This window comes from Mobula hypostoma, chromosome 15, assembly GCF_963921235.1.
Source record: "Mobula hypostoma chromosome 15, sMobHyp1.1, whole genome shotgun sequence".
NCBI classification, from domain to species: domain Eukaryota; kingdom Metazoa; phylum Chordata; class Chondrichthyes; order Myliobatiformes; family Myliobatidae; genus Mobula; species Mobula hypostoma.
The window spans coordinates 21,975,782-22,119,960 of NC_086111.1; the positions used below are offsets into that span (position 1 = coordinate 21,975,782).

Here is a 144,179-nt window from a genome sequence, read left to right on the forward strand (position 1 = left end):
TTTCACGCACATCTGCTCTCACTCCATCCTCCCACCACCCCACTAGGAATAGGATACCCCTTGTCCTCACCTACCACCCCACCAGCCTCTGGGTCCAACATATAATTCTCCGTAACTTCCGCCACCTCCAACGGGATCCCACCACTAAGCACATCTTTCCCTCCCCCCCTCCCCCCCCACTTTCCGCAAGGATCGCTCCCTATGCGACTCCCTTGTCCATTCGTTCCCCCCCCCATCCCTCCCCACCGATCTCCCTCTTGGCACTTATCCTTGTAAGCGGAACAAGTGCTATACATGCCCTTACACTTCCTCCCTTACCATCATTCAGGGCCCCAGACAGTCCTTTCAGGTGAGGCGACACTTCACCTGTGAGTCGGCTGGGGTGATATACTGCATCCGGTGCTCCCGATTTGGCCTTCTATATATTGACGAGACCCGACGCAGACTGGGAGATCGTTTCGCTGAACACCTACGCTCTGTCCGCCAGAGAAAGCAGGATCTCCCAGTGGGCACACATTTTAGTTCCATGTCCCATTCTCATTCTGATATGTCTATCCATGGCCTCCTCTACTGTAAAGGTGAAGCCACACTCAGGTTGGAGGAACAACACCTTATATTCTGTCTGGGTAGCCTCCAACCTGATGGCATGAACATTGACTTCTCAATCTCCCGCTAATGCCCCACCTCCCCCTCGTACCCCATCCGTTATTTATTTATATACACACATTCTTTTTTTCTCTCTCTCCTTTTTCTCCCTCTGTCCCCCTCACTATACTCCTTGCCCATCCTCTGGGTTTCCCCCCTCCCCCTTTTCTTTCTCCCTAGGCCTCCTGTCCCATGATCCTCTCATATCCCTTTTGCCAATCAACTGTCCAACTCTTGGCTCCAGCCCTCCCCCTCCTGTCTTCTCCTATCATTTTGGATCTCCCCCTTCCCCTTTCAAATCTCTTACTAGCTCTTCTTTCAGTTGGTCCTGACGAAGGGTCTCGGCCTGAAACGTCGACTGTACCTCTTCCTGGAGATGCTGCCTGGCCTGCTGCAAAACATGAGTTGGTTTATTTTTAATAGTTTAATTTTTAAAAACAGGAACCTGCTGTTCTCTCATTACAAGCATATTTTCAACTAACATTGCTGAGTTTATTATTATTATTTTTAAATATGATTGAAAGATTGACATAAAATATTTTACAAGGATTTCATATGATTTATTTAAATAACATTTTGAAGTATACTGAGGTTAATAGAATCAATATCCAAAATCATCATGAGTTTATAAAAGGAATCAACCATCTTATAATTCAGCCTGATAATCAGCATCTTCCAGAATTTCCCAGAATAGCACATCTTAAACCCTATTATGTTTATTTTTTAAAACCTTATTATGCTCTATTATGTTTTTTTAAACTTCTATTGCACCAAAAGATTTTGCAGCTGCAAATTATTGGCACTGTTAGAAAATAACAAGGTACCTATCAGTTAAATGAAACATGAGTTATCTCCTAACCAAGGAAAAAGAACAAAATAAAAAAGTAGCTGATGAAAACTAGATATAGAAAGGAAACAGAGGGAAAGATAGGTGAGAGAGACCAAAGTGGAAAAAGTTATAGTTTAAGATGTTTAGAAACTTTATGCAGAAGGACAATTCCACAATTTCAATTATTTTTGTGGCACTCTGAGGTTGACTCATTTTATAAGAATGTAGAATTAGTTATGAGAAAAGTTTTTGCATTGTTAAACACCAAACTCTCTATTGTGAGTTTAATTAATTATAAAGTTATAATTTAAGATGCTTAGAAACTTTATACAGAAGGACAATTCCACAATTTCAATTATTTTTGTGGCACTCTGAGGTTGACTCATTTTATAAGAATGTAGAATTAGTTATGAGAAAAGTTTTTGCATTGTTAAACACCAAACTCTCTACTGTGAGTTCAAGTAGTTATAATAACCAAAGTGCAGTGTTTTTCTTCAAAGCTCACAAAGATTAATGGTAAGTTTCTTCTTCTCCTTCTGACCAAAATTTGTGGGGATTTGAGATTCATGGCATATCCTTGTCATAGATTTTGTTAAAAAAACACATTAATTATGCCAAGAAAACTTAACTGGAATTACTTTCTAGTCAATTAGAGGCCATTCGGCTGTAGCGTCTGCAGATCAGTTTATACAAGGTTAGGAAGCAAACAATCTACTTTTGGTCAGTTGGAACTAAAACAATTTACAAAGCTATAATATATTTTTGATGGAATAAACTGTTACATCAACTTATTTTTACTCAGTCATTCAACAGCATTGTATACCACAGCAGCGTAGCGCTTAGTGTGATGTTATTACAGCTCTGGGCATCGGAGTTCAATTCCAGTGCCGTCTGTATGTCCTTCCCATGGAAGTGTGGGTTTTTCCCATGTGATCCGCTTTCCTCCCACAGTCCAAAGATGAGCCGGATAGATTAATTGGTCCTTGTAAATTGTCCCATGATTAAATTAGGGTTAAACCAGAGTTGTTGGAGGTTGCTGGGGTTGCACAGCTCGAACGACTGGAAGGGCCTTCCTCACACTGTATCACTAAATAAAATAAATAAAAAGCATCATTTAGATTAATTAGAATGTGCAGTCTATCTGGTGTTGTCAGATTTAGAATAACAAAATGTCAGAATGGTCTGAAACAGTGATGATGGATAATTTCATAAAAACAAAACTGCTCTTTAGTCACCTGTACTTTGAATCTTCCTACATCAAGAATAAAGATGAGTCTTGTTTTTTTAACCTTAAATTTTCAAACTGCCTTGTGCTAATTTCTGAAAATAGGATACATGAGCAGCTTGTATCAGCTCCTAAAACATGAATGATTTTCCAATCTCTGTTCTTTCTTTCAAATACGTTGCTTAATAGTAGAAGTTACTCAACCCAGTTTAATCCTGCAGTTATATTAACACACAGATACTTTCAGAAGATATGTTGACCAGGTGTAGAAACTTCATTAATCCAGAGATACCAAAGCCTTATTCTGTACTTTTCAAGTACTCCAGCTGAAATTGGAAAACTCTGCCTTTTCTAAAGATGAAACCTGGAGTCTAGGAGTTAGCACTTCAACTAAAATGCAAGGTAAACAAGAACATAACCTCAGGACAACACATAAAAATAAGGATAAATTTATTTTAACTGAACGATTTCTAATTCCCTGTGTTATTCGAAAGGCTCCATCTATGGGTGTAGAGGCATTAAAAGGGAATGGGATATTTATGAAGGGGATAGCCCTGATAGGTCTTGACTTTCTTGAATTATGATAATGACATATTAACCTTTTTACATAGTCAGCCATCAAATACTTCTAATAACTGAAAAACTAAAAAAAAAACTTTTAGATTGTAATTTAGCCATTTCAAAGTTCACAGCTTTTGAATATGGCTTTAGGCAGTCTATTTTGAAGTGGGATACTCTAGGAATACAGATATGAGCAAACAGAAGAAATATGAAATGTTACCGTCTAGAGTTGTAGATTTACTAAGTAAAAGATCTGAGAAATGCACAAAAGTAAAATAAAAGCCAAGAGTAGATTAGTACTACAGAGATGCAAGAACCTCTCAAAGACCACCCCATGGCCCGGTTGTGAGAGGTTGGAACAGGTAAGGCCAGCTGACATGGCTCGCTCTGGTGAAGCTGTATAGGCCAATACCCTGTACAATGGATATAACAGATTACAGAAACATTGATGAACTCCAACCATACTGTCAACTTTGTGAAAAGAGGCTCATTATCAAGTGAACACATGACACAGCACAGGGAAAGTCATCAGGATCCTGTACAGCCAACTACTTTTGTCACCAAAGCCCATACCAACCTTGGGTACCTGGAATGTGAGAACCATTTACCAGGCAGGAAAATCTACCATCACAGCAAATGAGATGAAAAGGTACAAACTGTTAATTCTTGGACTGAGTGAGACAAGATGGACATCAGCTGCAGAGGCTCGACTGACAAGTCAGATAAGTATCATGTACTCAGGCCATCAGAGCAATGATGCACCATATACAGAGGGTGGAGCCTTCGTGGTGACACCAGAAGCACGTACAGCTACGATCACATGGGAGCTATCAGTTCCAGAATCACCACTGCTAGCTTTAAAACCAAGCACAAGAAGGTAACAGCTCCAAAAATCAACAAAAAAATGCTTGTGAAGAAGACAAAGTTGAGTTCTACAACACACTCAGTGGAGACATCACCAGAGGGAAGGAAAAAGATGTGACCATCGCTGGGCCTCCTGTCCCATGATCCTCTCATATCTCCTTTGCCAATCACCTGTCCAGCTCTTGGCTCCATCCCTCTCCCTCCTGTCTTCTCCTATCATTTTGGATCTCCCCCTCCCCCTCCCACTTTCAAATCTATTAATAAATCTTCCTTCAGTTAGTCCTGACGAAGGGTCTCGGCCTGAAACGTCAACTGTATCTCTTCCTAGAGATGCTGCCTGGCCTGCTGCGTTCACCAGCAACTTTGATGTGTGTTGCTTGAATTTCCAGCATCTGCAGAATTCCTGTTGTTTACCATTGTGATGGGACATTTTAAATGCAAAAGAGGCAGGGATAATGCAGTATACAAACAGGTGACATGGAAACATGGTCTCAGAGAAATGAACAAAAATGGGGAACGATTTGCTGAAACTTGTGCAAACTTCAATCTAGTTATTGGAGGAAGCTTATTCCCACACAAGCAAATACATAAGGCTGTCACCAAACAAGGTAACAGAGAAGCAGATTGACTATGCATGCATCTCAAAGAAGTTTTGAAGATCAGTCCATGATGTAAGAGTGAAGTGTGGTGCAGATGTAGGATCAGGCCACCATCTCCTAATTTGCAAAGTACAGATGAAGCTAAAAAGAAGCTCGCACCACCCAATCGGTGACTGAAGTACAATTTGATCTACCTGAAAGACAAAGAAACAGTTCAGAGATTGGCCCTCACACTTTCCAACAGGTTCCAGGCACTTGAGGACCTTGATAACGAAGATGAATAGACTGCTGTCAAAGAGGCAGTAAATTAAACTTGTGAGGAAATGCTGGGAAAAAGGACATTTAAGCATAAGATACAGGAGCAGAATTAGGCCATTTGGCCCATTGAGTCTACTCCACCACTTCATCATGGCTGATCCAATTTTCTTCTCATCCCTAATCTCGTGCCTTCTCGTATCTCTTCATGCCCTGACCAATCAAGAGTCTATTTTACACCAGGAATGATGGAAGCAGTCAACAAGAGGAGAACACTAAAAAAAAACGCATTAGAAGCAGAACTAGGAATGAGAAAGCAGAGGCACAGAGGGAAAATGACAGTGCACAAGGAAGCAAGTAGGAACATCAAGAGGGGCAGGAGAGAGTACATCAGCACCCTTGTGTCCCAAGCAGAAGAAGCCTCAGCAAATAAGAATATGAAAGAACTATATGATACTACCAAGAAACTAGCAGTCAAATTCAACAGATCCACACCCAAGTGAAGGATAAAGATGGAAATGATACAACTAAAAAAGATCAACAGCTCCAATGTAGGACACAGTTCTTTAATGAGCTTCTGAGCAGACCACCTCCTCCAGAATCCAGATACACTATCAGACTTGGATGTCAACTGTGCCAAGCCATCAAAAAAGGAAATCATACAGGCAATCAAGAGGCTAAAGTCAGGAAAAGCAGCTGGCCCAGACAGCATACCACCAGAGGCGTTGAAGGCAAACCCTAAACCTTTGGCAGATACCCTATACACCTTGTTCTGCAACATCTGGGACAAAGAAGAGATGCTACAAGACTGGAAGGAAAGTCACATAATCAAGCTTCCAGAGAAGGGTGACCCACAATACTGTAAAAACTATAGGGGTATATCCTTAATGTCTGTGGTTGGAAAGGTGCTAAACAGAATTATTCTGCAACACCTTCAACAAGCTGTTGACACAACATTATAGGATCAGCAAGCAAGATTTTAGGAAAGATCACTCCTGCACAGACCAGATAGCTACTTAAGAATAATCATGGAACAGTTAATCAAAAGGAATTCAACTTCATCGACTACGAGAAAGCATTCAATAGCTTAGACAGAAACACCCTATGGAAACTTATAAAACGTTATGGAATACTGCAGAAATTTATGAATATCTTTAGGAACTCTTACAATGTCAAGCAAAGTCATACATGCAGGAAAACTGTCAGAAAGGTTCACTGTCAACACTGGGATGAAGCAGGGGTGTTTGATGGCTCCTTTCCTGTTCCTGTTGGGAATAGACTGGGTTATGAAACAGACAAGTGAAAAATGAAATTGAATCCAGTGGACTATCTAACAGCAACTCAAAACACCTAGAAATTGCAGGTGACATCACCCTACTGTCCAGCTCTAACCAACAGATGTAAGCGAAATCAACACTCTTGACCGTTAACTCTACCATGCTGGGTCTAAGATCAAATGTAGATAAAACAAAGTGATGAAAGTAAACTGCACCAGCAATAGACCATAGTGATGAGAGATACAATACTGGAAGAAATGACTTCCTTTGTCTATCATGGAAGCATTGTGAGTATATATGGTGGAAGGGATGCGGATGTCAAAGTCAGGATCAACAAGGCCAGAGTAGTTTTCAACATCTTGAAAGAAGTGTGGACATCCAGAGTCAAATTAAGGAAAATTAAAATCAGAACCTTCAACTCAAATGTTAAAACAGTGCTCCTATAAGGCTCTGAAACCTGGAGGACAACAGAGAAGACACCACAAAAACTGCAGGCTTTCATCAACCAGTGCCTGAGAAGGACCCTAAACATCAGATAGACTGACAATGTAACCACTGTGTGAAAACACCAACTAGAAATCCATTGAGATACAAATATGCAAATTGAAATGAAGGTGGATTGGCCAGACATTGAGGAAGCCAAACAGCAACATTATCAGGCAACATTAAAATGGAATCCCCAAGTAAAGAGGAAAAAGGTATCTCCAAAGAATACATGGAGGAGAGACTGAGGTCGGAATTAGATCCTGGTCCACCCTCGAGAAACTGGCTCAGAACAAAGGATGACAGAGACGGGAGGTCATCGATGGCCTATGCTCCACTGGGAATTAAGGGCTCAACAACAACAACAGAGACACAAGAGAAATTAGGTTTCTAATTCCTGTGCGAGAAGTAGGTTTATTTGATCCAGGGGTAATTTTTTTATCCATGCAGAAAATTTGTATAAAGAATAGAAAAGCTCATTTTAAATACTTCTAATGAGTCAGTTCCCATCACCTGCTAGGGCAGAGAATTCCAGATATTTGCCACCTTCTGTGAGGAGAAATTCCTATGTACCTCACTCACATGTAGTTTCTCTCCGTTTGGATAATCATCAACCTTTTGATTCCTCTTACCAAAGTGTATGACCTCACTTTTCTCATATTGAACACCATTTGTAAGTCTTTTGCCCTCTCTCTATATATATCTATCTATATCCTGTTGCTAAATCACAGTACTTTATCACTTTGTGCCACTTCCCATATCTTCATATCATTAGAAAATGTGAAAATGTATATACTGTTCCTTCTGTCAGGTCATTAATGTAAATAATGTAGAATTGAAAGCCAAGAGCTGATGCCTGTTGTACTGCACTTGTTGCCTCCTTCCAATCTGAAAAAAGACCTCTTTATTCTAATACTCAGTTTTCTGATACAGCCAGCTTTCAATCTATTCCAACATGACCTACAATACCATGGCTTTTAATTTATATACCAGCCTCTTATGTAGCACCTGGTCAAATGTGATTCAAAAATCTAAATACACTACATCTACAGGTTCCCCTCTATCAACTCTCCCAGTTATAGCCTCAAAGAATTAGAACAAATTTGTTAAATATGATTTACATTTCATAAAACCATGTTGACTAGGTTTGAATATATTCAGATTTTCTAAATAATTAGCTACAGTATTTCCTGTTTTGATTATTGACTCTAGTATGTTGCCAATAATGGGGTGGCACAGTAGCACAATGCTTTACAGTACCAATGACTCGGGTCCATTTCCCATCACTGCCTGTAAGGAGTGTGTGTGTTCTCCCCTTGACCACCTGGGTTTCCTCCGACTGCTTTGGTTTCCTCCCAGTCCAAAGACATGCTGGTTGGTAGGTTAGTTGGTCACTGTAAATTATTCTGTAATTAGGCCTGGATTGAATTGGGGGATTTCTGGGCAGTGTGGCTCAAAGGGCTGGAAGGGCCAATTTCCCACTGTATCTAAATAGATTAGATAGATTTACAGATAGCTGCTAAACGAATTTTCTGTAGTTCCCTCCCTTTTGCCCTTTCTGAACAAGGAAATCACATTGGCTGCTTTCCAATCTCTCGTACCTACCTAGCTAAGGAAAGTTTCAACCAATGGGTCTATAGTGGACCTACTTCTATGCAGCTATTTCCTTTAAAATCGCAGTGTGCAATCCATTGGGTCCTGGCAACTAGGCCACCTTTAGCCATTTGTTTCTCATTACTTTATCTCCTGCAATTAGGATTTTTGTAAGTTTTATCATGTTTTGTGTTGTCATGTAATATCTAAAAGACATTAGCAGTATATTTCTTAGATATCAGATGGACTGAAGACTGATGCAAAAACAATATTCAACATATCCTCCATTTTTTTTGTTTTAATTTAGCAGCCTTGTTTTATGGAGGACACACAATTCTTTAGTCTTCTGCTGCTGGATCCTAAAAGCTTCACAGTTCCTTGGTCCACCACTAACCCATATAACTTAGTTACCCTGGTTTTCATTTTATCCTTTACCTCCTTTGTTAACCAAATATGGTACCCTTTCAGGTAAGCCCCCTGTTTAATTGGAATAAGCTTCTTTAGATGCATTATGGACCAACTATTTAAATACCTGCTGACCTGTTTCTTAATTTGACTTGTCCAATTCATCTTAGACAACTCCTGCCACATACAAGATGAGAAGCATAGATTGCGTGGACACCAGGACGTCCTGTATATGGCTAATACAAAGGAGCATAACTTTTAAGGTGTCAGGAGGGAAGTATGGGGGGGTGTGATGTCAGAGGTAAGTTTTTTTCTTACACAGAGAGTGGTGGGTGCATGTAATGCACTGCTGGAGTGGTAGTGGAGGCAGATACATTAGGGATATTTAAGAAACCCTTACATAGGTACTTGGATGAATGAAAAGTGGAGAGCTGTATGAGAGGAAAGGGTTAAATTGATTGGAGTAGGTTAAAGGGTTGGCACATCATGGGGGCCAAAGGGCCTATACTGTAATGTTCTATACAATTACAATTTTATTTTATTTAGAGATATGGCACATTAATAAGCCCTTCTTGTCCAATAAGCCCACACGATCCCATTAAGCCATGTGACCAATTATCCTACTAACCCATACATTTTTGGAATGTGGAAGAAAACTGGAATAAAATTGCTTAAATTGAAGGCACTAGACGGTGCTAAGGTGTTCGTTCTCTTGGTGGAGTTCTGACATTTTGTTGGTGATTGAATCTACAAGATAAAAATTCCCAAGGGGATCCTTAACCACAAGATCTCTTATTTAACCCTCCTTAGCCCAAATCTAAAGTAGCCTGTATCCCGGTAGGCTCTTCAATGTAATATGCTAAAAACATTTCTTGATGCATTGCACAAATTTTACAATACCCTTTCCAGTTTATGGGCAGACCAACTGACGTGGTCTGTTATTAAGCCATTGCCATTTTAGAAACTTTTGTAATGAAGCTTATATTGCGGTTTAGCCCTTGCATAGCTCAGGCTTACAACAACATAACTTTTAAATAATATTAATGTGGTTGAGATTTTGAATGACATTCATGCATTTTAAAATATTGGAAAATGTTGTAAAATAGACCTTGCAATCGATATCAATAAGCTGATTTTGCATATTGTTTAAGAACATTTCTATCAGACCAGTCCATTTTATTGCACCATGAAAAATATTTAGGGTGCTGGTCATGCACTTTGTTAAAAGCTAGATTAAAACTCCACAAAAAAGGATATTTCTAAAGTTTATATGATTTGTCGCTTTAGTTTTCATTGTTTCTAAGTGAAGCATCCCAAAATATTTCAGTGAAGCAAGAGGAAAAAAATTAATAAGTATTAAAACTAGTTTATATCTTCTTAAAAGAGGCGCAGTCGACGTTTCAGGCCGAGACCCTCGGCCTGAAACGTCGACTGCGCCTCTTCCTATAGATGCTGCTTGGCCTGCTGCGTTCACCAGCAACTTTGATGTATGTTGCTTGAATTTCCAGCATCTGCAGAATTCCTGTTGTTTATATCTTCTTAATTGTGTTTTTTTTTAGACAGAGTTGGTGATATTGGACTTCTGAAATTGGAAGTCCAGATTCCTTTATCAATTTTGAAAAGGGCAGCAACATATACTTGTTTTCTTACCTTTCAAGCTTGCAGTTATTCATTGCTAAATATAAGAAAACACAAGAGACAGCAGAACCTGAAGCTACAATAAATCTTTTGGAGGAACTTGAAGGGTTGAGCAATGTCCGTGGGGGAGGACTTGTCAACGTTTCAGATTGAAACCCTCCATCAGGACTGAAAGTAGAGAGGAGAAGTAGCCAGTAGGTAGAGGAAAGAAGAACAGTTTCAACCCGTAACATCTGCCCATAGATGCTGTTTGGTCTGTTTTATTTCTGCAGCAGATAGTTTGTTGCATTAAAACTTTAATTCCATCATGTTTTTTTTAAATTGTAGTTCAACATTCTGGTTCATTCTGTTTAAAAATAATCTAATATTAAATCTTGAAGTTCACATTTGAAAACAAGCTAAAGTTTGCGGCATACCAGGCTAAAATTTGCTGTTTGTAATCCTGGGAATCAACTATGAAGGTATAAACGTTGATATGGACAATACACTACTCAGAATTGATTGATGATATGATTAGCAAGAGCAGCCAATCAGAAAGCAGTCTGTAAATCTACGTTGGCACATTCAGTGTGACAACACAATTTCACATTTTCTCCTTCATTGTAGTAATAATTACCTAAATGATATTAATCTACCTCTCTGGATAAACATTTAAGAAACAATATTTTAGACTTTATCCATCAACAGATTATACAAGTTCCGATGATATTTTGCTCCTGTTTGATAAAAGGCACTTAAGTTCTTGAATGACTGAAAGGTGAACTGAGAAACTGTTCATTATCCCAGGCACACCATGAAACACCATGTGATCAGTCACATTCAAAGACACTGGTTATAGGGAGGCAATGATCAGATATGTTGTGATACAGGTCAAAATTTATCAATGACAAATATGGCAAGAAAGCCCTCCAAAGAGGGGATTACTTGAATCACCCCAATAATAAGCAGCCATTATACATACCCTCAGTTACAAAGGGAGCTGAGAGGAGTTCAGTAGTATTGATCTGTTCCTCTTCATATAAAACAATTTTATCTAGTAGTTTCTTCTTGTGAGGATTGATCTCAATACTTGAGGAAGACAATGTTACTTCTGTAAAATGAAGACAAAGAAATTTAATGTGGCATAACCACTTGGGTAATTAACACAAAACAAATTGTGTTCCCTGTTTTAATAAGAGGGAACACTGACCTAAAACAGGACCATGAAAGTAGTGCTGCCTTATTTGTGAACTTAAGGTTGTTATAGCCAGAGTAGAAATGGGGACAAGCTCTCAGTACCTATTAAATGCTCCCAATAGCGTGTGCCTCAGATAGCCTCTGACAACCAAGCCCAGCTTCTGGCCTTCATGTGTGGTTCAGCTAATAACCCCGGTGGAACCGTTTCTACTGACAAGAGAAGGGGCAAAAGTGGCAAAAACCAGTCACTTTGGGTAGATGGGGCTCATCTGCCGTGGTTGGCAGCTCGTCTAGGAGAAGGAAAACTCTGATCTCAAACCTCCGCTGCCTTGCGATTCTTCCCACTCATGGGGAAGGCTTTAGGAGTAAACCCAGAGGGAAAAATCTGGAGCTGGAGTCCCTAAGGCAGTCCTATATTGAGTTCAATGCTGACTGGCATCTCTTGCGATGCTTCTGGTACCAACTATTTCTTTGGGTTCATCAGATGCATGGAGAGGGGAAGCTTGCTACATGGGCAACAGCTTGCTCGCCATATCGTACTGCCCAGGCTTGCATATCTAGACAGCTAGAACACAATATCCATGACCAACTCTGACCGACGGAACCTCAACTCAATTACACCACTTCGTGCAACAAAGTAACATTTCTGAGAAGCTATGCCAAGAATCAAGTTTATTCCATATATCTAGGTAAGAATTGTTTAAAATGATCATTTAAACTGATGAAGGATCCAAATCCTATATAAACACTGCCAGCCCTCTTCATACAAATAAAAAAAGATATAAAATTTATAGCTTTACAAATGTTGAAATTTTTCATACTCAGCAATTAAATACTTTACTGATTTGGCCACCAATGGGTTGTAACTGATGTTAAGTACACTAATGTTTATTGAACTGTCCTTGTTGTGTTGCAGCCTGAATCAAATTTGTTATCAATCTTTCTGTCAGTTTTCCCACCATGCACTCCACAACAAATTAGATTTAAATAACATGACATTGATGCTTTTCTGTATTTATTCAGATATACTTTTAAGGCAAAGTGCAGTTCTAATAACAATCTCGGAGCAGGGACAAATATTTATTAAATAACTATATTAAATAAAGGCATCCATAAAAATTATTGTAACCGATGATTTCTAGAGAACAGAGATAATCTTGAACAGTGTCATGAGCTTCTTAAACAAAAACTTCACACCATCTTAAAAGTTTCTTCCTGTAGGCAGTTAATCTGATCAACCATTCTAGTTAGCCCTCCTGACTCCCCTTTATTACCTCAGTCACAGCACGGTACTGTTAACACTTTAAACCACTTTTTATAATGCTGTCTTCATTGTCAATAAATGCTGGCATTTATGTATTAATGCACATTTTCTTCTATATCCATATTTTAAACCCCTGATTTTATTTTTATATAATTCTTTATTCTTCAGAATTGTTGAAGATTGGTGTTTTTTGGTGCACATTGTTCCGACATACCACAGAAAATTATTAATACACGTAAATGTGTATGTAATACATGTAAAGTTAATTCTTGATTTAGACCTCACAGATGGTGGCCTTTTCATTTATTAAATAGGTACATCATAGAATTTTTGCAGCATACTTTAACACTTCAAACTACTTTTTAAAAAAATTTTCTCTGGAGTGCCGTGACTGCTCACTTCTGCTGGGGTCAGTTGATGTTCTGACGCAGATCCTGTTCTTCAAGAATGTGACCGGGGCTTGTTTTCCCTTAGAGAGTTTGGTCTTGGCCCAAATCAACTTCTGCCTAAGCAAGGTTCTGGAGCCACTGCTGCTGGTCTATTGCCACAATAGGTCTACTGCAAATACAACCTCACTGGCTCGTCACTCGGCCTTGGATCACCTGGACAATAGCAATACCTATATCAAGCTGCTGTTTATTGATTACAGCTCGATGTTCAACACAATCACACCCTCAGTTCTAATCAACAAGGTCCAAAGCTCTGTACCTTTTACTGTAACCTTGACTTCCTCACTGGAGACCACAGCCAGTGCAGATGAGAAATAACATCTCCTCCTCAAGGATGCGTGCTTAGCCCACTGCTCTATTGTCTACATCCATGATTGCATGGCTTGGTACAGCTCAAATCCCATCTATAAATTTGCTGATTACACAACCATTTTTGGCAGAATTGTAGATGGTGATGAGGAGGCGTACAGGAGCAAGATAAATCAGCTGGGTATAGTGGTGTCACAGCAACAACCTTGCACTCAACAGCAGTAAGACCAACAAACTGGTCAGGAAGAGGAAGTCAAGGAAGCATACACCAGTCCAATTTCTCTGAGATCTATCCTGGGTCCAACATATTGATGTAATTACAAAGAAGGCACAATAGCAACTATATTTTATTCAGAGTTTAAGGAACTTGGCATGTCTCCAAAAACTCTCACAAATTTCTACAAATTTATCTTGGAGAGCATTCTAACTGGTTGCATTACCATCTGATATGTGGGGGGGGCACTGCATAAGATTGTAACAAGCCACAGAACTTTGTAAACTCAGCCTGCTCTATCGTAGACACTAGTCTCCCCAGCAGCGAGGACACTTTCAAAAGGGTATGCCTCAAGAGTTGGCATCCATTATTTCGGACTCCCATCACCCACGACACATCCTCTTCTCATTGCTGCCATTGCGGAGGAGGTACAGGATTCTGAAGACACACACTTAACGTTTCAGAAACAGCTTCTTCCTCACCGCCATCTGATTTCTGAATGAACAATGAACCCTTGAACACTACCTCAAGGTAGTTTTTCTCCTCTTTTTGTACTACTTACTTAATTTAATGTTTTTTTACAGTACTGTGCACTGTTGTATTTTTTTTACAGTCTTAGACACTTAGGCTAGAGTGGCCTAAGACTTTTGCACAGTACTGCAGTAATGTTACGTATTTCACAGTTCTGCCTCTGCAAAAAAAAACCCAAATTTCATGACATATGTGAGTGATGATAAACCTGATTCTGATATGGGTCTCTATTGTGGACTGACAGTGGGAAGAGGACAGGAAGAGAGGAATCATGGTTGGGAAAATGTTGAAGGGAGAGGGGAGGGAGCATGAAGCACCAGAGAGACATTTTGTAATGATCAATAAACCAGTTGTTTGGAAACAAAGGACCCTGCCTGGTGTCCAAGAGCTGGATATGTCTCCACCAGCGACACCCACTGTCCCGGGCACTCCTTCTCTGCCATCTGTCCCACACCCCTCCCATGGTGCTCCACCCTTGCCATTTCCAACTTCCTTTGCCAGATTTACAAATTCACTCCATCCACTTTCACAAATACAATACTGTGCAAAAGTATTGGGCACCCTTACTACACATATGCGCCAAAGACATACATATATATATATACACACACACACACACACACACACACACACACATATATATATACACATATACATATATATACATATATATACATACATATACACATATATACATATACATATACATACATACATATATATATACATACACACACATATATATATATATATACATACACACACATATATATATACATACACACATATATATACACACACATATATATACATACATACATATATATATATATATATATATATGCCACATTTGTGCTCCTGACTTGTTCTCTTGTGATCTGCATTGGTTGGGTACACCAAGTCCATTAACCTTCAAATGTGAGACTTCCAGGAAAAAGGGCAAAATACTTTTCAATTGTGTGCACATACATCTGATTTCACAGATCTGAACGTTACCTGGACTCGTGCCATTGGGCATTGCTGGGCAATGTCCCACAGAATTCTCTGAAGCACAAGCTTCATGACAGAGTTCATTGAAGTTATAATTCCAGTAGGAAAGATCTCTTGAGGGTGTCTTTGAATTTGCAGATCCTGAACTGACTATTGCTTTGTCTCTGTTCTGAAGAGACAGCATTGGAGAATCATCAGAACTGCAGCAATAGTTCTTCAAACAGTCTTTGTAGTTGTCTCCAACATGGTTCAAAGGATTTGCTGTCCTGCCTTTTGGATATGGAGCAAATTCACAAACACCATTTGATGCAGCACTAGAATAGTCATGTGAAACATAAGGTTTATCTGAGACCCGGTATCTTGGTGGAGATAATTCTTGAACAAAATGACTGTTGGGCTTGCAACCAGGTGTTTTGATTTTTGAATTGTCTTCAGATTTGTTAGAGCACGAGCTGTACTCACTGTACATACACTTTGTCTTAACATTGCATGCTTTGCAAGACAAATGGCAAACGTTTTCCAGCACAGGGTAGGAACAAAACATGTCAGACTCATCTGATTCACATGGTACATTAAGCAATTCTGGATCAGGTGGCTGTTCTGAGTTTCCACTTAAGTCTTTGAAAATGGTTGGAGTCTGGGGTAGTGAAAACTTAATGCCATTATTGGGATCCAGAAAAGGAGAGAGTATCTCTGTATTTTCCAGTGGAGACAAGGCCAATCGATTTAGCTTGCATGCAACATCATCTGTCTCCTCAGGAGAGCTGTGCACATCATAGTGTTTAAGATCATGCTGTAAACTTTCCAGCAAAGAGTAAACCTGTAAAATACAGACAATACATGTTAGATAACCCTGGTTCAATGCATGTGATATGATCTCAGAGGAAATGAACATATTTGGACTGCATACTTCACTCCATCAGGAGAAGTACAATCCATTCTCTTTCTAAAATATTTTATCAAATTTCTGTGAATGTATTCTTTTTTCATTTTCTATATCAGCCAACATTAATATTGACAACATTTTAAGACTTAGCTGGCTTACAAAGCAAATAGTTATCTTATATAGAAGAATAGTTCTGCCAACTGTGACAATGCGGGATTCTCAAGACTCTCAAATTGGGTTATACATAAATATCGTAACACTATTGCACAACCACCTTTCATCAAAAACTTTTAAAGTTATTTAAAGTAATACTCTGCTTTTGCCTTACAGATTCTGATCTAAGGGAGAAATTGAAGATATCTTTCAGATTTCAAAGCAAATAGTTGAAGATGTTGGTGCAGAATACAATATACTAAAGCCATTCTGGAGAACGTGGCAATAACATCACTGTGCAGCCAATGGCTCACCCTACGACAAATTTGGTTGACATGGTTTCCATTATATTACTCCCCGATCTAACTGGTAGGTTCTTCATGCATTACAATCTAGGCAGACATGCTATCTTCTGAGCATCCAGTTACTGGTTTTTCCACGCAGATAGTGATGGTTACCTGAACCAAAGTGATAGAGACAGATACAATTATGTTTCAAAGGCATTTGAACAGATAATTGATTAGGAAAGGTATAGGGATACAGACAAATAAGATCAGAGTGGATGGGCATCAGGGTCAACATTGATGAGGTGGCTGAGGGTCTGCTTCTATGCTGAATGATTCAGTCAATGGAAGAGGAGATTTTCAGGCAGATGGGGCTCGTCAGCCATGGTTGGCAGCTCACCTAGAAGACGGAAAGCTCTGATCTCAAACATTCGCCATCTTGCAACTTGCTTCAGGAATGACCCTAAGGGAAAATCGTGGAGTCTTTAAGGTAGTCCGACATTGAGTTCAATGCTGACTGGCAACTCCTGCAATACCGCTGGTGCCAAATTGTCTGAACTTTGCTGTTCCTTTGGATTCATCAGCTGCGTGGAGTGAAGGAGCCTGCTGTATGGGCAATAGCTTGCTCTTTATATTGTACTGCCCTGGCTTGTGCATCATGTAGACAGCTAGGACACAACATCCATGCTTGACTCCAACCAACAGAGGGCCTCGTAGGCATCTGATACACCTTCAGAAATGTATTCTTATCTACATGGAGGTGACATACAATGTTGTAGTGAGAAAGATTTGAATTAAGTGTGACAATGATAGTCTTGTTTGACTCCAGTCTTTATAGGGTTCAAAATACATTTATTATATAAATACATATGCAATATACAACTCTGAGATTTGACAGCCACAAAACAAAGAACCATGGAACCTGTTCAAAGAAAAACATTAAATGCTCCTCCTCTATGCACAAAAAAAAAACAAATCATGCAAACAGCAACAAAAAAGAAGAGCAAAAACACAGAATATAAAACACAAAATCAAAAGGCATATTTCAGTTCAGTTCAGGGTTTGTGATTTGCAGGCTGTCCCGCTTCAAAAATCACCCAAAAATAGCAACCAAAAAAAGGAGTGACCAGAAAATAGAACACATCATAACATGAATTAGAGTCCGATCTACAAACCGCGTTGATTAAACCATGCTCTGGCACCATTATCTGACAACATCTTTATTGAGATTGTTAGTACTCTGGCTTTTTTGTCCTCATTGACCACATTTCTATGGGCTGCTAAACTCGAGGAGGGTGTTCCACAGTCCTTCCCAAGCATTAGGCTTTAATGAGGTTGAATAGCAAGACAGTCTAATCCATGAGGGATAATGAGAAATTCTGTATTGGAACTGTGTGACTCTGGATGTCACTGCAACAGTGCCTAATTTTACATTTGAAACCATAGGTGAAATTATTTTAAATGGTTATCCTACAGGAAAACAGATGCTTCGTTTTCAAAGCACAGCATTGCTAACAATGCAGTATTACAATAATTACTTGTAACTTAGAATATTCAACCCAAAAAATCCTTGTAGGTAATTATTTTCTACAGAAGCTCTAGTTATAATTCTATATAATTGTCTTGTCTCCATATTCCTGTATTTCCCTTACCTTAAGTAATCTACCTAACTTGCTAAATGTTAATATGGTCAATTTTCCCAGCACCATAGATCTGTCTATTAAACCCAAATTTGTTTTTTCCTTCTTCATATAGTAAGGCATATTTTTAATTTACCTCTTTCATCTTGGGTCTTTTCATTTTGATGCACAGACAGGCAATTGCAGCAAACCTAACTGCAAAATGAAGGGGAAGTAGACCAGCTTTTAGATCCAGATACATCTGACAAATTTTGTATGCCGTTTTCTCTGGATTTTTCATTTGCTTTTCTGCTTCCAGCTCTCCCAACATGAGATCTTTCTGTTGACAGGAAGATAAAGTAATGCATTATTTCCAGATAATTGTAAACATTTTCAAGTATTAAATGTTTTAGTGCTGATTAAGGCAGAAAATGTTGAATGAGAGAAAATAATATGTCAGAATTAAACATTAAAAGGACATATTTGAGTAAAGCTACCTCTGCCAGGCCACAGTATAAATACGAGGGGTGATTGATAAGTTCATGGCCTAAGGTAGAAGGAATCAATTTTAGAAAACCTAGCACATTTATTTTTCAACATAGTCACCTCCTACACGTACACACTTAGTCCTGTGGTCGTGGAGCATACAGATCTTGGACCTCCAGAAAGTGTCACAGCATGGGTGATTGATAAGTTCGTGGCCTAAGGTAGGAGTCAATTTTAGAAAACCTAGCACGTTTATTTTTCAACATAGTCCCCTCCTACATGTACACACTTAGTCCAGCGGTCGTGGAGCATACGAATCCCTTCTTTGTAGAAGTGGTCTGCAGCAGGGGTAATTAATGAGTTCGTGGCCTGAGGTAGAAGGAGATGAGTTATTAACTTCAAACTTTCTGCATTATCACTCAAAGAGTTGAACTGCACATGCATGTAATGAGAGCGTCTTGGACCTCCAAGTGGTCCACAGCAGGGGTGATTAATAAGTTTGTGGCCTCAGGTAGAAGGAGATGAGTTATACAGCTCTTGTTACATGCACGTGCCGTTCAACTCTTTGAGTAAGAATGCAGAAAGTTTGAAGTTAATAACTCATCTCCTTCTACCTTAGGCCACGAACTTATCAATCACTCCTGCTGTGGACCACTTCTGGAGGTCCAAGACGCCAACTTCTACAAAGAAGGGATCCATATGCTCCACGACCGCTGGACTAAGTTTGTAAATGCAGGAAAAATAAATGTGCTAGGTTTTCTAAAATTGACTCCTTCTACCCTAGGCCACAATCTTATCAATCACCCCTCGTATTATCACTTAGCAGAACGGTGTCAATGTACATCCCCTGTGAAACCTAATTGTATATTATCACTTCTTACCAGAAATGCTGGTTGCTTGCTGTCATCCACCGCTTTCATACCAGTCAGAATTTCAGCAAGGACCTGTGATAAAATTATAATGGCACTTGAGCCTTAAAGAATTATGGAAAAAGCACAAGGATGAAATAATCATGATTTTAAAACATGGTATATTGATTCTTCTCTCTAAAGAATGAAGGAAGGGACAGGTATATTGTGGGTAGAGTCTCACAATCTCATTGAATGCTTAAAGGTGGGTTTGTGTCAGTGAAAGCCCTGGATGGAGTCAAACCAATTAGAACCTGAGGTACAGGTATTCATTCAAATAACTGAGTTCTCATATTGTTTTTAAAACTGTGAAGTACAATCAGATATTTTAAAAGTATTTCTACTAAAAGAATATGTTTACACCTACTACCCTGTAATATTTTCATTGTTTTTTTAATAACATTCCGTGACTTTTTATCGTGACTCACTGCATTTCACAATGCACCCTCTCACAGAGTATTTATGTTCACTGTCAAGCTGCAAATACACCAGTTTTCAAACTGCAGTATGGAACCTCAGTAGATCCATGGATTGCAATGTTATGTCGGATAGAAAATGCAAAAAAAAATGGAAGATCTGAATTATATTCAAGTTTCCTCTGTTGAATGAAAATAAATATAAAGTTCTGCCCTCTGTAGTAAGACACCAAAGAGAAATACAGTTAATAAAGAATTATCTGACAAAGGGTTTTCCACTTGAAGCATCACTGCTTCTCTTTCCATGCATACTGCCTCACCTACTCAGTGTTTCCAGCATTTTATATTTTTGTTGCCTTCCGCCCCAAAGGAAATAGATTCTGATGTCTCCCCAAATTAAGCTTCAAAATTCCCAATGTTATTTTATGCAAATACGTTAATATTCAAAAGGAAGCTGGAAGCCTATCATTATCATTCTGAATGAAACCTTACCCAAGATTACCTGAGAGCAGATTAATTTAATTAATAATCAAAAACATTATACAGAAACCACTTACTATTCCAAAACTGAAGGTGTCAATTTTTTCAGACAGCCATCTGTGTCGTACAAACTCATCTGGTAAGTAGGCTAGATGTCCCTGTAACGTCTTGGTCTTTAATGTGGTATGGCTGTTGATCTGACTTGCATCTGTGCTAAGAGGGCCCATCTTCACCAGCCCAAAGTCTCCCAATTTTGGTGTAAAATATTCATCTAGCAGGATATTTGAACTGCAGAAAGAAGACATTTTATCAAATATAATTATTATGTTAATTAAACTAAATCATAGCCTTAAACTTCCAGTTATATTCTTGGATGCTCAGTATGTTTTGATACTTGATGTCTACAGTTACCATTAAATATTAAATACTACTAAAAAATATCTCCTTGAATGGTATTGCTATCACAACCATCTCTGAGAAACCAGTCAAGAGCCTGAGGAAGCTCGCTGACTGCAGCCTAAGAGATGCAGCTGCCATCCAGAAGACCACCAAGGAGTTAGAAGTCTGTCTCACCAGTGTGGACAAGTCAGGCCTCCCTGGCAAGTTCAAGGCCTGGATCTACCTGAATCCTCTGGCCTGTGCTGGTATATGAGGTAGCCATGTCACCAGTTGAGGCTCTTGAAAGAAAGATCAATGGTTACCTTTGAAGAGGGCTCAGCCTCCCACATAGTTTGAACAACATTCCTGTCTCTATGGGAAGAGAAATAAACTGCAGCTTCCCTTCAACAGCCTGAACAAGGAGTTCATGGTTTCCTGTGAAGAGAATTGCTGCTATACAGAGATTCCAGAAACCCCAAAGCCTCATCAGCAGCCACTGATGTCCGGACAGGCAGGAAGTGGAAGGCCAAGGACATAGGGGAGATGGCTGAATTGCATCTGAGACACAGGCATCTGGTAGGGACAGTGGCATCTGGTTAGGCAGGGCTGGGCAGCTTCCCTTCAACCCACTTCGACAGGGCCCAGGGCAGGGACAGACACAAACTAGTCCAGGAAGAGGTGCAAGCAGCTTTCAAGGAAGGGGCAGAGGGAGTTTGGACAAGATGGGAGGGTGCGCTGAAGCAGAAGGTCTCCTGGTCCAACATCTGACAGCAGAAACCCTCGCATCCAAGCTGTGGATGACGTTCTGCCTAGTCCAATGAACCTTTCTGCTTGGGGCAAAAGTGAGGCGCCATCATGTCCTCTCTACCCTGGCAGAGGGACCCTGGAACACATCCTCAGCAGCTGCCTAAAAGCCCTGGGAGAATAGCTTTGTCAAAGCTGGAGACCAACCATAGCCTCAGCCCAGATCGCCAACAGGCTTGCTCGCCACGGTGTCTGACTGGCAACTAGAAGTCAATCTTGGCAAGCAATTAGAGTTCCCTGACCTCATCACACCAACATCACTGAGGTGTGATAATGGATGTTCTGTCAGAAACCTTGAAGCAGGTGGTCCTGGTATAATTAATAGTGCCTTGGGAAGACCTGATTGAGGAGATGTTCAAGAGTAAGAAAATCAAATACCAGGAGCTGGTAGAGTGGTGCCAGAGTCAGGGGTGGATGGCATAATGCAAGCCTTTGGTAGTGAGGTAGAGTATAGAGGTTATGTTGGCTGTACACTCTACAGAACCTACTCTCTCCTTGGCATTACAGGGGCTGCAAAGAAAAGAGCCATCAGGACTGTCACAGAGGCTGCTAAGCAAGCCTCCAGATGGCTATGGATCAAGAGGAGTGTTCCATAGACCAATGCTGCTGGGACACAAGCCAGGGCCTGGTCAACAATGGCTCGGTCACCTGGGTGAGGGTAGTCTGATGTTAAAAGACCCAAAACACCCAGTGACCCCAGATTACATCACTGATATGTCCCAGCAGATCCTAGGATGCATCTCAGCAACATGACACTTGATGTCTACAATTACCATTGAATATTAAATAGTACTAAAGAAGAGGTCTTCCCAAATTCTCAACGAATAGTGAAAATTAATAAGAATATTGTTTTATTTTGGAAATCTCATCTCGAGGTGAAAAACTGTGTCACTCTGAATATGTGGAATGGGGATTACATTATCATTTCAGCTACATCACAAATCCCCAAACTGAGTAGGTTCAGCTGAGGCACAGCTCATTTTGACACAGCATTCAGTGCCCCCAAAGTACAGGATCTTACTTTCTAAAGGAAGGCAATTCCATAAGATAATAGCTGAACTATAACTTTATATTTAAAGAACTGAATAAACTAAAATGTAAAAAGAAATCAAGTCAGGTTTTGCAGTGTAGTCAATCTGCTGCATCAACAGAACATAGGAGCTTACAGCAATAATGCCAGTGGTAGATGTTTGCAGGTCTAGGAACTTGCATTCAGAGCTGATGAACTTGTGACTGGGTTTTGGACATGGCAGTGTTCAGGAAAGGGGCACATTACGAGGACACTTTGTTCCAGGAGTAGTTACCCTCCTGCAACAAGTACTGCAGAATTGGTTAGTTATGGAAGACTGGAGGAGTTGGGGTGGCTATGAGTAAAACAGATTTGAGGGTACTCAGGAAGCAAATCAACTCTTGCAATTGTCCACCAGGTAGTCTATGTAAGCATTAAACGGAGGCTACATGAAGGATGAATAAATTGTGCATAGCACTGTGTCCAGAGAGGCATTTAAGCTTGGGAAGTTTACTTTTTGCTTAAGTTTGATACCAATAAAAATAAATAGGAGTGATTTATAACTGTCAACTGATATAGTTGCAGAATAACCATGATTGGGAATTAAATTTCAGGATTCTTATCTCTTAGATAATAGGCAAAATGGAAAAAGATGAGGAATAGCCTTTATATTAAAAGATGAGATAAACCAGTGAACAGAAAGGATGTTAGCCAGGGATATCAAGTCGAATCAGCTAGGAAATCACAAGAGGTGGAAATCACCTTGGGAAATAAATGATAATGCAAGTTTATAAAAGATAGTTTTCTTTTCTGAGAGATGACTTGATAGAAATGTACAGCAAGAGGCAGAAATTGAGTGGATAGACAGATTTTTTTTTCCCAGGGCAGAAATGGCTAATACGAGGGGGCATAATTTTAAGGTGATTGAGGTAAAGTAAAGGGGAAATGTCAGAGGTTTTTATTAAACAGAGTGGTGGATATCTGAAATACCCTGCCAGGGTGGTGGTAGGGGCAGACACATTAGGGACATTTAAACAACTCTTACATAGTTAGCTGCATGATAGAAACTGAAGGGCTGTTGTAGGAGGGAAAGGTTAGATTTATCCTAGAGAAGGTTAAAAGGTCAGCACAACATTGTGGACCAAAGGGCATGTACTGTTCTGTAATGTCCTATACGTTCTTTGTTCTTGATCACTGAATTGAGAAACCATTAAAGGTACAACCTATTTTGGATCCAATAATGTGCAATGAGAAATATTCATTACTTAAGGGCCCTTTTGGAAAGAGTGATCATAATGTGACATTATATTATGAAATTATAATCTCACATACAGATTGAGAGAAATTTAGTTCAATGTGAAACAAGGCAAGCTATGAAGTAGGAGGCATGGGTTGGCTTTGGTAGGTTGAGAAACCAGATTAAAAGTTACTACAATACACAGATATCCAAGCTTCCAATACCGTACACAGTACTGTTTGGTACACCTGATTGGCAAAGTAGATAAAAATCTTTGATAATACCCATCTGAACAATACCGACATAACACTGAGTTGTATAGTGCTCTTCACCGTCGAGTCCTGTTGTACTCCCACAGATGTATACTTCACTGTACTTCAAAACGGATGCCTGGATGCTGTTATGCTCGGAACCTGGAACCAACACCTCCCCTCCCACTATTGCATGTTGCTGTTCTGGGAACCCGTGTGGTGAGACACCAGTGCAAACCACTGCTACATTCTGCAACGCCTGGACCCTGCATCAGCAATCCTATTGCGAAACACTGCTCTCTGCCGGCTCTCGTGACCTCATGGCTGCGAGTGGAGGAACTGCCCAAGAGGGCCTGGCATAACATAGGTCGGGGAGAAGGGTGCAGCCACTTGGTGATGTGGTGTGGAGTTCAGGAGTACACTTTGGCTGGATTCGTGAGTGTGGGTGATAACTGTGGACCAACAGTGCCTACTCCATGTGTTTGCACACCATCTGGGTCCTATGGCCTCCGTCATTACCACCCACTGGAAGTGATGGAAGCTGCCATCTCCCTCTCTATGTGTCTGGCTGCAGAGCTTTCTCTAACCCAGACTTTACTAGTTTACATACGTTCAACTAAAAGACTTTAAAAGTTCTTGGCTACACCGTGCAATAAATCTTGAGTGATTCCATCAAACCTGTATCAGTTCAGGTATACTCAAAGGATAGGCTTAAGAAGTGTTGGATCCTGATACTTTTGCGAACCATAGGTTCTCTAGAAGTTATGAATGATGTATAAAACTTATTGCTAATTATCATTTCATTAAGTGTTATGAGTGGAAGAGGAACATGAAAGAGGAGCCAAGACAAATGAAAAAGCAGTCATGGTTATCTTCTACTCAGACTAGAGTTAACCAAATTTCCATTGGTAGCAATTAACCTATAAAATAGCCAGACTGAAGTAACCTGACACATGCTACTGTAAACTATAAAGTCTCTACAGAAAAACAGAAGCAACTGTCTCGTAATTACTGAAAAATTCACTGAACAATTACAAGTACATAGGTGATTATTTAATACAAGCAAGCATAGGAAAGCTACATCACAAGAAAAATAACAATATACACCTAAATCCTACAGGAAAAAATGAAAACTCAGCACAACTTGGGAACCCTATGAATTTAACGGGATTTTGAGGAAGAATCTTGGGAAACGCACAACACTGCTTCAAAAGTAAAAGAAGATCTGGTTGTTAATCATTGTAAGGAAGAAAATTAACTGTATGGGTGAGGCAGCAGAATGCTAACAGCATTCAACAGGGTTCATACCTTCAGAAGCAGATTATGAAGAAAGTCTGGGAAAACACGCTGGAGGATGGGAGCACTTCACATTTTCTCATTTCTGCTGATTCTCAAAACTACAGCCTGTAAATTCATCTGTGACCAGCAGCACTAAATCTGCTCTACAGCAGAGATTACATTTTGCAACCTGTTGAATTTCAGAATCTGAGTGGTGCATTTGCCTTCAGTGTATATGCCCTCAGTGGCCACTTAATTACATGCTTCCTGTACCTAATAAAGTGGCCACTGAGTACGTTCGTTCGTTGTCATCCACTGCTGGTGTAGTCCACCCACTTCCAGGTTCAATATGCTGTGTGTGCAGAGATGTTCTTCTGCACACCACTGTTGTAACGTGTGGTTATCTGTGTTACTGTCGCCTTCCTGTCAACTTGACCTAGTCTGGTGTTCTTCTCTGACCTCTCCCATTAACAAGGCATTCTCACCCACAACTGGATGATTTTTGTTTCTCCACACCATTCTCTGTAAACTGTAGTGACTGTTGTATGAGAAAACCCCAGGTGATCCGCAGTTTCTGAGATACTCAGACTACCCTGTCTGGCACCAACAATCATTGCATAGATCACGTTTCTTCCTCATTCTGATGTTTAGCCTGAATATCAGTTGAACCTTTTGACCATGTCTGCATGCTTTTACGTACTGAGTTGCTGCCACATGATTGACTGATTAGGTATGTGCATTAACAAGCAGCAGGTGTCCAGGTGTACCTAATAAAGTAGCCACTGAATGTATATGGTGTATATATGTTTAGTGCTACATACCTGGAAGCTTTGCTCATTACTCTTCCAATTAGAGCACAAGTAATTTAAAGGATTATGTATGTGTTTGGTAGATGGGAGAGAGGGAGGAACGGGTCTCCTTTCACTGTTGTTGCTTTGCTGCTTGCTATGTTCTGGTTTGTAGTGTTCTGTGCTGTTTTGCTGAACATTTCAGGCATGCTGCGTTGGCGTCAGAAAGCGTGGCAATACTTCCAGGCTGCGCCCAGTACATCCTTCGGTGTGTTGGTTATTAACGTAAAGGACACATTTCACTGTAAGTTTCAATGTGCATGTGATAAATAAATCTGGATCTGAACCAGAAGTTCTGCTACAATCCTACCTTTTAATATTTCCATGAATTAGCGGTACATCGCACTGATGCAGGTATTGTATTGCCCTTGCTGTTCCAACTGCAATCTTAATACGTGCTTCCCATAAAATCACATCAGCAGGATTCTGAAACAGAAGAGATTTTTTAAACTGGATTAGAAAAAGAAAAAGGAAGACTGTTATGGATAAATGGTAACCTAGGGCCTGTTTTAAAGTGTAAGCACCCATTTCCCTTTGAAGATTATTTCCAGTCACAACTCACACCAATGCAGGTGTCATACACCATCCATATTCCACAAGGTTGATGATGTCTTCAATGTGCATGATACTCATTAATTACTTATCAGCAGAGATTGGATCAAAAGTTCATAACTTCATAACTAACTTACAGCTCAGCAAGGAATACATCATGCTGAAGTTTACATGATCTAACTCCCATCCCCAACAAGATGTGATTTTCTGTGGTAAAAATAACCCACTGTAAATGTTGCTGTCAAGTCTTGGTACAGATGAAGGTTTCTGTTAGCTGATAACAACTACTGGGGAGGATAGTGTAATAATTCGAGTTGAGTAAGATGGTCTCAAGTGATTGTCTATTGGTAGGTCCTCGGGTGGCTGTAGAGCCTGATCCGGGACCCACATTTTCTACTGCAATGTGGACACGTGTAAGTGGTGGCTGTAGTTAATGTTTGGATCTTTTGGTTGTTCATTCTCTTCTTTCACAGTTGCCACTTTTTCTCTGTGGCACAGAGGAGGTCATTCTCATGTAATACTTCCCACAGGTGCATCGATTGAGTGCAATGTCTTCCCAGTGTTTAGATGGAATGTTGAATTTCTTCAGGCTGATTTTTATATCTTTGAAGCGTTTCCTTTGCTCACCAGGGGCTTGCTGATCTTCCTTCAACTGGGAGTGAAGGAACTGTTTGGGGAGATGTGAACTAGGTATCTGAATGACATGACCTATCCATCGGAGTTGGTATTGCTTTATCGTGGTGGAGATGCTGTTCTTGATGGCGTCCTCCACTATGCTGGTGTTAGTGTGCCTGTCCTTCCAGCTGATCCTCAATTCTTTGGTGGTATTGTTTCAGAGTTTTTAGGTGTTTGCTGTACATGGTCCATGATTCAGCTCCATACAGTAATGTTGGAAAGATTACTGCTTTATAGACCAAAGGTTTTGTTTGAACCTGTAGGGCACAATCTTCAAAGACTCTTTTCCTTAATGTTGCATAGGCTTCACTCGCACTACTCCGGTGTTGTTTGATCTTTGAGTCGACGCCTGCTTTTGAGGAGAGAATATTGCCAAAGTAGGGAAAGTGGTTTACATTTTCAAGCATGATATCGCGAACTTTTATGAAGGACTAGATGAATGGCTGCTTCGGCAATGGCTGATATAGGACCTGCGTCTTTTTTATATTCAAAACAAGATCTAGGGCCCTGTATACCTTGGCAAAGGCATTCAGGATACACTGGAGATGTACTGAGCACATACCAGCATGCAACAGCCTCAGTATCCATAAGTCCTTGTCAGGACAGCCATGTCTTGATAGTACACGCTAGAATGCTTGGAGGTCTACTGTATCAAATGCCTTTGATAAATTAATGAAAGACAAGTACAAGGATTCTCTTTGTTCATGGCATTTTCCCATAATTGGCCTGCTGTGAAAATCATGTTTGCGGTACCTCTAGATGGGTAGCAACCACACTGTGACTCACGGAGTACTTCTTCAGGTAGCAGAAGGAGTCGGTTGACAAGGATATGTGCAAGCACTTTGCCTGTTGTGGACAGGAGGGAGATGCCTCTGTAATTGCTACAATCTGCCTTGTCTCCCTTCTCGAATATGGTCTCTATTAGAGCATCCCTGAGCTCTGAGGGCAGCTGTTCCTTTTCCCAGACCTTCAGGACCAGCAGACCCTTAAGCTGGTCCACCGTCCTTAAGGATCTCTGCTGAAATCTCATCAGGAACAGTGGCTTTGTTCTGTGTTTCAGGCTCCTGGTGGCATCAAGGACCTCCTCCATACTGGGAGGTTCCCCCATGTCTTCTCTCACAGGTCTCTGGAGGATTTGGTTAGTAACCTCTGGTTCAGCAGTGCTGTTCTGGTTAAGAATTTCTTGAATGTGCTCTCTCCACTGATCGTTGATATCCTTCTGATTGTTTAGTAAGTTCTTCCCATCCTTCGAGCGTTCGGAGCTAGTCCGTGCCATTGAGAGCTTTGGCAGTTTCATCTACTCTCCTCCTCCGATATTGCCTCTCACACGTCACTTCTTTTGTAACCCCCGCCACCAGTATGACCTCATTTTCAGAACTGATTTACTACTGCTGACCTATCTCCCCTGGGGTTGCTCGTGAATGCTGTTGCTGCTGTCTGAAATGCCCAGGCCAGGTGCTACTGCTTCTTAAAAGGAGTAAGCCACAATAAAGATAAAACAAGCATATTCCAGTTTCACGATCTCTTTGCTGGCTTCCCAATCATCAAAATTAAATACCTGTTTCGCACAGTAATCCAATTTCTATGAAAGCATTTTAACAACTGAGAATGTCTGCATGCTTTTATACATTGAGTTGCTACCACACGTTTGGTTGATTAGATATTTGAATTATTGAGCAGGTGTACAGGTGTACCTAATAAAGAGTGTATTTTCTCTCTTTCCCAGTTGTGACAAAAAGGCCTTGATCAGAAAAATTAATTTACTGCTCTGCAGATGATGCCTGACAAATGAGTGCTTCCAATACTTTCTGTTTTTATTACTGATCTCCAGCATCTGCAAGTTTTTTTTTATTAGTTTTCGTACTTCAACCAATGGGAATTCTAATGAGATTCAAATGGAATCAAAGCTTCCATTGCATTGGACACACAGAGAGGGATGTTCAGAATAAGGTTTGATAGCAGATTTAGGTGTCCTGGGTAATAGTTGTTCACGAACATCTTGAAATAAATCATTGCTGTAAACCAGTCAGCTACTGTTTCCCTCTGTTAAAACAAGGATGGCACTTCAAAAAAGCTTTTTTTTAAAAACTGTGATGTGCTTTAGGAAACGGAGATTCATTGATCTTCTACTGAAATAAAAATCCTCCTTTCCTTAAGTATTTACGCCAAATAGCTGCTAAGGCTCCGAAGTATTGTTTATTGAAATTCATCAGATTATAGAGAGGAATGCAAATGTTCTCACTGTAAATGACCATTGGGTGAAGAGTTATACAATCACAGGCATATTCCTTTTGATTTACTTTACTTAGGAATAAAAGAACAGCAGCTTACCTTGCAGTGAAGCTTGTTCTCAAGCGAGCCATTGGACATATACTGATAAATAAGGCAGTAAGAATCATTTTCAGCACAGTAGCCTTCTAGGGCTATAATGTTGGAGTGCCGATACCTGAGGAGCAAGAGGGAAAATTAAGTTCAACAAACTTTAATAAGAAGCCAGTATTTCTTTAGGCATCACCGCAGCAGCAAATCACACCCTCCACATGTGTACAAGATAATAAGAAGCATAGATCAAGTGGATACCAGGGTGGAAATGGCTAATACAAGGGGACATAATTGTAACGTGATTGGAGGAAAGTACAGGGGGATGTCAGGGGTAAGTTTTTTTAACATAAAGAGCAGTGGGTGCACAGAATGCCCTGCCAGGGGTGGTGGTAGAATCAGGTACATTAGGGACATTTGAGGAACTCTTAGGCACATGGATGATAGAAAAATTGAGAGCAATGTAGGAAGGAAGGGTTAGATTGATCTTTGAGTAGGTTGAAAGGTCGACACATCATGGGCTGAAGGGCCTGTACTACTCTGTAGCGTTCTATGTTCTATATCCTTTTGCGCAAAGTTTCTCTACTTTATACATCTCATTTTGAGGAGCCGGAAAAAAAGCTAAAGTAATTTTGTCGCTTAGATTCACGGAAGGTTCAATTAGATTGGAAAATTGTAAATATAAATTATTTAATTCAAAAAGTGATGGAGAAAGATAACAGAAATATTAACATTTGTCATAGGGAAAACATTAGAAGCCATTGTTTAAAAAAAGTTTTAAAATAATTTTGTGTGCCATTGTTCTGAGGAGACACTAGATTGTGTAGAGGGAGAGAGAGTTTAAAAGAGGCGAGTGGGGGCAGTCGGCCCATATTACATGTCATAGTCTATAAGAGATACTAGATTTCATAGGGGGAGAGAGAACTTAAAAGAAGCAGGTGGGGGCATTCGGTACACTTTGTACACCACAGTCCTGAAGAAACACCAGATTGTGTAGAGGGAGAAAGAGTTTAAAAAAAGCCAATGGGGGCTGTCAGCACATTGTCAGAGAGACATTGGATTGTGCATAATTAGGTACTTTGCAAGCACCAATAAAAAGAATTTAGGTTTAAGTGGAGCGGCCATTGCATGAGTAGGCCAGCCTTGGAGTGGGGAGTTGAGGCTTTGGCTTATTGAGGCTTCCGCAAGGAGGAGTGTAGGCTGCAGGTAGAATTTTATTTATTTATTTATTTTTTATTTCTTTCCTATTGCACACTTAAGGCAGTGGAGAAGCCAGACAGGATGCTGGAATTCTTCCCTTGTGGGATTTGGAAAGCAGGGAGACCTCCAGTGTCCCTGACGACTACACCTGAAAGAACTGCATCCAGCTACAGCTTCTGATAGACCATGTTAAGGAGTTGGAGCTGAAACTGGATCATTCAGGAGGCTGAGTGATTGATGAGCAGAACATACAGGGAGGTACATACACCCAACCTCAACTTGCGATGATTTCCACAGCTGGAAACAAAGTTTTTGACAACATCTTGGTACATGTGCCAACAATAACCCAATTACACATGACCCAAGCACAGATAAGTGAGCCAACTTTAAGGCCAAGCTTACCAAAACATTTTCTCTATCTAATGATAAATTGCAAGATATCAGTTTAAGTATAACCCTGTAGAGGTAATCAATAGGTAAACATTTACTCCTAGGCTCTTTATCTTATTTTGTTATTCCCATTACTCATGGCCATGGAAGGAATTCCCTCTAATCCCACTTGATTTTCTTGACCCCTGTATCGCTCAAGGCAATACATTTAAGATCAGGAGTCAGGGATGCGAGTTATAATGGTGCAGCTACCATGTTGGTTTCATTTTCTCATTACAAAAATCACTCAAGCCATACTAATGTCTTGTCACATAGCCACAGTGTACTTACTGGTAGAGACTTTCAACTTCTCTGCAAAAAAATTCCCGAGCGCTTTTCAAGTTGACGTCTTGCAGCTGTTCAAAAGAAAGCTCAACACTATAATACATAGAGCATTGAACATAAAACATTACAGCACATCATAGAAAAAGCCCTTGGGTCTATCATTTTGGGAGGACCTTTTAACTTGCTCTTGGATCAATTTAACCCTCCCCTCAAAGTTCAAAGTAAATTTATTATCAAAGTACATATATGCTATCATATACATTTTCTTGTGGGCATGCTCAATAAATCCACAGAATGAGAACCATAACAGAATCAACGAAGACTGCACCAAACTTGGGTGTTCAATAAACTGTGCAAATACAGAAATCAATAATAATAATAAATAAATAAATAAACCTATGCTTCTTATCAACACAAAAAGCCAAGCTGATAAAATGGAGACTTCTGCAAACAATTGCTGAGGGCTTTTTCCACACAACGAGGTGGATGCATACTGACACACCTCAAAGCATTTGAAACAGAAAACAAAACAGTTCAATAGATAAAGGCTAGGAAGGCAAAACTTAAATTTAGTCAAAGATGGATAATGTTACAAAGAGGCGTTCTATAATGGGTTTGGAAGTCCAACTGAATCAGGATCCTGGGCCAGAGTTACCAGAGACAGAATGGAAATAGCCGTTAGGGATGAAGAAAGAGGCCCACTGCCAGCCTGAACAGAACATCACTTATCGAGGAGAAAAATAAGATAATATACTTTAATGTATTGTAGAAATAATCTGATGGAAGATTAGCAAAGAAAACTTAGGTGGACGTCCTTCCTATTCCACTTAATACTGAATTATTCAGGCCAACACTATAAAACATAGGAGCAGAATTAGGCCATTCAGCTCTTTGAGTCTGCTTCAAGAACTAATGCTCAGAACCCCAAGAATCAGTTACACGGTGATTATCCACATGCTTGCCTTATGAGTCAGGTTGTTCATTGACTCCCAAATAGTCTGCCTTTCACTATAAGGTATGCAGCCTCCTGAATCATCAGTCCTTCCTCCACAGAGAAGATCATAGAGTTGGACAGTATAAAGTAGGTCATTCGGCCACCGTGTCTACTGACAGGTAAATAGGCTCTGTAGCAGAAGGTCGAACAATGCGGAAGATGACTAAACACTCAAGTTTGCATGAGAGATATTACGTAGTGGCAAATGTGCATAAATAAAGCTGGACATATTGTTCAATCCAACAGATTCTTATATAACCAGAATCTAAGCTCTATTGTTCAGACAAACTCCTAAGGGCTGATCTTAACCATGCCTTCCCAGCACAAAATACCATGCTGGTAGTTAAAATGACTGCAGTGACTTCCCCACCTGGCTCACAATACTTTCTCTGAGCTTGGGCAGATGAGAGATATCCACAGGGCTCATGACAAAACGCACTAAGTGGACTCCAAAACTAGAAATCCAAAGAAAGGCAAGCCAATTTTGTTTCAGACCATGAGTACAACTGTGGTGCATGTGGAGTCACTCGGAAACTCCTAAGGCATCCCAAAATCCTGGACTGTCCCCCTAACTATGCTGCCTTCCCAACTTTTCCTCCTGGAATTTGTCCCTTTAGCACCCCTAATTGTTGCCTTCTGCTGACTGAAGCTCATATCTATCCATAGAGGGATGATGTGAGAAAATGAAGGCGTCTTTGCAGGTGAAGTCCATGAGTTAAAATCTGCAAGGATGGGATAGCTTGCTGTCTAACTTGATGTATGTGGGAACAGTCTCCCTCCACACTCCTAACCTGAAAATCTATTAAAAGACATGCTTTGATCTCAAGTATTAATTTCTACTTCCCCTCATGTATTTTGTAAAACTGCAGATTGCTCAAGCATTGTACTGAACATTCCTCCAATTACTGTATCTTTGTAATATCTCAATACACCATTTATTTTCAGATAGTGAAAAGCAAGCTGCCCATTGGCAACACTCAAAGCCACTTCTCACACACAAAGAAGGTACTTACCTTATTTAACAGTTTTATGGCATAGTCAGTATTGAACCGGTTGGCTTTGTAGACACAGCCGAATGTACCTTGGCCAATCTTAAAATTTTCATTGAAATTATCAGTGGCTTGTTTCAAGTGCACCAAGGACCACATGCAGCTGAGTATCTCAGCAGGTTGATTTGTTTCCTGGTAGGGCCTGTGGCTAATGTCATCCTGAACAAAGTAAACAAAACAAAAATTATACTGTCTTGGAGGGGAACTGCAAAGTACAACCCATATATGTATACAAATTTTAAGTGAACACAGCCGGTAACACTGAAGTATTGGATGTAGAGTCGGAGTTAGAAACTGAGAGGAGATAATGCAATGCATTTTGTATTTGGTAGACATTGCAGCCACAATGTACCAGTGATGGAGGGAGTGAATGTTTAAAGTGGAGCCAATCAAGCAGACTGCTTTGACCTAATTGGTGTTGAATTTCTTAAGTGTTGAAACTATGCTCAGCCACATAAGTGGAGAATATTACATCACACTCCTGATTAATACTTTGTAGCTAATGCGAAGGCTTCATTTGGCCTGGATGGGATCACTGACTACAACCTTAGATCCTGTGCAGATCAGCTGGGGGGAGGGGGGCAGACATTTTTAACTTCTCCCTACTTAAATTTGAGGTTCACACCTGTTCCCACCTATCATCCCGGTAGCTAAGAAAAATAAGATAATATACCTTAATTATTATAGCCACATGGCTCTGGCATCTAGCATTATGAAATGCTTTGAGAGGCTGGTCATGGTATACATGAACTCCAGCCTCTCAGACAACCTCAGTACACTGCAATTCACAGGTTTATGGTAATGTCACCTCCCTGGCAATATTCATAGTAAAGAAACCTACATCAGTCTGTTATTTATTGACTTCCAAGCAAACCCATCACCAAACTTCTAGATATGGGACTCAAATTCTCTTTCCAACTGGATCCTTGACTTTCTAACCAACAGACCACAATAAATAAGGACAGGCAGTAACACTTTCGCCACGATTATTCTCAACACTGGTTCCCCACAAGACCACAGCCTCAGCCCCCTGCTCTACTCCCTGTACACCACAGGGCTGGGTGCTGCTGTAACCCCACTTGCAAGTCTGTAGGTGGCACCACCGTAACGGGCCGGATCTCAAGTAACGATGGATCGAAGGAGGTGGAGCACCTAGTGACATGGTGTCATGACAACAGCTTTTCCCTCATCGTCAGCAAGACAAAAGAGAGGGTCACTAACTTCAAGAAGGGGGCAGTGCAAACACTGACATTTATATCACCTGTGCTGAGGTTGAATGGGACGAGACTTGCTAGTTCCTAGGAATAAACATGGCCAATAGCTTGTACTGATCCAACTATATACATACATAGATGTTACGGTAAAAAAAGCACCTCTACTTCCTCAGGTGACGAAAGAAATTTGACATGCCCTCATTGACCCTCACTAATTTTTATAGATGCACCATAGAAAAGATCCTATTTGGATATATCATGGGTTGGTATAGCAACTGTTCCACTCAAAACCACAAGAAACTACAAAGAGTTGTGGACACAGCTGAGCATGTCACAGAAACCAATCTCCCCTCCATGGACTCTGTCAACACTTCTCACTCCCTCGGTAATGCAGCCAACATTATCAAAGACCCTATCCATCCTGGACATTCTCTCTTCTCACCCCTCCCTCCCATCAGGTGGAAGATATAAAGAAAGCCTCAAAGCATGTACCACTGGGCGCAAGAACTGGTTCTGCATTGTTGTTATACGTCTATTGAACGGTCTGCTTGTATGACAAGATGGGCACTTGACCTCTCAAATGACCCCGTTATGGTCTTGCAGCCAACTGTCCGCTTGCATTGTACTTTCTCTGTAATTCAAACACATTATTCTGCATTCCACTATTGTTGCATTCTGCACCGTTGTAATGAAATTATCTGTTTGGATGCATGCAAAACAAAGCCTTTCACTGTACCTCAGCACATGAGACAATATAAACCAATTTCACATTATGGGGTGTCAGGAGGCAAGTTACTCACTGCAGAATACACAGCCCAGACTTGCATTTGTAGCCATTTAGATGGTCCTTTCCAGCTTCTAGTCAATCATATGTCCAGTGTGTTGATGGTTTCCTTTGGATGTTTAATAATCACTATTTGTTGGAAAATTTTAACTAGACTCACTGAAATGCCAAAATTCATAGTTATTTCTGTCTAATCTTACCATCCCTGATGGTATTTCAAGTTTGTCACAGTTTAGCTTGGAGTTCAAGTAGCTAGGAGGGCTCGGTGGTCCAGGAAGTAGATCAAGCTTGTGTACTGTAGGTTAAAAAATAAATAATAGTTAAAAGAAGCAACAACAAAATAACAAGGCAGAACTCTAATTTGGAACTGGTTTACACAACTCTAAGTCTGTAAGAGGCACATTCAATAAAATATTCTACAGGTAGATTCAGATTTATTACATGCACATCAAAATGTATAGTGAAATATGTCATTTGTATCAACAACCAGCACAACTTAAGGATGTGCTGGGGACAGCCCACAAGTGTCGCCACACAGTCCGGCGCCAACATAACATGCCCACTATGCTTGGCAGAACAACACAGAACACAACAGGAAACAAAATAACAGCAAAACAAACTCCTTTCCTCCCTCCTTCCCACCCACACCACGTACACAGTGCTCTAACTCCAGGAGAGACTATCTGCGGCCTTCAGCGTCGTAGATTCAAAAACACTGGACTTTCAAATTTCCCAGCAGACTTGCAAAGAATTGCAGACTTGGGGGTCTGGCCAAGGGGCCTTGACTTCTGGACTTATGATCGAACTTTGTGTTTCGATCTGGATTTCCAGTTGATCTTTGCACTTCGATCTTTGATACTGAAACATGACTTGATGTCCCTGTCAAATGAAGTCTCTGCATGAGGACTGAAACTCCAGTCTTGCCAATGATGGGACCTCAAACATCCTCTCTGGTATGCCGACACAACATCCAACTACGTCCACATTGTTGGCCTTCAAACACGAAAGTGAGGCTTAGACTCTGGCTTGTCCTCTAATTCTGCCACATCCCTATAGCTAAACTCAAAACCTGACCTCTAACTCTCCTCTCTGTCCTGCTGTCCTCTAAATTATCTTGAAAACCTAAAAGAAAGTTTATTTCTAACTATTCTTGATGTATCTTAATATTTTAATATCTTTGGGATGGAAACATTTCAAATGTTGAAAGGCATGGGCAGAGTGGATGTGGCAAAGTTGTTTCCCATGATGGGGGAGTCTAGTACGAGACGGCATGACTTAAGGATTGAAGGGCGCCCATTCAGAACAGAAATGCAAAGAGATTATTTTAGTCAGAGGGTGGTGAATCTATGGAATTTGTTGCCACGGGCAGCAGTGGAAGCCAAGTCACGGGGTGTATTTAAGGCAGAGATTGATAGGTATCTGAGTAGCCAGTGCATCAAAGGTTCTGGTGAGAAGGTGGGGGAGTGGGACTAAATGGGAGAATGGATCAGCTCATGATAAAATGGCGGAGCAAGCTCGATGGGCCGAATGGCTGACTTCTGCTCCTTTGTCTTATGGTCTTATTGTCTCATGGAATGTTATGTCGAAGTTGTACAAGACATTGTTGAGGCAGAATTTGAAATATTGTGTGCGATTTTGGTTAACTCGCTGCAGGAAAGATGTAAATAAGGTTGAAAGACTATGAAGGATGTTGCTGGGACTGGAGGACTTGAGTTATGAGGAAAGATTGGATAGGTTAGGACCTTATTCCTTGGAACGTTGAAGATTAAGAGGTATACAAAATTATGAGGGGCATACTGTGGATGGGGTAAATGCAAGCAGGCTTTTTCCACTGAGGTTGAGTGAGACTACAACTAGGTGTCTTGGGTTAAGGGTGGAAGGTGAGAAGTTTAAGGGAATTTGAGGGGAAACATTTTCACTCAGAGGGACATGAGAGTGTGGAACAAGCTGCCAATGCAAGTAGTGCATGCGCGCTCAATTTCAACAGTTAAGAGAAGCTTGGATAGGGACATGGAGGGCTATGGTCCTGATGCAAGTCGATGGGAGTAGGCAGTTTAAGTGGTTCAACATGGACTAGGTGGGCCAAAGGGCTTTTTCTGTGCTGTATTTTCTACGACTCTTTGTTGCAATGAATGTTGAGGCAAACACAACACGGATTGGTTCATGGATTATAAAGCAAAACAGACTGGAAAGTTAAGTTGGAAATAGTGCGAACTACAATTAATGTACTGAAACAGTATCTTGCTAAAAGTTGCAAGATGTAAAAATCATGGTTCTGATATTATTTTGAAGCAGACCGATAGCCTGGAACAGAATAACTACACATCCTCCCCAGGTCACGGACCCCTGTCTTACATACAGCCCAGACATAGATGCTCAGCATCTGGGAGGCTGAGCATCTGAACTGTCCTGGTTATGAACAGATCAAAGGAAGATAGCCCTGTCGTAACCTGAACAGGACCTGTCTTATGAGGAGAGGTTGAGCTTTTTCTCCCTGGAGCGAAGAAGGATGAGAGGTGATTTGATAGAGGTATTCAACATGATAAGAAGCATAGATGGAGTGGACAGCCAGAGGATCTTTCCCAGGGTGGGAATAGCTAATATGAGGGGGTAATAATTTTAGTGTGATTGGAGGAACGTATTGGGGGATGTCAGAGGTCAAGTATTTTTTACACATGGAGTGGTGGTGGTAGAGGCAGATATTTTAGGGGCATTTAAAAAACCCTTAGGCACATGGATAATTGAAAAAATGAAGATCAATGTAGGAAGGAAAGATTAGATTGATCTTGGAGAAAGTTAAAAAGTCTGTGGTGTTCTATGTTCGACAGTATACTACATCTTCCAGGAACGTGCTTGACAAAGCATTTGAAATCTGTGCTCTGTCCTTGTTAAGAGACAGAACAAGGAAAGTGTTGAAACTATAGGGCCACTTCAATTAAAATTTCTGATAGAATGCTAGACAATTCATAGAGGAGAACATTAAAGGAGTAGTTCAGTCTACAAGAAATTTAACAGGTGTATTGGCTAAATCTGCAGAAAAAATGGGGCTAGCAAGATCAAGGATCAGGGATCAATTGTGTTCACCATATACATTTACAGGTATTAAGCATGAAGTCCAGATCGATGTTGACTGGATCATCTACAAATCTGTTACCAAACTGCAGGGAATTCAGAAAATTTTGAGTTATGTTTTGAGAAGTGACTTGCCTAGCCTTTTAAAAGTCTTCATTATGACTGATGTGAGTGCAACTGGTCTGTAGTCAATGAGTCCAATGATGGTTGATTTTTTTGGGGACTCGAGAAATAACAGATTTCTTGAAATACGCTGGAACTGTGCATAGTTTAAGAGACCGATTGAAAGTGTCTGTGCAGACTACAGCTGGTTAGTGCAGTGTTTAAAGATGACAGGGGAAACAGAATCAGGGCCAGCAGCCTGCTTGATATTTTTGCTTCCTGAACAAGTTCCTCACCTCCTCTTCCTTGATAACAAAGGGTATGGGGCATTGGTGATGGTCTGGCTGAAATACAAAATGTATTAATGTATTTTTGAAAGGGACAAGGGTAAAGTTGCTCTGGAAACTAGGGGTTGGAAGAATGCAAGATCAAAGAGAAAAAAAATAAATCACAATAACATAAGTGTAACCAGAAAGAACTTGGCACAGCATATTGAAATAAAGACCTGTGCTACTAGCCACCAGATTATGAGAAGGGCACTGGGTTTATCATCTTTATTTATTGTTGCTCCTTTATGCTGAAATTAAGTCTATTGTAACCATGATACTTTTACCAATAGTGGTTTGTTGTTGTCATGAACAACTCTCACAAATTAGGTTAAAGTATAAACTGGTAAATCTGACAAGACCCACTCTGTATAATCTCAGTTTATTGCACTTCATTGACGATTCCCTCACATTTTCCTTTTACCACACATTTCATAATAAGACTGGACACATCTGGCTTGTTAAGTAGATCATTGAACATAGAACACTACAGCACATTGCAGGACCTTTGGCTCATAATGGTGTGCCAACTTCATAACATCTCTAGGATCATTTTAACCCTTCCCTCCCACATAGCCCATTTTTTCTATCATCCATGTGTCTATCTAAGAATTTCTTAAGTACCCCTAACTGCATCTGCCTCTAACTTGAAGCTCGGTGCTCCACGCACCCACCACTCACTGTGTGAAAAAATTTACCTCTGACCTCCCCCTATACTTTCCTCTAGTCAACTTAAAATTATGCCCCCTCATATTAACCATTTCTGCCCTAGGAAAATGTCTCTGTCTGTCCGCTCGATCTGTGCCTCCTATCCTATTACATGTTTCTATCTTACCTGTCTGTGTGACAGTGTAACAAGATTATTGAATGTATGTGGGGTTAATTGTTTCGTTCCACATTGTTCTGTGGGGACGCAACTAAATGTGCTTCATGTGATTCAGTAAACCTTGTGAAACCGAGACAGCTTCACATGAACAGAATAAAGAGGTTATACTGAATCCAGCTCGCATATTTTCCTGACCCAATCCATCTCACTGATAACTGCCAAGAATTAATATAATTACCATTGACATCTGAGTCCACATTGGCCACATAATCCAGAAGTGGTCTGGAGGAAACTGAAGACTGAGGCATCTCGGGAGTTTCTGGCAGAGGTATGTGAGAGGAAGCAGGCTGAGCAATGAATGAATCTTCCGATGTCCCTGAAAGATAAGATTCACTATTAATGCTATAACGTACTTAAAGCTAGTAAGCCCTTAATATTGACAATGAATCTTACCACCCAGTCACCCACAGCTCCAATCTGCTAATTAAATTTGCTGATGATACTACAAACGTATATCGATTGGCCTTATCTCAAATAATAACAAGGCAGCCTACAGAAAAGACATCATCACCCTGAAAACAACCTCTCCCTCAATGTTGCAAAATCAAAGGAGCTGGTTGTGGACTACAGAAGGAATGGAGACAGGCTAACCGCTATTGACATCAAGGGATCTGGGGTTGAGAGGGCGAACAGCTTTAAGTTCCTCGGCATATACATTACCAAGGATCTCACGTGGACTGTGCATATTGGCTGTGTGGTGAAAAAAGCACAACAGTGCCTCTTTCACCTCAAACAGTTAAAGAAGTTTGGCATAAGTGCCCAGATCATAAGAACTTTCTACAGGGGCAGAAATGAGAGCATCCTGGCTGGCTGCATCACTGCCTGTTATAGGAACTGTACTTCCCTCACTTGCAGGACTCTGCAGAGAGTGGTGCAGACAGTCCAGCGCATCTGTAGATGTGAACTTACCACTATTCAGGACATTTACAGAGACAGGTGCGTAACAAGGGCCTGAAGGATCATTGGGAATTTGAGTCACCCCAACCACAAACTGTTCCAGCTGCTACCATCCAAGAAATGGTACCACAGCATAAAAGCCAGGACCAACAGTCTCTGGAACAGCTTCTTCCACCAGGCCATCAGACTGATTAATTCACGCTGATACAATTGTATTTCTATGCTATATTTACTGTCCTGTTGTACATACTATTTATTACAAATTATTATAAATTACACATTGCACATTTAGATGGAGGCATAACATAAAGATTTTTACTCCTCATGTATGTGAAGGATGTAAGAAATAAAGGCATTTCAGTTCAGTTCAATGGACTCCATCCCCATTGTTGGATGGTGGTGCAGAATTGCTATTTTTCTTGTAGCTTAACTTTTCTATGCTTGTTTGTATTTTTATATAATCACCTATATACATATAATTTTTCAGTGAATTTTCCAGCAATTATGGTTGCTTCTGTAGTTTTCTAGAAGCTTCTTATTTGTCCTGTAACAGTTGTCACGTCACTTGAGTCTGGCTATTTTATAGGTAAATTGATTGCACTGGTATGTTTGTTAAATCTAGTCTGAGAATGAGAAAACCACAACTACCTTTTTTACCTTTTTCATTTATGTGATTTCTCAGCTCTCTCTTTGTTTGTTTTCCACTCTCATAAAACTTTAAAAAATGATTGTAAGCAACAGATTTTATGCCATATTCTTGGCTTCCAAAGAATTTCTGATCGCAAAAGCATCAGGATTCAACACCATGTAATCCTTATTGAAAAATTTGCATGAAACGAGATTTAAATTAAAAATTGAATGCTATCCCAGTTATCAATGACAATCCAAACCCAGAGATTTCTACATCTTTTAAATTATATTTTCAATAAAAGAGCATTTAAATCACTTAGTTTATCAACTAATCTGAAACCCTCTTCATGTGTCCTCCAAGCAAACTCTGATTTCCAACACCCAAAATTAGAGGAAGCTTTACATCCTCATAAAAATGGAAAGTTCCACCCAGTGATCTACTTGTCTCAAGAAGCTGAATACTTGACACACATGGATTGAATTCCCTTTTTAATACAATAAAGAAGGCTGAAGGGCAATGGAGAATATCAGAGTACCTAAATGTTTAAAAAATTAAAGATCAGCTTTACTTATCACATGTTCAATAAAACATACAGTAAATTGTGTTGTTTGCATCAAATCGAGTCAGTACCTAGATGGCACTGTGCAGCCCACAAGTGATGCTATGCTTTGGGTGCCAACATAGCATGCCCACAACTGTATGTCTTTGGACTGTGGGGGCATCCAGATCAAACTCATGTGGTCATGGGGAGAATGTATAAACTTCTATCAGATAATGGTGGGAACTGGACCCTGATCTTACAGTTGGCTGCCGTTGTGCTAACTATGCCACCACTTTTTGATTGAAGTCGGAAATAATCCTTTTCCCTTTGCTTTTCGGTAGTGGGAAAGGTTGAGTGATGTGGCCGTTTTGTATGCCCCTAATGCAAATGAGTGAAACATTCCCAACCCAGAGCGTCATCAAAGGGCTTGTCCTGCACTGACGCAAGTACACAGCCTCTGCCACCCAGTGAGTATAGCTCTATAACCAGATGTGTCTATGTTTATCATTGAGTTGGATACCGAAATAAAAATACAAAGCATAAAAAATACATGGGAGGTAAGCCAGCAGCTTCGGAGAGAGAAACAGGCTCGATTTTGTGGCCAGAGGCAAAGGAACAAAAGAAAGATACCCTCAAAGATTTGATGATTCATAGCTTAGAATTCCTGACACAAGTTAGTGGCAAGCTTCATTTCATCAATGTCCCTGGCATCATGGTAGAGAGCAACGTGCTGCCCTTGTGATGGATATGCCGGAAATGCCCATCTCCTTTTGGCACATGCATTTACCGGAAACATTTGCGAAGAGATGAAGAGGTACACATTTGAGTTTGTCCCAAAAAGCCACATACCACAGGATTATGTGCTGTGCAGACTATTCCCAGGTATGAACACTGAGACAAGCAGCCAACTGTCAATGTCTTTGGCCACATCTGGGAGCCACTGGAATTCCAGAGGCTGTTATGGTCCTTGATGGAATGCTGCAAATCAGCATGGTCTGAGGTGTAGGACAATGCAACGAGAAAGGTGCTGCAACGGGATGCAACCACTACAAAGGCATAGCTTCGAGTCCTCCCACAATGACATAGTAATTGGTTAGAACTCAGTTTAAAACCTCATGAACTATTTACTCAAGGTGTACAGTACTGGGCAAATGTCTTAGGCACATGTAAAATAAATTCTGTAAAGTGATGATGCTTTCAAAAATAATGAAATGAAAAATTTTAAGTATCAAAAAATACTATAAAGAGCAATAAACAGTAAAAAAAATGAAATCAGATCAATATTTGGTGTGACCATCCTTTGCCTTTAAAACTGCATCAGTTCTCTTAAGTACACTGTTGTGCAGTTTTATAAGAAAATCAGCTGGTAGGTTGTTCCAAGCATCTTGGAGAACTTGCCACGGTTCCTCTGCAGACTTTGGCTGTCTTGCTTGCTTCTGTCTCTGCAGGTAATTCTAGACCGCCTTGATAATGTTGAGATCAGGGCTCTGTGGAGGCCATAAAACATCTAGGGTGCCTAAGATTTTCGCACAGTACTGTATATATGTGGTCATTGGAATTATTGGAATTATGATGTAAATGTTGACTGAAACATTATGTAGTATAACCATCTGACCTGGATAAATTTAGAAATTTTAAAAAGGGAACAGGAGTTGTTTCGGTCCTTTAGCAATATACCAAATGATCACACCCTCAGCACAGATAAGAAAATAATCAGGGCAAAAGGGCGTTTTTATTAAGTTTCCAAATTGAGGATCTTATTTTTGCAGAACTAAAACCAACTTCACTCTCTTCAGTTCTCATAATTTCTTGTTATCACAACGAAGTAAAAGCTTAACAATCAGCAGAACTAAGAGGCTAAGCAAAAACATTGTTCATCTTTATTGCTGCTTTATATATCACATTTCCTCATTTGCAGTAAATACTGTACTGAAACTTGAAATTGGAAGCATTGGAGTTGGTGCAGTTAACCGTGGGAGATTGTCTCGGACATTTCACTCGCAATTGCAAGACTCTGTTGGACAGTGATAATACAAGTTGCCGCAGGCCTGTTACCCTTGTCTGGTAGCGGGACAGTCGTCATGGGAGCAGCGTAGCCTCAGTTGTAGCAAGAACTAGGCCTCAAACCTCAGGCTTTCCCGCTGCTGCCAACCTGGTGAGGGATGTGAAAGCACGACAGCATGGTTGACAACAGGAATTCTGCAGATGCTGGAAATTCAAGCAACATACATCAAAGTTGCTGGTGAACGCAGCAGGCCAGGCATCATCTATAGGAAGAGGCGCAGTCGACGTTTCAGGCCGAGACCCTTCGTCAGGACTAACATCATGGTTGACTAACAGCATGGTTGAGCTCGGCCGGGGCCTGGCCTCACCCATTGGTGCTGCCCTCCCATGTTCAAGCGGTGGAATGACAGACTGAATTGCAGGGACACTGTACCATCAATTGATGCACATTGTTGTCAGGATCTTGGACTATATATGTTTTATTTTTAAATGAATATGCTTCTTTGCTCAATATCTGAATTATGTTACTCACGATTTTTGAATGTCTGCTTGCTATTTTGAATGTTTTGCATCTTGGCCCCAGAAGAACACTGTCTCGTTCAGCTATATCTATGTATAGTTTGAATGATAATCAAACTTCATATAGTTTGATTTGATATTTTGAGGTAAGGTGAACCCCGATTTCCAGAATAAAAAGTAGTTCTGATTTTTTAGGTTAATGTTGAACATGCCTGGATCTCGACCCTTTCTCCGAGCTGCCTGCAAGCACTGCAAGATCCTTCCTGTTGGAGCTTTGTGAGTTATATGGTTACACACTGTGGCAATCTAATCCCAGAGACCCTGACAAGTTAGTTAAATCAAAGAGGAGATTTTACTAAGTTCCACTCTAAGTCACACAGCATCCAAGTCTGGTATATTAAGTACTAACCTTCAGGGTTCAAATACCAAATTTTGCTTTGAGCAGCATTTTGAGAAGACATAATTCACTCAGGTTCTCTGATCGAGTATAAAAGGGGAGCGACTCATGGCAGTTTTTGAAGCTTTGAGTCCAGGAGATGGGATGTAATGCTGAGGTTGTGTAAGACGTTGATGAAGCCTAATTTGAACTATTGTGTGAAGTTTTGGTCACCTACCTACAGGAAAGGTGTAAATAAGTTTGAAAGAGTACAGAGAAAATTTACAAGGATGTTGCTGGGTCTGGAGGACACAAGTTATAAGGAAAGATTGAATAAGTTAGGAGTTTATTCTTTAGAACATGGAAGGTTGAGAGGAGATTTGATAGGGGTGAATTATGAGGGGTACAGAATAGTAAATGCAAGCAGGCCTTTTCCACTGAGGCCACACTGAGGCCGGAGGTCGTGGGTTAGAGATGAAAGGCGAAAAGTTTAAGGGGAAACTTCTTCACTCAAAGGGCCGTTAGAGTGTGGAATGTGCAGCCAGCGCAAGTGGAGAATGTGAGCTTGATTTCAATGTTTAAGTGAAGTATAGATAGGTACATAGATAGTAGTGGTACAGAGGGCTATGGTCCGGGTACAGATCCATGAGAACAGGCAGTTTGAATGGTTTTGGCATGGCTTAGATGGGCTGAATGGCCTGTTTCTGTGCTGTACTTCTCTATAACTCTATGACTGAAACGTGGTTGGATCAAGATCCAGGAACTTGCTACTTAGCCTCAGCGCAGAAGTTCCTTCATCATGCAGGTGGCGTCTTTTTGAGGCTGACCACTACTTTGCCAAAGGGAACAACGTGGAAAATCATTAATAGTTTTGCCAGTACCTCCGTCTCTTTAAGAAACCACTCATAGCAAGTAATGTTAAGAAGCAGCACTACTCAAGGATCAACTTTATTCACCATATACATTTACATGTACAAGCAATTTGCTGTGGTGTGTTGCTGCAACATTCAACAGAAAACAATATTCAAAGATTATAAAAATAAAAAAAATGTAAGAAATTAACTTAGAGATTAAAGAATAGCTTTGAAATAAAATGTGCATAAATACTTAAATACCAATAAGTATTTACATAGTAACATCATTATAAAAAGTGATAGTGCTTTTACAGTGCAGTGCAGTGACAGGGGTAATACATAGAGCGGGATGGGGGGCTAACTAGAATGGTTGATCAGATTAACTGCCTGGGGGAAGAAACTTTTTAAGATGGCGTGTTTTTTTTTCTTTTATTGGCCCTGTAGTGCTTTCCAGAAGTGAGTTTTTGGAAAAGGCAGTTTGCCAGGTGGATAGTGTCCTCAATGATTTTTCTTGTCCTGGACAGATCCTGCAGTGATGGTAAACTGCAGCCAGTGGCCTTTCTGCTGACCTGAGATTTCACTGTAGCTTTCCAATATTGTGAGAGGATGCTGCATCAAACCAGACATTTGTGGCTGATGTGAGGATGGCAGTGTAGAATTGCACCAGTATGTTCTGGGAAAGATGGAATTTTACCAACTGCCGCAAGGGATACTTCCTCTGCTGAGCCTTTTTGTTACTGAAGGAGATATGGTTCTCCCACATGAGGTCCCGAAAGATAACGATGCCCAGGAACCTAAACGTTGAAACGGTGCTAACAGTAGAGTTGTTGATGATGAGTGGGTGGAGATGAGACGGCACTATTCCATATCATCAATGCAAGCACCGTAAATAACCCTAAAGGTATCGTTACCAGACTTCACATACATAGTTCATAAGTAATCATTTTAACAGGTTGCACCACAGCCAATTAATTGCCTCACAGTGTGTTGTCCAGGTCACACTCAGCGTGCTACGTCCAGTTTAGTTTCCTTATTTAAGGCAGAAGGTACTAGGTCTGGCAGCAGACCAGAAAAAATTTGCTAGCCTTATACCTGGGATGAGATGTTTTTCCTACCAGGAACAGCTATAAATTTAGATCTGTTTTCTTTGGAGTTCAGAAGAATGAAGGGTGATTGTACTGAGCCATACAAGGTCTTAAGTGGACATGATATGGTAGAGACGTCTCTATTAGTGCGAGAATGAGATGAAATAGTGATGAGATTGGTAGGGATGGTCTATTAAAAGCAGATGCATAGGAATTTCTTCCCACAACGGTTGGCAAATCTGTGGAATTCTCAGTCTTCGAAGATTGTGAAGGCTAGATTACTCAAGAAATTTACACTGGAGATAGAGATTCAGTTTAGAGACTGGTGAATTGATGGCTACTTAAGAAAAGTTGAGGCCTAGGTTAGATCAGCAATGACCATAGTGAATGACAGGACTCACACCTACTTCCTTGTAGTGAAGAACATTCTCTTATTCCAAGAACCTATTCTACTTCTGCCCAGCTCAAATAAAAAATAAACAGTAAATATTGGAGATAAAGCTTAATGGCTGTGATCTTTGTGGTAAAACCCTCAATCTTTATCATGATGGACTCTCCTACCAAGCCACTGGAAGAGCTTTTTGCTTATGTTAAACTACCTCCAGCTTTTTGAGTGAGGTGAACATAGAAGAAATAAATCAGAGGTGAGAAAGAGAAACAGGATTTTATTGTGTACGAGGGGTGATTGATAAGTTTGTGGCCTAAGGTAGAAAGAGTCAATTTTAGAAAACCTAGCACATTTATTTTTCAACATAGTCCCCTCCTACATTTACACACTTAGTCCAGCGGTCATGGAGTATACGGATCTTGGACATCCAGAAAGTGTCCACAGCAGGGGTGATTGATAAGTTCTTGGCCTAAAGTAGAAGGAGATGAGTTATACAGCTCTTGTTACATGTAAATGCAATTCAACTCTGAGTGATTGCGCAGAAAGTTTAAAGTTAATAGTTTATCTCCTTCTACCTTAGGCCACGAACTTATCAATCACCCCTGATGAGTTATTAACTGATGAGTTATTAACTTCAAACTTTCTGCATAATCACTCAAAGAGTTGAACTGCATGTGCATGTAATGAGAGCTGTATAACTCATCTCCTTCTACCTCAGGCCACAAACTTATCAATCACCCCTCGTAAATTTCTGCAAAGCTGTCAAAAGGTGCTTTAAAAATTACCTTAGTATTAACATGACATTTCGAGACTTTTTAACTGATTGGGCTCATCAGCTAGTGAGAATTGTATGTACTTGTTTCAGTCCTGAAGGATGACAGCGCAGAAACAAGGACCATATCACCCACGCCAACCGTTTTTGCCCGTCTACACTAATCCCATCTGCCTGTGTTAGAAACACACCCTTCAATATCTTGTATGCATAAACTAAACTGGTTTGTTAAACAAGTTCTATCTAACCAGAGGTTACGTTGCCGGTAATCAGCAGGAGCTCAAGAAACGTAGCTACAATGTACGCAAAGTCATCAAGGCAGCGAAACAACAATACAGGGACAAGACTCAGACACAACGCTCCACCAACAACACATGTTTACCATGGCAAGGTCTGCACACCATCGCAGACTTCAAAGCTAAACACAGTTGTGCTCTCCCTCTCCCAGTGTAGAGTGCCATAGAACCATAGAACCATAGAAACTACAGCACAGAAACAGGCCCTTTGGCCCTTCTTGGCTGTGCCGAACCATTTTCTGCCTAGTCCCACTGACCTGCACACGGACCATATCCTTCCATACACCTCCCATCCATGTATCTGTCCAATTTATTCTTAAATGTTAAAAAAGAACCTCACTTCTTGATAAAATAATATGGACTCATAAAATCACTGTTAATGCCTTTAATCTTACCATATTCCTACACTTTCTCTGTAGCTCTTTATTCTGCATTCTGGTTTCCTTGCAGCTGGTATATACCTCAGTAAGGCGGGACAAGTATTCCTACAGTATTGAACAAATCTGATCACATTGTATAACTGAGAGGACAGGTGCTCAGGCTTTTATTTTAAAATATAGCCCTTCGAATTTTTATTTTGACAGTGCTGCGACTTTAATTTTGAAATTCAGTCGAACCACGTCAGGAGGGCAGCCATTTTGTTTCTGATGGAGTTCATATACACAAATCTGTGTTGTCACCTTTCGTTTGCACCATCAAAATCATTGTCTGTAGATGTTGCTTTAGTTCAAAAAGGAGAAATGCTATCTGAGCAATATTTTGAATTAATATTATGTAAAAGTTTATTCCTAATTATTAGTAAAGTGTTTAGAAACATAGAAACAGAAAATAGGTGCAGGAGTAGGCCATTCGGCCCTTCGAGCCTGCACCGCCATTTATTATGATCATGGCTGATCATCCAACTCAGAACCCTGTACCAGCCTTCCCTCCATACCCCCTGATCCCTTGAGCCACAAGGGCAATATCTAACTCCCTCTTAAATATAGCCAATGAACTGGCCTCAACTGTTTCCTGTGGCAGAGAATTCCACAGATTCACCACTCTCTGTGTGAAGAAGTTTTTCCTAATCTCGGTCCTAAAAGGCTTCCCTTCTATCCTCAAACTGTGACCCCTCGTTCTGGACTTCCCCAACATCGGGAACAATCTTCCTGCATCTAGCCTGTCCAATCCCTTTAGGATCTTATACGTTTCAATCAGATCCCCCCTCAATCTTCTAAATTCCAACGAGTACAAGCCCAGTTCATCCAGTCTTTCTTCATATGAAAGTCCTGCCATCCCAGGAATCAATCTGGTGAACCTTCTTTGTACTCCCTCTATGGCAAAGATGTCTTTCCTCAGATTAGGGGACCAAAACTGCACACAATACTCCAGGTGTGGTCTCACCAAGGCCTTGTACAACTGCAGTAGTACCTCCCTGCTCCTGTACTCGAATCCTCTGGCTATAAATGCCAGCATACCATTCGCCTTTTTCACCGCCTGCTGTACCTGCATGCCCACTTTCAATGACTGGTGTATAATGACACCCAGGTCTCGTTGCACCTCCCCTTTTCCTAATCGGCCACCATTCAGATAATAATCTGTTTTCCTATTTTTGCCACCAAAGTGGATAACTTCACATTTATCCACATTAAATTGCATCTGCCATGAATTTGCCCACTCACCCAACCTATCCAAGTCACCCTGCATCCTCTTAGCATCCTCCTCACTGCTAACACTGCCACCCAGCTTCGTGTCATCTGCAAACTTGGAGATGCTGCATTTAATTCCCTCATCCAAGTCATTAATATATATTGTAAACAACTGGGGTCCCAGCACTGAGCCTTGCGGTACCCCACTAGTCACTGCCTGCCATTCTGAAAAGGTCCCGTTTATTCCCACTCTTTGCTTCCTGTCTGCTAACCAATTCTCCACCCACACCAATACCTTACCCCCAATACCGTGTGCTTTAAGTTTGCACACTAACCTCCTGTGTGGGACCTTGTCAAAAGCCTTTTGAAAATCCAAATATACCACATCCACTGGTTCTCCCCATCCACTCTACTAGTTACATCCTCAAAAAATTCTATGAGATTCGTCAGACATGATTTTCCTTTCACAAATCCATGCTGACTTTGTCCGATCATTTCACCGCTTTCCAAATGTGCTGTTATCACATCCTTGATAACTGACTCCAGCAGTTTCCCCACCACCAACGTTAGGCTAACCGGTCTATAATTCCCTGGTTTCTCTCTCCCTCCTTTTTTAAAAAGTCGGGTTACATTAGCCACCCTCCAATCCTCAGGAACTAGTCCAGAATCTAACGAGTTTTGAAAAATTATCACTAATGCATCCACTATTTCTTGGGCTACTTCCTTAAGCACTCTAGGATGCAGACCATCTGGCCCTGGGGATTTATCTGCCTTCAATCCCTTCAATTTACCTAACACCACTTCCCTACTAACATGTATTTCACTCAGTTCCTCCATCTCACTGGACCCTCTGTCCCTTACTATTTCTGGAAGATTATTTATGTCCTCCTTAGTGAAGACAGAACCAAAGTAATTATTCAATTGGTCTGCCATGTCCTTGCTTCCCATAATCAATTCACCTGTTTCTGTCTGCAGGGGACCTACATTTGTCTACACCAGTCTTTTCCTTTTTACATATCTATAAAAGCTTTTACAGTCCATTTTTATGTTCCCTGCCAGTTTTCTCTCATAATCTTTTTTCCCCTTCCTAATTAAGCCCTTTGTCCTCCTCTGCTGAACTCTGAATTTCTCCCAGTCCTCAGGTGAGCCACTTTCTCTGGCTAATTTGTATGCTTCTTTTTTGGAATTGATACTATCCCTAATTTCTCTTGTCAGCCACGGGTGCACTACCTTCCTTGATTTATTCTTTTGCCAAACTGGGATGAACAATTGTTGTAGTTCATCCATGCAACCTGTAAATGCTTGCCATTGCATATCCACCGTCAATCCTTTAAGTGTCATTTGCCAGTCTATCTTAGCTAATTCACGTCTCATACCTTCAAAGTTACCCCTCTTTAAGTTCAGAACCTTTGTTTCTGAATTAACTATGTCACTCTCCATCTTAATGAAGAATTCCACCATATTATGGTCACTCTTACCCAAGGGGCCTCTCACGACAAGATCGCTAATTAACCCTTCCTCATTGCTCAAAATCCAGTCCAGAATAGCCTGCTCTCTAGTTGGTTCCTCGACATGTTGGTTCAAAAAACCATCCCGCATACATTCCAAGAAATCCTCTTCCTCAGCACCTTTACCAATTTGGTTCACCCAGTCTACATGTAGATTGAAGTCACCCATTATAACTGCTGTTCCTTTATTGCACACATTTCTAATTTCCTGTTTAATACCATCTCCGACCTCACTACTACTGTTAGGTGGCCTGTACACAACTCCCACCAGCGTCTTCTGCCCCTTAGTGTTACGCAGCTCTACCCATATCGATTCCACATCTTCCCGGCTTATGTCCTTCCTTTCTATTGCGTTAATCTCTTCTTTAACCAGCAACACCACCCCACCTCCCCTTCCTTCATGTCTATCCCTCCTGAGTATTGAATATCCCTGAACGTTGAGCTCCCATCCCTGGTCACCCTGGAGCCATGTCTCTGTGATCCCAACTATATCATAATCATTAATAACAATCTGCACTTTCAATTCATCCACCTTATTACGAATGCTCCTTGCATTGACACATAAAGCCTTCAGGCGCTCTTTTACAACTCTCTTAGCCCTTATACAATTATGTTGAAAAGTGGCCCTTTTTAATGCTTGCCCTGGATTTGTCGGCCTGCCACTTTTACTTTTCTCCTTTGTACTTTTTGCTTCTACCCTCACTTTACACCCCTCTGTCTCTCTGCACTGGTTCCCATCCCTCTGTTGTGAACTAACCTCCTCACGCCTAGCCTCTTTAATTTGATTCCCACCCCCCAACCATTCGAGTTTAAAGTCACCTCAGTAGCCCCCGCTAATCTCCCTGCCAGGATATTGGTCCCCCTAGGATTCAAGTGTAACCCGTCGTTTAACCAGCCTTGGTAACTTAGGGACAAATATAAGAGCTGTCCAGTCCCTATACACCTCCATACCCCACCAGTAAGGCCTCAAAGCTTTGTTTCTTTCTTGACACCAGCCCCAATCAGTTCTCCTCCACTACTACTCTCCTCTGCCTCGCAGAACTTGTCCTCACTCTCAATAATTACTCTTAACTCCTCCCACTTTCTTCAAACAAGAAGTGTAGCCATGGGCACTAGCATGAGTCCTAGCTATGCCTGCCTTTTTGTCAGTTACGTGAAACAGTCTATGCTCCAAGCCTACATTAGTGTCACTTCCCCACTTTTCCTACACTGCATCGACAACCTCATTGGTACTGCTTCTTGGACTCATTCTGAACTCGTCAACTTCATCAACTTTGCCTCCAACTTCCACCCGACCCTCAAATTTACCTGGTCCGTTTCCAACACCTCCCTTCCCTTTTTCGATCTCTCTGTCTATATCTCTGGAGACAGCTTACCTACTGATGTCTCTTACAAACCCACTGACTCTCACAGCTACCTGGACTATACCTCTTTCCGCACTGTTATATGTAAAAATGCCATCCATTCTCTCAGTTCCTCAGTCTCCACCACATCAGCTGTCAGGAGAAGGCTTTTCATTCCAGAACTAAGGAGATGTCCTATTTCTTCAGAGAAGGGGCTTGCCTTCCTCCAGCATCAACGCTGCCCTCAACTGCATCTCTTCCATTTTGCACACATCTGCCCTCACTCCATCCTCCTGCAACCCCACCAGGGATAGGGTTCCTCTTGTCCTCACCTTCCACCCAACCAGCCTCCACGTCCAGCACATAATTCTCCACAACTTCCGCCATCTCAAGCGGGATCCCACCACCAAACACACCTTTCCCTCCTCCCCACTTTTCGCAGGGATCGCTCCCTATGTGACTCCCTTGTCAATTCATCCCTGCCCACTGATCTCGTCCTGGCACTTATCCTTGCAAGTAGAACAAATGCTACACCTACCCCCACACCTACTCCCTCAGAGCCCTAAACAGTCCTTCCAGGTGAGGTGACACTTCACTTCTGAGTCTGTTGGGGTCACTTACTGTGTCCGGTGCTCCCGGTGTGGCCTCCTATATGTCGGTGAGACCAGATGTAGATTGGGAGACTACTTCGCCGAGCACCTACACTCCGTCCGCCAGAAAAAGCAGTATCTCCCAGTGGCCACCCATTTTAATTTCACTTCCCATTCCGACATGTCCATCCATGGCTTCCTCTACTGTCGTGATGAGACCATACTCAGGTTGGTAAAGCAACATCTTATATTCCGTCTGGGTAGCCTCCAACTTGATGGCATGAACATCAATTTCTCGAACTTCCGGTAATGCCGTCCCCTCCTTCACCATTCCTCATCCCTTTTTCCCTCTCTCACCTTATCTTCTTGCCTGCCTATTGCCTCCCTCTGGTGCTGCTCCCCCTTTTTCTTTATTCCATGGCCTTGTCCTCTTCTATCAGACTCCTCCTTCTCCAGCCCTGTATCTCTTTCACCAATCAACTTCCCATCTCTTCACTTTACCCCTCCCCCTCCCAGTTTCACCTATCACCTCGTTTTTCTTCCTCCCCTCCCTTCGAACTCTGACTCTTCATCTTTTTTTCTCCAGTCCTGCTGAAGGGGCTGATCTTGAAACGTCAACTGTACTCTTTTCCATAGAAGCTGCCTGGCCTACTGAGTTCCTTCAGAATCTTGTGTGTGTTGCTTGGTACTTTAAGGAATGCTTATATGATATTAATCTTCAATACTTTAAAACTTTGTTTACTTATGTTGTGTATAACTTTTGGACTTTTTACATGCAAATCTAGCTTCATATATTTCTAACTCCGAATGAATGTGTAACTTAATTGTCATAAGGTTGCTGCATTAAGAGCTTATTGTATTTTTCTGGTTGTCTCTCAGTTTTACTCTATTCAGTTGTATGAATGAGTGCTGGCCAATTTAGCACCCAAAGCTTGGGGGGCTATATCCTGACTCCAGTGTTTAAATGAGTGGAGTTTGGCTTACTGTTGAATTCTATATTTCACTCCTAACACTTAAGGAGAGCTGCACAGTAGGCTTATAGGTATAATAATAATAATAGCCCACTGGAACGTTCTTTTGAAAATAATCTTGTAATTGAGTCCAGAAGTCTTTATCATAAAATCAATTCTGGGCTGAGAGCAGCATAATGTTAAACAAGACAACACAGATCAAGATAGGAGAGATTTCATAGAACCCTTGTCTGAGCTCAATGGGGAAAAGAGATTAACAGGCCATGTACTGCGTTGCAGGCTTGTTTTGGGATTACCGATGAACTTGAAACAGGAGAGTGGAGAGGAGTCAACACGAGGGCAGAAATTAGGTTAGCGCACAATGAGTTTAAGTGAATGCTTAATGGCTGGCACAGACTTAATGGGCCAAAGGGCATGATTATGCACTGTATAATTCAATAGCTCTCCCAATAAGTGTAATAGTTTTTACTTTCAGTATTAATCGGACTGTGGTGTGGTTGAATGAGTATGACAAACAGTTTTGCAATGTGGGCTCCCAGGGAATTCCAACTCTACATTTATGCAAATAGCATAGACAGAATCTGTCATTACTTGCGGCAGGATGAGTTTAGGGCGTGGATTGTAGGTAAGGCAAGATGAGCTTAGGGCATGGATTTACACATGGGAATACGACATTATTGCTGTTAGTGAGACTTGGTTGCAGGAGGGGCAGGACGAGCAGCTTAATGTTCCGGGGTTCTATTTTTTCAGATGTGATAGAGGGGGAGGGATGAAAGGGGGAGGAGTGGCACCACTAGTCAGGGAGAATATCACAGCTGTGTGTAGACAGGACAGCCCGGAGGACTTGTCTACAGAGGCCATATGGGTGGAGCTGAGGAACAGGAAAGGTGTGACCACACTAATAGGGTTGTATTATAGACCGCCCAATAGTCAGAGAGAATTGGAGGAGCAAATCTGTAGAGAGATAGCAGAACGACGTAAGAAACAGAAAGTTGTAATAGTAGGGGATTTTAACTTTCCATATATTGACTGGGACACCCACACTGTGAAAGGGTTAGATGGTGTGGAGTTTGTCAAATGTGTTCAGGAAAGTTTTCTATATCAATATATAGAGGTACCAACGAGGGAGGATGCAATACTTGATCTCCTATTCGGGAACCAGGCAGGTCAGGTGACAGAAGTGTAGGCGAACATTTTGGGTCCACTGACCATAATGTCATTAGTTTCGAGTTAATTATGGACAAGGATAGGTCTGGTCCTTGAGTTAAGGTTCTAAATTGGAGAAGTGCCAATTTTGAGGAAATGAGAAAGGATCTAGAAAGAGTGGATTGGGATAAGTTGTTTTCTGGCAAGAATGTGTTCAGTATGTGGAAGGCATTCAAAGGCAAAATTTTGAGAGTGCAGAGTTTGCATGTTCCTGCAAGGATTAAAGTCAAAGTTAACAGACATAGGGAACTATGGTTTTCAAGGAATATTGGTGATCTGCTTAAGAAAAAAGAGAGAGAGGTGTATAGCAGGTATAGGCAATAAGGAACAAATAAGGTACTTGAAGAGTATAGAAAATGTAAGAAAATAATAAAGAAGGAAATCAGGAAAAACGGCAAAAAGAAGACATGAGGTTGTTTTGGCAGATAATGTGAAGGTAAACCCGAAGGGTTTCTATAAGTATATTAAGATTAAAAGGAAAATAAGGAACAAAATTGGTCCCCTAAAAGATCAAACTGGTCATCTATGTGTGGAGCCTCACGAGATGGGGGAGTTCTTAAACAATTTTTTTGCATCAGTATTTACTCAGGAAACTGGCATAGCGTATGTGGAAGGAAGGGGAACAAGCAGCAGTGTCATAGAACATATAGAGATTAAAGAGAAGGAGGTGCTTGCTGCCTTATAGTGAATAAAGGTAGATAAATCCCCTGGGCCTGACATGATATTTCCTTGGACCTTGAGAGAGATGAGTGTAGAAATTGCAGGGGCCCTGGCAGAAATATTTAAAATGTCCTTAGTCACGGGTATAGTGCCGAAGGATTGGAGGGTAGCTCATGTTGCTCTGTTGTTTAAAAAAGGCTCCAAAAGTAAACCAGGTAATTACAGGCCGGTGAGCCTGATATCAGCAGTAGGTAAATTATTGGAAGGTGTTCTGAGAGATCGGATATACAAGTATTTGGACAGCCAAGGGCTGATTAAGGATAGTCAGCATGGCTTTGTGCATGGTAGATCGTGTTTAACAAATCTTGTAGAGTTTTTCGAGGAGGTTACCAAGAAAGTAGATGAAGGAAAGCCTGTGGATGTTATCTACATGAACTTTAGCAAGGCCTTTGACAAGGTCCCACATGGGAGGTTAGTTCAGAAGGTTCAGACACTAGGTATCCATGGAGAGGTTGTAAACTGGAGTCGAAAGTGGCTGTGTGGGAGAAGACAGAGAGTGGTAGTGGATGATTGCTTATTAGACTGGAGGCCTGTGACTAGTGGTGTGCCTCAAGGATCTGTGCTGGGACCATTGTTGTTTGTTGTCTAGATAATAATGTGGTAAATTGGTCAGCAAGTTTGCTGATGACACTAAGATTGGAGGCGTTGTGGACAGCGAGGAAGACTTTCAAAGCTTGCAGAGGGATCTGGACCAACTGAAAAAATGGGCTAAAAAATGGCAGATGGAATTTAATGCAGACAAGTGTGAGGTGTTGCATTTTGGAAGGACAAATCAAGGTAGGATATACATAGTAAATGGTAGGGCACTAAGGAGTGCGGAGGAGCAAAGAAATCTGGGAGTTCAGATGCATAATTCCCTGAAGGTGGCATCACAGGTAGGCAGGGTTGTAAAGAAGGCTTTTGGCATCCTGGTATTCATAAATCAAAGTATTGAGTACAGGAGTTGGGATGTTATAGGGGGGTTGTATAAGACATTGGTGAGGCCAAATTTGGAGTATTGTGTACAGTTCTGGTCACCTAACTATAGGAAGGATACCAGTAAGATTGAAAGAGTGCAGAGAAGATTTACTAGGATGTTGCCGGATCTTCAGGAATTGAATTACAGGGAATGATTGAACAGGACTTTATTCCTTGGAGCGTAGAAGAATGAGGGGAGATTTGATAAAGGTTTACAAAATTATGAGGGGTACAGACGGAGTAAATGTGAATAGGCTCTTTTCACTTAGATTAGGAGAGATAAATATGAGAGGACTTGGCTTTAGGGTGAAAGGGGAAAGGTTTAGGGGGAACTTCACTCAGAGAGTGGTGGGAGTGTGGAACGAGCTGCCATCTGACATAAATGTGGGCTCACTCTTAAGTTTTAAGAATAAATTGGATAGGTACTTGGATGAGAGAGGTCTGGAGGGTTATGGACTGGATGCAGGTCAATGGGACTAGCGGAATAATGTTTCGGCACAGACTAGAAGGGCCGTATGGCCTGTTTTCTGTGCTGTAGTGTTCTATGGTTCTATAATTAATGCAGTAACATCACAGTTCCAATAAATATGCTCAGTATTAGCCATTCAAAAGCAAATTCTGTGGTAAGTATTTTTATCTAAATGGAGCACACTTACATGACATAATTACACGGGCAGCTCTGTACAGCTGCATCTCATTCAGGACGTTCAGAAGCTGTTGGACAGTGGCTTGTTTCATTCCCCAAGCCCATATCAGCTCTCTGGTTTTGCTGCTGGGCTTTCGGCCACAAGACTCAATGTTCCTTAATTCGGTCTGATCAGTGATGATGCGAGAGGCTGTAAGGGAAGTTTTAAGAGGATGAATATATTGATCATTTATTGTTTTCCTTCCCTTCCACCATGAACAAAAATGTAAGTAAAAGGATTGAAAACAAGCTGATGTTTCCAATCACAAACAAGAGAAAATCTGCAAATGCTGCAAATCAAGCAACACACACAAAATGCTGGAGGAGCTCAGCAGGCACCTTTGGAAAAGAGTACAGTTGACGCTTCGGGCCGAGACTCTTCATCAGGACTGGAGAAAAAAGATGAGGAGTCAGAGTTAGAAAGTAGGGGGAGGGTAGGAAGAAACACAAGGTGATAGGTGATACCGGAAGGCAGGGGAGGGGGTGAAGTACAGAGCAGGTAAATTGATGGGTGAAAGAGATACAGGGCTGGAGAAGGGTGAACCTGGTAGGAGAGGACAGAAGGACATGGAAGAAAGAAAAGGGGGGAGGAGCACCAGAGGGAGGTGATGGGCAGGTAAGGAGATAAGGTGAAAGAGGGAAATGGGAATGGGGAGTGGTGAAGTGGGGGGGGCATTATTGGAAGTTCGTGAAATCGATGTTCATGACATCAGGTTAGAGGTTACCCAAATGGGATACAAGCTGTTGCTCCTCCGAACTTATATTCTGCCTGAGTAGCCTCCAACCTGATGGCATGAACATCGATTTCTCAAAATTCTGGTAATGCCCCCTACCCTCCTTCACCATTCCCCATTCCCATTTCCCTCTCTCACCTTATTTCCTTACCTGCCCATCACCTCTCTCTGGTGCTCCTCCGCAAACTTACTCACCCATCCTTCTGCCCCTTCATCCAGGTCATCTATAAAAATCACAAAGAGCAGGGGTCCCAGGACAGATCCTTATGGCACTCCACTAGTCACCAACCTCCAGGCAGAATACTTTCCTTCCACTACTACCCTTTGCTTTCTTCCTGTAAGCCAACTTTTTATCCAAACAGCCAAGGTTCCACTGATCCAATGCCTCATAACTTTCTCGATGAGTCTCTCGTGGGGGACCTTGTCAAATGCCTTGCTAAAATCCATGTAGACCACATCTGCCTCCCTACCCTCATCAATTTCTTTTGTTACCTCTTCAAAAAACTCAATTAGGCTCGTGAGACACGACCCTCCCTTCACAAAGCCATGTTGACTATCCTTGAGCCGACAGTACTTCTCCAAATGCTCGTAGATCCTATCCTTAAGAATCCTTTCCAATAGTTTGCAGACCACCAACATAAGAGTCACCCGTCTATAGTTCCCAGGATTCTCCCTATTACCTTTTTTAAACAAGGGAACTACATTTGCCATTCTCCAATCCTCCAGCACCTTCCCTGCAGCCAAAGAAGATTCAAAGATCATAGCTACTGCTCCAGCAATCTCTTCTCTCACTTCCCATGGCAACCTGGGGTATATCACGTCCGGCCCTGAGGACTTATCAATCTTGATGTTTTTAAGAAGATCCAACACTTCTTCTTCCTTAATCTTCACATTGTCCAGCACACAGGCCTGTTCTATTTCGACCTCACCCTGATCAAGGTCCTTTTCACTTGTGAATACTGAAGCAAAGTATTCATTTAGGAATTTCCCAACCTCCTCCGCCTCCAGGCACATGTTGCCTTTTTTATCCTTTAGCGGCCCCACCTTCATTCTCGTCATCCTTCTGTTCTTCACATACGCATAGAACGCCTTGGGGTTCTCCTTAATCCTACATGCCAAGATCTTCTTATGACCCCTTCGAGCTCTCCTAAGTCCTTTCTTAAGCTCCTTCCTGGCTACCCTATATTTCTCATGAGCCCCTCCTGCTTCCTGCTTCTTATATCTAACATATGCTTCCTTCTTCCTCTTGACGACTTGCCTCACCTGTTTCATCAGCCACGGTTCCCTTTTCCTACCATTTTTTCCTTGTCTCAGTGGGACAAACCTATCCCGAACCCAGCACAAGAAGTCCCTAAACTTCCTCCACATTACTTCTGTGCTTTCACCCTTGAACATCTGTTTTGCAATTTACTCTCGCTAGTTCCTGCCTTATCCCTTCATAGTGAGCCCTTCCCCAGTTAAGCACTTTCCCATTTTGTCTGTTTTTATCCTTTTCCATAGCTATGCTGAAGCTAAGGGAGTTGTGGTCACTCTCACCAAAATGCTCCCCCGCCAAGAGGTCTGCCACCTGACCAGGTTCATTACCCAGAACTAGATCCAGTATGGCCTCTCCTCTCGTCGGCCGATCCACATACTGTGTCAGGAATCCTTCTTGAACACTCCTGACAAAGTCAGCCCCATCTATCCCCCTTGCAGTCAGGAGGTGCCAGTCAATATGAGGGAAGTTGAAATCACCCATAACTACAACCCTGTATTTCCTGCACCATTCTAAAATCTGCCTGCTTATCTGCTCCTCGGTGTCCCGAGGGCTATTTGGGGGCCTATAGACGACTCCCAGCACAGTGATTGATCCCTTCCTGTTTCTGACTTCCACCCACACCGACTCAGTGGACACTCCCTCTGCAGTGTCCTCCTTCCTTTTTTTTGTAATTTATTTTTTATTGAGTTTCATCATTAAACAAACATTTCCATAGGATGTATTTCAGACTGTACATATATATCATATAATCATATCTGTCACAAATCTCCACATTATTTTTATCTGAAGTATACTCTTATAGAAAGAAGAGGAAAGAAAGAACAATCGAAAGAAGAAAACTATGTACAGAGTAGGGAGTGTTTTTTTTAACAACATATTCATTGATTGTGAGAATAAGATCAGGCCTATGAGATGTTATGTGGTTAAACAATTTTTTCCAGTATGAATAAAATTGTTCCAACTTATGACTAACAGATGTTGTTATCTTCTCCATTTTGTAAATGTCCATTGTAATTTCCATCCATACATTTAAAATTGGGCTCTCCTGAGATAACCATTTCCTGGTAAGGGTCTTTTTACCAGCCACCAGCAGTACATTCATTAAATATTTATCTCTTTTCGACCATTCTTGAGGTTTATACCCAAAATATATGGTCTTACTCTCCAAGTGTATTTATCTGTCAGTATATCATTGAAATTTGCAGAATATAACTTAATCGATCTACTCCCTGAATAAATAAGAACCAAGAAAAGTGAATAATAAAAAGAAAGGTAAGGAAGGTGTGGTTCCAAGGCTGGGGTCTCTAGATGACCCTGGGTTGGGCTAGAAGAAACGTCTAGCCGTGGGGGATAGTCCCTCCTACCTATGGGTTGATGGCCCCCGCTGCAGTACCTATAAAAGTAAGTAAAAATAAACTATGTCCATTACACAGAAATGATTTCCCTGTGTATTCCTCCCATGTATATATTCTCATTTAGGTGGGGAAAAAGGAATGAATAAATGATTTTTTTAAAAAAATTGAGTAATATAAAATCCACATTATGACACATATTTCTCGAGATAGGTATATCACCATCTATTTTTGCTTCCGTTTAGTTTATCAGCACTTTTAAATTTGGCCAAACCTTATGGCTCTTCTGGAGGAGGTGAGGGCTGCCCTTGGAGAACTGACAATCTCTTCCTAAAATCCTTCTCTCGTCCTGTTCCCATCCCCTGCTTTCTAGGTTCTCTTACTATTTCCCAAGCAGTTCGGGATAACTGGTCAGCCAGAGTTTCCCTTGGTTTGACCACGCTAATGGGCAGTCCTCTGTTCTTCATGTCTGTAGTTGCCTCTTCCATCGTCTGATATAGCTGTATCCCTTCTTGGTAAAATACCCTCAGTTTAACAGGGTACGGGATTTGGAATTTAATCTTTTCTTGCTTTAATATTCGTTTTGCTTCGGAATATTCCTTCCGTTTCTGTAGGACTGCCGGGGGGGGGGGGCGGGTAATCATGATCGAAGTATATTAACTTCCTGTTCAAAAACACCCTCTTCTTACCTAGGCCCTTCGTAGAATCTCCGCCTTGCTCTTGAATCGAAGGAATCTAAGTACAATGGAGCGCGGTTTATCTTCTCTGTCTCCGGGAGGCCGCTGGACAAGTGAACGGTGCGCCCTTTTTACACGCCTTTTTTTTTATCTACCATTGTAATTTATACCCCACACCTGGCCACTGTTTGGAGGCCAGTGTACAACTCCCAAGAGATGTAAGAAAGTGAGTAAATACTCAATGAATGAAAAGGCCTGGCTCTGTGTTATGTGACTATATGACTCAGTAGGGCAGGAAAGATCCAAGGCTCCTCAACCTGAAACATTCATGCTGCTTCTCTCACCTCAGATTCTGCCTGACCAGTTGAATGTATACAGCATTTTCTGCTTATATTTCAGAGTTCCATACATGTGCTTGAAATTAGCCCAATTTCACCAAAGCATTGTCTGCCAAGATTCAATTTTATCTGTCTTGTGTATATCAAAACATACAGTGAAATGTGCTGCTTGCATTAACAACCAACATACCTAAGGATGTGCTGAGGGCAGCCCACAAGTGTCACCAGACATTCCAGCGCCAACATAGGATGCCCACAATGTTCAGCAGAAAAAGACCACACCATAGATCCTCGAGGAGAGGAAGCTCCGGAGGGAAATGTTCCCCAGGAAGGGTGGGCTTCTATTGGGAGACGGATAGATTTGCATCTTGAATCAACAATCTTTCATTGATGAAAGGCCATCAACCCAAGTCTTCAACTCTGCTTCTCTTTCCACAGGTGCTGCCTGACAATAGTGTTTCTCTAGCGTGTTCTGTTCTCTTTGCGACAGGCATCATTGAGGAAAAGCACATATGCCTGCATGCTTTTAATGCGTCCCATAGACAAAGCAATCTGACCTTAATTCTTGCATACTCCCCTGGCTGACATATGTCTGCATGTGAGCACAAGAATAAAAAGAAATGTTAAAATTAAGTGTTGAGGGTTTAATGGTGGAGTCATTTAGTGAAGTTGAGGTTGGGTATACCTGTTTAAAACATACTTTATCAAAACAATCTACTTAAAAATTGGAAATAAATATTTATCAAAGAGGAAATAGTATTTGTGCAAGGAAACAATACTTGAAAAATTTTATTATGAATAATGTTTGGCAATCTGTCCCTTATAAGGTAATCTAGCGTAATGTCAGTTGTAATTTACAACTAAACACTGACTGACTGGAAGTGCTGAGTTAGTTATACAAGGGAATACATAATCAGAATAGTATCAGTTTATTATCACTGACATACGTCATGAAATTTGTTGTGTTTTATGGCAGCAGTACAGTGTATTACTGGAGAGAGTGTTTTTGCTGAGAGCGCTTGCGTGAGATTTTCTGCTGAGAGCGCTTGCGTGAAATTTTCTGCCGAGAGCGCTTGCGTGAGATTTTTGCTCCGGAGAATAGTGCCAGCAATGATTGTGGAAAAGTATTTCTGCTTTATATAGGCTGTGTATTTATCGTATCATTCCTGTTTTTACTATATGTTACCGTTATTTTAGGTTTTATGTATTATTTGGCATGATTTGGTAGGTTATTTTTGGGGTCTGCGAACACCCTCAAAATTTTCCCATATAAATAAATGGTAATTGCTTCTTCGCTTTACGACACTTCGGCTTACGAACTGTTTCATAGGAACGCTCTACCTTCGGATGGCGGGGGAAACCTGTAATAATGTTTTTTTCCTTGAGACATTGTAAGTGTTGTTTACTTCGATGTACTCTTATAAATTTTGGATAATAATAATAAAGATTTGAAGAAAGAGAAACACATACAAATACTCAAACAACAGGAATTCTGCAGATGCTGGAAATTCAAGCAACACACATCAAATTTGCTGGTGAACGCAGCAAGTCAGGACTCACGAAGGGTCTCGGCCTGAAACATCGACTGTACCTCTTCCTAGAGATGCTGCCTGGCCTGCTGCGTTCACCAGCAACTTTGGTGTGTGTTGCAACACATACAAATGTTAGAATAAGAAATATTTTAAAAACGTAGAATAAAACGAGAGCAAAAGGTGAGGTAGAGTTCATGGGTTCATAGTCCATTCAGAAATCTGATGGCATTAAATGTGTGTCTTCAGGTTCCAGTACCTTCCTACTGATGGCAGCAAGGAGAAGAGGGTATGTTCTGGACGATGAAGGTCCTCAACGATGGATATCACCTTCTTGAGGAATCGCCTATTGAAGATGTCCTCGATGGTGGGGAGGCTGGTGCCCATGATGGAACTGGCTGAGCTTAAAACCCTCTGCACTTTTTTTCCCCGATCCTGTGCAGTGGTCCCTCCAAGCTAGACGGTGAAGCAACTAGTGAGAATGCTCCCCCTGGTTCATCTGTAGAAATGAGATAGCAAATCTCCTAAAAGACCCCGAATGAAATATAGCTACTGATGTGCCCTCTTCATAAGTGCTTCAAGATGTTGGGCCCAGAATAGATCTTCAAGGATGCTGACACTGAGAAACTTGACACTGCTCACTCTTTGCACCGCTGACCCCTCAATGAGGACTGGTGTGTGTTCTCTCGACTTCCCCTTCCTGAAGTCCACAATCATCTTGTTGGTCTCACTGATGCTGAGAGCAAGGTTGTTGTTGCAAAACCACTCAATCTCCTGATCTATCTCACTCCTGTAGGCCTCCATGTATCCATCCGAAACGTTGCCAACAACAGTTGTTATCAGCAAAATTGATAGATGGCATTTGAACTGTGCCGAGTCAAATAAACAGATTACAGTAGCTTAGAACTAGATTACAGATACATAGGTTTCAATTTTTACTGAGCTATCTCCTGTGGAACTTGAAAGACTGAATTAGTATTACCACCACACAAAAACACAGTGTGGAGACCCACAAGATTCACACAACACCTGAGCCCTTAATATCAGAGGAGAGATTAGGCCCATTTTACCAGCACCAATTTTCTGGCAGAGGGAGCTTTCTGTCATTTACCTATTCTTTTTGACCTTTGCCTTTTCACCCACTTTTCCAATTCCTTTTGAAGATTAAATATTGAATGTGTTTTCCACTATCACCTCAGGCAATCTAAAAGTGCAAATTCAAATAGGTGGAAAATAAAAGGAAGATCAAAGTAATTTTTTAATTAAAGTATGTATATGTTTCCACTAACTCTGTTAAGATTCATTTTCTTGCAGGCATGTACAGTAATTAACAGGGGCAGGCACAGGAGTGTAGCGGTTGGCGCGATACTCTACAGCGCCACTGTAAGATTGCGGTTCAATTCCCACCGCTGTCTGTAAGGAGTTTGTACGTTCTCTCCGTAGCCACATGGGTTTCCTCCGAGTGCTCTGGTTTCCTCCCACATTCCAAAGATGGATGGTTAGGGTTAGTGAACTGTTGGCATGCTATGTTGGTGCTGGAAGCTTGCTTACATTTGTGGACTGCCCAGCTCAACCCTCGCTGATTGGATTTGATGCAAACAAGCATTTCACTGTATGTTTTAATGTAAATGTGATCAATAAAGCTAATCTTTAATCTTTCAAAAATAAAAAAATATATTAGCGTTTATGAAAACTATACATAAACAAAGACTGACAAAAAGCCAACTGCAATTTTTTTTTAAGAATCCTGAGAACACGAGTTATAAATAGTCCTTGAAAGTCCCTGTGTCAGACGGTCATACACATTACAGAGACCAAAGTAAATGTACATTACGTAGAAGATTAATACTCATCATCTGTCTTGCATGAAAGACAACGAGTACCTAGGATGTGGTCTACACTGACAAGCTGTATAAAAAGGCCTTCTGCCAAAGCCTAAAGAAGTCACGCAATGTCTGCACTGCAAAGGTTTGTGGGTGATATTTCATCATAAATTTATTTCTGTTGTCCGCATACAGTACTTATAAAAGGTAAAGTATCACTGACACACGATTAGCTTTTAGAGTCACAGGGAACCACAGCACAGAAGCAGGCTCTTCAGTCCAAAAAGTCCAAGCTGAACTGTTATTGTGCCCAATCCCATTGACCGGCACCTGGCCCGCAGCCCTCCACACACCTCCCATCCATGTACTTTTCTTAAATGTTAAAATTGAGCCTGCATCTATCGCCTCCTCAGCAGCACACAGTATGTCACACGATGAGTACTAACACGCTAACAAATTATATATTAACTAACATATGTGCAAGTACTCTGAGGGGTGGAGGGGCATAGCAAAGTCAAGATGGCGCTAAATGGCGACTCCTTTGCTCGCATCTTTGGAAACATCTCTATTTCTATCTTTGATATTTCTTTTTTTTCCTTTTCAAGGTACTTTTGAAGACCCTGACCTGGAGTTACACTCTGACTTTGATTCTTTGTGGGATTGGGACCCGCTCTTAGGGCTCATGACTGTCCTGGAAGGCAAGCACGACTTCAGGGTTCTGGACTTTTGTGGCTTTGGATAGACCCGACGCAAACGCCATCTATAAATTCGCCAATGACAAAATTGTTGAGAGGATCTCAGGTGGTGACAAGGGGGTATGCAAGGGTGAGGTAGATCAGCTGGTTGAGTGGTGTCGCCACACAACAACCTTGCCCTCAACATCAGTGAGACCAAAACGTTGAATGTGGACTTCAGGAAAAGGAAGTTGAGGGAACACACAGCAGACCTCATCAAGGGGTCAACACTAGAAAGAGTGAACAGCTTCAAGTTCCTGGGGTGTCAACATCTCTAAGATCTAAATTTGGCCAAACACGTTGATGCAATTACGAAGAAAGCACACCAGCAGCTATGATTCATTAGGATTCCAAGGAGATATTGTATGTCACCTAATACTCTGAACAAATTAGTATAGATGTACCATGGACAGCATTCCAACTGGATGCATCATCATCTGGTATTGACGGGCCAATACACAGGATTAGAAAAATTCTGCAGAGGGTTATAAGTTCAGTCAGATCCATCATGAGCACTAGCCACCCCACCATCAAGGATATCTTCAAAAGGTGATTCCTCAAAAAAGGCAGCATCCATCATTAAGGACCCATACCAATAAGGCCATCCTTTCTTCTCATTACTACCATCAGGGTGGAGGTACAGGAGCCTTAATGTTTTAGGCGCAGCTTCTTCACATCCACCATCAGATTTCCGAATGGGTAATGAATCCATGAATATTACCTCACTATTTTTGCACTAGTTATTTTAAATATATTTCATTGTAATTTATAGCATAATTTATTGTCATGGTCCAGTCCATGAAGTCTGCATTCCGGTTCACGGACCGGTCCGTCGATCTGTATTCCAGGTTTTCCGGTTTTCCCTCGTACTGTTGCGTGCCTTAATTGAGGCACACGATTCTGATTTTGGGCTGGACTGTCCCCTTCCCCTTCCTTCTGCAGCCTCGCTTATCCTCGCTGTCAAGTTCTACCACTGGAGCCTTGCTGTGTCTAGATAAGGAACTGTCTTTCAATGTTTGGAACTGTCTCTGTGTCCATGCCTTCCCTAGTTAGGTCCAGCCATTTGCCGCTACCTTGAGTAGGGAACCGTCTCTGTATCCACACCTTTGCTAGGTAGGTCCGGCCATTTGCTGCTACCTTGTGTTGAGAACCATCTCGTTGTGTTCAGCATTCTGTGTATGAGTCCCAGACCTACGTCCTGTTCCCAAGGAGGGTCCGGCTCTGTGTTCCATGTTCCTGTCTCCCAAGATTACCAAGGCTCTGTGTTCTGCATTCCTGTCTCCCAAGATTACCAAGGCTCTGTGTTCTGCATTCCTGTCTCCCTCGACCAAGGCTCTGTGTTCCTGTCTCCCAAATCCAAGTCTTGGCTTTGTGTCCTCATCCAGTTCCGGTGCCTCGTCCTGCCCTGGAGTCCCGCGTCCTGCCACCTTGTCATGTCTTGTCCTTGCCTAGATCCGGAGTCCGAGCCCGAGTTATGACCCAGGTTCCGGGTCCCTGTCCAGTCTCTGGCTCGGAGTCCTCGTCCAGGTTCCAAGTTCCTAGTTCTTTGTCCTGGTTCCACTTTCCTAGTCTAGTCCTAGCCCAAACCCTGTATCCTAGCCTCATCCAGGGCCTGTGTCTTGTCCAGCGTCGTTTCTTCCCCACTTCCCTTGCTTGATTGACACACCTAGTCCTGTTCCTAGTACTTCAGTGTCTGTGTCTTGCACTTGGGTCCGCCACCAGCGCCCCCGTTATGACATTTATAGTATATATTTCACAATACTGCTACCACAAAGCAGTAAATTTAACAATATACGGCAGTGATAATAAGCTTGATTCTCATTCCATCAATACCAGAATGCAAGCAAGCCATCCTCAATCCCGAGAGACTGTCACTGAAAAAGTTAACAAGCCTTCGGTACTGATTTTCGGCTAATATAGAGTTAATCACGTTAATCCGTCTAGTCACCCCGGTTTGCAGCAACATACCGAAATCGCAGACTATAGACCTTCAGAAGGTGGTCTACCACCACTTTCGGAGGTTCATAGGCCAGGGAGTGATGCCCTGACACCCCAGTTGTACCTGAAGTTCACGGGGGAGTTTCACTCCGCCAAAGTAGTTAAATAAATAATGTTACTGTATCGGTAAATCCGATTTGACCAGAACTTGGATATAACGAAATTAGTAGCCAGAAGCGTCAAGTCTGATTTCAAAATTTATTGACCAAGAAAGTAGCCGCGGAAGTAACGCTGATATTAAAGGGAGCGTCCTGAAAGCGGGGAAGGGGGGTGGGGAGAATCCAGCTTTCCTTCACGTATCCGGTTGTCTCATTGTTTCCTATTTGCATATGACTGAAGCATGAATCAAACCTGAAAAATTCCTCTGACGCTAATGACATAGCAAGGCTGCACGGGTTACCATAAATCAGTACTGAATAATGGTGAATGAAGTCAGTGTAAACAAAAACTCTTGTCAAATCAGGTGGAAAATGCTGGAAACACTCGGGAAGCCAAGCAGCATCCGTGGAGAGAGAAACTGAGCTGATGTAGAGTAGTACACCCTTCACTTATTTCTCTCTCTACGAATGGACCAAGACCTCTGAGCGTTTCAAACTCTTTTTAATTCCAGGTATGGGTTTTGATTTTTAGTCTTCTGACCACGAAGATGCTTAGGCGGGTTTCAGCAAAAAGGACCGGTGAAACACAATCTCAAACAGTGAGGAGTGATATATCCAAAAGTCTGGGGCTCCTGAAATACTTTAAAACTTCTCCCCCCCCCACCCTTCGCGACTGCCTTCACCTGACTGACTTCATCCAATTGGTCGGAGCTTAAGCAGCAATTATTCTTAACAACTGACCCGCAATCACTTACCAAACTGACGCCATACTCCAGTAGCCAAAGTGTCCATCACCACATAAAACTCTTCCATAATCTTGGCGGGAATGTCATAAATAAAATATTGAGAAGTCATTGTGTTTCTCTGCTGACGTCTCTGTCTTCCACTTCAATCCTTCTTGATTGAAAACCACCAACTGACTGGCAGACCGGAGGACACACAAACTTCTTGAGTATTTCAAAAGGAAATAGCCTGACAGATTGCACCCTTCCTTCGCGTCACGAAGAGGAAATGTCGAACTGAAAGTTCGTGCTATCAGCAGCAAGCGACGTGTTTGGTGGCTGTACTGTATCGAGCATTTCCCCAGTTCCCCAGTGCATCGAAACTACATACTAGACGCCTGTTCTGCATAAAAAGCAAAACACCGCAGAGGCTGAACACTGGAAATATAGCAGAAATTAAAAAAAACATTTTTGTCTTTGTACTTCGTAGAGCCACCCGAGTCCCGCGGGCGTCAATACCACAGACCTGGCGGTTGGCGCTCGTCAGTCATCTGCTATTGGGCAGGATGAAGTGGGCTTAATGCTGATCCCTTCGCCTCAGAGGCACGGACCCTGTCAACGCCTGAAAAAGTTACTCCTGCCACTGATGTTGTCTGACCTGCCGAGTTATAGAGATATAAAGTACAGCAAAGAAATGGCCCCTTCAGCGTATCGCATTCATGCCAGCCATCAAGAACCTTCCTATCAAGTACCTGTACGAATCCCCATTACAAGCCCCTCCTGTGTAGCACATGGATTCAGTTTTAACAGGGTCCTTAATTAGAATTTGACCATAAATTGGAAAATATACAAAGTCGCTCGCATTAGTCGTTATACCTCCACAGTATTTCAACGACTGGCTGAAAATACACCCAAGATTCAGATTAATTTATTTATCAAATGTACATTGAAATCTACAGTAAAATGCATGGTTTGTGTTAACAACCAACACAGCCTAAAGATGTGCACGCGCAGCCCACAAGTGTGACCAAACTTTCCAGCGCCAACATAACTCAGCAGAACAACAACAGCAAAAGCAATCTCCTTTCCTCTCTCCTATCACAACGATTTCTAAAGGTGGAGAGAGGGAGAGGGGGAGAGAAAACTACTGTTCCTATGAAGTGACATAGTATTTACAGTGAAATTTTGAACTTAATAGCATTCAACACATTTGTATGTCTAAGTGTTGGTGAATTGGATGTTATTAACCTGGGAGTAGCCTGTAACAGGACCTGATTCATAACCTTCTATGCCTTGGTAATTCAAGTGTAGGCTACACCTTTCTTAAATGTTGTGAGAGTCTACCTCCACCAACCTCTCAGATTCCAAACACTCTGCAAGAAAATATTCTTACTCTGATCCTCTCTCAACCTCTTGTCCTCAAGTTGATATGCCTGGAACAGTACAGTACAGCAACAAGCCCTTTGATCCACAAACATTGTGTCTAACTAATTAAACTAGCAATTAAATACTGAACTAAATTAATCCCTTCGGTCTTCACAATATACATATCCCTCTATTTTCTTCACATTCATATGTCTAACTAAAAAGCCTTTTAAATGCCTGTATTGTATTTACCCACCACCACTGGCAGCACTTTCCCAGCATCCATTGATCTCTCTTTAAAAACCTGCCTTGCAGATCTCATTTAAACTTACCCCTTCTCATCTTCAATGCATGGCCACTGGTATGAGACATTTCAACCCTGTGGAAAAAGATACTGGTTGCCTACACGCTCTATGTTATAGTCAGAATCAGAATCAGATTTAATATCACAGGCAAATATCGTGAAATTTGTTAACTCTTACGTCTTTCGTAATCCTATAAACATCTATCAGATGTTTTTATTTTCTATCGTTATTATTTTATTATTAAGAGTTATTATTTTCTATCGTTTATTTAGTGATTTATCAGTTCTCTGAGAGCGTAGGAGAGAGGCAAAGAAAGTAGCCGGTTATAGATCAATTGCAGATAAGAGCAGAGAAACAGCAGATGCAGTTTAAGCCAGCTAAATATGAAATGTTTCACCTTGGCAGCTTCAATATAAAGAGACAGTACACTGTTAAGTGCAAAACCCCTGTTGATGAGCAGATGGATCTTGGGGTCCAGGGTCATAGCTCCCTGAAAGTGGCTGCACAGGTTGGTAGGGTGGTTAAGAAAGCATATGGCAATACTTGCCTTCGTTAGTCATGGCACTAAGTCCAAAATTGAAGAAGTTATGTTGCAGCTTTATAAAACTCTAGACCAGAGTATTGTATACAGTTCTGGTTGCTCCATTATAGGAAGGATGATGAAGCTTTGGAGAGGGTGCAAAAGAGGTTTACCATGAGGCTGCCTGGATTAGAGAGCATGCACTACAATAAGAGATTGGACAATCTTGGATTGTTTTCTCTGGAGCTGCAGAGACTGAGGGGAGATCTGATGGAAGTTTATAAGATTATGAGAGGCATAGTTAGAGTAGACAGTATCTTTCTGCCGGGGTTGAAATGTCTACTACTAGAGGGCATGCATTTAAGGTGAGAGGAGGTAAGTTCAAACGAGATGCGAAGGACATGTTTTTTTTGCACAGAGAGTGGTGGGTACCTGGAATGTGCTGACTAGGGCGGCGGTAGCAGCACATACATTAGGGACATTTAAGAGATGTTTAGGTAGGCACATGGGATGTGAGGGGAATGGAAGGATATTGATATTGTGTAGGCAGAGGGGATTAGTTTCATTGGCCGTTTGATTACTAATTTAATTGGTTCATTACAACTGTGTGGGATGAAGGGACTGTTCCTGCACGGTGCTGTTCTATGTTCTATATTCTATCCCCTCTCAATCTCTGTCATTCCAGAGAAAACAACTCAAGGTTCTCCAACCTTTTCTTGCAGCTCCTTCCCTCTATTCCAATAGGCATCCTGGTAATCCTTCCCAAAACTCTACATTCTTCCATGAATGGGGCAACCAGAACTGTATGTAACACTGCAAGTATGGCCTAACCAGAGTTTTATAAAGCTCCAACATAACTTCCTGAGTTATGGGGAAAAACATCCTGCTATTTATCCTGTCTCTCGAATTCCATATACCTGCCCCTCCTTTGTCCCAAGGAAAATAAATCCAGAGTTTCTGGGATTTATTCGAGACTAAATTTGTAGACAGTATCTTTTCAATGCTTCGGAAAATTGAAGAGGAGGGAGCTGGGAAAGCTGACCACGCATATCAGGATATTGAATATAGGAGCTGGGCCATTATGTTGCACTTGTATACAATGTTGTTGAGGCTGCACTTGAAATATAGTGTGTATAGTTTTGGTTACCGTGTTATAGGAAAGACATCATTAAGCTGGAAAGAGTGCGGACAAGAGTTATGATAATATTGCAAGGACATGAGGGCCTGAGTTATAGGGAGAGTTTAGGCAGGCTAGGACTCCATTCACAAGATTGAGCGGAGATCATAGAGGTATATAAAATCATGAAGGGCATCGAGGGTGAATGTATACAGTCTTTTTCCCAGGGAAAGGGAACCCAAAACTAGAGGGCATAGGTTTAAGGTGTGAGGGGTAAGATTTAGAACATAAAACATTACAGCATTGCAAAGGCCCTTCAGCCCACAGGTCATGCCGACCTTTTAATCTACTCTAAAATCAATCTACATAGCTCTCCAATTTCTATAATCCAACTTTCTTAGATGTCCCTAATGTACCTGCCTCTACCACCACCCCCGACAAGATGTTCCATGCAGCCATCACTCCCTGTGTAAAAAAAAAATCACCTTTGACATCCCCCCCACGATACTTTCCTCCAATCACTTTAAAATTATGCCTCCTCATATTAGCTATTTGCTTCGTATGTGCCTCGTAGTAGGCATGATGGTAGCATTGGGGTTAGCGTGACGCTATTACTACTTGGGGTGTTGGAGTTCAGAGTTCAATTCTGGCATCTTCTGTAAGCAAGTTTGTACTTTCTTACCCATGTGCACGTGGGTTTCCTCCTCCCACAGGCCAAAGACGTACCTGTTAGTAGGATAACTGGACATTGTAAATTGTCCTGTGATTAAGCTAGGGTTAAATCCCTGGGACGCTGTGTGACATGACTCAAAGGGTTGGAAGAGCCTGTTCTGCACTTTATCTCTAAATAAAATTGAAAAAAAAAATTCAGCCCTGGGAAAAAAAATTCTTTGCCTATCCACTCAGTCTATGCCTGTTATACTCTTGCACAACTCTACCAAACCACCTCTCATCCTCCTTCGCTCCCAAAGGGAAAAAAACCCTAGCTTGCTCAAACTATACCCAGAAGACATGCTCGCTAATCCAGTCAGCATTCTGGCAAATCTCCCCTGCACTCTCTCAAAAGTTTCCATATCCTTCCTACAGTATATAAGGCCCCCAGGGGGCAACTTCTTCATAGAGAGGGTGCTGTGTAAATAGAGTGAGTTGCCAGAGAAAGTAGTTGAGGCAGGTACAAACCCCCACCATGATGAAGTGCTTTGGGAGGTTGATCATGGAAAGCATCAACTCCTGCCTGAGGAGTTACTTGGATCTGCACCAATTTTACTGACTCTTCACTCAACCCTGGAACATCTGGACAGTGAAGATACATACAGTGCAACAGGATGCTCTTCCTTGACTACAGCTTGGCATTCAATGCTATCAGCCCCTCAAAGCTTATCAATAAGTTTCAAATCCTAGGTCTCAATGCCTCCTTGTGCAACTGGATCCTTGATTTTTTCACTTGAGAGAAATACTTGTGTTCCAAGAGTGTTCGTGTTCTGGGTCTGGTTGTTTCAGTTATTTTAGTTACTTTATTTTGTTATTACTGGAGTCAGTTACTTCAGCTGTTTCAGGCAACAGTCTGCAATCTCTCTACAAATTTGCTCCTCAAAATCCCACTGATTACTTGGAGGTCTATAATACGATCATTCCTTTCTTATTCCTCAGTCCCACCCACATACTCTCAGTAAACGAGCTCTCCTGCCTGCTGTGTTTGAGCACTGCTGTTACATGTCCCCCAACTAGTAATGCCATTCCAACTCTTTTAATCCCACTATCGGCTCCAGTACTCTGGTTCCCATCCCCCTGCAATTCTAGTTTAACCCCCTTTCATACAGCACTAGCAAATCTTCTCAAAACGATATTGTTCCCCTCCGCTACAGGTGCAAACCCACCCGTCTGTACAAGTCCCACCTTCCCTAGAAGGTCTTCTTCCTGTACCCTTAGCCATGTGTTAAACTGTACGATCTTCCTATTTCTGGCTTCACTAGCACACGGCACAGGTAGCAATCCTGAAATCACAATCTTGGAGATCCTGTCCTTGAACTTAGCGCCTAGCTCCCTGACATCACTTTGCAGGACCTCATCACCCTTCCTACCCATGTCATTGGTACCGACATGGACCACGACCTCTGGCTGCTCACCCTCACGCTTAAGAATGTTGTGGACGCTATCGAAGATGCCCCTGATCCTGGTACAGGGAGGCAACATACCACCTGGGAATCTTGTTCTCATCCACAGAACCTCTTGTGGGTTCCCCTAACCAGTGAATCCTTCTTCACCACAGCTCACCTCTTCTCCTCTCTTCCCTTCGGAGTCACAGCGACAGACTCAGTGCCAGGTTAAGAAAAGTTATGGAACAAGTACTGGCGAATGGCTGGACAAGTATTTCAGTTGGCATGGAACAGCTGGGCTGAAGGGGCTGTTTTCATGCTGTTTGACTTTACCCTCTCCTCCATCAGTCACTGGAGTTGATGCAATGTTCATCAACGTGGTAGAGAACCCAGAACATAAGAGATGCAAGAAGAAATCTCAACCTTGCAAATCTAGGAGGTGGCTGACAGGTACAGTAAACACTTACTGTATGTGTTTCTCTCTAATAATTTATGCATTTTATTAATGGAGAAAGATAGGCTAAGAATGGATGTCCACTGCTTCGGGCCGAGTTAGTTTCCATTGCTTTGTCAAATTGCTTCAGAGGAAGCTAAAATGGTCAGATCCACAAAAACTGGACCCAAGTCTGATCAACCTACATAGTTAAAATACATTTTGCAGGTTTCCCCTGTAATAATGTGGATTTAATCATGGTGCTTTTGTTTCCCCACACTTCCCAAAGACATGTTAGTAGGTTAATCACCTAATGTGGATGGGCACAGGAAAATCCATGGGACGTTGACAGGCATGTGAGAGAGATTAGTTTATTAAGAGGGGAATGGGTTGTATGGTGTGCTCCGAGGGCTGGCACTGTCTTGATGGGCCAAATAGCATCCATTGTTGAAATGAAAAATAAAGGAAATATGAAATGTGGTGTGTTGTCTTTTGATACTTTTACCTCAGTGTGGTGGGACATTCTAAAACGTAAGAGAATAGGATAGCAGCAATAGGCCAATTGGTTTCTTGAGCCTGCTCTGGCAGTTAATAGGACTATGGCTGATCCAATCTTAGTCACAACACCACTTCCCCCATCCCTCTCTCTCCATCCCTGAACTCCTTACTTTAAAATTCTGCTTTTTACTTTTTAAGTTCCAAGACCTCTGTGTAATTTGCTGATCTAAATGGAAATGTTCAGAGCCATTTGGATATAAGATACAACAAATTCTGATAAATTCTGCATCTTCAGCAGTGCCTCAGCCTCATCTTTCATCCTTTATGATGCAGTCTGTATAACGATTCCTGCTTCTCCCTTCCTGTAGGTCTGCAAACTACTTGCCCATTTATTCAGCCTATTCACATTCCTTTGCAGGCTCTTTATGGTTCCCTCACAACTATCCCAGCTATCAACAGCAAATTTGGCCATTGTACACTTGGTCCCTTTAACTTAGTCATTAACTTCCATTGTAAATTGCCAGGGTCCCACCACTGATCCCAGTGGCACTCGGCGAGTTACCTACAGCCAGCACGAATTGACCCACTTACCCTGACTCTGTTTCTGTTAGTCAGACAATGTGCATTCCATTGCATTACTCCCAACACAGTACAATCTTAACTTGTGCAGTATAACCATATGGTTAATAGCTAAACCTCTGAGTAAAGATGTCACCTTTACAACCTGAGAATTCAAGTCAACTTTACATTATACCTCTAGCCTGTGCAAAGGAATAGAACCAGATTATCACTGACAAATGTCATGAAATTTGTTGTTTTATGTCAGCAGTAGAGAGCAAATCATAAAATATACAAATACATTACAATAAGATATATAAGTCAGTGTGTCTTCAGGAGGTTGTGCACAGGGTGGTGGGGTTCTTTAATTAGGATGTCGCCTTTTTGAGCCATCACCTTTTGAAAATGTACTCAATGGTTGGGAGGCTAACGTCTATGTTGGAGCAGGCTAAGTTGACAACCCTCTGCAGTTTTTTTTTTGATTGTGTGCTTTGGCCCTTCAGAATGCTCTCCATGGTACTTCAGAAATTTGTTAGGGTCTTTAGTGACAGACCAAACCTCCACAAACTCCTAACAATAAGGCTGGTGTACCTTCTTCATAATTGCATCAAGGTGCTGGGCCCAGGATAGATCGTCAGTGATGTTATCACCCAGGAACTGAAAGCTGCTCACCCTGTCCACTGCTGATCCCTTGATTTGGACTGGAGTGCATTCCCTTAACTTCCCCTTCCTGAATTCCACCGTCAATTCCTTGATCATGCTGGGATTGAGTGCAAGGTTGTTGTTATGGCACTATTCAACCAGCCGATCTATCTCACTCCTCTGAGAAGAGGAACCAGACAGCTGCGGCTTATCATTACGGCTGCTCACCCTCTGTGGGGGCCCCAGGTTGCTCAGACCAAGGATGGAAAAGGGACGAGGGATCAGACCTTCACCTTTGGACTTCATTTGCAAAATGAGTTGAGGTAAATTTGAGCAAATCTCATCAGAATTTTCCGCATGCACTTCTTAAATTTTTACAATCCCTTGCATTTTCATTGATAGTCTCTATTCTTGCAACTTGGATTTCCCAAACACTAACCAAATGAGACCTTGCAATGTTGGCTCCAAATTTATATAACTTTGCTTTTCCATAAAATTAAGTGAGATTCCTACTTAAGTGGTTGTCTCAACACATCACCCATTACCACGAAACATTTACAACAGGTTCTGATAGGATAATATATTCTATTTATATTTGGCTGGATATCTTGCCACCTCAATCGAACAAAATAAGGACCTTCTTTCTATCACAAAGTTATAGTATAAAGGTATCATGTCTGACTTCTTGCTTATTTCATATGATGTACATTACATTGCTCCTGAACTTATTGCACCTTCATACCAGCTATATACATAAGAAAAATTCAGAATGCAAACTTTTCAAATGGTTCTTTTTATTGATTAATTGTGTTAAAATGTGCTTATTACTTGATCAAATCCTTTATAGGTTAGGGAAAGTTTGATTATAATGGATCCAAAATTAATTCTAGATCAATTTCAATGTTAAAATTAGAAAAGATAATCACATTCAATAATAGGGCATATATAATGAAGAATACTTCTCCAGAATTTATGCAAATTATTATGGAAGTACATTGAATTTCAGCGAGGTTACACAATGCAAAGCTGAGAAAAGCTATGAACCAACGTTACAGAATAGCCCCTGTAGATAAAAAAAAATTGCCAGTGAAGCTCAAAGCATCAACTTCAAAGTCCACCAGGAGACAAGAGACTGCTGATGCTAGAATCTGGAGCTAAATACAAATTGCAGGAGGAATGCAGTGGATCAGCCAGCATTGATGGAGGGAAATGGACAGTCAACGTTTGGGTTGATTTGAGGTGGGGAGGGGGGAGGATGGAGCGAGAGCTGGCGAAGGATAGATGGATCCAGGTAAGGATAGCTCATTGGCAGGTGGAGCCAGTGTGGGGGGAGTGACAGAGTCTGGGAGGCAATAGGTGGTGGCAACAAAGGGCTACGGATTATGGAATCTGATAAGAAAGGAAGGTGAAGAGTGGAACCAAGATTTGGGAAGGATGGTGGACGGATAGGAATACCAGGGGAGTTGGGGGAGGGAGCGAACAAGGGACAAACTGAAGTGCTATGGGTGAAGGGCTGATAGAGTGGGTGGGGTGGGGGGGTTGGGGAGTTGGGTTGGGATGAAGTATGTATGTGAGAGAACCTGGGTAGATAAGAAGGGAGGTGAGCAGTTTAACTCAAACTGGAGAATCCAATGTTCATGCCATTGGGTTGTATACTACCTAAGCAGAATATAAGACGCTGTTCCTTCAGCTTCCATGCCATTTTAATCTTCCTTCCCAACCCATTTCTACAAGGCCTGTCTCCCCTCGGCTTTGTCCATTGTCAAATGCAAACAGCACATACCCAGCAGCTTATGTGTTCATTTCAAATTTATGGCAAATTTGTGCTTTTTTTTTGTCTTGGATAAAGTACTTCACATAATGATGCACTTCTTGCCAGGATACTCTGGGGCATACACTTTGTTTTCAGTGCCATACACAAAGTAGCTGTGCTCTTTCTTTTTCCACTGGTAGTGGACTTCGGTGACTGGGATGAGTTCAACTGTATGCCGCTACCAAAGAAGGGAGAAAAAAGCATCGTGGTCAGAGAGGAATGGAAACATGCATGCAATGGGTACAGAATTGGATTGTTATTTTAGGAGTGATTGGTTAAATTAGACAGAAGTCAGACTCAAACAATTAAAAACCATATAACCATATAACAATTACAGCACGGAAACAGGCCATCTCGGCCCTTCTAGTCCGTGCCGAACTCTTACTCTCACCTAGTCCCACCGACCTGCACTCAGCCCATAACCCTCCATTCCTTTCCTGTCCATATAGCTATCCAGTTTAACTTTAAACAACAACATCGAACCTGCCTCAACCACTTCTGCTGGAAGCTCGTTCCACACAGCCACCACTCTCTGAGTAAAGAAGTTCCCCCTCATGTTACCCCTAAACTTTTGCCTTTTAACTCTCAACTCATGTCCTTTTGTTTGAATCTCCCCCACTCTCAATGGAAAAAGCCTATCCACGTCAACTCAATCTATCCCCCCCATAATTTTAAATACCCCTATCAAATTCGCCCATCAACCTTCTACGCTCCAAAGAATAAAGACCCAACTTGTTCAACCTTTCTCTGTAACTTAGGAGATGAAACCCAGATAACATTCTAGTAAATCTTCTTTGTAGACAACAACTAAAACAACAACTAAATCACCAAAGAGAAACTATGGAAGCCCAAACAATGGTCCAATAAGAACTGAAAATGTAGAAACCACTCCATGTCCTCTTGACCTAGTGGACATGGAGCAGCAGCAAACCAAGAAAAAGTATGTGGCACCATTATAACATCCAGATGCCCCGAAGTGCTGTATGGATTACAATTATACAGCATGAAAGCAGGATTTTTGGCCAATTTGTCCATCCACCAAGATACCTGTCTAAACTAATCCCATTTGCCTGCAGTTGGCCCATATCTCTCTACACCTTTCCCATTATTGTTCCTTTTCAAATCTAACTAATGAAGTGCATTCAAGGTAAGTAAGGAGTAATGTCCACTCGCACCCAGCGGTACAATTACGTTTCACTATTTTTGTTACCTTATTAAGCCAAATGCTCTTCTTCAATGGAGTTGTCTTTGAAATAACAGATAAGACCCCAGTTTAGTGTCTCATCTGAAAGATGGTGCACCCAGCATTTCAATGGTTCCTCAAATGTCCATCAGGGTTTCTGGTGTGGGATTTGGACCCACAAAAATCTGACACATAAGCAAAAGAGCTGCCCGCTGAACCCTAGCCAACACCAAAAAAAGGTATACAGTATAATGGGTCTAAGCCTTGTGTGGTAATTGTAGATAGAACAGCAGAAGGAGTTTCAAGCTAGCATCCTTCAGCTAATGAGATGGAGTGTGGGGAGGCAGAGCAGAGATCGAATAAAAAACTGTGATTCTCCACTGTTGCCTGTTATATGGGAAATAAGATACTGTGGAAGTCTTCGAGACATTTTGTTTTGTTAAATAAATATAACATATGAACTCAAAGTGCAAATTCTTGATAAGCCATTGAGCTAATAATTAAACTTTTGGCAATATTGTATGCTTAGTGTTAGAAGATTGACATTTGTGGAATTATTCCTGAGCATAAGTCAGTGACTTCAGAAGGAGTGAAAGGAAAATCACTAGAAGGAAATAAGCCCCCTTGTGGTGAGATACTGTAGTTCCAGATCACACGAGGAGCAAATATTCACAAAGAAGATCCATATGCTGCTTACTGATGGCAGGGAATATTGAACCATGCTATTAACACAGATTTAAGGCATAATTTGAGTGTGCTTTAAACAATTGTTTTTTATCTTGTGCTGGTTTTGTGGCAAGGGCACAACGGTCTCAATTTCACCACATCCTACTCCCAAAGAGTGGGAGAAGGTAGTGGGGATGGGGATGGTTATAGCATTGGGATTGAGTATCTTAATCCCACTTACTGACACCATTATAGTTATGAACCAGATGAACCTGTGCAGAAGGAGGTGGGTTTAGTGGATGGGGGTCAATGTAACGTGCAAAGCTCTTGGTTGGATGCCTTCGATAGTGCATTTTTAATCTAAGCAGCCAAAAACAGATAGCATCGTTCTATTGGTAGGAGGAACATTGACTGGTCAGAAGAGGCAGGTGGCTGGGCTGTCAGCTGTACGGATTCATTTAACTCAAGCTGTGGTATTCAGGGCATCAGATTCTCCCACACTCCCCAAGTTTGCATTGTTCTTTGTTCAACAAATCAGAAACCACTGATGCCTTGGCTGTATGTTTATAAAAATTATAAACTTTGCAATCTCATTTTATGTTTTCCTTATTTTTATTTAGAAATACAGCACGGTAACAGGCCAAAAGGCCCACTAGCCTACACCACCCAATTACCCCCATTAACCTACTAAACTGTATGTCTTTGGAATGTGGGAGGAAACCACAGCAACCGGAGGAATCTCACACGGGGAGAACGTACAAACTCTTGCTACAGTATTCATCTGCGAGGGCGTTGGCAATATGCCAGTAATTGTAGAGAAAAATAAGGTTGTTTTAAGTGACTTAGAGATCTTAGAACACAAGGTCCTGCTTCAGCTGAAAAGCTGCAAGGTAATAAATCTCCAGGGCCAGACAACGTATATTCAAGGGTATATAAAGAGGTCTGTGATTATATACACAAACCCCTAACATGCATTTTTCAAAAGTCAGTGAAGACTGGTGAAATCCCTAAGGACTGGAAATGGGCTAACATTGTCCCAGTATATAAGAAGGGTGACCACACTGACCCAGGTAACTATAGACATGTAGAGCTTAACGTGTATGGAATGATGGAAACATTAATAAAGTATGAGCTGGAAAATCAGCTGATAAGAACAGGCATGTTAACAGAAAGCCAGCATGGGTTCAGAAAGGGGAAATCATGTTTTACTAATATGCTGGAGTTCTATGAAGAGGCATCTAAAATTTATCATAACAATAATGGTTGATATTATTTACTTGGACTTTCAGAAGGCTTTTGACGAGGTACCCCACAAGAGGTTAATTATCAAATTACAGGAGGTAGGGATTCAGGGTAAAGTGTGTGAATGGGTGCAGATTTGGAAACAGTTGGAATGGGTGCTGTGGAATGGAGACACCTCTTTTTCGCTTATTAGGGAGAGAGAGAGCCTGTGATGTGTCGAATTACCAACTAAAGAGTAGTCTTTGGGGGACTGCAAGTCTGTGTCTTTATTCATGCTTTGCGTATGCTGACGTGCTCGGTGGGGGGGGGCGCCGATGCTTTTTTTGCTGGTGGGGGAGGGGGATGGTTGCTTTGCTGCTGCTTGTGCGTGGAAGTGGGGGGACTGGGGGGAGGCTTCGGGGTTCTAACATTTGGCTGTCATTCGTTCTTTGGGGCACTCATCTGCTTTTGTGGAGGTTTGCGAAGAAAAAGAATTTCAGGATGTATATTGTGTACATTTCCCTGACATTAAATGTACCTCTTGAAACCCTTGAGAGTTGGCTCAAAAACAGAAAACAATGAGTTATGCTGAGAGAATCATTTTCACACCTAGAAGATGTTAAAAGTGGAGTTTTGCAAGGATTAGTTTTGGGGCTGCTGCTGTTTAAAATATACATTGATGATTTTAGATAAACACTTAATAAACTAGTAAAGTTTGCCAATGACATAAAATTAGGGGAATGGGCTGATAATATTCAGACAGTAGAATCAATACAATTAGATCTAAACAAAATCCAGATGTGGGCAGATAAATGGCAGATGAAATTTAATGTAAGTAAATCTGAAGTATTACCTATAGGAAGTAGAAATATAAATATAGAAACATAGAAAATAGGTGCAGGAGTAGGCTATTCAGCCCTTTGAGCCTGCACTGCCATTCAGTATGATCATGGCTGATCATCCACCTCAGAACCCTGTACCAGCCTTCTCTCCATACCCCCAATCCCTTTAGCCACAAGGGCCTTATCTAACTCCCTCTTAAATATAGCCAATGAACTGGCCTCAGATGTTTCCTGTGGCAGAGAGTTCCACAGATTCACCACTCTCTGTGTGAAGAAGATTTTCCCCATCTCGGTCCTAAAAGGCTTCCCCTTTATCCTCAAACTGTGACCCCTCGTTCTGGACTTCCCCAACATCGGGAACGATCTTCCTGCATCTAGCCTGTTCAATCCCTTTAGGATTTTATACGTTTCAATAAGATCCCCCTTCAATCTTCTAAATTCCAGCGAGTATAAGCCTAGTCGATCCAGTCTTTCATCATATGAAAGTCCTGCCATCCCATGAATCAATCTGGTGAACCTTCTTTGTATTCCCTCTATGGCAAGAATGTCTTTCCTCAGATTAGGGGACCAAAACTGCACACAATACTCCAGCTGTGGTCTAACCAAGGCCTTGTACAACTGCAGTAGTACCTCCCTGCTCCTGTGCTCGAATCCTCTTGCTATGAATGCCAGCATACCATTCGCCTTTTTCACCGCCTGCTGTAACTGCATGCCCATTTTCAATGACTGGTGTATAATGACATCCAGGTCTCGTTGCACCTCCCCTTTTCCTAATCGGCCACCATTCAGATAATAATCTGTTTTCCTGTTTTTGCCACCAAAGTGGATAACCTCACATTTATCCACATTAAATTGCATCTGCCATGAATTTGCCCACTCACCCAACCTATCCAAGTCACCCTGCATCCTCTTAGCATCCTCCTCACAGCTAACACTGCCGCCCAGCTTCGTGTCATCCGCAAACTTGGAGATGCTGCATTTAATTCCCTCATCTAAGTCATTAATATATATTTATATAAATATACAGTGGGGGGTCTTAAGTTAGAAAGTGTACGAGAAGGACTTGGGTAGACTCATCACTATCAACATCTAGACAATGCATGTAAGTGATTAGGAAGGCTAACAGAATATTGGGCTATATAATGCGCTCAGTGGAGTTCAACTCGAGGGCCATTCTCCTTAATCAGTACAATGCATTTGTGAGGCCACACCTTGAGTACTGTGCACAATTTTGGTCCCCATATTTTGTGAGGGATGTGAAGACATTGGAGAGAGTTCAGAGAAGGGCAAGTGACTCAGTTCAGGTCTGTTGGGTATGAGCTATGAAGAAAGATAGAAGGAATGAAATCTTTTTAGCCTAAGTAGATGTAGAATGATAGGAGACATAATAGAAGAGTTCAACACCACTACGGGTATAGGTAAGGTGAATGCCAGCTGCTACTTCAAAATTAATCCTTCAACAAGGACACAGGACCAGAGGTGGAGACTGGTTAAAGGGAGACTTCAAACTAACATCAGGAAGCATTTCTTTACACAGTGAGTTGTGAATACATAGAACAAACCACCTAGTTGTGTAGTTGAGAGTAGTACCTTAGAGACTTTCAAATCTATGCTCAATAGGTATTTTAACACACTGTTTGAATAGGAATTTGGTAAGCTTTGTTGGTCCGAATGGCCTGTTCTTGTCAAAAACTTTCTAATGTTGTAATGTTCTTTAGAGAGAGTGATGGGAACTGAACTCAGGTTGTTGACTCTGTAATAGTGTTATTCTAACTGCTGTGCAGCCGTGCCACATTACCTCCTGATCAAGGTTCATTGATTTTGATCAGAAGATTCAATGCATCAGTTCTCAGTAACATATATTGAAATTTGCAATATGGGGGAAGAATTCTATTATCTCTATACACAGGTTATGAATACCCTACTTGACTATGGCCCGTGCAGATGATCAAAACTCCTCCCGGGAGGAGGGAGAAGATGGCGGCACGACGGCAGCGCGCGCAGCCACTTCGGTGATGATATCTGTTATCTGTCAAGTAGGGGACCGTGCACAATTCTGATTTGATGGAGACAGACGTGAGAGCATGGAGGAACATCTGGAAAACTTCTGAAACGCCGCTTCGCTGCCGCTGCTACTGTGTGGTAACCAGAATCTCCGGAGCAGAAGGCCCCGAAATCCTCGGCTTTGTGTGTTTCAGCGGCTGGGGAGAGGTCAAAGGTGCTCGGCAGAGGATGGCGCTCGGGAGGCTGTATCGGAGAGGCTGGTCGGAAGCTCGAAGTTTTTGGACGGATGGACTCAGCGTCGGCTGTGGTTGGCTGCTTCCAAGGTATCGGCAAGTAGATGGTTCCTGGAGGTTTATGGCACGGAGTTTCTCCCTTTTGCCACCAGCTATTGGGGACTCGGGATTCGATCGACTCCGGACTTTGAGATTTCTTTTTTACTGTGCCCATGGTCTGTTCTTTATCAAATTATGGTATTGCTTTGCACTGCTGTAACTATATGTTATAGTTATGTGGTTTTGTCAGTGTTAGTCTTTGGTCTGTCTTGTTTTCTGTGATATCACTCTGGAGAAACATTGTATCATTTCTTAATGCATGTATGCATTTCTAATTGACAATAAGAGGACTGAGTGTTCTCATAATCTAATCTAATCTAATCTAAAAGTATTTCGAAGACCAATGGGATGGATTTGTTGGCTGCCATGGGGATACAATCATTTTTTTGTCATTTGACAACATAGTTCACATCTGCATTTCCAACCTGTGAACTGTTGGATTATGAATAACTCAGAGGAACAGAATCTGCTATACTCTAGGGACCAGCAAATGAAAAATGTATGTTGGTGGCCGGACAGTTTGGAATGCTTTCTTCACACAGAATATAGAACATTACAGCAGAGTACAGACCCCTCAGCTGACCTTTTAACCTATTCAAAGATCTACCTAACTCTTCTCTCCTACATAGCTCTCAATTTTCTATCACCATGTCCCTGTCTAAGAGTTTCTTAAATGTCCCTACTGTATCTACCTCTAGCACTTTCCCGGCAAGCTGTTCCTCTTTGTGTAAAAAAACTTACCTCTGACATCCCCCCTACAGTTTCCTCCAATTACCTTAAAATTAGGCCCCCTTGTATTAACCATTTCTGCGCTGGGAAGAAAGTCCCTGGCTATCTATTCGATCTATTCCTTTTATCATCTTGTCATAAATAACTCCATGTCATGATATTGTAGCTTCTTATGGTTATACCATTACTACACACATTCATATTGGCTAAAAGGTTACGGCTGGTTTGTAAGTCGAAAGATGTCAAGGTGTACATTATAACCACCTTACAGGCTTCCGAAAGCACTGGCCATAGTTAGCTTCCTCTGCCAAGGTTGAAATTGCAAGAATTACTTCTCACCTGCTGGATTATACGAGAAGTTTTCCCAAATTGAGTCCAATGTGCCTGGATCCCCTGCTGGGAGATCTGGTTAACCCTGGGGTCTGGGAAGCCCAGGATAGGGAACACCTATGATGAAGGAAATAAATATGACATTAGGTAGGGCATGGACAGGATGCAGGCATTCAGCTGCATCTGCAGAACAAAAGTAAAACAGCCAAAGGAATACAGAAACTTTGGCTACAAGTTTCCAAAGTTGTAGCTACAACCATGATGTAACTTAGGTTTTTGTGCCAGGTTTTGAAAAAGCAATTAACCTTATTTTTTTTTGCTTATATAAAGGAACAGACTATAAATGGGCATGTTCCAACTGAAAGAGTCCGATTGACAGTATAGTTTGTGACAAGGCTTCTCTGAGGAATGGTGGAGGGGCTTCTGAGTTCCTGAGATCTGGAGAGTGATGCCGTCTTACGTTTAGCCATCCGGTGCTCAGCTCCTGACAGGGTCACCCATGGTGGTAGGGTGAAGAGGGATGTTCCAGACAAGAGTGATCCAACCAAGACCTCAGCGGTGGAGCTGGTGGAAGATGGTGACACATCACGATGGCAGCGAGTGAGGAGGAAGGCTTCAGCATGAAGGGTCCCCAGTCGTCTTGCATTCTGTGTGACTGGAGCCCGATCTATCAAGGACTTGGGGTGGCTGCCCGTGCATCAGCCTCCCTACATTAAGCAAAGTCACCCAGAGGCATTCTCTATTGAGTGAATGCACTGTTACATCCTGGTTATGTGGATCCCAGATCGGCCTCTATAGCCTCCTGAGGACCCACCAATAGAAGAACATCATACTCAACTCGAGTGACGTGACAAGGATTTGCGTTAGGCAGAGAGGCAACTAACTTCGACCTCTGGATGACTTGTCTATTCCCACAACATGGTAGCTCCCTACGTTCTGAGGCCTGTGAACCAGCAGGCAGGCCACAAGCTGCCCAACAGGCAGCTTGATGAGGACCACTGGTTTAATCTCTCAAGATTGAGTCAAGCAGGTAAGCATAGGGGGGGGAGGAACTCGAGGTGGTAAAATTATTTGGGTGAGCCTCAGTGAAGTACCACCACTTTCTAGGTCCTCAAAAGTATTCAGTTCCATTACATATGCAGCATGACCAGTATGCAAAACACAGAACTGGTTTAGCTTTGATGTAAATTGGCAACTATGAGCTGAATTACATTAGAGGACCCCAAATTCCACGTTACCTGAAGCAAGCAGGGCATTCTTCGGAGAGCCAAGTTGAGTGGTAAAGATACCAACCCCACTTTGAGGCTGTTCCAAAGACAGGAGAAATGACTCCTTTAACACATTCTTCAGTCTTAACATCTGGTCTCTTTACCTGAACCTGTTGATCACTGAACAGCTCCTTCCCAGTGACTTTACTGAGTTTCTGTGTGGGAAATCCACACTGTTGTTCAATAACTTTTTCAAAATTGTTGTTTTCCCTATTTATGGATGAGAAAGCAACGATAAACCATTGGCAGACTAATAGAATGTACATTACACTTGCACTTTCAAAATTGGAACCTAATTTCTACAGATGGAGAGCATTCTAACTGGTTGCATCGCCATCCACTGCACAGGATCAGAAAAAGCTGCAGGGGGTGTAAACACAGCCAGCTCCATAATGGGCACTAGCCTCCCCAACATCGGGGATAACTTCAAAAGGCGGCATCCATCATTAAGGACATCCAACACACATGATATGCCCCCTTTTCACTACTACCATCAAAGGCAGTACAGGAGCCAGAAAACAAGCACTCAACATTTTAAGAACAGCTTCTTTCCCTCCACCAACAGATTTCTGAATAATGAACCCATGATTACTCCTTCACTATTTTTGCTCTCTTTTTTCAAGACTTATTGATTTTTTTACATATTTCTTATTATAATTCACAGTATATTTTGTGTATTTTATGTACCAGTGTTACAAAACAACAAATTTCAACAGGTATCAAAGTTGCTGGTGAACGCAGCAGGCCAGGCAGCATCTCTAGGAAGAGGTACAGTCGACGTTTCGGGCCGAGACCCTTCATCAGCCTCCAACCTGATGGCATGACCATCAATTTCTCCAACTTCCAGTAATTTTCCCCCTCCCCCTTCCCTCTTCTTCAATTTGTTACTCTGCACCCCCCCCCTTACTTCTTCTCCTCACCTGCCTATCATCTCCCCCTGGTGCCCCTCCTGTCCCTTTCTCCCATGGTCCACCCTCCTTTCCCCGCCTATCAGATTGCTTTTCTCTAGCCCTTTACCTTTTCCACCTATCACCTCCCGGCTTCTTACTTCACTACCCCTCCCCCACCTACCGGGCTTCACCTGTCACCTTCCAGCTTGTACTCCTTCCTCTCCTCCCAACTCCTTACTCTGGCATCCTCCCTCTTCCTTTCCAATCCTGACGAAGGCTCTCGGCCCAAATCATCAGCTGTTGATTCTTTTCCATAGGTGTTGTCTGACCTGCTGAGTTCCTCCAGCATTTTGTGTGTTCCTCCCAAAAAAACGGACTTGATCATGGCAAGAATATGCCGACTTCATGCACCGAGCAACCGAAGACAGGACAGTCCAGGTCACTGGAGTGCTGAAGGAACAGCTTCACGAGCTGCACCACAGCACTGCCCTATAATCAGGATAAGGATTTTCCAGAAGGACATTGGGACCTATGTGCACCCTTCACAATTCTAAACTTGCAGTTACTTTCAAAACATTTAAAAAGTATCTTGATGTGATACTGAATTGCTAAAGCATTGAAGACTATGGTCCAAATGCTGGTCAATGGGATTAGTGGCCTTTCCGGCCCTTCAATTCAACCTCCGATTTAACCCTAGCCTAACCATGGGACAATTTATAATGTTCAATTAACCTACTAACCAGTACGTCTTTGGATCATGGGAGGAAACTGGAGCACCTAGGGAAAACCCATGCATTCCATGGGCAGGACAAACAGACTCCTTATAGATGATGTCAGAGATGAACTCTGAGCTCCGATGCCCCGAGCTGTAATAGTGCCACACGACCGTAATGCCTGACATCTAGCAGGTTGCTTCACTGCATGTTGTTAACGCCACACACTACATCTACAACACACTAGTTGTGCAGGAAATGAATGCTTATGGTGGTAAGTACCATTGAATACATTTACAAGGAGTGCTGCCACAGGTTGAAGGGTTGGAATGGACATAATGGGCAGAAGGGCCTGTTTCTGTGGTGTATGACTCTTACTTGGTGAGCTGTTTAGTTGATAGTAATTCTACAAACTTAGAGGGACAAGGAAAGACAAATTTAAGGGTTTTTTACTATTAAAAATACACCGTGGTTTTAACTGCACCTACATAAAATCCTGTCAAACTATCTAGTGAAAATATTTAAGATTCAATGTGACATGTACCATTTTCAATAAATATTGCTGACTCTCTTTACCCAAATAGTCAATCCGACTTTCTATTTAAGAATCAAAAACAAAACTCACCACTTTACTGTCAACTGAATGTAAAGATACAACTGACCATGGCCTTGGCACACATCACATTTCTTTTGTCCATGTCCACTGCAGGGTCCACAACTGGGGGAAGATAAGACAAGTGAATATAGCCCATAGCATACATGCACTGATTATGCCACACAGCAGATTATGTCTCTAATAAACAAGTAATGGCAAATTAGCTTTTGATCCTTTATTAAACTAGTTCCATCATGGGTGCTCTCACCACCATAAGACCATCTACAAAGGGCGATGTCTCAGGAAAGGTGACATCCATCATTAAGGACACCCAGCGTCTAGACCTTCTCATTACCGTCAACAGGCAGGGGGTACAGGGGCCTGGAAACCCACATCAGATTGATGGCTTGGACCTGGACTCACTGGAGTTTAGAAGAATGAGGGGCGGATCTCACTGAAACCGACCAAATATTGGAAGGCCGAGATAGAGTAAACGTGGAGAGGATGTTTCCAATAGTGGGAGAGTCTAGGACCAGTCAGCACAGCCTCACAAAACAAGGATATTCCTTTAGAACAGAGATGAGGAGGATTTTTTTTAAGCAGAGGTTGGTGAATCTATGGAATTCATTGTCACAGACGGCTGTGGAGGCCGAGACATTGGAAGTATTTAAAGTGGAGATTGATCGGTTCTTGATTAGTAAGGGTGCTAAAGGTTGTGGGGAGAAGGCAGGAGAGTGGGGTTGAGAGGGAAAGTAAATCAGCCGTGATTGAATGGCAGAGCAGACTCAATGGGTCGAATAGTCGAATTCTGCTCCTATGTCTTATGGTCTCCTGGTCCAGTGACACCGGTAAAAAACAGAATAGACATAAAAAGAAAGGGCACTGTATAAAAACAAGTGAGGCCTTCACTAGTTTGACAGCTAGATGAGTTAGGCCTCATTCACAACCTCACTTCTACTCGTACCTTTTTTTGCCGTTACCCATGCAATGACTGCATCTGCTGCCATCGCCAGACAGGGATCCTCTACCATCGCAGGTCCTGCATTTCACCTGTACGTGGAAATGTAACTCGTTATCCAACCTATTTCACCTCGAACATACTGGATGTAGACATCTTAGCTTAAAATGCAACACTTCCTCTGGGGCTTGGAGTGCATGCTCCCCTTTCGACCAGCTGCTCTGGAATGAGCTAGCCATCCATTCCAGTGGCCATGTGGGGGTCCTCTACCAGCCCCAGAATTTCAGGTTCACGTACATTTGTTACAGTGCCACTTGGCCTTGACGGCTGACTTGACCAAATGAAAGTACAGGGTGGGAAGGGAGGACACAGAAATGAAACTGGCAGCATTTCCATGGTTAGGGTGTCCCATTGCTGAGCAGATACTCAACTCTTTTTAATAAGCAATTAAGGCTTCCAACTCCATTTTGAGCTTGTTCCCTTGCTTGGAAATTGTTGGCTCTTGCTGTGATGCAGTCCAGTTTCTGCAGATGCTATAACAAAACCGTGCCACGCAGTTACTGTAACTGTGTAACTGGGTGATGGGTGCTCTGGCACTGGTGGGGAGCAGCCCAGTTTCTCATCGCTGAGTCAGATGGGGCTGGATTCTAATCTCACTGCTCATGGGTGGCACAGGGATGTGGCAGTTAGCTCAACACTTTACAGCAGCCAGCTGTACGTTAGGGGTTCAATTCCGGCCGCTGCCTGTGAGTTCAAACTTCTTCCCCTGGGTGACTGCAAGGGTTTCTTCCAGATGTCCCGGTTTCTTCCCACATTCCAAAAAGATGTGCAGGTTAGGGTCAGAGAGTTGTGGGCCTGCTATAATCGTGCCAGAAGCACAGTGACACTTGCTGGCTGCCCATCACAATCCTCCCTGATTTGATTTAGATTTAGATTATGAAGACACGCAGTCCTCTTTTATTGTCATTTAGTAATGCATGCATTTAGAAATGATACAATATTTGATGCAAACAATGCATTTCACTGCATGTTTTGATTTACTTGTTTATTTATTATGTTTTATTTTATTTATCATTATTATTTTTTTTCTTTCTCTCTGTTAGATTATGTATTGCATTGAACAGCTGCTGCTAAGTTAACAAATTTCACGTCACATGCCGGTGATAATAAACCTGATTCTGATTCTGATGTTTTGATCTATATGTGACAAATAAATCTAATCTCTTTATCTTTTTGAAAATTAGGTACACCACCTTCTGATTGGGATGTCGAACTAGCCTTATCCATTTGTAAAGGTGGACAGAAAACCCTTGGACTCCAAATGTCCTAACCAATATTTATTTCTTGATTCACTTCTCCAAGATGCCTTAAGTGCTCTTTTACTTCCCCTGAGATTTAGGGGAGCCTGCTGTGTAAACCAGAAGGCTCCACTTCACCAACATAATGTTGGCTACATTGCATAAGATAATACCTTGCCTGTGAAGGGCACTGACAAGCCAGGAGCACTTGAAAGGTTCTCTATAACTGCAAGTTTACCTACCCATCCTGTCTGAAGGCAGTCACTGCATGGGAGTTTACCCATTGCCGTACATCCGTGGCACCCCTGGAACAGAGCAATTTCAAACAAAATGAGTGTTGCCTCCCAGCTCACTAACCAGTCATGATACTTGAAGTTTAAAACATTAAATCTAAGCAAAGAATGTGGAACACAGATACATACAGCATAGAAACAGGCCTTTTGGCCCATTATGTCTGTGCTGGCTAGAATGCCGAATTACACCAAATCTCTTCTGCCTGCTCATGATGCATATCTTTCCATATTCATGTGTCCTCTTAAATGTCATTATTGTGTCTGTCTCCACCACTACCCTGGGCACATTCCAGGCACCCATCACTTCCTGTGTAAAAAAATCTACCCCGCATATTTTTGGCACATTGGCCTTTATAAATCAAAGTATTACGTACAGGAGTTGGGATGTTATGTTGAAGTTGGTGAGACCTAACCAATAAAAACAGAATAGTTCATACATTAAAACAAAATGGGAGAAGGAAGGAGGGATAACTGGTCCATAATATGGAGGTATCAATGGAAGTGTACCAGTTCACAGAAATGGAGGGAGTTCGGGTAGAAAAACTTGATAAGATATGTTATTACACCCTCTCAGAAATCCCATTATGATAGTAACCCCACTGTTTGCTGGAGAAATTGTGGAAATCAAAATGCAAACTATTATCATATTTTCTGGGAATGCCCCATTATCAAAGATTATTGGAGTGGGATACATAATGCCTTCAAGACATCTTTAAATGTGAAATACCCTTAGAAAGTAAGACCATATATTTTGGGTATATACCTCAAGAATGGTTGAAAAGAGATAAATATTTAATGAATGTACTGCTGGTGGCTGGTAAAAAGACCCTTACCAGGAAATGGTTATCACAGGAGAGCCCAACTTTAAATGCATGGATGGAAATTACAATGGTCATTTACAAAATGGAGAAGATAACAGCATCTATTAATTATAAGCTGGAACAATTTGATTCATACTGGGAAAAATGGTTTAACTACTTAACACCTCATAGGCCTGATTTTATTCTCACAAGTCAATGAATATGTTGTAAAAAAAAATCACTCCCTACTTTGTACATAGTTTTCTTCTTTCAATTGTTCTTTCTTTCCTCTCCTTTCTATAAGTGTATACCTCAGATAAATATTATGTGGAGATTTGTGACAAATATGATTATATGATATATATGTACAGTATCTGAAATACATCTTATGGAAATGCTTGATGATGAACTTCCATAAAAAATAAATTACAAAAAAAACAGAATAGACATAAAAAATAAAGGGCACTATATATGAGTAAGTGAAGCATTCACAACTAGTTTGACAGCTAGATGAGTTAGGCCTCATTCTGTAGTTTTGGTCACCTACCTACTGTAAAGGTATCATTAAGATTGGAAAAAGTACAGAACAAAAATTTACAACAAAGTTGCCAAGACTTTGATTACCCAAATTAAAGGGAAAGATTGAATAGATTTGGACTTTATTCCCTGGAGCATAGGAGAATGAGGAGTTTGATTATAACATTTAAGAGAAGTTTGGATGAGTACATGGATGGGAGGTGTATGGAGGGCTATGATCCAGGTGCAGGTCTATGGGATGAGGCAGAATAACAGTTCAGCATGGACTAGATGGGTTGAAGGGAACTGTTTCTTTGCTGTCGTGCTCTATGACATCTCTAACCTACCCCCCCCCCCAAAACTTACCGCTCAAACAGGATCCCACTAAGGAGTACCAGGCCATTGTCTTCCACACCATCACTGACCTTATTAGCCCTGGGGATCTCCCATCCACTGCCACCAACCTCATAGTTCCCTCACCCCGCACCCCCCCGTTTCTACCTCCTACCCAAGATCCACAAACCCACTTGTCCATTGCTTCAGCTTGTTTCTGCCCCATTGAACTCATATCTGCTTATCTCATCTCAGTTTTATACCCCCTGGTTCAGTCCCTTCCTACCTACATCCGTGACACTTCACACGCTCTTGATCTTTTCAATGATTTCAAGTTCCCTGGCCCCCGTCGTCCTGTTTTCAGTATCATCACAGATGCAAGGACAGCATGGACAACACAGTCTTAAAACAGGGCAAACTGTGAGATTTGTAGACCAAGACACTAATATCTCATACAAAGCTGAAGTCTTAGGATGAGCAGGGAAAGCCACTGGCAGAATCAAAAGTTGGTACAACTTGAATTACCTGGAACTAGTCACGGTCGCTGTCACTACAGGGTCAGTCAACATGTCACATGTAGACAGACTTCATATTGAACCAAGTATAGTTCTGGCTGAACCATCTGAGAAATGTCAAGAGGAAGATATCCTTGTAACTAAGGGAGTGTGCTTTGATTCTGCAAAACAGGATGAAATCAGTAGTTGGAGAAATAATGGAATGTTTGAGGAAGTCAGAGACATTGGCCAAAAGACGGGGTCTTCAAGCTGGGTGTGCACCCTGAAAGAAACCTCAGCAAGTATTACACCAAAAGCACGCTTGGTGGCTTGATGTTTTGAGGAACTGAACATAAAGGAACTCCAAAAAGACTCACCAACATGTGCATCAGAGTCTCTCCAACTTCTTCACTCAGTGAAATGTCAAAAGAATTGGCAATCCCATTCCATAGATATAAAATCCACATTCTTACAGGGAATGGAGCTGTCATGTGACATTTATGTCCAAATCCCACCTGAAGCCAGAGGAGAAGGACCACTGTGGAAACTCAAAAAGTGTGTATATGGTCTAGCAGATACATCACTCTACTGGTTTAAAAAGATCAAGGAAATAATGTTGAAAACAAGTGGAAAGATGTCACTAATGGATCCTGCTGTTTTTTACTGGCAAAATTGAGAATGTCATGTGATTGGAATACTTGCCAGTCACGTAGATAACTTCATATGGGGAGGCTCACAAAATGTTGCCACAACAGTCATCCCTCAGCTAAAGTCAGCCTTTCAGGTTGGGCTTGAGGAACATTACAGACTCTGCCATGTAGGGATAGACATCATTGTTATTGATGGAACAGTACTACTGCACCAAGAAAGCTACATTAGACAATCCACATGGAATCCTCATGTGCCATACAATGGGATGCAGCCCTCATTGAAGCTAAACCTGGCAACCTAGGTCAAAGACAGGTCAGATTCTATGGGTGGCAAGACAGAACAGACCTGACATCATGTTGGATGCCTGCAACTTGGCATCCAGCACAAAGAATACCGCAGTACAAACTCTACATGAGGCAAACAAGATAGTGTGTATAACTCAATCTGAAAAAACAGTCTTGAAGTTTCAACAGCTTGGGAAAGATAGCTCACTGAGACTCGTTGTTTTCAGTGATACTTCACTTGGAAATCTCCCTGATGGAGGTAATCAAGGGGGACATTTTATTGTACTGGTGGGAGAAGAGGGAAGATTTTCACTTCTCTGTTGACAATCAAAAAGGATCTGAAGAGCTGTACCTAGTACGCTGGCAGAAGAAACCATTGCGATGTCTGAGGGTATTGACAATGTTATTTATCTGGCCACACTCCATTCTGAGCTTGTCCATTGTTACCCAAAGAAGAACAGTCTACAAATAACCTGTGTCACAGCTAACTACTCTTTGGTTTATGCCATCAAATCCACCAAGTCAGTTGCAGAGAAGAGGCTTTGTCTCAAGATAGGCAGCATCAAGGAACTCATCCAAGCACAGAAAATTCATCATGTGCTGTGGTCAACTACAAAGGAACAACTAGCTGACTCTCTGACGAAGAAGGGGGGCCAGCTCTTGTGCTGCCGAAGGCAATTAGTGAAAGCATTTGGAACCTTGAGGACTGCATTAACATCAATGGTTAGAGCTAATCCCCACATCCCAAAGGACATTCAAGTGATGGAATTCATTCCCACATCTTAAAGGACATTTGAGTTGATATATATATATATTTTTAGTCCTCTGAAGGCATCAAGTGAGGCTATAGGATTTCTTAAGAAATTATTAGGCCTAATGACAGGAGGTATAACAAATATATCTAATTTACATAAAAAGGATGAGATTGTTGAATTCTGTTCATTTGAGCTATATAAGCATTGAGTTGGGCTGTTTACTTTCCCTGTTATGGACATGCGCACAAGGGAGCACGTTGGGTAAGAAAATGGCAGCCTCATGTACTAAACGTGAAAAGAGAAAGTAAAGTTGTTAAAATGAAAGAAAATCTCACTTTTGTTGTTTGAACGTGAACACGTGAATGACCCACTGCTCATGGCAGATAGAGTTTTTAATGGTGAAGTGCAGGCCCTTCTATTTACCGAGGGAGTTCACTGCCATTGTGATTACTGCTGCTTACATTCCACGCCCTCTACTCCCCCCAACCCCATGTTAGTACTGGAAGGGTGGTGCAGGGGCTCTTCAACCTTGAGACCACTCACCCTGATGGTGTCTTCATTGGTGCTGCTGACTTCAATCATGTCAACTTAAAAACAGTTCTGCCGAAGTTCTACCGGCGTGTCACAACAACAACCTCTTCCTCAGTGCCAGCAAGACCAAGGAGCTGAATGTTGACTTCAGAAGGAGGAAACCAGAGATCCATGAGCCGGGAGGATCAGAGGTGGAGAGGGTCAGCAACTTTAAATTTCTTGGTTGGTGTTATCATTTTGGAGGACCTGTCCTGGGACCAGCACAAAGTGCAACTACAAAGGAAGCACAGCAGTGCCTGCATTTCCTTTGGAGTTTGTGAAGACTTGGCATGATGTCAGAAGCTTGACAAACTTCTATAGCTGTGTGGTGGAGAGTATATTGATTGGCTGCTTCACAACCTGGTATGGAAACACCAATGCATTTGAACAGAAAATCTTACAAAAAAAATTGGATATGGCCCAGTCCACCAGGGGTAAAGCCCTTCCCACCATTAAACACATCTGCACAGAGTGTTGTCATGGGAAAGCAGTATCCCCCATCAGGGACCCCCACCATCCAGATCATGCTCTCTTCTCACTGCTGCCATCAGGAAGAAGGTACAGGAGCCTCGGGACTCACAGCACCAGGCCCAGGAACAGTTATTACCCCTCAATCATCAGGCTCCTGAACAAATGGGGACAGTTACTCTATCTCATTTGCTCCATCACTGAAATGTTCCCAGAACCAATGGACACGGTGGACTCACTTTCAAGGACTCTTCATCTTATATTCTCAATATTTATTGTTTGGTTGCTTATTTATTTATTTGCTTATTATTTCTTTCTCTCTTTTTTATTTGCAGTTTGTTGTCTTTTGCAGCCTGGTCGAATGCTTAAAGTTGGTGTGGTCTTTCATTGATTCTATTATGGTTATTATCCTATTATGGATTTATTGAGTCTGCCTGTAAGAAAATGAATCCCAGAGTTGTATCTGGTTATATGTACGCATGTACTTTGATAAAAAATTTACTTTGAACTTTGAAATTGGTCCACTGATGTTGTCATGACTTTGGCCCTCCATTCCATCTCATCTCACCTGAAAAACGATGCCTTGTTACGTACCAGGATTTTGATCATCGACTTCAACTCGCCATTTAACACAATCAGCCCTCACAGGCTGAAGGTGAACTGGCTTCGTCGGGCTCAACATCTCGCTCTGTGACTGCATCCTGGACTTCTTCATGGGAAAACGGCAGTGAGTCCAAGTTGGCAGCAACATCACACGTTGAGTACTGGGTGTGTGCTGAGTCTGCTGCTGACTCACAACTGCACTGTCAGCTTCAGTTCAAACCACATCAAGTGTGCCGATGATACCACACTGCTTGGCCACATCAGCCACAATGATGAGTCGGCATACCGAGAAAAGGTAGAGAGGCTTGTCAAATTGCACAAGAACAACAACCTGAGTCTCAACGTAGACAAGACAAAAGAGATGATTATAGATTCCAGGAAGCCCCAGGTTAATCACTCTCCATTGCACATCCATGGCTCTGACACCGGAGAGAGTGAAGTGCACAAAGTTCCTTGGTGAGCACAACCTGGACCCACAACACCTCTTCATTAATCAAGAAGGTACAGCAGTGTCTAAATTTCTGAGGAGACTGAGGCGTATGAGGCTCCCCACCCTCATTCCAACAACTTTCTACAGGAGCACCATTGAGAGTGTCCTGTCTGGCTGCATCATTGTATGGAACGACACTACAAGATAGTGGGCCACAAGACCCTACACAGGATAGTGAAAACTGCTGAAGACTTCTTCCCCACTCCCTAACTATTCGTCACATTTACCAGGAATGTTGCAGACAAATGGACCCAAACATTGTTGAGGATCCCTATCACACACCTCACCATCTCTTTGACCATCTACCCTCAGGAAGGAGTTACAGAAGCATCAGGACCATGACTGCCTGACTGGGTAACAGCTTCTTCGCTCAGGCTGTGAGACTGATGAAAACACTGCCACTAGGACACTAAGAGGTCTCATCATGAGGACAGCGAGCTGTTCACTCTACTGTGCTGCACTTTACTACATGCATGTTGAATATATTTTATTAACTTACTTATAGCATAATATTTTGGTTGATGTGCTGTGGGTGCACCGTGGTACAGAGGAACATTGTTTCGTTTGGTTGTATATATGTACAGTCACATGGTGATAAATTTTTGAACTTTTTCCAAATGCTTTGACTCCCTCTTCACCTTCTGAAAGCATTTTTTAAAAATGGATGCACATTCTAGGACCTACAGTTTTCCCAACGTCAACACTTGGAGAAGAAATGAAGTTACCAGTGCTCATGGAACTTTAGCCTGAGGTGAATCCCTCGTAAGGGGTGAGTGAGCAGAGCTAGAGGAGATGGAATACAATAAAAAGTTGAGCATAAAACCCTGTACGGATTCTCTATTTAGCTGAACCCACAGTGAGGCTCTATTTAGTAACGCCACTGCATAGTTATAGTGACCAGGTTCAGTCCTGATCCTCGGTGCTGTCTGTGTGGAGTCTGTCTGGAGCAGCTCCTGTAACTGTGTGAGTTCCTCTCAGATCCTCTGGTTTTCTCCCTTAACCCTGAGACATGCTGTCAGTTTGATTGCAGCTCTAAATTACCTCGAGTGTAAGTGGCCGGAAGGAAAATCGGGGGGCTATTGTTGCATGACATGAGGAGAAATTTCTTTAGCCGATGGCGAATCTGTGGAATTCTTTGCCGTAGACAACTGTGGAGGCCAAATCTCTGGGTATACCTAAAGTGGAGGTTGATAGGTTCTTTAATAGTAAGGGTGTCAAAGATTTCAGGGAGAAGACAGGATAATGGGGTTGAAAGGGATAATGTCAGCCATAATGGAATGGCAGAGTGGACTCGATGAACCAAATAGCCTAATTCTATTCCTATATCTTATGGCCTTATAGACATAAGAGAGAGAATAGACTGTAGGGGGATGTGGGGGGTGATGGGATTGGCAGAATTGCTCTGAATGCTGATAATGAATCCATGGGCTGAATGGCCTCATTTGTTATTATCCAATATGAAAATTATGGGAACTTCGGCAACAGTGCCAAAGATTGGAATGACATCTCAATTCAATGTAGGGGATCTGTATGTTAGGCCTTTCAGTTTTACTTCTCGTCTGAAACTGAAACAGTGAAAATTACCTCAGGTTTCTGTCACTGGTGATTATAAAGCAAATGAGTCTGGTCACATTTAGGCTGTTCCTCATGATCTAGAATCCTGCAGGCATACAACATGGAAACAGGCTCTTCAGAATGTTGCCAGGACTTGTGGGACTGAGTTATGGAGAGAGGTTGAGCAGGTTGGGATATTTTTCATTGAAGCATAGGAGAATGAGAGGCCATCTTACAGAGCAATGTAACATCATGACGGGTCAATGTGTACAATCTCTTTCCCAGGACCGGGGAATCAAGAACTAGAGGGCATAGGTTTAAAGTGAGGGGGAGAGATTTAATAGGAATCCATGGGATAATATTTTCACCCAGAGTGTGGTCAGTATATGGAATGATCTGCCAGAGGAAGTGGTTGAGACAGGGCCATAGACCACATTCAAAAGTTGGACAGGTACATGGTTAGGAAAGGCTTAGAGGGTGATGGGCCAAATTCAGGCAAACGGGACAAGTTTAGGTGGGAATCTTGGTCGAAATAAACCTGTTGGGACAAAGGGTCTGTTTCCATGCTGTGTGTCTCCAGGACTCTCAATCATGAGGAACAGCTCAAACGTGACAGTGGTTGTCCTGGTTAGATATCTGCCAAAGTGATTAACAGAGTAGCAGCATAACCATTCACACTGTCTCACTCAAAGTTAATGCTAACCTTGATAATGAGTTATCCCTGGCTGTATAAATACGTATATAAAGCCAAAGATGTGTAAATTCACACTTAAGAGAATGCTACTGATAAAAGTTTTGGAAAGTTACAGGTATTACCATAAATGCAGCTGCTACTGGCACCCAAGATGGGTCTTCTCACAGTATTATTGAAGGATCATTCAGTTCACAGACTGAAGTTCGGAACTGACTAAAGCTGTCAAGATGCCCATGGACGTGACTGCACACTATTCTTGGGGAATAGTTAAGGAAGGTTGAATTTGAAGAGGCCTCTCAAAGTCCAACACTATATCCTCATCGTGAGAGGTGGAATCAAGAAAGGCTGTCTAACAGGGCTCTGCTGAATCTGTATAGACCAATCCCCTGTACAACAGATACAATGGATTACAAAAACGTTGTTGAACTCCAACCATTACATCAACTTTGTCAGGAGGTTATTAATGGCCTATGCTTAAGGGCCCAAGAAGAAGGCGAATTTGAAGGTGGTTAATGGCAGGATTCTTAGCATTGTGCAGGAACAGAGTTATTTTGAGGTCCATGTGCACAGTTCCCTCAAAGTTGCCAAACAAGTTGATAGGGTGGTTAAGAAGGCATATGGTGTGTTGGCCTTCATGAGTCAGGGGATTGAGTTCAAGAGCCATGAATTTTGCAACTTTATAGAACCCTGGTTAGATCACATTTGAAATGTTGTGTTCAGTTCTGGATGCCTCATTATAGGAAGGATGTGGGGGATAGAGGGTGTAGAGGATATTTACAAAGATGCTGCTGGGATTAGAGAACATGTCTTATGAGGATAGGCAGAGCGAGTTAGGGCTTTTCTTTCTGGAGTAAAGGAGGATGAGAGGCAACTTGACAGAAGTGTAGAAGATAAGAAGCATAGATCAGGTGGAAAGCCAGAGATTTTTTCCAGGATGGAAATGGCTAATACTGGTGGAGCATAACTTTGTGGTGATTGGAAGAAAGTATGGGGGGTGGATGTCAGAGGTAAAATCTTTACACAGAGAGTGGTAGTGCCTTCAACTCCCTGCTAGGGTTGGTGGTAGAGGCAGGTACATTCAAGACATTTAAGAAACCCTTAGATAGGAAATTAGAAGATAGAAAAGTGGAGGGATATGTAGGAGGGAAGAATTGGATTGATCTTGGAGTAGGTTAAAAGGTTGGCACAACATTGTGGGTCAAAGGGCTGATAGTCTGCTGTAATGTTCTATGTTTTAATCTAAATGGAGTGATTTCTCTAAAGAAGCCTTAATCGCATGCAGTGCTCCTACTTATAATGCTTCTAATTAACTGGACTGCCTCCAATCCAAAACGAAATGGACGAGGGGATAAATAAGCTTCTTCATCTTCAACTTTTTATCCGATTGTTGTGGATAAATATGAAGACTGTTACAATGGCTGCAGATGCTGCCATCTGTCTTAACATTTTCTCCCAGCCAAGTTTCTGTCATCCAGTCTCTTAATCTCTAACACAAGAGATTCTGCAGATGCTGGAAATTCAGAGCAACACGTCCAGAATACTGGAGAAACTCAGCAGGTCAGGCAGCATCTATGAAAATGAATAAACAGTCACTATTTCAGGACGAGACCCTTTGCCAGGGTCTCATCTTATAATCTCTACCGTGTTGTAGGCATTACCTTTGTTCTCATTACCCTTCCCTCGTGTGTTCTAACATCTTCTGTTTCTTATAAAAACTAACTCTTCTTCTCTGCCTGGCATGCAGAGTATTCCCAGCACTTCCCAAATTTATTTCAGATTTCTAGCTTCTATATTTTTTCCCTTTCCCTGAAAAACTACTTTTTAACATTTTGGTGATCTACACAAATATATATTGTTTGGTGTGAAATGCAGTTGCCACTTGAGTAAGGTATCTTCAAACATTTTGTGATATTAAATTTACTCTGGTTTATCTACAGGTTGACTTAGTCCCTGCCCGGCATCTGCTGCACTTCGCCTTTGTTCTGAGGTTTTTTACCTTGACAGATGCAGTGTTGGGCACTTGAACTTTTTTCTTATTTTTCTCAAACATTTCTGGAATGTCTACTGGCACTTCCCATGGTGGTGGAGGATTGCCAAAGCCAGAGCTGTCAATTGTCTGACCTGCGAAGAAAGAGAACAAGGAAAGAAATGGTTTATATTTCCAGTGCCTTGAAGATGTATTCACCTCCTTGGAAGTTTTCATATTTTACTGTTTTACAGCTCTAAAGCACAGTGGATTTGATTTGACTTTTTTGACACTAATCAACAAAAAAGACTCTTTTGTGTCAAAGTGAAAACGAATTTCTACAAATGGTCTAAATTTATTGCAATTACTAAATACAAAATAATTGATTGCAAAATTACTCACCCCCTTCAAGTCAGTATTTAGTAGATGCACCTTTGGCAGAAATTATAGCTTTGAGTCTGTGTGGATAGGTCTGTATCAGCTTTGCACATCTGGACACTGCAAATTTTCCCCATTCCTCTTTACAAGACTGCTCAAGTTTTGTCAGATTGCATGGTGATCGTGAGTGAACAGCCTTTTTCAAGTCCAGCCACAAATTCTCAATTGGATTGAGGTCTGGAGTCTGACTTGGATACTCCAGGACATGACCTTTGTTGTTTTTAAGCCATTCCTGTGTAGCTTTGGCTTTATGCTTGGTGTCATTGTCTTGCTGGAAAACAAATCTTCTCCCAAGTTGCAGTTCTCTTGCAGATTTCAACAGGGTTTCCTCCAAGATTTCCCTGTATTGTGCTGCATTCATCTTACCCTCTACCCTCACAAGCCTTCCAGTGAAGCATCCCTACAGCATGATGCAAGCAGCACCATACTTCACAGATGGTGTGCTTTTGATTAAGTGTGACATTTGGCTTATGTCAAACATAGTGTTTAATCTGATAGCCAAAAAGCTCAGTCTTTCATCAGACTATAGAATTTTCATCCATCTGGTTTCAGAGTCTTCCACATGCCTTCTGGTAAAATCTAGCCGATATTTCATGTGAGTTTTTTTCAACAGTGGCTTTCTCTTTGGCACTCTCCCATAAACCTGAAACTGGTGAAGCACCCGGGCAACAGATGTTGTATATGTTGTATGCGCAGTCTCTCCCATCTCAGCCACTGAAGCTTGTAACACCTCCAGAGTTGTCATAGGTCTTTTGGTGGCCTCTCTCACCAGTCCCCTTCTTGTACGGTCACTCAGTTTATGAGGACAGTCTTCTCTAAGCAGATTTACAGCTGTGCCGTATTCTTTCCATTTCTTAATGATTGACTTAATTGTACTCCATGAGATATTCAGTGACTTGGAAATTTTCTTATATCCATCTCCTGGCTTGTGCTTTTCAATAACCTTTTTGCAAAGTTGCTTGGAGTGTTCTTTTGTCTTCATGGTGTAGTTTTAGCCAGGGTACTGACTCACCAGCAGTTGTACCTTCTAGATGCAGGTTTATTTTTACTACAATCAGTTGAAGCACCTTGACTTCACACAAGTCTCCAAAAACAGATCTCCATTTAACTACTTACTTATCATGAATTCTAAAACCAATGAGCTGCACCAGTGCTAATCTGGTGTATCATATTAAAGGGGGTGAATACTTATGCAATCAATTATTTTGTGTGTTATATTTGTAATTAATTTAGATCACTTTGTAGAGATTTGTTTTCACTTTGACATGAAAGAGTCTTTTTTGTTGATCAGTATCATAAAAATCCGAATTAAATCTACAGTGATTCAATGTTGTAAGACGATAAAACATGAAAACTTCCGGGAGGATGAGTGGTGAACACTTTTTATAGGCATTATATATTCCAATTGAAATGAAGAAGGTGAAAATCTAGAAAAGCATATAATTCAGATAACGGTAGTAGAATCATTTCAAGCGTGTATAAGGGTTTGTCAAATCTTAAAACACATTCGACTTCATGCATCAAAACAAAATGGGAGAAAGAAGGAGGGATAATTATATCTGAGGAAGAAAGGACAATAATATGGAGGTATCAATGGAAGTGTACCAGTTCACAGAAATGGAGGGAGTTTGGATGGAAAAACTTGTTAAGATATTTTATTACACTCTCTCAGAAATCCCATTATAATAGTAACACCCCTGCTTTCTGGAGAAATTGTGGAAATCAAAATGCAAACCATTATCATATTTTCTGGGAATGCCCCGTTATCAAAGATTATTGGAGTGGGATACATAATGCCCTACAGACATCTTTAAATGTGAAATACCCTTAGAGAGTAAGACCATTTATTTTGGGTATATACCTCAAGAATGATTGAAAAGAGATAAATATTTAATGAATATACTGCTGGTGGCTGGTAAAAAGACTCTTACTAGGAAATGGTTATCACAGGAGAGCCCAACTTTAAATGCATGGATGGAAATTACAATGGACATTTACAAAATGGAGAAGATAACATAATCATAATCATAAGTTGGAACAACTTGATTCATACTGGGAAAAATGGTTTAACTACGTAACACCTCATAGGCCTGATTTTATTCTCACAAGTCAATGAATTTGTTGTAAAAAAAAAATCACTCCCTACTTGTACATAGTTTTCTCCTTTTGCTTGTTCTTTCTTTCCTCTCTTTTCTATAAGTGTATACCTCAGATAAATATTATGTGGAGATTTGTGGCATATATGACTATATGATATATATGTACAATATCTGAAATACATTTTATGAAAATATCTGTTTGATGATGAACTTCAATAAAAAATAAATTACAAAAAAAAAGAAAAAGGTAAAAATTGATGAAGATTGGTTTCTGTTCTGATGAAGAGTCTTTGACCTAAAACAATGATTTCATTTCTCTTCCTACATATTGAACCTGACTCACTAGGTATTTTCAGCATTCTCTGTAAGTAAAAAACAAATGACTTTTGATATCTTAATATTTCACTGTTTCATTTTGGGGTTGGGGAGATTGGTATGTGGCAGTCAGCTCTCTGTGTCAAACCCAGTTCTCTTATACAGTGGCAGATTATAGAAGATTCACAACTAATTTAAACATCTGGATTGGAGAAACACAGTTGAGGAAGATGAATACAACAGATCCACTCACCAGATTTCACGAATGGAGTTTTTGTTTTGTTTACCACCCCGTGTGTGTGTGTGTGTGTGTGTGTGTGTGTGTGTGTGTGTGTGTGTGTTAAACATGTTCCTTACCAAAGGACAGCAACGTGTGCTTCTTGAGGGGGCAGAGTCCCCTGAATCTCCAGTAACATCCAAAGTGCCCCAGGGGACTGTGTTGGGACCCTTACTTATTCTCATTTACATCAACGACTCGTCAAATATAGTCAAGTCCAAAGTCAGACTTTTGCAGATGACTGCATAATCTACCCTGAGATAAAAAATGACCAAGATGCTCAGCTGCTGCAAAACGATATTGATTCATTATGTCAATGGGAGTCTCAATGGCAAATGTCCTTCAACTCATCTAAATGTTATGCTATGCATGTCAGTCACAAAATTAAACCAAACAACACGACATATGACATGAATGGACAGATTCTTGAAACAGTCACCCACCACACATATCTTGGTGTTGAAATTAGCAAGGATCTTAACTGGGCATGCCACATCAATCAGATTACAGCCAAAGCAAATAAAATGCTGGGTATCCTGAGAAGAAACCTCCACTCATGTAGTAAATCCGTCAAGGACATGGCATACAAGACACTCGTCTGTCCAAAGCTTGAGTATTGCGCGGCCATATGGGATCCCCATCAAGCTAACAATAAGAGTTCCATCGAAAAAATCCAACGCTGTGCTGCTGGCTTTGTGTTAAACAATTACAGCAGGAAATCCAGTCTCACCAACATGCTCTCTAACCTTCAATGGGAACCACTTGAAAACCGGTGTATTAAACTACGGTTAATTTTCATTTTCAAAGAAGTTCACAACATCACTCCGCCAAACATCCAAATGCGTCACAGGGTCAGTTCAACTTGACAGCAAAGTGTACCTCACATATTGGAAACTCCTACATTCAATAGGATTTGCTACCAGTACTCCCTCTACCCAGATCAACAAGAGAGTGGAATCTTCTGCCGCCAGACCTGCACAGTATTTCTGACATTAATATTTTTAAAGGTAGACTCAATCAAATCGATTTAGGGGATCTCGTCAAAAAAGCTTACTTTAGAATTTAACTCCCACGCTGTTCACACCGACTGCGCGTTATAATAGCCGTCCGGCAGTGCTTGCGCAGTACCAAACAGAAGCAGAAGCAGAAATAGAAAGTGTGTGTGTGTGTGTGTGTGTGTGGGGGGGTGGTGGGATGGGAAAGGGGCTTGTTTTACTGCTGCTTTCTTGTTTTGTGTTATTGCTTGTGTTGTTCTGCCAAGGATTGTGGGCATACTATGTTGGCACTGGAATGTATGGCAACACTTGCACAGCCCCCAGCACAGTCTTTGGTGTGTTAGTTGTTAAAGCTAATGACACATTTCACTCTATGTTCAGATGTACATGTGATAAGTAAATCTGAATCTGAATTTGAAAAAAACCTGGTATTTGGGATCCGTGCATCACTGGCAAGACCAGAATTTACTATCCATCCTGAGCTGCCCTTGGGAATGTGGGATTAGCTGTTTTCTTGAACCACTGCAGTGCTTCTGATGGGGGTACTCCCACAGTGTAGTTGGTCAGGGGATTCCTGGATTTAGATACAGAAATATGGAAGGGCCAGCGATATATTTCCAGATCAGGATGATTTAGAGAGGATCTGCAAGGGCTGGTGCTCTCAGGCAACCACTGCCCATCTCCTTTACAGTGGTAGGGTTGTTGTGTTTTAGGGGTGTTGTTGATGTAGCTTGGATGAGAAACTGCAGGTCATTTTTTAGGTACACTGCAGCAGCCCCTGTGCTCTGGTAATGAAGAGGATCCCTGTGTGGCATTGTTGATTGAGTGCCTGTCACTTTGTCCTCAATGTCGTCAAGGTCTTGAGAGTTGCTGGACCGATCTAGACTCCTCCAGGTAGGTGGGAAGTTGAGAGTTGTGGACTCAGCTCTGTTCATCACAAAAAACAACATCCTCCCCTCCATAGACTCTGTCTGAACTTCCCACTAATGTGGAAAGCAGGCCAATAACCAAAGAACCCACTCACCCTCACCCCTTCCCATTGGGCAAAAGATGCAAAAGCTTGTAGACAGCCACCACTGCACTCAAAACCAGCCTCTATACCATTGTTATAAGACTCTAGAATTGTACGTCTTGTACAATACAACGAACTGTTGACCTCACACCTATGTTGCTGTGACCCTTGTACCTTCTTGTCTACCTACATTGCACTTTATATGTAACTCTTAACACTAGATTCTGCATTCTGTTCTTGCTTTTCCTTGTAACACTGTGGTTTGAAATAATCTGTATGGATGGCTTGCAAAACAAACATTTTCCCTGTAACCCCGTACATGTGATGATAATTAACTAATTACCAATTACTCTATCCAATTCTGGATTTAAGCCTTGTATATACTGAAAGGTTAGGCTTGCATCTTCTGGAGCTTATGTCAGTGCTTCCACGGAAATTAATATCCAAGGATACACAATCTATCAAAAGGACAGGCAGGTCGGCAGAAGAGGTGGAGTAAATCTGCTGGTAAAAAATGAAATCAAATCTTTCGAAAGAGGTGACATAAGATCAGAAGAGTCCTCGTGGGTAGAGTTAAGAAACTGCAAGGGTAAGAAGACTCTGAGAGCTAACTACAGGTTTTCAAACAGTAGCCAGGATATGGTCTACAAATTACAGTGGTAGATGGAAAAAGCATGGTCAAAAATGCAATGTTACATTAGACGTGGAAGATTCCAAATTGCAAATAGATTGAGAAAATCAAGCTGATGCTGGATTCCAAGAGAGAAAATTTGTAGAACGTTTCTGAGATGGCTTTTGGATCAGTTTGTGGTTGAGCCCACGCAGGGATCTGTCTTTCTGGGTTGGGTATCGTGCAATGAACGGGATGTAATTAGGGAGCTTAATGTAATGGAGCCCTCAGGAAATAGTGAACATAGAACATAAAATAGTACTGCACAGGAACAGGCTATTTGGCCCACAGGTTGTGCCAAACCAGCTAAAAACCAAATCATAAACACCTCAACATTAACTCCTCCTACCTACACCATGTCTAAATCCGTCCATTTTCCTTACATCCATGTGTCTATTGAAACATTTCTTAAAAGCCTTGAATGTATTTGCCTCTACCACCATACCAGGCAGCACATTCCAGGCATCCACCCCTTGAACCCACCTCCCCTCATCTTCAATGCATGCCCTCTGGTATTAGACATTTCAACCCTGGGAAGCAGATACTCTCTGTCCTCACTATCTCTGCCTCTCATAATCTTGTCAACCTCTATCAGATCTCCCCTCAGCCTCTGACGCTCCGGAGAAATCAACCCAGGTTTATCCAGACTCTCATGATAGCACATGCCCTCTAAACCAGGCAGCAGCCTGTTAAACCCTTTCTGCATCCTTTCAAAATCCTCAACATCCTTCCTAGAGTGGGGCAACAGGAACTGTATGGAATACTCCAGATGTGACCTCACCAAAGTTATATGAAGTTTCAACATAACCTCCTAACTTTTGAACTCAATGCCTCTACTATTCTGTCTGTCTGTCTCGGTACCATATCCGATGCGGACGTTGGTGACCATGGTTTTCCATATAGATCCATCCCTCGTTCTTTGGATGACTTCCATTTCCTCGATGTGTAGCCACCTGGCTAGGCTTTTGATGTACATAAGCCGAGATCTTCCTCTGGGTTTGCTCCCCTCGATCTTTCCAGAGAGTATTAGTTTTTCTAGTTCATCTACTGTTAAAAGCAAGAATTCCGCAAGCCTCCTTAACTACTTTATTGACCTGTGCAGCCACTTTCACGGAACTATGAACATGGATTCCAAGATCTGTTCTTTCCCTTAACAGTATACTGTCTCCTTGCATTTGCCCTATCGAGGCGTACCACCTCACATTTATCTGGGTTAAACTCCATCTGCCATTTCTCAGCCCATATCTACATCATGCTGTATTCTTTGCCAGTCTACTATACTATCTACCACTCCACCAATTGTGGTATCATCCACAAAATTACTAACCCACACATCTACATTTTCATACAGGTTATTTATATACATCACTAACAGCAGTGGTCCCAGCACAGATCCCTGCTGAACTCCACTAATTACAGCTTGAATAAGTCCGTTCAAACACTTTAAAGTTAAAGTTCTGTCCCGAGCCTTGTGGCCCATCAGGCCAGTGCTTATGCTGGTTTCTGTGGCGTGAAGCGACAGAGTATGAGACTTCCCCCCCCCCCAGATAGGATGCCAGTCTATCGCGAGGTTAACCCCCAGCATTTGCCGGTACCCATTTTCAGCTGGGTGGACTGGAGCAATGTGTGGTTAAGTGCCTTGCTCAATGACACAACATGCTGCCTTGGCTGAGACTCGAACCCACGATCTTCAGATCATGAGCCCAACGCCCTAACCACTTGGCCACGCGCCACCTGTTCAAACACTACCCTCTGTTTTCTGTGCACCAGCCAGTTCTGAATCCAAACAGCCAATTCGCCATGGACCTCATACATCATAATCTTCTGGATTAGCCTCCCATGAGGGACTTTGTCAAATGCCTTATTAAAATCCATGTAGACAATATCCACTGTCCTAATCTCATCAATCTCTCTCGTCACCTTGTCAAAAAACTCAGACAAGTTGGTAAGGCATGACCTGCCATGCACAAAGTCATGCCGACTCTCCTTAATTAGACTGTGGGATTACAAATGCTCATATATCCTATCCCTAAGAATTTTCTCCAGCAATTTCCCTGAAACTGACATGAGATTCACTGGTCCACAATTCCCAGGATTCTCCCTTGTTCCCTCCTCAAACAGCGGTATAAAATTAGCCACTCACCAGTCCTCCAGGACTTCACCTATGAATAGAGAGGACACAACGATACTGGTCAAGGGTCCAGCAATCTCGTCTCTTGCCTCCTTCAATAACCTGGGGTAAATCCCATCAGGTCCTGGGGTCTTTAGAAACGTTAATATTCCTTAGGAGGCCTAAAACTTCCTCCTCCCTGAACTGTAAATGCATTAACATATTTATACACTCAGCACTGATCCCCTGGCCCTCCATATCCTTTTTATTGGTAACCACTGAAGCAAAATACTCTTTAAGTACCTCACTCATAATCTCTGCGTCTAAGCTTCATCCAATATTCCTCCCTTTATCACCCTCTCCCTAGTTATCCTCTTATTTTTGATGTCTGTACAGAATGCCTTGGGATTCATCTTAATCCTCCTTTCCAAAGAATTTTCATGGTTGCTCCTGGCTTTCCTAATTCAAATCTTTGGTTCTTTTACTTATAATCCTTGTGTGCTTCTTTATAATTCTTATGTGCTTTTTTTTATCCTAGATTCCGAAGCTTTGCATATTTTTCCTTTTTCTTCTTGACTAAATTTAACACCCCTCTGGACATTCAAGGTTCTTTTATCTTTCCATCCCTTCATTCCTTCTAATAGGAATATACCGGTCCTGTACTCTTTGCAATTCATCTATAAACATCCCCCACATGTCTGATGTGGACTTGCCAGGGAAAAGTTTTTCCCAAATAATGCTTCTTAGTTTCAGCTCAATGCCCTCGTAATTTGCCCTATTTCAATTTAAAACTCTCACATGGACCATACCTATCCTTATCTATAGCTATCCTGAAAGTTAAGGAGTTGGGGTCATTGTTCCCTAACTGTTCACCCACTGAAAGGTCAGTCACCTGGCCAAATTCATCCTGCAATTTGAGAGGGAGAAGCTAAAGTCAGATGTATCAGTACTACAGTGGAGTAAAGGAAATTACAGAGGCATGAGAGAGGGAGCTGACCAAAGTTGATTGGAAGTGGACATTAGCAGGGATAACAGCAGCAATGGCTGGAGTTTCTCGGAGCTATTGGAAACCATAGGATACATACAACCCAAAGAAGAGGAAGTATTGTAAAGGCAGGATGACACAACTGTGGCTGACAAGGGAAGTCAAAGCCAACATAAAAACAAAAGCGAGAACATATAATAAGCTAAAATTAGTGGGAAGTTAGAGGACTGGGAAATTTTTAAAAAAACAACTGAAAGCAAATAAAAACCATAACAGGGTGAAAGAAGAAATATGAAAGTAAACTGGCCAATAATATCAAAAATGATACCAAATATTTAATTCATATATATAAGGAATAAAAGAGAGGCAAGTGTAGATATTAGACTGCTGGAAAATGACACTGGAGTGATAGTAACAGGGGACAAGGAAATGATGGATCAACTGAATGTGTACTTTGCATCAGTTTTCACTGCGGAAGACACGAGCAGTGTGGTGCAAGTTCAAGAGTGTCAAGGGGACGAAGTGAGTGCAGTTGCTATTACTAGAGAGATGATGATGATGCTTGGAAAACTGAAATGTCTGACAGTAGATAAGTTACCTGGACCTGATGGACTGAAAGAGGTAGGTTAAGAGATTATGGAAGCATTAGTAATATCTTTCAGCAATCAGTAGATCTGGCATGGTTCTGGAGGTCTGGAAAATTGCAAATGTCACTCCACTCCTCAAGAATGAAGAGAAGCAAAAGGAAGAGAGTTATAGGCCAGTTAGCCAGACCTCAGTGGTTGGGAAGATGTTGGAGTTGATTGTAAAGGATGAGGTTTTGGGGTACTGGAGGCACATGGTAAAACAGGGCAAAGTCATCATGGTTTCCTTAAGGAAAAACCTTGCCTGACAAATCTGTTGGAACTCTTTGAAGAAATAACAAGCAGGATAGACAAAGGATAATTGGTGGATTTTATGTACTTGGATTTTCGGAAGGCCTTTCTTGAAGTGGCAGACATGAGGCTGCTTAACAGAGTAGCTAAACAGTTAAGTCTATAGTTCACTGTTGTTGCAAACATGCAGTTTGTTTAAGCAGAGATTAGAATTGACAAACTCACCAGCATAAGGCTCGCTTTTCCATTCAGGTGATCGAGATTCAGTAAAGCTCTGAAGGCGATACTGGAATTAAAGTTAAAGGAATCATTAAATTCTTTCACTGTATTTATTAACTTTGTAATGTCAGAGGGTGCTATTTGCTGTATTAAAGCTCGAGAAATATAGAGCAACAAACATTCTGCTGGAGGAACTCAGCGAGTTGAGTAAACTTCACTCTCTGTCTTGAGCAGAATTTCAACACAAAATACCAACAATTTCATCTTTACACTAATGCTGCTCTAAGACCAAAAAGCATAGGAACAGAATTAGGCTATTCAGCCCATCAAGTCTGTTCCACCATTCCTTCACGGTTGGTTTATTATCCCTCTCACCCCCATTCTTCTGCCTTGATGTCCTGACTAATCAAGAACCTATCAACCATGGCTTTAAGTATACCCAATGACTTGGCCTGCACAGTGGTCTGTGGCAATGAATTCAACAGGTTTACCACCGTCTGGCTAACCCCAATGAGTTCCTCCAGCCGATTGTCTGGATTGCATCAGCAGTGTTGTGAGCCTCAAGAAATATTGAATTACTTTTAGTTCACTGAGTATCATGAGTATTTAGTTCTGAGATTGCAGAGAGAATCTAGATAACATGCCAGGAATGCAGCACAAAATATTGGAAATGCACTCAGCAGATTCTAAGGAAACTTTTCGACTTGAAATGGCATCTTTGCTTCTCTCCAGATATTGACTGACCTGTTGCGTATCTCCAATACTTTCTGTTACATTTTGGCTTTTCATCATTTGCAGTATTTTCCTTTGGGATTGATGCACCAGTAATTTGAATCAGAACTTGTGAATCCCAGGGCAAATCTCTCTTGCCAAATGGATAACTTCTCAAAATTATTAGTCAGCTACTGCCTCAGTGGCAGCTAACATTTTTAGGAAAGTTTTATAGCAAAGTCACGGGCAATTCCTGCCACTATCTCCTCCATCAATGTTGCTGCACAAGTTGGTAGGGATGTTAAGAAGGCGTATGGGGTGTTGGTCTTTATTTGCCAGGGCACCGAATTTAAGAGCAATGAGGTAATATTACAGCTCTATAAAACCCTAGTTTGACTACACATTATATATTGTGTTCATTTCTGGTCACCTTATTACAGGAAGAATGTGGAAGATCTAGAGAAGGTGCAGAGGAGAGTTACCAGGGTGCTGGCTGGATTACAGAGCATTTCTTAAGAAGATACACTGAGCAAACTTGGGCATTTTACTTTGGAGCGGAGGATGACAGGCATAAATTGAGTGGATAGCCAGAAACTTAATCACATTAGGACACCCCCCCGCCATATTTTCCTTAAATCACCTTGACTTTTGGGGGAGTATGGGGGATGTCAGAGGTAAGTTTTGTACATAGAGAGAACACACTGCCAGTGGTGGTGGGAAAAGCAGATACCTTAGGGACGTTTGAGAAACTTTTAGAGAGACACATAGATCAATGAAATATTGAGGTCTATGTAGGGGGGAAAGGTTAAATTGACCTTGAAGGAGATTGAAAGGTTAGCACAACATTATAGACCGAAGGCCCTTTACGGTGCTGTAATGTTCTATGTTCTACACTCAGCTTCCACCCTTCTACTAACATTTTCCTCAGGCAAGGTATCCACTCCCTAAGGCTGGTAAATCCATGAAGACCCATCTGAAATAGTAAGGGCACTGGGGGCAAAGACTCTGGGCAACCTGCTCCTTTATTGCTATTGGGCGAGAGTCCTGGGCTTCATTTGCCATCAGCGTGGCAGGACCACATCGACGGGAGTTCAAGAATGCAGCTCACCACCACCTTTTCAAGTGCCAGCGTCAATAAATAGTAAATGCTGGCTTTTCACGGGATATTTGCATCAAGGTGAGGGAAGGACAAGGCTACTCAGAACAGCTACCGACGAATAGCCAAAAAGAATTTTAAACCATCATTGAGAGGCTAGCACGTACCCGGTACATGTTGTACGGTTTCAATTCTTTGAGGACCATTTCTTCAGCAGGACGGCTGCTGTAGGTGACATGCTCTGATGCATACTTGACCAATGCTTGCTTGGCTATATCCTCAGTGATGGAGGGAATGCTGGGAGAAAAGTGACACAAAGAGCATTCATTGTGTTTTCCTGTTCATTCCCCAATGTCTCAATGATCTCTGAAAATAGTTACTGACAATGTAGAAAGTTGCTCACAAAATCATATAAACTAGGATTTAAAATGGTTGCAAATGAGAAGTAAAGGTGTTAAATGAAGTATTTCTGTTAAACACCTGCACAATGGAACATAGCAGAATCCTCACAAGGAATTTTACACTTAAATCTCTTATAAAAATATTATGGGACCACTTCTTTTCACGTTATCTTCAATGTCTGCAAATACTCTAATTAATTTCTACAGATACACTGTGCAAGTATCCTGACTGGTTGTATTATAGGGTGGTACACTATTTTAAAAGTGGGTGAATGCAAGAGGCTGCAGAGGGTAGGGGACACAGTCTAGTCTATCATAGGCACAGCCCTCTCCACTATTGATAGCATCTACATGAAGAGCTGCTTCGAGAAGGCAGCATCTAGCATCAAAGATCTCCATCATCTGGGTCAGGCCTCTTCTCGCTGCTACCATTAGGCAGGATGTATAGAAGTGTGACGTTCCACACAACCTGGTCCAAGGACAGCTACTTTCCTACAGCCATCAGTTTCCTGAAGAACCCTGTACAACACAAATCCTATCTCAGCAACAGAGCATTACAGACCGCCTCTTCCACTACCACGAACTTGTCTCCGGCAGTGTTTTTTTTGCATTAATGTCTTGTTTCGCACACTCTTTTTCTTCACCGTCTTCTCATTTATTGTAATTATACGTAAAACATAAATTTATACGTAATTTATGTTCTGTGCATTATCAGTACCTATGTAAACCTGTGATGCTGCTGCAAGTTTTTCATTGTACCTGTATCTCACCGTACTTATGCACACAATAAACTTGATTTGACAGACTTCCCTTAACATGATGGAGTAGTCAATGGGCATCAAAGGGAGACACTCCAGTGGTTGAAATCATTATTTGCACAAAGAAAATGCCCACAGCCCCAGTCAAAGTCAACATTAAAGTAATTTATTATCTAAATACGTACAGTATATGTCCCCATATACTACCTTGAGATTCATTTCCTTGTAGTATTTATAGGAAAATAAAGAAATACAATTAGAATGTATGAAAAACTATATATAAACAAAGACTGACAAACAACCAACATGCAAAAGAAGACAAACGGCAAATAAAAAAAATAATACTGAGAAGATGAATGTAGAGTCCCTGAAAGTCAGTTGTTAAGTTGTGGAATCCTTTCAGAGTTGAGTTGAGTGAAGTTATCCACACTGGTTCAGGAGCCTGATGGTTGTAGGGTAATAAGTAACTAGGGCATCACTCTAGGTGTTCCTCAGTGTCCTGGGCCCAACTCCCTCTGGCTGCTTCACTAAAGCTTCAACAAAGCCTGGAGACCCGCCCTGGAATTGGAGAACTGTCCATGCATGTGAGAGGGAGAAATAACAGGAGCTTGATTTGTTCTTGTTGCTTTACTGCTTGTTGTGTTCGGCGTCGTTTGGCTGAGCAATGTAGGCATGCTCTGTCTGCTCCAAGACGTGTGTTGGGTCTTACGAGCTGCCCCCAGTGCATCCTCAGGTGAGTTAGTTGTTAACAGTGTATGTGCAGTACATGTGATAAGTAACTCTGGATCTGATTGACTTGTTTGCTATCGTTTGGTCAGGTGTGCAGTTACTCCCCAATCACCACGGCAGTACCTTTACCAGAACACTCACCACCACCTTTACAGTGGTAATTAGGGACAGCCAACATATGTTGGCCTTGCCACTTACTGTAGAGTGGTTGGAGTGAATCACACTGACAAGGCAACACATAGTGGCAGGATATGTTGAGCAGTGAAAGGGAATGGGCAACACCCATGTAAGCCATTTAGGTTCATTAGTCTATAAGCTCTATGCTAGCTAACATGGCTGGTACACTGGTGTAGCATTTAGCATAATGTTTTACAGCACCACTGATCTGGGTTCAGCTCCTGCTACTTTCTCCCTGTGACAGCATGGCTTCCCTTTCCTCTGTATGGTCCATTTTCCTCCCACATTTTAAAGATGTATGGACTCGGGTGAGTTGTGGTAACATCGCACACTTGCAGGCTACCCCCAACATAACCTCGGACTCTGCTGGTTGTTCACGCAAACAACAGAGCTTACTCAACCAACACACATCAAAGTTGCTGGTGAACGCAGCAGGCCAGGCAGCATCTCTAGGAAGAGGTACAGTCGACGTTTCAGGCCGAGACCCTGAAATGAGAGCTTACTGTCTGTTTTGATGTACGTGTGACAAATAAAACTAAACTTAAGCACACGCACAGCTCCGATCAATATGAACTGCTGAGGCAGAACTTCCACTGATACTCAGACTGCCAAGTTGCCCTGTACCAATCATATATTCAGGCATGGATCTGGGTGTGTCTGCACAGAGGTGCCTTCCAGCTCATCAGCCTGGGCCAGTGAAACACAGGGTATCTGTCCATCCACCCACAGAATGACTTTGACAACTGGCACCACCCTGCACCCAGCAATGGATTCCAGGATGTTCATGAAAAAATCTGGCATCCATTTTAAGACCGTGAGGAAAAATCTTCCCTATTAGCTGTGCTTGCATCTCCACATGTGTTTCCTGATTTTCTGTGTGGTGCTAGGATTTTCTTTTTTTATTTTTCCACATCTCACCTCCATTGCTGATCAGGCTGTGGCTGGCCACCTTCTGCATTGTATGCTGGATAAACAGGGGGAGGAAGGTATATTTCTTCTGTGAAGAAAGAAAAGAAGAATTTCCTTTTTTAGGTAATATTATTACTTGTTGACATTGAGGGAACATGAAAGTTACATTGACTGTTGACATATCAATGATCCAGGCTTGTTTTATAGGATGTAATTGATTTCCAATTAACCCTTTAACAGCCACTACTCACTTACCTCCACCCGTGGTTATGGACTCGTACCCAGCCATTTTATCCGGGATGTTTGCTGGTGGAACAGTTTGATTCTCACTAGCCATTGGAAGATGTCCAGGCACTGCATCTAAGAGGAGAAGAATATTTAGTTTTAAAGTCATAATTTATTTCTTCACGTTCATTAAACAGAGATTCTTACCCTCAAAAACCATTCTGAAATCAAATGTAGAGTGTTGGAAATCTGGCATAAAGACAGGCAGCATCAACATAAAGAGAAGCAGTTACTGCTTTAAGGTGTGAGGTACTTCACGAGAACTCAGAACATTAACTGTTCCTTTTTCACAGATACTGCCTGGCCTGCTGTGTGTTGCCAGCATTTTCTGTTTTTATTCTAGGCAGTGATCCAGAGCTATGGTCAAACCCCAACATAACAGATCAACTAATTAAATAATCTGATAGAAGTAGAGAATATTAATAATATTATTAACAACTTCTTCCACCAGGCCATCAGACTGATTAATTCACGCTGATACAATTGTATTTCTATATTATATTGACTGTCCTGTTGTACATACTATTTATTACAAATTGCTATAAATTGCACATTGCACATTTAGACGGAGACATAATGTAAAGATTTCTACTCCTCACGTAGATGAAGGATGTAAGAAATAAAGTCAATTCAATTCAACTCAATAATGATTACTGTGAAGTTACAATGTATCTTAAAAACAAATCATGGTGTTTGGAGAGCTGATTATAGACATGGTCCAAGCATTTATAAAACAGCAGAATGACAGAGGCAAGGTAAGAGTGACTGCCTTAACATCAAGGCATCATGACGAAAGACAAAGGAAATGAATGGTCAGAGTGTTGGACCAATGCTTAACTTATCAGAATTAGTAACCCAAACATCTGAATAAAGAACCGCGAAACAAGAGATCAATTCCCACAGTAGCAATTGTGGAATTTAATCTCAATTAATAAAACATAGCCTAGTTTTAGTAATGATGCCCTCAAGTATTGGTTTTCAGTAACGATATATGGTGGAGAGAATTCTGACTAATTGCATCATCGTATGGTGTGGAGACTCCAATGCCCAGGATCAAAAGAGGCTGTAGAGGGTTGTAAACTCAGCCAGCTCTATCACAGGCACAACCCTCCTACCATCAAGAATGTCTTCAAAAGACGGTGCCTTGAGAAGGCAACATCCATCACCATTGAGAAATGGCCTCTTCTCATTACTACTATCAGGGAGAAGGTACGGAAGCCTGAAGACCCATAAATACTACCTTGCTATTTTGACATGAAAGTTGGTGAGGTTGTGGCTTGGGACACCAAGGTTAGTAAAGTTGTGGATCGTGTGGAGGGTTGTTTTAGGTTGCAGTGGGACAGGATGAGGCATGGTAGTGTGGTGGTTACATCTTCCCCACGACTGCATGGGTTTCCTCCGGGTGCTCTGGTTTCCTCCAACAGTTCAAAGATGTAGGTGAATTGGTCATTTGGCTGGGTTTAAATCAGGGGTTGCTGAGTGCCATGTCTTGAAGAGTCAGAAGGGCCTACTCAGTGCTGTATCTCGATAAATAAATAAATGAATAAAAGGGTGCAGAGCTGGGCTGAGATGTGGCAGAGTTCAACCCAGAAAAGTGAAAAGTAATTCATTTTGGAAGCTCATTCTTAAAGGCAGAATACAGGATTCTTGGCAATGTGGAGGAACAGGGGGATGCAAGTTCATAGGGTTGTTAAGAAGGCATATCATGTGTTGGCCTTCATTAGTTGGGGGACTGAATTCAAGAATTACGAGGTGATGTTACAGCTCTGTAAAATGCCTCTTCATAGGAAGGCTGTGAAAGCTTTAGAGAGGGTGCTGAGGAAATTTACCAGGATGCTTCCTGGACTAAAGGGCATGTCTTATGAAGAGAAGTTGAGTGAGCCAAAGCTTTTCTCTTTGGAGCAAAGGAGGACGAGAACTGTCTTGACAGAGGTGGACAAAATGATAAGATGCAGAGATAGAATGGATAGCCAGAGACTTTTTCCCAGGACAGAATTTGTTAATAAAAAGGGCATAATTTGAAGGTGATTGGAGAAAAGTATAGGGGGGAATGTCAGAGGTAACTTTTTTGCTCAGAGAGTGGTGTGTGCGAGGAATACCCTGGTAGAGGTGGTGGTAGAGACAGACACATTTAGGACATTTAAGAAGCTCTTAGAGATGCATGTAGATGATAGAAAAATGTTCTATTCCTCTTTGCACTGATTACTTATTTTCAAAATTCTACCTTTTAGTAATATTTGTTTTGCACTGTACTGCAGCCAGAAAACTTCAAATTTCACAACACATTTCAGTGATAGTAAACCTGATGCTGAAAATAACTGCCTTTGATGCTTGGTAGAAACATAGAAACATAAATATAGAAAATCTACAGCACAATACAGGCCCCTTGGCCCACAAAGCTGTGCCGAACATGTACCTACTTAGAAATTACCTAAGGTTACTCATAGCCCTCCAGCTTTCCAAACTCCATGTACCTATCCAGGAGTCTCTCAAAAGACCCTATCGTATCCGCCTCCACCACCATCGCCGGCAGCCCATTCCACACACTCACCACTCTCTGCATAAAAAACTTACCCCTGACATCTCTTACCCCTGTACCTACTTCCAAGCACCTTAAAACTGTGCCCTCTCATGTTAGCCATTTCAGCCCTGGGAAAAAGCCTCTGACTATCCACACTATCAATGCCTCTCATCATCTTATACACCTCTATCAGGTCACCTCTCATCCTCCACCGCTCCAAGGAGAAAAGGCCAAGTTCACTCAACCTATTCTCATAAGGCATGCTCCCCAATCCAGGTAACATCCTTGTAAATCTCCTCTGCACCCTTTCTATAGTTTCCATGTCCTTCCTGTAGTGAGGTGACCAGAACTGAGCACAGTACTCCAAGTGGGGCCTGACCAAGGTCCTATACAGCTGTAACATTACCTCTCAGCTCTTAAACTCAGTCCCACAGTTGATGAAGGCCAATGCACCGTATGCTTTCTTAACCGCAGCATCTCAACCTACGCAGCAGCTTTGAGTGTCCTATGGACTTAGACCCCAAGATCTCTCTGATCCTCCACACTGCCAAGAGTCTTACCATTAATATTATATTCTGCCATCATATTTGACCTACAACAATGAACCACCTCATAGTTATCTGGGTTGAACTCCATCTGCCACTTCCCAGTCCAGTTTTGCATCCTTTCAATGTCCCGCTGTAACCTCTGACAGCCCTCCACACTATCCACAACACCTCCAACCTTTGTGTCATCAGCAAATGTACTAACCCATCCATCCACTTCCTTATCCAGGTCATTTATAAAAATCACGAAAAGAAGGAGTCCCAGAACAGGTCCCCTTGGATCCCATGCCTCCTTAAGCTTTTCAATCCGCTGTAAGTCATCCCTACAATCAAGATCCTTTTCCGAAGAATTAACAATGAGGAAAAAGTGCAAGATGTGTGGAATCAATGTTGGTTGTACGTTAATTTAAACTTAAATTAGAACTTCTTTCTGTTTCTAAGTTTTACTTGTTTTCCTGTCATGGGATGGCTGTGTAAATATGCTGTACTCTATCTGCTCTATGACATGCTGTGCTGTTTTGTGAAATATGAATAAATCATAATAAAAATCTGAATTACAAAAAAAAGATCCTTTTCCGTAGTAAATACTGAAGCAAAGTATTCATTAAGCATCTCTGCTATCTCTGCCGGTTCCATACACACTTTTCCACTGTCACACTTGATTAGTTCTATTCTCTCACGTCTTATCCTCTTGCTCTTCGCATACTTGTAGAATGCCTTGGTGTTTAGTATTTCGTAACGCTGTAATGAATATAAGACCAGACATCATTCCAGCTACATTTCCAAATACCAGTGCTTCAGAAGTAGCCACAGCTCTAAGCAGCCTGATGCTGTACAGTTTACACATTGACACCCATGAGACAATGTGATAAATAGCACAAGTATCTCATGTTTTCAAAAAGCAGGAAAATCCTAATCTGGGTCATTTAGTCATTGAAAAGTACAGCACAGAAACAGGCCCATTAGTCCATGCCAGAACCATTTAAACTGCCTACTCCCATTGAGATCATAGCCCTCGATGCCCCCACTATCTACGTACCTATCTAAACTTCACTTAAGTGTTGAAACCGAGCGTGTATGCACCACTTGTTTTGGCGGCTCATTCCACACTCTCATGACTCTCTGAGTGAACAGGTTTCCCCTCAAGTTCCTCGTAAACTTTTCACCTTTCACACTTAACCCATGACCTCTAGTTGTATTCCCACCCAACCTCAGTGGAAAAAGCCCGCTTGCATTTACCCTATCTATACCTCTTATAATTTTGTATACCTCTATCAAATCTCCCCTCAATCTTCTGTGTTCTAAGGAATAAAGTCCTAACCTATTCAATCTTTCAGGTCTCCAGACCCTGCAACTTCCCTTTAAGTTTTATCTGTAATCTTTGAACCTTATTTACATCTTTCCTGTAGGTAGGTGACCAAAACTGCACACAATACTCCAAATTAGGCCTCACCAATTTCTTATACAACTTCAACATAACATCCCATCTCCTGTACTCAGTACTTTGATTTATGAAGGCCATTGTGCAAAAGCTTTCTTTACAACCCTAGTTATCCATGACACTACTTTCAACAAATTATGGACCTGTATTCCCCGATCCCTTTGTTCTACCACATTCCTCAGTGTCCTACCATTAACTGTGCAAGACCTGGTTGGTCTATTGAAGTGCAACACCTCACTTTTGTCTGTATTAAATTACATCTGCAATTTTACAGCCCATTTTTCCAGCTGATCCAGATCCCTCTGCAAGCCATAATAGCCTTCCTCGCTGTCCACTACTCTCCCAATTATGGTGTCATCCGCAAATTTGCTGATCCAGCTAACCACATTATCATCCAGATCATTGATATAGATGACAAACAACAATGTTTGTCATCAACAACAAGAAGCACCGATCCTTTCAGCACACCACTAGTCAAAGGTCTCCAGTCAGAGAGGCAACCCTCCACTACCACTCTCTGTTACAAAGCCGATGGCTCACCCAATTTACTAACTCATCTTGAATGCCAAGTGCTGAACCTTCTTGACCAACCTCCCATGTGGGACCTTGACAAGGGCTTTGCTAAAGGCTGTGTAAACAACAACCACCGCTTTGCCTTCATCAACAATCACTACTTTCCTGGTAACTGCCTCAAAAAACTCTACATAACTGAATCCGGAACTGGATGTATACGTATTTGGATAGACATGATCCTCCATGCACGAAGCCATGTGGACCATCCCTAATCAGTCATATCTATCCAAATACCTATGCATCCGGTCCCTTAGAATACCCTCCAATAACTTTTCCACAACTGATATCATACTCACCAGCCTATAATTTCCTTGTTTATGTTTAGAGCCTTTCTTAAATAGCAAAACAACACTGGTTATCCTCCATTCCTCTGCTACCTCTCCTGTCACTAAGGATGATTTAAATATCTTTGCTTGGGCCCTACCAATTTCTGCACTTGCCTCCCTTAGGGTACAAGGGAACACTTTCTCAGGCTCTGGGGACTTACCCACCCTGATTTGCCTAATGGCTATGGAATCTGTGTCCATCTACTGAGTAAATACAGATGGAAAGAATTATTTAAGCTCTCCCCCATCTGCTTTGGCTTCACACATGGATTACCATTCTGGTCCTCCAGATGACCAATTTTGTCCTTTGCAATCCTCTTGCCCATAACCTATCTGTAGAATCCCTTGGGGTTCTCCTTTACCCTGTCTGTTAGGACAACTTCATATCTTCTTTTAATCCCCCCAATTTCTTTCTTAAGTGCTCTTTGGCATTTTTTATAATCCAAAAGCACCTCATTTGTTCCTACCTGCCTATATCTGCTATGCACCTCCTTTTTACTCTTAACTTATTCCGACAGGCACATACAAAGCTTTGTACTCTCAAAATTTCACTTTTGAAGGCCTCCCACTTATCAAGTACAACTTTGCTAGAAAACAGCCATCCCAATCCACACTTGACAGATCATTTCTGATATCATCAAAATTGGCCTTTCTCCAATTTAGAATCTCAACCTGAGGACCAGTCCTATCTTTTTGCATATTTACTTTGAAACTAATGGTGTTGTGGTCACTGGATGCAAAGTGTTCCCCTACACAAACTTCTCTCACCTGCCCTGTCTCATTCCATAATAGCAGATCCAGTATCATACACCCTCTTGTTGGGACTTATACGTACTGCTTAAGGAAACTTTCCTGAACACATTTGATAAACTCTATCTCATCTAGTCCTCTTACAGTATGGGAGTCCCAGTCAATATGTGGAAAGTTATGATCACCTAATATAACAACTTTATGTTTCTTTCAACAGTCTGTGATCTCTCTACAAATTTCTTTCTTTAATTCCCCCAGACTGTCGGGTGGTCTGTAATATGGCCCCATTAACATGGTCATACCTTTCTTACTTTACTGTAACTATCAATCTACTCTCAGTCATTGGCATTGAGATAGAAGATGCATTACCAGTGCTATGAAGTCATTCTCTCTTGCCAAAATCTTGTTTGAAATTCCTCTAAACCCCTTGGCTCAACCTCATCATTACCATGTTGATATAAATATAGATAAAGCGGATGATTCTAGAGGTGAGGTGAAAATGACTCCTTCATATCAAGGCAGTATTTGAATTACAGGAGCAGTAATCAAGGATCAAGGATCAAGGATCAAAGATCAACTTTATTTGTTATATACATTTCAACATATTAGGAATTTGCTTGGTGTGGTGACATGACATGTAACAAAAAGCAACATTCAATAATTATAAAAAAAATAAGGAATTATATAAAATTATAAGTATCAGCACATATTTGCAATGTAAACTGCATTATAAAATGTGATTTGTGTTTACAGTGCAGAGCAGTGACTGAGGAAGGAGGTGGGGGGCTAACTAGAATGGTTGATCAGATTCCACAGCATCTCTAGGAAGAGGTACTGTTGACGTTTCAGGCTGAGACCCTTCGTCAGGACTAACTGAAAGAAGAGCTGGTAAGAGATTTGAAAGTGGGAGGGGGAGATCCGAAATGATAGGAGAAGACAGGAGGGGGAGGGATGGAGCTAAGAGCTGGACAGTTGATTGCTAAAAGGGATATCTGTAATTTCTTCGGCTCTTCAATTTTTCAACCATATTTTGACTCCGACTCACTATCACAGCCATATATCCTTTCTTGGAACGTGTCTCCGCCGCCAACTTACTCCAGTTGGCTTTAGGATTCGTTTTCCAGATCCTCTCATATCCCTTTTGCCATCAACTGTCCAGCTCTTGGCTCCATCCCTCCCCCTCCTGTCTTCTCCTATCATTTTGGATCTCCCCCTCCCCCTCCCACTTTCAACTCTCTTACTATCTCTTCTTTCAGTTAGTCCTGACGAAGGGCCTCGGCCCGAAACGTTGACTGTACCTCTTCCTAGAGATGCTGCCTGGCCTGCTGCGTTCACCAGCAACTTTGATGTGTGTTGCTTGAAATTCCAGCATCTGCAGATTTCCTAGTGTTTGTGGTTGATCAGATTAACTGCCTGGGGGAAGAAACTTTTAAGATGGTGACAAGTATTTATTTTTGTTTCAATCGCCCTACAGTGCTTTCCAGATGGGATTTTTTTTTTGGAAAAGACAGTTTTCCAGTTGGGTAGTGCGCTCAATGATATTTTCCTGCCAAGGACCTCCTGTGCTGGCCTGAGAGTGTGCTGTAGTTTCATATATTGTGAAATGACGCTGAAACAAACCACACTGTAATGCTGGCGTGAGATGGCAGTGTGTTCTCGGAAAGATGGAATTCTGTCACCTGGCGCAAAGGGGACATCCTCTGCTGAGCCTTTTTGTTAATGAAGATGTGGTTCTTCCACATGAGGTCCCGCAAAATAGTGACACCCAGGAAACTGAACGTTGGAACAGGGCTAACTGTAGAGTTGTTAACAATGAATGGGTGGAGAGGAGACACATTTCTTCCGAAACCAATATACTTTTCCATGGTTTTGAGGGCTTCCCACAACCTGATCATCTTTTCCCAGATTCTACCCACATTGAGCAATTTACAGCAGCCAATCAACCTAACAACCTTCACATCTTTGGGATGTGGGAAAAACGAACAGAACACCCAGAGGAAACCCAGGCAGTCAGAATCAGAATCAGATTTAATGTCACTAGCATATGTCATGTAATTTGTTGTTTTGCTGCAGCAGTACACTGCAATACGTAATAATAAAAACTATAATTTACAGTAATAAGTATGTATACATAAAAATTAAATTAAATAAGAGTGCAAAAAGTGAAGAAAAAAAGTAGCGAGGTAGTTCATGGTTTCAGTGTCCATTCATAAATCTGATGGCAGAGGGAAAGAGGCTGTCACTAAATTGTTGAGCCTGTGACTTCTGGTTCCTGCACCTCCTCCCTGAGAAGAGGGCATGTTCTCAACAACAGATACCCCATTTTTGAGGCATTGTCCTGGATGCTGGGAAGGCTAGTGCTGTGGTGGAGCTGAAAGAGTTTAAACTTTCTGCAGCTGATTTCAATCCTGTGCAGTAGCCCCTGACCCCCATACTAGATGGTGATGCAGGCAGTTAGAATGCTCTCCACGATATAGCTGTAGAAATTTGTGAGTGTCTTTGGTAACATATCAAATCTCCTCAAACACCTAATGAAATATAGCTGCTATTGTGCTTTCTTTGTAATGGCATCACTATATTGAGCTCAGGATAGACCCTCAATGCCATTGACACCCAGGCACTTGAAATTGCTCACTCGTTCCACTTCTGATCCCTCAGTGAGGACTGGTGTGTGTTCCCTCGCCCAACCCTCTCTGAGTAGCTGGCACTCGCACTGGATTTCGAAGCGAGTGGTCCTGGTTTCGAATCTGGCCAGCTCCTTGCATGTTTTCCATCTGTGCTGGGTTGTTACCAACTCAACCTCATAAAGACAGACAAATGCTAAAGAAATGGCAAAGTTGCCACCTGATGTGCCACAAGGCATGGAGAGGATTAACAATCATTTCTGAGATCCACAATTGATTTTTTGGTCTTTGGGTCAAGGTTTTGCTGCAACACCACTCAAGCAGCTGATCTATCTTGCTCCTGTATGTCTTCTTATTATCATCTGAGATTCTACCAACAACAGTTGTGTCATCAGCAAATTTATAGATTATATTTGAGCTGTGACTAGCCACATAGTCATGGGTGTAGAGAGAGTAGAGCAGTGGGCTAAGTATACATCCTCAAGGTGCACCATTGTTGATTATTAGCGAAGTTGAGAGGTTATTTCCAATCTGCACAGACTGTAGTCTTCCGGTGAAGAAGTCGATGATCCAGTTGCAGATGGAGGTACAGAGGTCCAGGTTTTTGAACTTATTTTGATCAGGCCTGTAGGAATGATTGCATTAAACACTAAGCTGTAGTCAATAAACAGTAGCCAGACATAAGTATTAGTATTGTCCAGGTGATCCAAGGACGTGTGAAGAGCCAACGAGATCGCATCCACTGTAGACCTATTGTGACGAAGGCAAATTGCATGGAACATGTAATCTTCACATAGGCTGCACCTTAGGTGAGAATTGAACCTGGGTCTCTGTCACCATGAGACAGTGGCTCTATCAGTTTTGCCACTATGCCACCTTCAAATCAAGATGGTGGTGATTGGTGGAGATCTGTCCTCCCAGCCCCAGGACATCACTGTAGTTATTTCTCAGGATAGTGACCTCGACCCAAACATCTTAAGCTGCTTCATCCATAACCTTTTTTCCATCATAAGGGCAGTAGTGGTGCTATTTACTTCATGGGGCAAGACTGGGACAATGTTCCGCCCTGAACTGCTAATTGGAAAATTGTATGCAGGCCAAGTGGTTAAGGCGTTCGTCTAGTGATTTGAAGGTCGCTAGTTCAAGCCTTGGCTGAGGTAGCGTGTGTGTCCTTGAGCAAGGCACTTAAACACACATTGCTCTGCGACGACACAGGTGCCAAGCTGTATGTGTCCTAATGTCCTTCCCTTGGACAACATCGGTGGTGTGGAGAGGAGGAGACTTGCAGCATGGGCAACTGCTGGTCTTCCATACAACCTTGCCCAGGCCTGCACCCTGGAAACCTTCCAAGGCACAAATCCATGGTCTCATGAGACTAATGGATGCCTATTTTATTATGCCAGACAAATGTCATACCCAGCATTAGAAAGTCTACCTGCCTCTGATCACCTTGACAATCATTGTACTTAAATGCACCACGTCCTCCACTAATTATCAAATGCAACCAATGATCAAAATCCTGTGGGTCACCACAGTCCAGGAACTTGCACTGAATGGCTACATAAATATCCTGCTGTAGACCGGACACAATGTGTGAGACATGGCATTCGACAAGAAGTTACTCACTTCCTAGTTGTCTATCTTCAAGGCAGGTCAGTAGTGTTAGAATCTGAATCTGAATCAGGTTTATTACCATTAATAGATTCATTGTTTTGCAGCAACAGTACAGTACAAGACATAAAAATGACTCTAAGTTACAAAAATGCACAGTGCAAATGAGGAATGAGGTAGTGTTCATGGGTTCATGGACCAGTCAGAAATGTACTTTTTCATTTAGAGATACAGATTGGTTTCTCCAAGGATCACCACCTTGTCCTAGTGGACAGGCTTGTGAGTTCCTGAGACCCCAAGAGCGATGCCGTCTGCGGTTTGGTCATCTGGCTCCTGGTAGGGTCACCCGTGGCGGTAATGCCAAGAGGTTGGCTCCAGACGAAGAGTGATAAACTGCAACCTCAGCAGTTGAGCTGGTGGAAGATGATGATGCATCACAACGGCAGTGAAGGCGGAGGAAGGCCGTAGCAGAGAAGGGTCCCCAGCTGTCTTGCATTCCAGGCCACTGGACCGTGATCTGTCAAGAACTGTGTGTCGGTTGCCCATGCATCAGCCTTGCCACATTAAACGAAGTCATGCACGGGTGTTCTCCATTAAGGAATCCACAACAGCACAGTAATGTACTGTTCTGGCAACCAGCCTGCGCTATTCAAGTACATCCATGTGACCAATTAACTTATTAACCCTTCCATCTTTGGAATGTGAGATCAAAGCAGACAACCAGGAGGAAACCCACATGGTCAAGGGAAAAATGTACAAATTCTTTACAGACAGTTATGGGAATGGAACCCAGGTCGACAGCGCTGTAATACTATTGCTATGCCATGCTATTGTGCCACCCCAAGATCTGATGGTGGAGAGGAAGAATCTGTTCCTAAAATGTTTTCAGGCTTCTGTATATCCATCCCAATGGTAGTAATGAGAAGAGGGCATGTCCTGGGCAGAAAGATGGATGCTACCTTCTTAAAGCACTGCTTCCTGAAGTTTCCCTTGAAGGCCTGGTTAAGTGCAGTTCCAGCGTTACTCAAGGAACTTAATACTAGCACAAGTCTGCCTGCTTAATATGAAGAACATAACAAAGAAAAGGAGGACTTCTTTATGCCTGTCCACCATTCAATAAAACTATCAGTCATGATACTGAATATAGTGCCTTTTTCCTGCACTAGGGCTATATCATCTAACATAGAAAAATCTGTTAACTTCTATCTTGTAACATACTCAGCAAGTGAGCCCCTAGGGCCCTCTTGAGCACAGAATTCCAAATACTCACCACCCTCTGGGTTAAGAAAATCGGAACATAGAACATAGAACACTACTGCCCAGTATAGGCCATTTGGCCCACAATGTTGTGCCAATCTTTTAACCTAACCCTTCCCTCCCACATTGTTGTGTTTGTATTGAGGGAGAGTGCAGAGCACACCAGGATGCCAGGCTGCAGGATACTCCCCTGAACTTTACTGATAACCCTACTTGTACAGTATGTGAACTCCACCCATGTGGGAGTGGCTAACTGAGTGACATAGCAATAATACTATTAACTACCACTACATGTCGGCTTCTTGAAAAAAGAGAAGTATACTTTTTGTCTATAGAATTGCATTGAAATTATATTCCCTGAAATTGAGCGATTCAGTTCACTTTACCTGTAATAAGTTTACACGTAACTTACGCTCCTTGCATAAACATAAAAAAGAATTGCCAACATTACAACTGCCTTTTTATTTTGTTTTTAATGATTGCTCATTCTCTTCGCTTTCCTCCTCCCCGCCCCCATTTCTTCTTTTTTATTAACAGTTTCATTTTGAAATGTTTTTAACTCTTTTTTAAAAACATTAAGTCTAATGGAGGTCAGGGTAGACTAACATTCGGGCAAAGTGAGAGGATTATTCTGCCTCTTTGGCACTTGCTCTAAGCTATTAGGCTATGGAGTGTATCTCTGTGGTGGGACAGATAAATGACCCAATCTGGTATAGGTTCCTGGAAGTGTTGGAGTGGATGGAGATTCTTGAACAGGTGCATTCAAGTGATCCTTGTCACAAGGATCAGGCCACTCTATTTCCTTCTCTACCTTTCGAATAAGCACACACCAATTTCACCGGATTTCACCTTGTGATGTTCTGATCACAAACGATCGTGCTGCATTCTGTTGGACTGTTGTTCCTTTGGTGAATTGATCTGAAACCCAAACAGCTTTAGCACTCCTGAGTGGCGACAAAGATTTTGCTCTATGTTTGAGATCGTTCATGCTCTTTGTTTTCTCATGCTGTGTTGTCTCAAAATTTCTCACTTTGTCTAAGTGAGGTTGGAGAAAGGAAGAAAGGACGGGCAGGCTTATTCTTAGTCTCGGGCCCATAGTCTCTGATGGACTGTAGCCATTTGTAAGAGGTATGGAGTGCTCATTTGCAGTGCTTTGTGGGGATCTTTTGCCTTCAGTAGGAGACTCTTAACAGTTTGCACTGCTCTTTCCGCTTCTCCATTTGGCTGTGGGCAAGGTGGACTGCTTGTCTGGTGTTTGAACTCACAGTCCCTAGCAAAGGCTTTGAATTCTGAGCAGCTGAATTGTGGGCCATAGTCTGACACAAGTTTCTCTGGTATTCCATGGAGAGCGAATACAGCTTTCAGCTTCTGTGTAGCCGCTGCTGAGGATGTAGAGGACAGCTTGGACATTTTAACAATCCACGAGTAGTAATCCACAGTGAGAAGATATTTGTCCCTTTTCAGCTTAAAAATGTCTGTGCCTGCAAATTGCCATGGAAAGTTTGGGAATTCTGTCGGACTGAGAGGTTCAGCATGATTTTTGTGCAGTTTTCTGCATGCTTCACAGTACTTTACATAATCTCCCAGCTGTGTGCTCAGACCAGGTCACCACACGGATTGACTTGCTCTTAGGTGACATTTGTCGATGTTCATAGTAGATTTGACTGATGATTTTTGGTGTGGATAGAAGCAGGAATGTTGAGTCTGGAGCCCTTTAGCAGCAAATCATCAAGAATGGTGTGTATGTCTCTTTCAAGCCAGTAAGGTCTGATTTCATGAGCTCCTTTTCGAACAGCTGGCCATCCATGCTCACAGTATTGCATGACCTTGCTGCAGATTTGGTCCTTTTTCAACTCAGTACGAATTTCATCCAGTTTACTCTGTGATGCAGGAAATCTTTCACATACCTAAGTTAAGTCAATATTAGTAAATCCCAGGAGGGCGGACTCAGCTTCTGTCCATCATTTTTGCATGGCATCCTCAACAAAGTGTCTACTGTTGTGATGGATTGTCCTGGGATATGTTCAATGTCACAGTAGTATTGAATAAGCCTCTTTCTGAATCTTTGCAGACATGGAGGTAAGTCATCCAAGCGTTTTGAGCTAAGGAGGCTGAGAAGTGGCTTGTCGCCTGTTTCAAGTAGGAACTTAGTGCCCATCAAGTAGCAGCTGAAGCATTCACAAGCCCACACAAGTACCAGCATCTTCTTTTCTATTTGGGTATAACACTTCAGTAGGAGTCAGTGCTCTCGATTCATATGCCAGCAGTTTCCATACACCACTGCAGTTTTTCATGAGCACTCCCTACTAGGCCAAAGGAAGAGGCATCTGCTGGGATCTTGATTGCTTTATTCGCATCAAAGAATGCCAGTGTTGGTGGAGAGATAAGCTCTACTTAGTTGATGAGAATTACTTTACCTGTGGTGTGTCCCAGGTCCAAATGTTTCTCTGAGAGAGGAGGTTATGTAGTGGCTTTGTTTTCTCTGCCAAATCTGGAATGAACCTTCCCAGCTGGTTTACCATGCCAAGGAAACTGTGGGTCCCTGATACCTTCGCAGATTGTTCCATGTTCCGAACTCCTGCCATTGTGTCCGAATCCAGCTGCATTCCCTCTGAGGACAATTGGTGGCCTAAGAACTTCACCTCCAACTTTGCAAATTTGCATTTATTTTTGTTCAGGGTAATTCCAGCCCTGTTTCACTTTCTCCAAGGCGGCTTCCACTCTTTTGTCATGTTCCTCACTTGAGCCTCCGATGATGATTATATCATCCATGTGGCAGATTACTTCTTCCAGCCCCTTCAAAATTTGGTCCATCCTCATCTGAAAGTGTTCAGGGGCTGATGAGATGCCAAAAGGGAATCTCTTGAAAGCATAGCGTCCATATGGTGATAAAGGTTGGGCATTTCTTGACTTAGGAGCTAAGTAGATTTGACAGAACCCCGAGTTTGCATCCAGTTTGGTGAAGAACTTTGCTCCAACCCGCCTACCCAATATGTGCTCAACAGAGGGAAGAATAAACTCCTCTACATTATTCAATTTTGTTAGGTCAACACTGATCGTCACTGTGCCATCTGGCTTACGTACCAGTCTGTAGATCCAGTTATGATATCAAGCACCTCCATTTTCTCAAGTGCAAATTTGACTTTGTTCATCGACGGGACTGATATATGCCCCACTGTGGTCAGAGAGAGAGTGTCACTCCTGGCCTCATTTGGATAAAGTACCCTTCTTTCAGTTATCCCAGGCCTGTGAACAACTTCCGCCATTGGACATTGTTAGTGAATCCAACCTTGCAATGAGGTTTTTCGTCTCAATGGCATGTCATTCCAATAATAGTGAGATGAAATTCTGACCAACATACACGTCGTCTTTCAACTGTTTCTCAATTTTACGGATGAAAGTAGCAAACCTTCCTTTCACACTGAGCTTATGCTTCCCTGGCTTTTAGTCCAGCTTCTAGCTTTACCTCAGCATCATTTTTCTGCCTGAGTTCTGCCAGTTGCTGACGAACATTCTCACTGTGCCTGCAGCTAAAGTCTCACTGACAGTTTGGTGTCTAGTATCCCAACAATAATCCTGTCTCTCATGAGCTCATTTCTCAGAATTTCATATGCGCAGTTGCCTGACAGGACATGCAGTGCTGTGATGAAATCACTTACACGTTCATCTGGCTCCTGACTATGAATGAAAAATCAAGAAACATTGCATGGTTTATTCTTGATTTTTTTATTATGAATAACGTTTCTTTTGATACACAGTATAAAAAAACATAATTTTACTCACCTCCATCACTCATACCATATGCCCAACTCCTTCCGTGTAAAAAAAGTTGTCCCTCAGGTCTTTTTTAAAATTTTCCCTTGAAATTAGTCCCATTTACCTGCTTTTGGCCCATCTCCCTCTAGACCTTTCCTATCCATGTACTGCACCTGTCCCAGCGTCTTTTGATTTTACATTCATAGTCAATGCTTTAAGTAGATTTCTATTACATTGCTTAAAACCAACAGGACTGTTGCCACTCATGTGGCTCTCTCAAGTGGTACAATGCTGCAACAATTGAGCGAGTTCCTCACCCCACAAAAAACAGAAAATCTGCAGATGCTGGAAAAAGAAGTGACACACACAAAATGCTAATTGAATGTAACTGCCTTAACCACTTCCCTGTCAACTTGTTTCATATGCCCACACCCATTGTGGAAAAACTTCCCCTTCAGGTCCTTTTTAAATGTTTCTCCTCTCACCTTAAATCTAATGTTCTTGAGTTTTACTTTAATTAGGAAACTTAGAAAGACTGCATTGGTACGCTGCAGTGTTCTGATACTTTGGTTCTTTTGATTGTCCAGTCTGAACTGTCATAGTGACGTACCCCATGGTATTTTAAAAAAAAATCACAGTTCCCTGCTGGACTGCCAATGGAGCAATGCTTTGTCTTTGGCTCAATGTGGAGAGGCTGGCAGTAAGGGTTGGTGGGTCAAGATGAGAAGTTTGTAGTAGAAGTGTATTATCTATCAATCAACCCCACAGCCTTCTGAGTTCATCCAGCTCCAGCTCCAGTTCTCAAACATGGTCTGTAAGAAGCTGCAGTTGGATGCACTTCTTGCATACGTAGTGTTCAGGGACACTGGACGTCTCCTTGCCTTCCCACATCTCCGAAGAGAGCATTCCACTATCCTGCCTGGCATTCCCACTTCTCTAACTGTGTAGAAAGAAAGACAGGGGAAAAAAAACTTAACCAAAATCTACCTGCACCCTCTGCCTCTTGCTAAAACCTCTTGACCCAAGGCCTCAAACTCCTCACTCTAACACAATCCAAAGGCAGTTCCAACAATGTCTGTTCTGGTTAAATTTAACTTATTTCTATTGGCCCTTGCCAAGTGTCTACTGTGATCTCAAGTTCACTGAATGTCCCAGTTGGCCCACTCACTTTTTCTAATCTCACTCCCACAATGCATAAGCCAACAGCTCTACCCAATCTCAGACGATGATAAGATCTGGGTAGTTCTGTGAATGCTTGGAGGAAGATTTGCCAGTGTCCAGCAATGGGCCACACTAACCGTGCCACCAGGATGGAGTGCTGATCCCCACAACTCATCAGTAAGTGTTTGAACCCCATACCCAACTCACACAACCTCACAAGCACCTAGCTAGGTAGAGCAATGCAGTAGTTCATTGTCAGATTCCGGAACAGCTATCGCATCAGGTTCTCGTAACAACCTGCACAATCCTAACCCTAACTCAGGACACTACAGGACACCTCTTACACTACCATGAACTTATCTCTTATTGTATCTTTTTTTTTGCATGAAGGTTCTTGACTTCGCATGTCTTGTTTTTCTCTCTTTCTTCATTGGCTTCTGTAATAAAATATTCAGTGCATTGCCTGAACATGTGTCCCTGCAGCCAAGTTTTACATTGCACCTGTACCTCACCACACATACAAATAACAATAAATGCATAATTTTTATCATTTATCCTGTCAATAACGTGCCAATTATAAATAATGACAAACAAGGTAAAATCTGCAGATGCTGGAAATCCGAGCAACACACAGAAAATGCTGGAGGAACTCAGCAGGCCAGGCAGCTCTGTGGGGGAAAAAGTACAGTTGGCATTTCAGGCCAAAATCCTTCGGCAGGATCCTTTTGGGTTCCTTGTGATCACATCTGCGTACTAGTGTATGTCACTTTTGTGTCCCTTTATGATAGCCATCTCTATTCCTTCACATATTTATCCATCTCATTTGGATTCAAAAATCAACCAACCCGCTCTCGCTATTGCCATTGTTTTGTTCTCGTCCTCATGTTTAAGATTTGCTTACTTCGTGCTCATGATTCAAGTTAAGTAGCATACCAAGCTGGAGTCAAAGAAACGGCAGCTTGATACGCTAAGGGTACGGAAACTATTATAGATGTTTTTATTGCCTTGCAATGAAGTTGATGGTGACTGGAGATTGTTGAGATGAAGCAAGCTGCCTTATTGCCATGCCTCAGAGAAAATTTGGACAGAAAGAGGCTTACTGATGATAATTAAAACAATCTGTAATGCAACAATGCCAAGAAGGACTACTTTAGTTTCTCAACTAGCAATAGAAGAGATTTGAGAGAACACACCCTTTGCGGAGCCTCACTTTCTTGGCAATTGATTACAAAGCTATTACTGTCATTTGCAGGGAGTGCGTATTTACTGAGAAACAGCATCACTATGCCTCCGGACAGTTCCGCAATCAGTCCTCTTTCCAGACATAATGAATATCCATTTATTATCCATGGTTATAACGGTATACAGTGCAAATAAAAGCCCTTTGGCCCATCAAGTTGATGCTGACCATCTTGTATCCACTTACACAAATCCCATTTTTAACTCCTGAATCAACTCTTCCTGAATTTCTTGCCACTGACCTGCAATGGGGGGCAATTTAAAGTCCCCAATTAGTCTCTTGACTAGCATGCATTGGGCATCAGAGCATCTATGGGAAACCCATGTGGCCACACGGAGAACATGCAAACTCCACATAGGCAGCACCCAGGATCAGGATTGAACTTGGATTACTGGAGCTGTGTAGCAGCCAAACTATCTAGTGCTTAAGGGCTGAATACAATCACTAAGCAAAGCATGTGGCCCACTCTGTCCTGTCCCACCTGGAAAATGGGGTCTCATATGCCAGACAGCTGTTTATAGGCGTCATAGAAACCATAGAAAAACTACAACACAGAAACAGGCCTTTTGGCCCTTCTTGGCTGTGCCGAACCATTTTCTGCCTAGTCCCACTGACCTGCACACAGACCATATCCCTCCATACACCTCCCATCCACATATCTGTCCAATTTATTCTTAAATGTTAAAAAAGAACCCGCATTTACCACCTCGTCTGGCAGCTCATTCCACACTCCCACCACTCTCTGTGTGAAGAAGCCCCCCCAATGTTCCCTTTAAACTTTTCACCCTTCACCCTTAACCCATGTCCTCTGGTTTTTTCCTCCCCTTGCCTCAGTGGAAAAAGCCTGCTTGCATTCACTCTACCTATACCCATAATAATTTTATATACCTCTATCAAATCTCCCCTCATTCTTCTACGCTCCAGGGAATAAAGTCCTAACTTATTCAACCTTTCACAAGTCCCGGCAACATCCTTGTAAACCTTCTCTGCACTCTTTCAACCTTATTTATATCCTTCCTGTAATTTGGTGACCAAAACTGAACACAATACTCCAGATTCGGCCTCACCAATGCCTTATACAACCTCTCCATAACAGTCCAGCTCTTATACTCAACACCTTGATTAATAAAGGCCAATGTACCAAAAGCTCTTTTTATGACCCTATCTACCTGTGATGCCACTTTTAGGGATTTTTGTATCTGTATTCCCAGATCCCTCTGTTCTACTGCACTCCTCAGTGCCTTACCATTAACCCTGTACATTCTCATAACACCTCATTTCGGTGTTCACCATCATCACACCCCAGAAACTGGTGAGGAAACTGTCCTCGCTGGGTCTTAACACCTTCCTCTGCAACTGGATACTGGACCTTTTAACAGTAAGGCCACAGTCAGCCTGTGTGGACAGTAACATCTCTCGAATCATTATGCTAAGCAGTGGCTCTCTCCAAGGCTGTGTGCTCAGCCTGCAGCTGTTCACGCTACTGACGCACGACTGTGTCACAGGATCCAGCTCAAACCATGTCATCAAGTTCACAAATGACACAACAGTGGTTGGTTTGCAAAGAACAATGACGAGACGGAGATTAGAGAGAAGTGGAGCGGCTGGTGGACTGGCGTGAGAAGAACAACCTAAGCCTGAAGGTAGAGAAGACAAAGGAAATCATTGTGGACTTCAGGTAGGTGCAGACGAAAAATCTCCCTCTGTGAATACATACATGGCTCCTCCGTAGAGAGCTAAGTAGACCAAGTTCCCGGGTTTCACATTACAGATGACCTCGCTTAATAGCACCTCCCTGAATAAGAACCCCCTTCCTAAGAAGATTGAGGCAAGCAAGGCTCCCTCTCACCACCATCTTAATAGCATTTTGTAGGGACACCATTGTCAGAATCCTGCCAAGCTGCATTTCCATCTGGTATGGGAGCAGTTGAGCTTAAGACCAGAAGTCCCTACAAAGATCTGTGAGAACATTTGAGAGGACCTTCGGGGTCTCCCTACCATCCATCAGGGACATTTATCAGGAGCACTGTGTATGCAGGGCCCTTAGTATTATTAAGGATCCCACCCATCCATCTGGCATCCTCTTTGACTTTCTACCATCAGGCAGGAGACTACAATGCATAAAAACAAGAACGGTCAGGATGAGAAACAGTTTCTTCCCCCAGGCCATTAGGCTTCTGAACTCCCTGACGCATTGCATTTGAAGTGTCACTGGTTAATCTGTTCCATACCATACAATATTTAATATTAGTGCACTCTAGTTTGTTGTTCATGTGTGATTCATCTGTAGATTTTATCCTTACCTTCATAAGTTATTCTGTGTTATGTGTGTTATGTGTACTACTGTGCTTTACATCCTGTTTCAGAGAAACGATGCCTTGTTTCTATATACATTATGTGGTTATATACATTATATACATGTATATAGTTAAATAACAATAAACTTGACTTGAGTTGACTTGATATTGTCAGAAACATAGAAAGCAAGAAAAGAGGAACATATAGACCATTTGGCTCTTCAACCGGAATGCATTATTCAAAAAATAAGGGATGATTACCAAATGAGTTGTCAATAAATCTTGTATCCAATTCAGTACAACATCTTTGGTAAGTTCAATTTAAGCAAATACACATAACAAATACAGAATTAATTTAAGTAAATAAAATGTAACAACTGAAATACTTTTTGTCCCTCAATCTATTGCTTTTCATCAAAACTGGGAAATGTTAGTGATAACGAAATTTAAGATGCAAGAACATGTGCTGGTGCCTTGTACAGCTTATATTTTGTGTTGTCTGCACCCGTGTGCTTGTGATGCTGCCCAAACAAGCCTTTCCTTGTACCTGCATCAGCTGCACTTCAAACTTGACGAGACGAGGGGATAGAATGGAGGGAAGGTGGAGAGAGAAGGTAGGAAAGAGCAAATGACAGAAGAACTGACTGTGCAAGGAGAAAGAGAACAAGAGCGGACTGTGGACATAGTCACAGAGGACAACCCCCCCCCCCCCAAGTAACAAAGTGTTACTCAGAATCTGAATCTGAATCTGTCATGGTCCAGTCTGTGAATTCTGCATTCCGGTTCACAGTCCGGTTTGTGGATTCAGGACTCCGGGTCTTCCAGCTGTCCCTTGTTTCGGTTGGGTTAATCATAGGCACCTGATTCCCATCTTGGAGCTTGGAATATAAGTAGCCTTGAGGTCGAGTGTGGGCTGCTGGTTTGTCTTGTCAAGATCCTCTGGGAGCAACCTGCTGGTGGAAGGCTAGAGCGGCCACTTGCCATCTTTAGGCTGCGTTGGAGAACCACCACTTCATGGAGCCTTGCTGTCAGTAGGCGGAGCAGTCTTTGCGGTATGGATTCAGCCATTTCCTGGGCCAGCTGAGTGGCTGTCAGCCACTCTGAGCTAGGTAGGGATCTGGCTGTTTCTGTAGCCAGCTGAGGTTGCTGGCTGTAACTGCGACTTGGAGCAACCCCGAAGCAGAGATGGAACTGTCTGCCGTTCTTTGGTGTTTGTCTCTTCTTGTCCTTGCCTCCGTGGGGTAAGTCAGGCCATTCTGCCATTGCCCTGCAGGGGGACATGTCTTGTCTTGTCTTTGCCTCTGTCGAGTCTGGCTGTTCTGCCGTTACCCGATGGATGGACCTGTCCCACCTTGGTGTGGAGATAAAGTTGAGTCCCAGCTTGCCTAAGGATCAGTCCCAGCTCTATGCCTATGTACTGTCCAGTCTCGTGTTAGTGTCATGTTAAAGATGAGTCCTGGCTTTTTGAAGGATAAGTCCTGGCTCTATTTTGATGTACAGTTCCCAATCTGCCTCCAAGCTCCAGCCTCTGAGTTATCAGCCTCAAGAACCTGGCCTGCAGCCTCAAGACCCTGGCATGCGGCCTCCAGCCTCAAGACTCCAGACTGCTGCCTCGTCCTGTCCCGCAGTTGCGTCATGTCCTTGTCTGGTTCTGGGGTCCGAGCCCGAGGCAAGACCCAGGTTCTGGTCCAGTCTCCGGCTCGGACTCCAAGCCCAGGCTCCTAGTTCATGGTTCCTAGTCCTGGTCCTGCTTTCCCAAGCCCAGGCTCCTAGTTCATGGTTCCTAGTCCTGGTCCTGCCTTCCCAAGCCCAGGCTCCTAGTTCATGGTTCCTAGTCTGAGTTCCCTGTTTCTTGTCCATGTCCTGCATCCTAGTCCTGTTCTTAGTTCTTCAGTGTCTGTGTCTTGCACTTGGGTCTGTTCCCAATGCCCCCATTGTGACAGAATCAGGTTCATTATCACTGACAAATGTCATGAATTTTTTGTTTTATGACAGCAGTTCAGTGAAATACATAAAATGTACTATAAATTATAATAAGAAATATATATATGAAATATTAAGTAAGTAGTGGAAAAAAGACAGAGCAAAAATAGTGAAGTGGTGTTCATTGCCTGTTTGGAGCAGATGGTGGAGGGGAAGAAGCTGTTCCTAAAATATTGAGTGTGTGTCTTCAGGCTCCTGTATGGAAGCAATGAGGTGTCCTGGGTGGTGGGGGTGCTTAAAGTTTGATGCCACCTTTTTGAGGCATCACCTTTTGTAGATGTTCCTGATGGTGGGGAGGTTAGGGTTTCTGGCCGAGTTTACAACCCTCTGAGTTTATATATCCTTTTCAGTTCAGATTCTGCGAAAGGACAAACTCACTCTCATTATGCAGGGACATCTATAAGAGGGAATTATTTATCTAACGGCAGATTTTAAACCTCAGACATTAACTGTTTTTCCACAGGTGATGCCTGACCTGCAGAGCATCGACATGAGATGCTTTCTCAAGAAGATGACCTCCATTGTCCATGCTCTCCACCCACTGCTACCTTCAGGTAGGACCTACAGAAACCTGCTGTCCCACAAGGTTCACGAACAGCTACATTCCTACAGTGGTTGGGTTCTTGAACTGATCTGCACAACATTAACCCAACCCCAGCAATGAAACATCACGGGCCACCTCTTGCATTCTCACGGACGTCTCTGATCGTGATGGTTTTTTCGCACAGCCGCTCCCTTGTTTAATGTGTGTAGAGTGTTGTCTGAATGCCTGCGCCTGTGACGCGGCTGTAAGTAAGTTTCTCACTGTACCGGTACCTCAGAGGGGTTGAGGCGGCAGCAAACTCCACCTGTGTCTGGACTTGACTTAAAATTCAAAAGGCAAGTTGTCACCTTTACCGTGAATGGATGTGATGGATCAACGTAACACCATAGCACCAAACCTCAAGGAATTATCTTAAAATTACACAGAAGGAAGTAGGTCCAAATTGGCCCCACAAGGGACCAACCCACGGAGTCCCATTCCCTTCTCCGTTTCCCGGTATATTCGTTAAGATATCCTTTTACACGGCCCCGTAGGCGCTCGTTTGATTCTTTACACAGGAATGAAGCCAGCATCCAATTAACTTACCACTCGGGCACAGAAAAAACGTACGCTGACAGCTCCGGAGGTCAGGATCGAAATTTGCTCCCCGAGGCAGCAACGCTAACCTGAACTGAAATATTTCTCCCCGACGTTGAGGTTTACTAAGATTTTTGGTTTCCTCACGATAGTATGTTCAAGAGTAGAGAGCAAAGAGATAGACTAGACCTACTCACACTTTTCCCAGACGCACAACAAATCTCGGCAAGCCTGTTCTCGGTTTGGTAGCGGAGAACTTTGCAGGAGTTCCCGTAAATTCTCAAGCAGGCTCGTCGAGTGATTACACCCGCTTTCCGAACAGTGAATAAAATTGAGCAACGCGCCGTTAACTTACATGGCTGTGCTTGACGGGGATCCATAATTTACAGCCCAGGACTTTCTGCTGATCTCAGGTCAACAAGCCTTACAGTCCTTCCCAAGATAACTGCCAAAGGTTCCGTCGATTTCCCCTTCCAAGAAAAAATAACTGGTCCTGGCGTGTTGAGAGATAGACTCTGACTGGCCAGACCTTCCGTACAATGCAATCACATAAAGTCCATTAATTTAAAAGAAACAAAATTAGGGCGTCGCCACATAGCGAGTCTGGACGCGTACTGAACCCACCCCTTGCCTCCCACTCCGTTCCACTCTCTCTCTCGAACCCTCTTCCTATCCGTCACACTCATCCTCCCATCCCATTCTGCGTTCACCTCTCCCCACTCTCTCCTCTGTCCTGCACTCCCAACCCCCCATCCCTCCTCCCTCTCCCGCACTCTCTCCTCTGTCCTGCACTCCCTACCCCTATCCCTCCTCCCTCTCCCGCACTCTCTCCTCTGTCCTGCACTCCCTACCCCCTACCCCTCCTCCCTCTCCCCACTCTCTCCTCTGTCCTGCACTCCCTACCCCATCCCTCCTCGCTCTCCGCCACTCTCTCCTCTGTCCTGCACTCCCTACCCCCATCCCTCCTCCCTCTCCCCACTCTCTCCTCTGTCCTGCACTCCCTACCCCCTATCCCTCCTCCCTCTCCCCACTCTCTCCTCTGTCCTGCACTCCCTACCTCCTATCCCTCCTCACTCTCCTGCACTCTCTCCTCTGTCCTGCACTCCCAACCCCTATCCCTCCTCCCTCTCCCACACTCTCTCCTCTGTCCTGCACTCCCTACCCCATCCCTCCTCGCTCTCCCCACTCTCTCCTCTGTCCTGCACTCCCTACCTCCTATCCCTCCTCCCTCTCCCACACTCTCTCCTCTGTCCTGCACTCCCTACCCCATCCCTCCTTGCTCTCCTGCACTCTCTCCTCTGTCCTGCACTCCCTACCCCTATCCCTCCTCCCTCTCCCCACTCTCTCCTCTGTCCTGCACTCCCTACCCCCATCCCTCCTCCCTCTCCCCACTCTCTCCTCTGTCCTGCACTCCCTACCCCCTATCCCTCCTCCCTCTCCCCACTCTCTCCTCTGTCCTGCACTCCCTACCCCCATCCCTCCTCCCTCTCCCCACTCTCTCCTCTGTCCTGCACTCCCTACCCCCTATCCATCCTCCCTCTCTCCCACTCCTCTGTCCTGCACTCCCTATCGCTCCTCCCTCTCCCCCACTCTCTCCTCTGTCCGGCACTCCCAACCCCTATCCCTCCTCCCTCTCCCACACTCTCTTCTCTGTCCTGCACTCCCTACCCCATCCCTCCTCGCTCTCCCCCACTCTCTCCTCTGTCCTGCACTCCCTACCCCCTATTCCTCCTCCCTCTCCCCACTCTCTCCTCTGTCCTGCACTCCCTACCCCCTATCCCTCCTCCCTCTCCCCACTCTCTCCTCTGTCCTGCACTCCCAACCCCTATCCCTCCTCCCTCTCCCACACTCTCTCCTCTGTCCTGCACTCCCTATCCCCTATCCCTCCTCCCTCTCCCCACTCTCTCCTCTGTCCTGCACTCCCTACCTCCTATCCCTCCTCACTCTCCTGCACTCTCTCCTCTGTCCTGCACTCCCAACCCCTATCCCTCCTCGCTCTCCCCCACTCTCTCCTCTGTCCTGCACTCCCTACCCCCTATTCCTCCTTCGTCTCTCCACTCTCTCCTCTGTCCTGCACTCCCTACCCCATCCCTCCTTGCTCTCCTGCACTCTCTCCTCTGTCCTGCACTCCCTACCCCCTATCCCTCCTCCCTCTCCCCACTCTCTCCTCTGTCCTGCACTCCCTACCCCCATCCCTCCTCCCTCTCCCCACTCTCTCCTCTGTCCTGCACTCCCTACCCCCTATCCCTCCTCCCTCTCCCCACTCTCTCCTCTGTCCTGCACTCCCTACCCCCTATCCCTCCTCCCTCTCCCCACTCTCTCCTCTGTCCTGCACTCCCTACCCCCATCCCTCCTCCCTCTCCCCACTCTCTCCTCTGTCCTGCACTCCCTACCCCCTATCCATCCTCCCTCTCTCCCACTCCTCTGTCCTGCACTCCCTATCGCTCCTCCCTCTCCCCCACTCTCTCCTCTGTCCGGCACTCCCAACCCCTATCCCTCCTCCCTCTCCCACACTCTCTTCTCTGTCCTGCACTCCCTACCCCATCCCTCCTCGCTCTCCCCCACTCTCTCCTCTGTCCTGCACTCCCTACCCCCTATTCCTCCTCCGTCTCCCCACTCTCTCCTCTGTCCTGCACTCCCTACCCCCTATCCCTCCTCCCTCTCCCCACTCTTTCCTCTGTCCTGCACTCCCTACCCCATCCCTCCTCCCTCTCCCCACTCTCTCCTCTGTCCTGCACTCTCTACCCGCTATTCCTCCTCCCTCTCCCCCAATCTCTCCTCTGTCCTGCACTCCCTACCCCCTATCCCTCCTCCCTCTCCTGCCAAACGCTACATCTGTCACTTTCCATTCACCTCCTCCCTAATCATCATTTAGGGTCCTAAACAGTCCTCTAAGATGAGACAACACTTCACCTGCAAATGTGTTGGGGTCATCTACTGTATCCGATGCTCCTGGTATAGCTTCTTTGCATCAGTGAGACCTGGTGTAGATTGAGGAACCTCTTTGTTAAGCACCAGGAAGGATTTCCAGGTGGCCACCCATTTTAATTCCACTTCTTATCCCCATTGTGATTCTGATACGTTGGTCCATGTCCTCCTCTACTGCCACGATGAAGTCCCTCTCAGGCTGGAGGAGCAACACCTTGCATTCTGTCTGGGTAGCCTCCAACCTGATGGCATTAACATCAGTTTCTCCAGCTTCTAGTAATTTCTCCCACTCCTCTTCACTCCTTTTCCATTTACATTCTGGCTCCCCTCTTACCCTTCTCTTCTCCTCACCTGCCTGTCCCCTTCCTCTGGTGCCCCTCGTCCTTCTCTTTTTCCCATGGTCCACTCTTCTCTCCTATCAGATTCCTTCTTCTTCAGCCCTTTAGCTTTTTCACCTATCACCACCCAGCTTCTTCCTTCATCCTTCTCCTAACCCACCTATCTTCCCTCTCATCTGTCTTCACCTATCACTGGCTAATTTGTAGGCCTTTTCCTTCTCCCACCTTCTCATTCAGGTTTCTTCCCCATGCCTTTCCAGTCTTCACCCAAAACATCAACACTTCATTCCTCTCTATAGATGTTGCCTGACCTGTTGAGTTCATCCAGCATTTTA

At 42.3% G+C, this 144,179-nt stretch overlaps 2 protein-coding genes across 2 annotated transcripts; both read right to left on the reverse strand.

The window, feature by feature from the left end:
- Window positions 1–1,211: 1,211 nt before the first annotated feature.
- LOC134356744 (interleukin-1 receptor-associated kinase-like 2) lies at window positions 1,212–69,671 on the reverse strand. Its single transcript, XM_063067836.1, has 14 exons — window positions 69,499–69,671; window positions 58,174–58,353; window positions 40,410–40,547; window positions 36,046–36,140; window positions 33,812–34,006; window positions 31,811–31,875; window positions 29,903–30,017; window positions 26,655–26,770; window positions 20,617–20,827; window positions 19,617–19,679; window positions 18,407–18,589; window positions 15,314–16,127; window positions 11,336–11,464; window positions 1,212–2,561 (listed from the first exon to the last, which is right to left on the reverse strand). The coding sequence occupies exons 1-14, from the start codon at window positions 69,596–69,598 to the stop codon at window positions 2,476–2,478; spliced, it is 2,490 nt and encodes an 829-aa protein (XP_062923906.1). The 5' UTR covers window positions 69,599–69,671; the 3' UTR covers window positions 1,212–2,475.
- An 8,124-nt stretch (window positions 69,672–77,795) lies between these two features.
- LOC134356747 (protein SSUH2 homolog) lies at window positions 77,796–141,172 on the reverse strand. Its single transcript, XM_063067841.1, has 12 exons — window positions 140,934–141,172; window positions 117,344–117,448; window positions 117,098–117,176; window positions 114,282–114,411; window positions 112,314–112,374; window positions 102,343–102,467; window positions 92,084–92,146; window positions 90,550–90,635; window positions 89,616–89,708; window positions 87,492–87,597; window positions 86,129–86,236; window positions 77,796–78,990 (listed from the first exon to the last, which is right to left on the reverse strand). Exons 1-12 carry the CDS (start codon window positions 140,956–140,958, stop codon window positions 78,853–78,855), a joined length of 1,119 nt encoding a protein of 372 aa, XP_062923911.1. The 5' UTR covers window positions 140,959–141,172; the 3' UTR covers window positions 77,796–78,852.
- Between the last annotated feature and the right edge of the window lie 3,007 nt (window positions 141,173–144,179).

Coding starts and splice junctions, on each gene's coding strand:
- LOC134356744 (XM_063067836.1), bottom strand. CDS start 69,598: ATGACTTCTCAATATTTTATTTATGACATTCCCGCCAAGATTATGGAA. Junction 19,680..20,616: donor ACACCTTCAGTTTTGGAATA/GTAAGTGGTTTC, acceptor ATTTTATCACAG/GTCCTTGCTGAAATTCTGAC. Junction 16,128..18,406: donor AAAGACCCAAGATGAAAGAG/GTAAATTAAAAA, acceptor TGTATTTTACAG/GTTTACTCTTTGCTGGAAAG.
- LOC134356747 (XM_063067841.1), bottom strand. CDS start 140,958: ATGGATCCCCGTCAAGCACAGCCAT. Junction 117,177..117,343: donor GTCCATAACCACGGGTGGAG/GTAAGTGAGTAG, acceptor CTTTCTTCACAG/AAGAAATATACCTTCCTCCC. Junction 86,237..87,491: donor TCAGTGATCAACAGGTTCAG/GTAAAGAGACCA, acceptor CCTTCATCATAG/GTGTTCCCTATCCTGGGCTT.